Genomic DNA, 144,179 nt, shown 5'->3' with positions numbered 1-144,179 from the left:
AGTATGCCATGCACACACGTTCACATCATAAAGACGCTTTTGCAATGTGGCTTTTTTAAAATGGCTATCCTAGATTTGACGGTCGTGGATGCAGTCTACTTAATAAGCACCGAGTGCTGGACATCGGGCTTGTTTCTGGGTTCCCGCTGAGATGAGCATCCTTGTTAAATGCACATCTTGCTGCCTCTTCAGGACACGGTTTTAGAGATGGAATTAATTAGGTCAAAGGCTTTGCACATTTTTAAAGGTCAGATTGCCTTCTAAAGATGATCCAATTTTGTTTCTATCAATAGGGCAAAAAGTCCCTGTTCCCCAGGACCCTTGTCAGCATATTATTAGATATTTAATGACTTTGAATTTGATTGGTTAAAACATATTTGAAAGCTCAGGAGGCTCAATGCTTCCTTCTGTGTGTTCTTTTAGCTACTTACGTTTCTCATGTGATTTGCTCTTCATAAATATAAATAAGTCTTTGTTTATTCCTTCCTTAATTATACATTAGGCAGCTCAGAGATGCAGATTCTGCCTACCTGGAGACAAGGTTCCTTGAGAAGAAGGAAGGCCGTGATGAAGTGTGAGGCTGGGGGAAGAGAGGGTGGGAGGAGACAGGGAGTGTGTGAGATACAGGAGGCACTCGGATGGATGTGAGGCCGTAGGGGGATCAGTCAGGGTGGGCATGAGACAGGAGAAGTGTTAGGGTGGGCATGAGGGTATGAGGCTGGGGGGATGTTAAAAGTGGGCATGAGATAGTGAGAGTGTCAGGGTAGGCGTGAAGCATTGGGGATGTCAAAGTGAGCATGAGATAATGGGGGGTCGATGTGAGGCAGCAGGAGGTGCTGTCCCTATCAGAGAGCGAGTGACAGAGCCCTGAGGAGATGGACTCCGGAGCCCGGGGATGTTTAAGTGGAGAAGTACAGTGGCTGTAACTCGTGGGTAGGTGGGGGAGGAGGGCCAGATTCTCTGAGTGTCCGCAGTCCTCGGGACCCAGACGACAGGTCCTACTTCCGGGTCCCTAGCTGGCGGGAAAGGAGATGCTTACTTCATGCCCAGTCTTTGCTCTTTTAATATTTTAAAACGTTGTTTTATATATATATTTATATATATATTTATATATATATATATAAATAAATGTTGTTCTGGGGTTACAGGTGGGCACAGCTATTTCCCAGCTTTCTTACTTGCGTTCTGGGGATTTGAACTCAGGTCCTCACGCTTGCACAGAGCACTCTCACCTGCTAAGCCGTTTCCCCAGTGCCAGACCTCTTTCTTTTTCTTTTTTCTTTTTCTTTTTTTTTTTTTTTTTGGTTTTTCGAGACAGGGTTTCTCTGCGTAGCTTTGCGCCTTTCCTGGAACTCACTTGGTAGCCCAGGCTGGCCTTGAACTCACAGAGATCCGCCTGGCTCTGCCTCCCGAGTGCTGGGATTAAAGGCGTGCGCCACCACCGCCCGGCCCAGACCTCTTTCTTAACAGGGGAGAAAGTCTTTCTTGCATCTCACCATCAGAAGTTGGGTTATATGTCTACTGCCACACCAGCGACTCAGAGGAGAGTGGAATTGTCACGACTGGTTCAGACCAGCCACCACTCAATCCCAAGAGCCATTTCTGGGTCACGTAAGCAAAACTGGTTCTGTTAGCAAGCGAGGTGGAAGAGGTGGATGGCTGTGTGGTGTTTGGGACACCGCCAGTGTCTGTCACAGAACGCTGGCACCCCACCCCCCACCCCTTTGCTTGATTTGGTGGGTGGAGGAGCGACAGAAGGAAGAACACGGAGAAATCAGAGTAAGGGGGACCACACAGCACTTTCAGGAGTTAACGGTCTAACAAGGGGATGCCACCAGCAAGGGCGTACACTCAAGGATATAGACGACACAGAGCAGGAACGAGGCAAAGAAGAGAAGTCGAGTAAGTGTGGGCTGGATATGTGGACACCTCTTTGAAGTGCCCTTAGCTGTGTGAGTTTGTTCATCTCTAAGTCTGTCTCCTGTGAAATGGAAACTGTTAGACTCTCCTTTTAGCTGGGCGGTGGTGGCGCACGCCTCTAATCCCAGCACTCGGGAGGCAGAGGCAGGCGGATCTCTGTGAGTTTGAGGCCAGCCTGGTTGACAGAGTTGAGTTCCAGGACAGCCAGGGCTACACAGAGAAACCCTGTCTCAAAAAAAAAAAAACAAAAACAACAAAAACAACCCCCCAAAAGGAATTTCCCTTTTTACAGTTGGTGGAGTAAACATCCCAGCAGTTCTATCACACAGAGTTAAAATATAATAGGTATATACATAAATTCCAGCGAGGTAGAGTTAACGTATAATCTAAGAATTCCACCCCCAGGAATCTACCCGAGAGAAATGAAAACATACGTCTGCACAAAAACTCGTCCACAAATGCTCCAAGCAGCTTTTCTAACGTTCCCAAAGTGGAAACAACCCAAATGTCCGTCAGTGGGCGAACGGGTAAAGGAAGTGTAGTGTGTCTACACTACAGAACACATTGGTAGTAAAAAGAAACGGAGCAGCTACGTCATACACTGCAACCCCTGTGAACACAATACTAAGAGTTCAAACGCAAAGGGACACACAGTGTTTGATACCATATATGAAGACTGTCCAGAACAGGCCAATCTATAGAGCCAGAAGATAGATTAGTGGTTAGTGCGGCTGAGAGAAGGGTCTGGTATTTCTTTTTGCAGTGGTTTAAAAAAAAAAAAATCCTAAACTTGATCATGGTGTGATTGTGCAAGTATGAATATAGTGAAAAAAAATCACTGAATTATACATTTTAAATAAATAAATTGTATGGTATATGTATAGTAAAGCTTTTGGAAAAAAAAAAGAAATAGGAAGGAAGGAAGGAAGAAAAGGGAAGGATGTAGAGAAATGTTGACTCAAAGGGTTACACAGAGGTTATTTGTCCGGACACCTAAATCTATCTGTGAGGTCGACATTGCCATGCCTTACCATGGCTCAGCATTTGGGGAACGCCCCATTCAAACTCCGAGGGCTCATTTCTCCGGAGGGAAGGTGGATACCTTCTTTCCCAGACTCCTTTGCTGCCAGGAAGCCGCTAGCAGAGCCAGACTCAGTCGGACACAGCTTCCAGCCAACGCAGTTGGTTATAGGAGAAAAAGGCAGTGTGAGGATCCATACAGGAGGGCGTGGCAGCGGGACAGCCTGCTTGAGGTTCCAATGGCAGCACTCAGCAGCCCAGGCCGAGTGTAGCTGGGGTGAGCCGTGGTGTCTGGACTCGGGAACGGTGAAAGCGCTGGCCCTCCAGGACCCCTCTTCCGCGATGTGGTTTGGGCCATTACTCTAATTGCCCCGGCTGGAGGCCTGTTCCTGGGGCTCGCCCAGGGATTTTGTGAACTGTTCAGCAGTCTTCGATAACCGGCTCCCGTACTTAAAGGAAGCAGATTGGATTTCTCTTGAAGTGTCACGGCTCATTTAATGGGTCTTTCCACCTTGAGCCGCCCCTCCCTGGGAGAGCGATAAACCTGGATTTGTGGAAGCCACAGAAGGAAAGACAACACAGCACGAAGTCCGAGTCTTCCAGCAGACAGCATGACGTTAGCCTGCCCTGAGAGACCACAGCTCTTCCTAATGTAGGAGTAGCCCCCCCCCTCCCTGTGGAGGACACTGAGCTCCCTCAGAGTTGAGCCTCCACTTTCAAAAACATGGTGGCTGAGTACACCCCTGTTTCAGGCGCGGGGCTGAGACAGACGAGAATCCGTGCCCTTGATTGATGATGATGATGATGATGATGATGATGTGTGTGTGTGTGTGTGTGCACATGTGGACGTCAAAGCACAACTTGCAGGAGTCAGTTGTCTCTGTCTACCAAGTGGGTCCCAAGGACTCAACTCATTTTTTTCAGGCTTGGTGACAAGAGCCTTTGTCTGCTGAATCATCTCACCGACCTCTTTTTATCTCTTCTCTCCTTCTCTCTCCCCTCCCCTTCCCTCCCTTCTCCTCCTCTTCCCACCCCCCATGCCATTCCCCAGGTGCTGCTTTTTAAATTATTTATTTTTGGAGATTATAATTATTTCTCCTTCCCGTTCCTCCCCCTAAACCCTGCCACATATTTCTCACTGTTCTCTTTCAAATTCATGACCTCTTTTATTATTATTTTTATTAGTTGTGGTTTCACACATATCTATGTCTATCTGTATGTATTTCTAAATACATAAATACAACCTGGTGAGTCTGAATAATGTTATTTGTATGTATGTTTTCAGGGCTGACCATTTGGTATTAGGTAACCAATCAGTGTGTCAATGTGTTCTTCCCTGGGGAAGACATTTTTTTAAGACAAGTTTTCTAACTTGGCCTAGAACTTGCCAATTCTAGGTTAAACTGGCTGGCTCCAGGGATCTGCCTCTCTCTGCCTCCCCCACCATGCCTGGGGTTACAAGTGCCATCATGCCTGGCGTTTCTATGTGGGTTTTCGGGACTGAATTTAGGTGCCTAGGCAAACACCTAACTGACTGAGCTATCCTCTAGAGCCCCCCAGATTCCTGCCTTTGAAAATCCTCCAGTCCGTTAGAAAGTAGAGACGGAAACACTGAAGTCTAAAATACATTACGTCAGAGGTGACTTCTGTGGAGAAAGAGCTAGGGAGTCCTGGGCAGAGGGCTTGGGGGATAGGATGTGTTTCTCCAGAAGGCCACACTAAGAGGGTGAGAAGGAGCAGGTTACGGTCTAGGTAAAAGGGATTGCAACTATCCTTACATGACTGTCTGGTCAGACACAAGCCTAACTGTGGGGACTATGGGTAAAATATTTGGAGGGAAGATCTGGGGCTTGGGGAAGCTTCCTGTTCTGATGACGTGGGAGTTAAGATGTTCCTAGAGGTGACTCGGACCTCCTAGCTGGCTAGGATCAGCTGGGCAGGGCTTCCTGGAGAAACTGACTTTCTAAGATGGCATGCTCACTGGGCTGGCGAAGCCGTGTTTTCAGTCTCGGGGACTTTGCTGGGGGCAGGAAAGTCTAACCCTCGCTGCAGTAGAGACTTTGCCCAGCAGGAAGTCTGCTGGTGACATTGGGAAAAGCCTCTGCACTCTCTGCTCCATTAAACAGACACAGACAAATTCCCAGTCTGTATTCTGTCTGGGGGATCTGGATTCCCTTAGAGTCACCATGAGCCAGGCTCATAAAACCACCCTGATTATAATCACCTATTCCTCCTCCTCCTCCTCCATGCTATCCTTATACTATGATGTAAGAGTTCAGGCAGGAGAAGGGACGTCCCCTAGAGCGCCCATTAAAGGCAGTACAGATAACCCCCGGGTTATTTGCAGATTTTATTAGCGATGGACTTTATGTCTCAGAAGCTTTATATTATAGGCCTTTGCTGTTTTCAGGAGGGATACCTCTCTACCTAGTGCTGCTCTATACCTGGGGACATGGTCTGAACCCCTGCATCTTACATTCAAGGTACCCAGCAGTGACTGGTAACCAGCTTTTAACGTATCACTATCTCATTATCCTCGAGGAATGTCTCCTATCAGGGCTGGTCCAACGCAGCCTTCCTTGGCAGGAAGTCAGGAAGGAATCCAGGAGAGGGAGGTACTCCTGATTGGATCTGTCTTTTACGACATCCCAGAGACTCATTTCATATCTTCCCAGCTGAAGTTCTTAATTTCTTTGCCTTGAGCTTGGTAATTGCTGGGGCCTTTGTGACTTGAAAGCCTTTCGAGAAAAACAGAAATGGGAGCATGGGAGAGGCAAGTTGGTGTGATCTATTTTTTTTCCCTAATGTCTTTCGGATTTTTTAGATGCCATCCAACCGAGTCAGAGAATATAGCGTGAGCTCAGATTTTGCGTTTAATACCCGCCCAGAGAACCTGGTGGCGGTTATGGGGAAAATGTTAGCAAATATTAAGCGTATGCCTCCCCAGCCTTGGACTATATATTTCCTGCCTTCTGATACTCATAACTCATATCACGACTCTGATATCAGAACTCATTTCCAATCAGTCAGTAGCAAAAATGTTCAGGGCACCAGAATGGTGGGGTGCGTCTGTCATCCCAGCACTTGGAAGACAGAGGCCGAGGGATTACAATGTTGAGACAAGCCTGGGCTACATAGTGAGACCAAGACAGAGTCATAGAGAGAGGGGTGGTGGTGGCGGGGAGGGATTGGTTGTGCAATCGGTTGCACAGATATTTATTGATTATTCGTTGTATAGACGGCATCTGCTGACCTCTGTATCGTGACTCATGGCCTCAATGAGCTTTACACTTTGGTGGGAACAGCAGGGTGACAACTGAGAAAGAACAAAGTGCCAAGTACAGGGCAAAGAGGTAGAGAGTACCAGAAGAGGCTGGGTGTGTCCAGTCAGGGTGGCATGGCTCCAGGCTAGATGGGGGATTGCAACTGGGAAAATGGCTGCCTTCCAGGCCTCCGTGGCCAAAGACAGTGTCTGTCAAAGGACTGTGGTCCATACATTGTGCTATCCACTCTATTTGATCTATAATTTAATCACCACTTAAATTCTGTAAGAACATATTATTAGCTGTGATTCAGAAAAACCAAGTTACTTCACCAGAATCACGTTGCTAGTAAGTACAGAAGTGAGGAGTATGTGTTTATGTGTCTATGTCTGTGTGTGTGTGTGTATGTGTGTGTGTGTGTATGTGTGTGTGTGTGCCTGTGTGTGTGTCTGTGTGTGTGTGTATGTGCCTGTGTGTGTGTATGTGTGTGTGTGTGTATGTGTGTGTGTGTATGTGCCTGTGTGTGTGTACCTCTGTGTGTTTCTGTATCTGTGTCTCTCTGTGTGTGTATGTGTGTGTGTGTGTGTGTGTATGTGCCTGTGTGTGTGTATCTCTGTGTGTTTCTGTATCTGTGTCTCTGTGTGTGTGTTTCTGTATCTGTGTCTCTGTGTGTGTGTCTCTGTATCTGTGTCTGTGTGTGTGTGTGTGTGTGTGCAGTATGTGGAGGCCAGAGATAAGTGTCAGATTCTTTCCTTCTTTTTGGTTTTTTAAGACAGGGTTTCTCTGTGTAGCCCTGGCTCTCCTGGAACTCACTCTGTAGACCAGGCTGGCCCCGAACTCACAGAGATTTGCCTGCCTCTGCCTCTGGAATGCTAAGATTAAAGGCATGCACCACCACCATCTGGCTTAAAAATAAAAATATTTTTAGATTTATTTATTTTAACTCTATGAGTGTTTTGCCTCCAGGTTTATATGAGCAGCACATACGTGCCTGGTGCCCTCAGAGTTCACAAGTCAGCATTGAATCCCCTGGAACTCTGGTGAACCGATGGTTCATCGTGAACCATAGTGTGGGTACTGGAAACCAAACTCAGGTCCTCTGTAAGAGCAATGAGTGCTCTTAACCACTGAGCCACCTCTCCAGTTACCATATTTATATGGAGATGTTGTCTCTCACTGAATTTGGAAATGACTAAGCTGGACTGGCTGAATGATCAGCCCACCCGGGGGAGTTCCCTTGTCTCTGCCTCCCTGGTGGGGACGACAGATTCCTGCCACCTGAACTGGGGATCTGACCTCATGCCCTTATGTTTGCATGACAAGCACTTCCCTGACTAAGCCAGCCAGCTCCTCGGCCCCAGAAGTGAGATTTATAACCAAATCCAAGGCCATACTCTTAGGATTAGTAGTTGGTGGCCTAATTCACTACTACGGCAAACCCAACTGCAGAGGAGAGCAAACTGGTTCAGACAGTACTGCCCACTGGCTATTTCTTGTTGATCTCTGGAACTGCCCAGAGCAGTGCCCCACACCAGGGACCCAGGGTCAGAGGGTCTGATCATTGGTATCAGCTCTAAAGTAAGGGAATGGCCATGCCCAGTTAGCATTCCTGCTCTCAGTGGAATGACTCTTTGAGATGTCAGTATTTGCTCCAGCCTTCCTGGGCTCCCAGGTACAGAGAGAAAGCACGCTGTTTTGTAATAACTCCTCCAAGTCTCCCAGGGACCACAGCTTCCCTGCCTTGTGCTCCTCTGAAGATGAGCTCAGCTGCCCGAGTTGTTCCTTTCAAGGCACAGCTGCGGGCGAGCTTCAGCTGCATCGGCTTAGAGACCTTGAAATGTGGGTCAAGATTGTCAGGCTCGTCATTAGCACGGTTGTTATTTCTGACCCGGTTCTGCGGGGAGGGGGCGGGTCACGGAGACTGCAGGTGCAGGCTCTGGACACGGGAGCGAGCCAACAGATGGTGGCACTTGGCAAATTGCGAACAGAATGTATGGGGTGAGGTGGCTGTCTGGGTCTTCCTGTACGTAGACTCCTCCCCCAGCTCGGTGATGTGTATTTGTGCCAGGACAGCTGTGAAAGAATCTACCTCTGCTGTCTTGGGGCAACACCCAGAAGGCCAGCTGCAGTGGGAGTGGGGAGTGAGGCCCAGGAAAATCTGAGGATGCAAAGGATCTGTGAGCTTTTCGTTAATGCTATCTCTAAGGAACAGTGCCACACTATATGGTCAGGCCTGTATTCCCAAAAGAGTAAGGGACCTGGGGCTTGCTATTTCTTCTCTTTTAGTCTTCTTTTGTGTTTCTAGTGCCAAACAAAGTGATGAGACTTGGCTAATGTTTGCCAAGTCCATCCAGGAGAGAAAAAAAAAAGATACTCGAGAGACTTCAAGCCCATTTGGAAAATGGCCTTTTGTTTGATGTTTGATGGATCGAGTTAGGTGTTGTAGTTGGTCATCCTTGACGACGAAAAACCTGACGGAAGCTGGCAGATGTGTTTTAGATCACAGTTTCAGAGGCTTCGGTCCGTAGTCCTTGGTTTCATAGATTCTGGACCTATACGAGATAGAACATCCTTGCGGTGGAAGCATGTGGCAGAGGCTACCCATCCTTGGTGGAGAGGAAGGGGGTGGGGGCTGGGACCAGGTAGAACCTCAAAAGGCAAGCACCCAGTGACTCACTTTCTCCAGCTAAGCCGTACCCCTTAAAGTTTCTACCCCCCCAAAAAACAGTACCATCAGTTGGAGACCAAGTGTTGAAAACATGAGCCTATGTGGGGGCATCGCAGCTTCAGAGCACAACGTGGGTGGTGCCTAGAACAGATAACAAAGGCTGCTCTGGATGAGTTCCGGGGAGGGCTTACAGTGGACATGGAATGGTCCAGGGCCGGAGTCTCTAAGGTCTTTGTGCTGATGTAGGAAAAGTCTACAGCTGGAGAGACAGAGGTAAGAACCCTTTTCACAAATCCAAGAAGAGGAAATGCAGTCTGGAGACCAGCGTTGTTTTTCACTGAAAACTCAAATGGTATTGAAGCCCCTGTCTAGCCATGCCACCAAATGCAAGGTCTCAGGTAAAAGAATATGGATTCTAAGAAGAGACTGAGACTGGGCAGCTGGATGGAGAAAATGATCTGGAGGCTTCTCAGTATCATCCTGAAGAGGACATGTGTTGGGGGGGATATTATTTGAAGGTGTGTTACTTTTGTTTATGTTGCATTTGTTGAACTCTGTGAAGCTGTGTTACTGTGCCTGTGTAAAACACCTGAAGGTCTAATAAAGAGCTGAACGGCCAATAGCAAGGCAGGAGAAAGGATAGGCAGTGCTTACAAGCAGAGAGAGTTAATAGAAGGAGAAATTGGGAGAAGAGGTACAAAGAATTAGCCAGAGAAGGAAGAAGGAATGAGAGAGGAAGGAGGAGGACTTCAGGGGCCAGCCACTGAGCTACATAGCCAGCCATGGAGTAAGAGTCAAAGTAAGATTACAGAAGTAAGAAAAGGGAAACATCCAGAGGCAAAAGGTAGACAAGGATAATTTAACGTTAAGAAAAGCTGGCAAGAAACAAGCCAAGCTAAGGACTGGAATTTATAAGTAACAATAAGCCTCTGTGTGTGACTTATTTGGGAGCTGGGTGATGGGCCTCTCAAAAGAATAAAAACAACCAACAACAGACATGTCTACCCATCTGAGCTTAGAGATGCTGAGGAGGCAGGCAGGAGCTGTGTTTCCATCCGACTGACTTCTTTAAACTCTTCTTAAAAATTGCTTGCTTTTCTCTTTGCAGCTACTGTAAAGGAGCAAGCTGTCCATCTACCCCAGAATCCCTCTAGGTAATTCAAAGCTCTGAGGGCTGTGTGTGTGTGTGTGTGTGTGTGTGTGTGTGTGTCTCATACGAAGCACTTTCCTGCCTGGAGAGTCCCACCAGACCCCATTGCCAAGAAGCAGGATGGTCCTGAGGTGTCTGGACTTGCTGGGGGGAGAAGGGCTGGGTCAGCACTGCCTGCACTTCCATGTCCTGCCCTGTGTTCCTTTTCCTCGGCAGATGCCCCTGGAGCCTGGCCAAAGTCTCAGGAGGAATTTCGTTCCAAGGGTGTGCTCTTTGGGGTCAGGGGATGAAGGCAGCCTGCTTGGAAAACATCACTCCCTTTCCTCCGTGGAGCAGAGAACCCCTGTTCAAGGGCTCTTCCCGCCCCCTTCACTTCCTCTTCTCTTCACCTGCCTCCCGCGTCTCAGCTATTCATAACCTTAGCAGGGACAGCTTGCTTGCCCCAGGGGAGGAAGAATTTGTAGATAGATTGCTCTAGATATTGTTTCTCCTGGTCTTAACAACGTTGCCCTCAAGCAGGCTCCAACTGCAGGGCCGTCTCTCTGCTTTGAGTTGAATTTCACTCTGAAGGTTTATCCTCTCTTGCATGGCTCACAGGGAGCAAGAAGGATGCCCAAAACCATCTCGTTCATGGCAAGGGAGCCAGTGGGCATTGCTGAAGCCTGAGGTTTTGCCCTTCTGAAATTCCCATTAATCCTGCAGCACTTTTCTAAAAAAAAAAAAAAATAATAATAATAATAAAAAAAATGGAAATCCCAGGAGTGGAGAGATGGTTCACTGTGTCAGAATACTGTTGTACAAGCCCGCAGACCTGAGTTCAAATCCCCAGCACCCATGTCAAAAGCCATGTGTGGCCATGCCTGAACTTACTGGCTACCAGCCTGGATCCAGACTCAATGGAAGACCCTGACTTAAGGGAGTAGGGTGGAACATGATGGAGTAGGACATCACCTGGCATCCTTCTCTGGTCTGCACATTTTCATGTGCAGGTGTGCATGCCTGCATACACACATTTGTATCACACACACACATGTATGCACACATTCACAAGGAAGGTGGTCTCCTGGGACGATTAAGATGGTAACTACCAGCTCTAACTTAAAGCTTAGGAACTGATCAGAGCCTTCTTCCTAACACCCAGATGCCATCCAATGTTCTCACAGGAAGAGAGGATGTTGGAAGGTATTTGTCACTTCAGAGGCAGGCCAAGGAGAGAGCCCAGTCCCGGGGAGACAGCCCAGACAGCACAATAAGCCTCCTGTATCCTTGACAGGGCAAGCTCATTTCCACTTTCCACCCCCAGGTGTAGAAAGCTGCTCTGCGAGAATGCTTCATGTACAATTCTTAAAGAGGGTCCAGCCTTGTGGTGGTCTCAGCAGGTCTTCCACGTGGTCCCACAGATGGGTTCAAATGGCTTGGACGTGGTTCCTCAGCGCTCCAGGTGATGCTGGTTGGTTGATTCTGACGGCCCTGTTGTAGGGGCAGGGCTGCAGCATCCGTAAACATCATCATCATACAGCAAACATTTCTGAGTTCATTCATGAAGTTCAGGCATTCTGAGTTCAGGCTCCAGCCCCAATTCACGGAACAACTCTTCTTAAATAGTTCTCCTGGGCATTGTTAAAATGGGACACAGACAAAGGCAATGCCTCTGCCTTTTGAAATCTGGGAGTTCAAGGTCAGCCTGGAAGATGGATGGAAATTTTGGCAGAATGTCCTTGGGCGGGGTGGGATCACGTGTGTAAAGGAAGAAATACTGATCACATAGAACACTTCCCCAAATACCGACAGAGGAATACGGAAGACCTGTGGCGGGACAACCCGGGCCTCCAGGTGACTCGGGTCATCTTCCCAGGCCAGCTGACTTTCAGAAGAGGTTTGTGAGGGGATATTGCTGTCCCTGAAGAGGAGAAGGAAGGTTATCGTTCTCAGGGGGGTGAGATGAGAACACCAAGGGGTAAACATGCTGTACGTCGCTCCATCCTTCATTAAAAAGCCTGAGTTGTAGGCAGGGGAGGTGGCCGAGTGGGTAAGAGTGTTTGTGCTCAGGCATATGGACCAGAGTTCGGATCCCAGCACCCCTGTAAAAACTGGGCATCGTGTGTGTGTGTGTGTGTGTGTGTGTGTGTGTGTGTGTGTGTGTGTGTAACTCCATCACTGAGGGAAGCTAAGACAGGAAGATTGTTGAAGCTGGCTGATTGCCAGCTTGGCTTCAGGTTTATGAGAGACCCTGTCTCCAAGAAAAAAAAAATGGAGAGTGACAGAGGAGGACAGAGGAGGACATCAATGTCCTTTGGGCCTCTGCATACACTCACTTATATGTGCGTGCGTGTGTGTGTGTGTGTGTGTGTGTGTGTGTGTGTGTGTGTGTGTGTCTCGCACATGCAGCCTGAGTTTGGAAAGAAGTGGGAGTTGTTCAGTCCTGAATATATGAAAGGGACTAGAGAGAAGCGAGGTTGATATCAGACTTTCCCGCCCCTTGGCCAATCAACCACACGGTCCTATTCATGCCACCTGCCAAATGCAATGACGTCATGGGAAAGATGAGAATTTGGCCAAGGCCTCTGCTCATCGTCCGTGAGTCCTCTCTACTGGGCTCCCTCTGGCCCAGCGTCTCATCTTTTTACTTCCCCTCATCAAGTACTTTTCCTCCCCGCAGCCTCTTCCCTTCCTGTTCATTATTCATACACCATTAGGGCTATTTTCCTAAACTGCGGGCTTTGCTTAGGCATTTTCCTCATAGCGTTCCTCAGTGGTGGATGGTTTGAATCTGAAAGGTCATGTTTTGAGTGCTTGGCCCTCAGCTAGTGGCACTATTCTGGGAGGCAGTGGAGCCCTTAGGAGGTGGGTTTTAACTGGCCCGAGGGTTGGGGTCTTGAAGGTGGTATCCGGCCCCTGGTTCCTGACACGCTCTATTTCTTGATATGAGCAGCCATTGTAGTTAAAGGCTGAGGGAGAGGGTAGAGAGTCACAGCACACCACAACTCACGTGGAAGGTTTATTGGGGGAAGGGAAGAGGAAGGGCATAGAAGAAAAGGGGGCGGGGAGAAAAGGGAGAGGGCGGAGCTTGCAATTTTAAAGAGGTGTAGAGCATGTGCACAGGGGTTGCTCTCAGTGGCTGCAGCTGAGGACCCTGAGCAGGCCAGTGCAGATGCCTGCATGCTAACAGCCGTTGTTGCATCGTCCTGCCCCCACCTCTGCTGTGTGTTCCCAACGCGATGGACTGAGACTCAAAAACTGTGAGCGCAAATAAATCGTGGCTCCTTCACGTTGTTTCCTTCAGGTAGTGTGGTCAGAAGTAAGAAACAACCATCATTTCCGGGTACCCCTCCACCCTTTGAAGGGCATATAGAATCGGCTTTTTGTGGCCCCGGCCTTGTCTTAACACTTGAGTATCCTTGCACTCTGCTTTAGAGAAACCAAACCATGAGCATGTCACGTGGCTTCATGTCCTTAGGCCTTTGCACACTCTGTTTCATTTCCTACCCAACCCTACAGCATCCTGTCTTTTCAGCAAATCCCCATTCATCCTTTAAAAGCGGGCTCTAGTATGCCTCCTTCTGCCTTCCCATTCAGAGCCATCCACTGCTCTTACGCATTCATGTTTATTTTGTTCCTCTGACACTCTGCCTGTTGTCACCAGCTCTTGGAAGTATGCTCCTCGGACAGATACCAACAGCTTCAGAGTGAGAATCACGCTGATTCATTTTCACAGCTCCAGCCCCCCAGCACAGGGCGGGAAGGATCATGGGTTGAAATAGAGTCAAGTTTGGCAGGGTGCAAAACTCCCCAGACAAGTTTGCCTAGCCTGAGGGTGGCGTGGGGCGTGGTATCTTCTGAGAGTTTCCAGAGAAGCATCGGTTTGGACTTGGCAATGCTAATGGGTTTCATTTCCCTGTGTTTAGTAAACCTCTTCTTCCTCTGGCCTCATTCTTCCCATCTGTGTATTGTCAGTTCTGAACTAGAAGACGTCTGAGGTCCGTTTCAGATGGTTGACTCTCCTCCAAGAATGCCACTGTGCATTCCATCTTTGGATAAGGGGAGTTACACCAGGCTACCTCTTCGCAGGTCGGGGAAATGGACTGCGGGTTGCTCAGGCTCTTGTCTCTTCCCTGGGGCTCTTTCTCCTCTCTTCCTTCCTTTTCCAAAGGCTGGGGACTTTCTGCAAGCCAACCTTGCCAGAGGCAGAGCTAGTAGCCAGCAGCCTCTGAGATGAGGGACTCACAACTTCATACTGCAGAGCTGGCGATATTGTGTCCAGTGCCTGGGGTTGGACCTGTTTCAGGTCCCTGGAGATGATTTCATCCAGGAATGAATGGCTTGTCCATATTGCATTTACTTTTCCAAATATCATGTTGCCCATTTGAGAGCACGTGTAGGGCTATATCATTGAAGTGTTAAAACTCGTTAAAAAACAAAAAAACCCAAATATAAACAGATAGTGCTTCTCATGTACTTTGTTGGCTGATCTGCTGGAGTGGGATGCTCGTGGGAACCTTTACTGCTGTGATTTCAGGCTTCCCTGTTGGGTGTGGGGAGATTCCCTAGTGTTTACTCACCGAAGATGTGAGCCTCTTGCAGCCCTTGAAAGCAGTTTTTGTCGAAGGCCATGTAATACGGTTCAGTCACAGGTGAGCCCCTGTCCTATGGGAAAGGGTGTAGACGGGGCACACAACATCTCCATTTCCATGTGAAATGATCATACCGGCCCGTCTCGGCACTCAGTATGAATTTGGTGCCTTGCAGATGAAAGCAGCCCCGACTTGGGCAGATACAATCCATTATCCTGCCATCTGTTGTCCTGGTTTCCATATAGGGATGGCGAAATGCTGCGGTTTTCCTGAAAGCCTGGCGCTTTCAGGCGCAGACGAGAGCACCCTGCTTTGAGAGGCATTAAATTGGCTCTCTCGGTTTAAATGCCGTGAAATCCAGACCTAAGTCCTTATGGGTCCCCAGTTGCTGAGGTTCCTATTTCCCACTGTGTTGGATGCTGCATGGCAATCAGGGGGAGCCAGCACGGTCCCCTTTTCTTCCTTGGTTATCCGCCGCGTCGGGAGATTTTTTTTTTTTTTTTTTAACTTCCTCCTCCTGTTGCATGGTAGAGCCCTGGTGATGCCAGGAATGGCTCCTCCTTCCGAGATTCCCATTGAGTTGGTCTAGAATGGGCACAAGCTTTGAGAACCTTGCCAAGTTCCCTGGGTGATCCTACTGTGTTGTCAGGGCCGTGAGCCAGCGGGCGAAGCCCTGTGCCGCTTACTCTGCCCTTATTTGATGAAAATCATCCGCAGAGACTCGATTTTCCCTCAGTAAGTCTGGTTTTTCAAATCCCGCATTTATTGCACTGTTGTGGGTCACATTATATGGTGCCAAGATTGCACATGTCCAAATCTTTTTCATCTAGAAATGATAGTATCCTTTTTGGTTTTGTGGTAGACTGTCACTATGGAACTCAGCATAGCCCTGAACTCGTGTGTGTGTGTGTGTGTGTGTGTGTGTGTGTGTGTGTGTGTGTGTGGTTTTTTGAGACAGGGTTTCTCTGTGTAGCCCTGGCGTTCCTAGAATTAGCTCTGTAGACCAGGCTGGCCTTGAACTCAAGAGATCCTCCTGTCTCTGCCTCCCGAGTGCTGGGATTATATATATGTATATATATATATATGTGTGTGTGTGTGTGTGTGTGTGTGTGTGTGTATATATATATGTATATATTACATAATTATTTATTACCACACACAGATTTAGTTTAGTTAGTTTTTTAAAACTAGTATTGGATTTTGTTCTCAAAAAACAACCAAATTCCTAAACAACAGCAATATCCTGCTTCAATCAAATTACCCCCCCCCCCATAGCTGTTTGGTGAAATTGCTTTAATAGTTAGTACAGTTTGTATCTTAAAATTTCCCCAAAAGGCTCAGTCCCTCCTTGGCACTTTGGGGGGGATGGTGGAGAGAGGTGGGCCCCGTGGGGGAGCTCTTCACGTTACTGGGACTCACCCTTGATCTCAAAATTGGGAGTCCGACCCATTTATCTCCTTCCCTTCCTGGCCACGAGATGATAGGTTTGCTCTATTACAAAGTCCTTCTGTAGGCCGGGCGGTGGTGGCACACGCCTTTAGTCCCAGCACTCGGGAGGCAGAGGCAGGCGGATCTCTGTGAGTTCGAGGCCAGCCTGGTCTACAGAGCGAGATCCAGGAAAGGCGCAAAGCTACACAGAGAAACCCTGTCTCGAAAAACAAACAAACAAACAAACACCCCCCAAAAACAAAACAAAGTCCTTCTGTAATGTGCTGCCTCTCCTCAGTAGGTCCATCTCCCCGTGGACCAGAAACCCCAACACTGTGATCCAAAATGCGTCTTTTCCTTCCTAAGTTGGCTGTCTCAGGCATTTGTCATGGTGATGGAGAGCCATGACTGTGTTAAAATGTGAACTCTTTCTGCTCCAGAAACTCCACTGTGGGAATTTATCCTGAAGACAACAGTGTGCACACAGAGGATGCCACCAGTGTTAGCATTTAGGCGTCCGTACAGGCCTGCCCTTAGGGTCCTGACAGGCTATACCTCAGCTGCAGTCACTAAGAGCAGAGCACCTCCTGTGCGCATGCGCTACTGTTACCTTATGAATGGCAGGCCTGGCCCACCTCCTTTCTCATTCTCTTCCTTGTCCCCAGGGACAGGTCCCTGCCCCCTCCTCTGCCCCTTCTCTCTCTCCTCCCCTCAATAAACCTCCTACATGGGCCCTGTTGTATGGTGTGACTCCTTCCCGCCGTTTTTAAAATACAACAACCAGAACATGGCGTTTCCTGTGGAAAGGCTGGAAACTAATAAAATGCTAACACAAGCGTCTCTTAGAACACTACGCATGATTTAAAAATACAGTGCAGTTGGTTTTTAAATAGATGTGGAGAAGCGTTCACAAAACACTGTAAGTAGAAAAGAATCAGATCATAAAGCAATATGTACAGCATGACCATGTTTTGAACTAAAGGAGATCTTAGGAACTTATAGAGGGAAAAGAAAGCCCTTGACCAGGAAGCATGCCAGCGTTGACAGTCTCTGGACCAAGGGACCAACAGGTAATTTTACAGCTTTGCTTTGCCTGAGGAAGAAAGCTATAAAAGGAGATCCTGAATGACTCTTGAAGGCTGGCCAATTTTGGGACTCAAGAGAATTTTCCAGGGAGAGTCAAATTAGACACGGTTGATGTAGTTCAGTGAGGGAGAGCAGGGCGCTCTCTCTCTCTCTCTCTCTCTCTCTCTCTCTCTCTCTCTCTCTCTCTCTCTCTCTCTCTCAACCACAACATTGTTCTTGCTAGATTGGAGGTGGCTCACCCATCTCCCCGAAGTGCTGATGTGTGATCACAGGCTGCCTTGAGATGTGAGGAAGGACTGCTGTGGGATTTCAGCACAGAAGGGCTTCAGGATGGAGAGGAGGGCAGGCAGGCTGGGGTGGGGTGGGGTGGGGGGGCTCATCTTGAGGGTGAAAATACTCCATTCCTTCAAGTTCTCTTTTTAAATAGTAAAACTTGACATTTTATGTGAGGCTGTAGACACATCAGTTATGTGTGTTTGAAGACTGTACTTCACAGGTTGATATTAAGGGGAAGCCATGGAAGGGAAGTTTAAGTGGGGGAGAGAAAAGGGAGGATAGGGTGAGAGAGGGGGCTGGGGAGGGATAATTAGCACTAAGGATGTTTGAAAAATCTGTATGAAAACCTATTCCATAGGCTTCCTACAAATATATGTGTATAAGGTTTTTTCTGCAGCTATAAATACATAAATGAGTTTAATTTGAGTTACCCTGCACAGGGGCAAATGCATCTCCCGGAAGTCATAGGTCACCAAATACAAAGCTCAGTGCCAGGCATGGGATACTGTAGCAGGAATCTTAAAAGTTCTTATTAATAAAATCAAACCCGAGGCGAGTTATTGGGGTCCATGCTGGTAGATCAGAGAGACAGAACAAGCCACAGCTATCTCACCTCGCCGGATCCTCAGCTGGTCTTGTTTCCTCAGACTGGAGGCCTCTGAGTCCTCATCTGGAATGGGTCTCAGCTGAATTACTGCTCAAAAGCCTGAATGCTTAACCAGCCAAAATGCTTCTAGTTTCTGGTCCTCACGCCTTATATATCTTTCTGCTTTCTACCACCACTCCCTGGGATTAAAGGCTAGCTTTCTGGGATTAAAGGTGTGTGTCACCATGCTTGGCTATTTCCAATGTGGCCTTGAACTCACAGAGATCCAGAGGGATTTCTATCTCTGGAATGCTAGGATTAAAGGTGTGAGTGCCACCATTTTCTAGCCTTTGTATTTAGTGGCTGTCTGTTCTCTGACCCCAGATAAATTTATTAGAGTACACAATATTTTGGGGAACACAATACTACCACAGGATACCTTGCCTTAAGTTTTTGGTTAAGAGACCCACAAACCAATACAAGCTATTGACATTGCCCTTGGCTGACCACCGGAACTTGATGGTCAGATCTTACTGCTTGTTGCTTTGGTCACAGGACGTGGAGAAATCACGTTGGTACTGACCAAGAAGCATCCTTCCTGTTGGCTAGTTTTCACAGTCTTGGAAGGTGGTGTTGTGCAGGGTGTTGAGGGAAAAATTCATTAATAATTTTACCCACCTGTGGACCCAGTGAGCTATAGTATTGCCCAAATGGCAAGATATGCTAATGGATGCAGTAGTGGTATCAACGTTATTGGGGTACCAAGTGCCATATGCTGGAGTCGGTTCTTTCTTTCTATGATGTGGGTTAAACTCAGGCAGTCATGCTTTGAAACTTGACTGGTCTGATTACAAGTGGCTGCCACTAGTAAACAAGAAGCTTTGTGGCCATTCTCTTAGCTTATGACCTGTTGACTGTTGCCATCGGACCTGGACTTTGTCCCCATTGACCGCCCCCCCCCCCAGCTCTGTAAAGGACTAGCTGGCTCTTCTCTGATCCTCTTTACTCAGTATTTTGCTTGGACTTAAGATCCATGCTCGGCTAGTCTGGCACAGGTCTTGGAGGAGCCCCCTCTGCTCCCTAGTGAGCAGGGATTCCACAGCTCTTGGTTTCTCTTTTCACCTAGAATGCCCCTTTGTACTGCTCAGCCAAGAGAGGTTCTCGAGACGCAGCTTAAAAGCCAGGCTGTCATAGAGATGCTTTCCAGTGTCCCCAGGAAGAATTAGCCACGCCTTTCTCTGGGCCTTCCTGGTACTCTGTGCACTCCTGGGAAGCTGCCCTCATCACATTATTGGCTTGCCCATCCCTCCTCCCCTGGGGTCAAGGACTTATCTTAATAGACCTGTGGCTGGGCCAGATGTTCAGTGGGTGCTTCCTAAATGTCTGTGAAACAAACAAAGGATCTCTGACATCCACTTGGTCTCAGGTTTACATCCTGGCTTCTAAATGCTGGTTACCCCAGGTGATGCCAGCTGCAAACAGTGCCATTAGTAACAGGAGAGACTTTAGAAATATGTGAGTCCCATTAAGGCGTGGTTCTTTCTCTCTGTGCCCTGCCACAAGGCCTCTTGGGTGTGTTCATAGCCTGTGGATCGTGATCCTCTGGTTATTTTATATGCTGCTCAGTTTGACATTTCTGGACAATATCTCCTGACCCTAGCAATTAGTTGTGCCCTCCGAGTAGTATCCCTAGATGATAATTACCATGAATCCCTTGGCAACTTATGAATAACTACAAACAGGAGGAAGCATTTTAATATATGCACCATTATGCATCCTTCAGATCAAAGACCTGATCCTTACAGACAAGAATGTGACCCTTATTCTCACAGTTAGTTTTGACTTTTCTTTCTGACTTTTCTCCCTACCAGGTGACTTGTAGAAGGCTAGATTATCTTACCCAAGGGTTTTCTTTTCTACCTGGAACTCATTAGAGAAATTTTTCTGTGACCTGGTCCCACAGCGTGGCCTCTGAGGGCAGTACAGAGCTACAAGTGAGTTCTAGTCAATGCACAAAGTCATGAGGAGAGAGGAGGGGAATACATATAGAGACCTAGCCAGGTCCCGGTCTAAGATACAATTTCCAGACATGAGAAAAAACAGAAGCTGTGACCAGACTTAGGCTGTCGCAGACAATGGTTGGCTGTTCAGGAGCAAAGACTAACCATGGCTTAGAGACTGAGGTGCTTATCATTTCTCAGCAGTAACCATGACAATGCCACACAGACTGAATTTCGATGGCACTTTCTGTGTTTTATGGGCACTATTAAAAACCCTGTTCATAGGCAAAGAAAACGAGACTGAGCTTTCGATAGAGATGATGATTTGTATGTAGCCGCCCAGACATAAGATCTAGCATTTCATTTCTAACACTGGATTCTATTGCCTGTGGAGCAGGCAGAAGCGCTTGTTAGATTGTAATGGCCAAGGTCATGGTTTGTATGCACAGTTGGTTCATGTAGGGAGAAAGGGATTTCATGTTTTGTATCCATCCCTATATATTGTTAAATATGCAATTTCACAAATGGATGTCATTGGTGATTTAGTCAGGTGTGCCTAATTGAGCATCTCCTGTATGCCAGGCTCTGTACCCGGTGGTAAGAATACAGTATTGGTGTCAACAAACTCAGAATACAATTGCCAAACAAACATAAAAACAGTGTGGCAGGACTTGGACAGAGGCACACATGGTCACTAACGGAGCCATCTCTAACTCGGAACGGGGATCGGGGTCAGCAGAATTCCCAGAAATCTCTCGGTCACCCAGATCTTGAAAGCTAGTTAGCTTGGCTTGTGGGAGGTTAGCTAGGGGAGAAGGGATATCACGTGTGGCTCTGCATTGGCGTGAATGAGCATGTGCCCCCAGAGTGATGAGATCTGAAAGGAATCACTGAGAGGCGAGAGGTAGGCAGAGTGACTGTGGGCCTCACACTAGAGAGTTCAACTTTGTCTCGGTGGTTTTAACGAGCAATGGAGGTTTTCAAATTAGCAATGCTTTCTCCTCGGAGCCCGGGTGGACTGCCCCGGGCCTGCATATAGATAGGTCTCCTTGTCTCGCTCAGCCCCTTGTGGCGCTGGGCAGAACCAAGCTTTCTCGTAAATTGGCAATGCATAAGGAAGAGGAACAGGTGGAAAGCAAGCCTGGTGGCTACGTCCTGGACACCACGGAGGCACCGAGCAAGGTAACAGTGGAGACCTCAGGAGACAAAGGACGTCAGTAAAGACTGAGTCTGTCCAGGGTCTGGTGAAGTCTTCCAAGTGCTGGGTACCAAGATAAGTGTCCTTCACGTGCCTCTTCAGATCCTCCTCACACCAATACCAGGAAGCAGATACTATCCTTATCTACAGATGGGCAAATTAAGTTCGTGCCGCATAGCTATGTGTTAGAGTGAGGTGTTGTATGAATTCTAATAGGTCTTAATAACACAAACCTGGAGCTAGATATTGGGGTAAAAGCTGAACGACCAGAGAAGCAGAGCAGCTAGCCATTAGATTTCTTACCTCTAGGAATCCTCAGACTGCAAGCCTTATCACTTCCTTTCTCCCCCCCCCCCCCAGCCATATCACTTCCTGTTTCCTTCTCCCAAGTGCTGGGATCAAAGGTGTGTGCCACCACTGCCTGGCTCTGTTTCTCCTTTAGACTGGATCAATCTTGTGTAGCCCAAGGTGGCCTTGAACTCACAGAGATCCGTCTACCTCTGCCTCCCGAGTGCTGGGATTAAAGGTGTGTGATACTACTGCTTGGCCTCTAACTAGTGGCTTAGCTCCACACTCTGATCTTCAGGCAAGCTTTATTTGTCAGATCACAAACAAAATATCACCACAATTAGGATTGGGACTCAGCCCTGTACTAACTCCAGAGCCCATGAGCTTACTTTGTCACATTTACTGCCTTTCCTTAAGGAAATTCTCCAGAATACAGAGAGGATCTGGGGGCTCAACTCTTCATTTTCATCACTTACATACTGATAGAAAAGGGATCCTTATTTTAAGTCAGTAGTTGGAAAAGATTCCAGAAGTGACTCATCTAAAAACAGACAGCAGCCTCCATCTTCTGACATCCTGAGACCCGACAGAGGAATTCTCATTTTCCTAGATGGGGCTGATAGCTAGAACTCAGGAACAAGACACGGACCCTCGCTTGTTCTCATCAGTTATATAGCAGTTCCCTTTGGCGGGGCTGACATGCCCTATGGACGTCAGAGGCTACATCTCCACCTCCATCAAGGGGATGTAGGAGAAGGCCATCATGAGAGATCCCTTCTGAGGACTGAGCATCACAGACAAGCAGACAGTGATGTGGGGGTCCTTTCTCTAAAGGAGGTAGGAGTTGTTGGCGACCAAGCTCCCACCATAGGAGAAGGTTAAGACTTCAGAGAGCAGGAACTCGACCCTCGGGAGAAGCAGGGGCTGGCAGAGACAAGGCTCCTGGTTCAGTTGTGTTTGAAGGACAGCTGTATTCAGCCTTCCTCAAGACTGGAGTCTTCATCTTCCTCCGACTTTGTCCGTGCCTCTGACGTCCATATGACGTCATCTCTGCTGAAGCTTGCTTTTGTTGGGTACTGATTCATCAGCTCCATCACAAGTCCTCTGAAGAGGAATTGGATCCTAGTTTCAAAAGAAGAGCGATCTGTGAGAGGTAAGAGGTGCCCACTAGGTGTTAAATCCACCTCTACCTGGGCAACGATGCATGGAGGCTCAGGCTGAAAGGGAACTCTGTCACCAGGAGCAGATGTTTGTGCATGGTCTGTGGGAAGCTATTCTTCAAAAGGCGTGTCTACCTCACCCAATGGTCTTTGCAGCCTGATTGGCACAATGGATTGGACATTCCTGGTTCCCCGCACTGCAAGTGGGCATTTGGAGGGAAGTGGAATTAATTCGTCATTAGCCAAAAGCTCAGAAAGCTACTCTTTAATTTACTCAGAAAGCTCCATTGAATTATCTTCCATACTTGTCCAGCTCTCTAGGTGGAAACTAGAACGTGTGTGTGTGTGTGTGTGTGTGTGTGTGTGTGTGTGTGTGTGTGTGTGAGAGAGAGAGAGAGAGAGAGAGAGAGAGAGAGAGAGAGATGGACTGATAGACTGGCATCCTTATGTTGAGGCATGTCCTTAAGGGAGTTCTAGGCCCAGCACAAGCCCAGTGTGTTGACTGTCAAAAGTAAAGAAACAGAACTGAACAGTATTCTCCCGGGGTCTAAGAATAAGACACAAAGCCCGGAGGATTTCAAGTAGACCAAACACTCAAATGGTGTAAAGTCAGAGCCGGGGAAACCAAAGGCCGGACATTGTAAGCCAGTGGCTCCCTGTGGGATTGGCATACACAACATTCGCTCGTATTCGTCTCTGACCTGGGCCTGTCTGGGACTCATTTGAGATCAACCTTGCAACTGCGGCCTCTACTCAGTGATTCGCTTTCCTGGCCTCTGATGAACCACGGACTCGAGCATAGACCTGATCTTCACACACACTGAACCCATGAGGAGGACGCCATGTTAGATCAGGTAGATTCTTACACAAATCTCGAGTTCCAGGAACTCCCCTCCTTCTTGTCTTGTCTGTGGAAGCCACACTGCCCTGGAATGGAACGTGACCCACTGCTGTTCTATCCCATGTCCATTTCTGTTGAGGCGACAGATAGAGGATTTCATACATCATCTTCATTTATCCAAACATTTGGTGAGTGTGGATAAAGATAACAAGTATTTATCTGGGCTCTCCGTGGAGGCTCACCAGGACGAAAATAGACATGGTTGCCCCAAAGCATGGTTTGCATTCTACTCGCTGTCTGGAACTCACTAACGATGCTGGTTGAATAAATAGGCCTTCTCTCTGGCACTCACTAACAAGCATAGTATCTGAATGTCTGACTTCCTCATAGATCCAAAAAAAAAAAAAAAGTTCCTCATCTAAGTATAGAATTCTTTTTTCCTTTCTGGCACTGGGGAGATTAAACCGAGGGCCTCCACATGCTAAGCACAAGTGTTCTCCCACTGAGCGACAGCCCCAGCCCTCTGGAAATAGATGTTGAATCAACAAACCCGGGGGCTCTGAGTTCTCTTCTGTAGAGTACTGAGCCGGGAAGACGAAAACCGGAGGCTGAATTCAAACATCGGCGGAACCATGCTGGCCTCTGGGAGAAGTGACCATCAAAAGAAGGTCAAAGTGGGCCAGCAGAGAGGAAGAGCTTGCCCAGAGAGCACCTGTTTCCCCTGGAGAGCAGATGCTTGTGGTTCACATCCCAGCTCCTTTTTGTTTTGCTCCTGGCTGTGTGTAAGTTGAATCAGAGAGAAGACTGGACCCTTTCTGCAAGGCCAGGTTTTTGCATTGCCTGGAAATTGTGAGATGATGTTTTGTTTTTGTGGGTATGAGCAGTGGAGAATGTAGTAGAGACAATGGCCGGCTTTTCTCCTCAGCTCTGGAGAAATACCGCCAGGCTGGAGGTAGCAGAAACTCACTCTAAGGATGATGGGTTGCTAACAGCTGCTCAGGCCACAGTACCTGCACTGGCCCTTCCGCTCTCACAGATACGGACCGTTCCCCAGCTGAGAGCCCTGTCTGTGGATCTCAATGAGCCGACTTCCAGGGTCTGGGATTTAGGGATGAGCTGGCATCAAAGCAGATATTGGGAGCCACACATCTCGTTCCAGACTCCCTTCCTGTCCCCTGCCTGGGAGCCAGAGAGCTTGGCTGCAGCCTCATGCTGTGAAACCACCCCTCCCCAGAGTGCTAAATGAAAAGGAGTTCCCCCCTCCCCACCTCTGAACTTCTGCCAAGTGGGCCATGATTCTTTTCTTCGGAGTCTTTCCCCTTATCGGCTGTCTCTGGTGCGGGAGCCCTGAACGCTCCTCAAGAGTCTATCCATGATGTCAATAACTCTTCTAATACACCCTTTCCTCCCAACTCCCAGTCCCTGGGTCCTTCTTGAACCTGCATCTGAGACCTTTGATCCACTTCTCTTCTCCTTTTGTCTAAAAGCAGGCTGTGACCCAAGTGGCCAGGAATGACTCAGTCTTCTGAGGGTCACAACCCTACCTGACAACAGTGCCACACAGCCGATATGCAGATCTTCCCACCCATCCCCTCAGCACCCTTTTTACTATTCTTTAGGGCTCCTCATCTGCTACAAGGTTTACATATACAAGCTTTGTTTTCAGCTTTCTTGAATATCATGCCTTCTTCCCCTCCGGCCTCAAACTCAGGTCCTGTCTGCCGAGGGCTCTTGCTCAGCAACCTGTATACATGTTGTTCCTTGTCCCAATCCACTTATCGAGGGCCTTCATACTTGTTTTAGTTTATTTCTGTTGCTATAACTTAATACTACAGACTGGATCATTTATAAAGAATAAAGGTTCATTCAGCTCACAATTTTAATGTCTTAGAATGTCCAAGGTCGAGGGACCACTTCTTACTGTTGGGGACTCTCTATGGGGTTCTGAGGTGTCATAGGGCATCACATGGGTCTTCTTTTCTCTTTCTATGGAGCCCCCAATTCAGTCATGGTTGGGGACACTCTTATGATCTCATCTTCTATTACACCATTATCTCTGAGCCTGCCTTACCTGCAGTATGTGCTCCCTTAGGGCAGAAGCTGGGTCTTAATTCATTCTTGTATCTCTAAAGCACAGCAGTATTAATAATTAGTGAGTGAGTGCGTGGATGAGTGAGACTCAGAAATAGCATTAGTTCCGAAAGGCATCATCAATAGGTGGATGACATGGCATATACCTATAATTTCAGTATTTGTGAAACCTTGTCTTAAAGGGGGGGCGGGGGAGAGAGAGAGAGAGAGAGAGAGAGAGAGAGAGAGAGAGAGAGAGAGAGAGAGAGAGAGAGAGAGAGAGAGAGATTTTTGAAAGTGTGCCAGGTCTCTGTGTCTTGTCTCTCTTTTCAACTCTTCATTGGTTCCTCTAAGAATCCATGCCATGGTGCTCCCTAGTCCATTCTAATTCCTCCTTCTGAAGGTCAGGAATGGCTTAGGCACCCTGGGCTGACCATTAGAATCACTTTAGAAGTCGTAGAAGCATGCTAATGTCTATACCTCACTCCAGACCAAGTGGACTTGTGTGTAGCTGAGCAAAGGCTAACTTTCATCCCAGGGCACAAACACCTCCATATCTCAGAAGTAATAGACTTTCCAACAACATCACTTGCTATTTACAGCTCTTAGAATCCACAATAGACATGCAAAGTCCTCAGGAGAGTAATAAAAAGCAAGAAGGGAGTCAACACAAATTTTCATGTTTTAGATAAGAACTTGGTCTGCTGGCCTGGCCTGGGCAGTCACTGTATTGGAAATACCTTCCAGGGAGTATCAGATGTACCTCTCTGCCTTGGGACTTCGGTCTTGTAATCCAGTGGTTGCCCAATCTGCCCCAGGCCTGTTGGTCACCGTGTTCCAACTCACAACCAGCAAGTTCATAGCAGTCTACTTCGGACTTGGTACTCTACCGGACCCAGATTAGCCTCTACCCTTGTCAAAACTCAGGCGATCTCTAGCTAATTGGCATTGGTATCTTCCCAGGAGGCCAAGCTGCGATTGTGAGCTGATTGTCCACAGACCTGCGCCCACTTCAGAGGTCAGCTGGATAATCGCATCATGACGAGGGCAAGGCAACCATGCCCTGGGGCTGGGTCCACTGCCTTCTGAGGACAGAGAGTAATTCAACTTTGACTTTTCCATGGCTGCCGTGGCTGTAAGAATGTAGCAATGTCTACTTGAAAATTTACACATTAGCCCTGTCCTTATGGGCTAGCTTTCTCCAACGACCTCTGGCAGGAGGCCAGAGATTACTTTAAAAATTCTTAACCTTGCCGGGCGGTGGTGGCGCACGCCTTTAATCCCAGCACTCGGGAGGCAGAGCCAGGCGGATCGCTGTGAGTTCGAGGCCAGCCTGGGCTACCAAGTGAGCTCCAGGAAAGGCGCAAAACTACGCAGAGAAACCCTGTCTCGAAAAACCAAAAAAAAAAAAAATTCTTAACCTTAGGTTTTTGGTCATTTTAATGGGACTGCTTGGATCCAGTTCTGCCAAAAGAAATGGAGACAAAAAAGCAATTTCTTGTTATTCTTCAGCAGTTTCATGATTGAACGTGGAGAGACACAGGCATCATGGGTCAGATAGCTCCTCAGGCCCGGCCAGCTAGTTGAACCACTTGCCGAGTTTTTAAAACGAACCAGTGGCTAGGTGGACTCATTTCGATCCCATTTCCAGAGGCAAGACTCGGGCCCTGTCCCCTCATGAGCTAATGTGTAGCCAAGGTTGCAAACCATTCGTTAGTTAACATTCCTTCACTTTTATGTGGTACAGTCGGGACTGAGGTGCTTGGGAGTAATTCTGAGCTATTAACTTTGCTTTGATGTCCAGGATGTCTGAGGAGACAGAACATTAAAGCGTGGCCAGAAATGTCTGGGCATTTTTCATTCCAGAAGAACTCTCCCGACCACTTATTTATTGTCTTACCTTCTGATTCTATTTTTTACACTCTGAAGGAAAAACCCTCCAGAGGGTCTAGATTTTTCTCTGATTCCCCCAAGTCCTATTTTTACTCATCCCATATATGATCTAGAGAAGAGGATGCCCCGTTCTGAGCCATCTGGCAAGTGGTTGTGCCTGGGGTTCCATTTTTGGTCCTCCTTAGCAGCCAGCTTCACCAGGGTTGGCCAGGAGGACGGTACTTATTCAGCCCTGTTTTGAAACTAGAAGTTGGGATCTGGCCCTGTAGCAAGTGTGATGGAGAGGAAGGTGATGTTTGGGTGTTTTCTTGGCTCCTACCCTAGGTCATTGTGGTGAGATGGGGCAGGGTGGTGGATGAGGAAGAACACTAGGCCAGGATTAGAGTACGCAAAAGACCTAAGTGGTAAGGTTCAGGAGGGCCTCCTTCTTACATGCTATGTTCCGGTTCCTCACCTGCCTCACTGGCTCCGAGGCATGAAAAGGGAAGGGTGTTGGGCTCCATCTTAGTTGAAGACCTAAATCGAGAACTGATCCAAGTTAATATAGTATGGGGTCACATAAAATTTTTTTAAATGTGTATGTTTGTGTGTGTGTGTGTGTGTGTGTGTGTGTGTGTGTGTGTGTGGTGTGTTCATGTATGTGTCTGAAAGTATTACAGGTGCACATGGACACCTGCGTGTGTAAAGGCTGGAGGACAATATCCACAGTCAGACTCAGGAAGTCTGTCCGTCTTCTTGAGACAATGCCTCTCAATGACACAGCTCTCAACCATTAGGCTTGACTGCCTACTGAGTCCCAGGAATCCACTTGTCTTCCACCCTAGTCCCCACATAGAGATTGTAAGTATGAGTCAACTGTGGGCTGCCACACCCCACATTTTTATGTGGGTATTGGGGATCAAACTCAGGTCCTCATGCTTGCAAAGGAAATGCTTGACCACCTTCCACCTATGAATGGTCAAATGACCAGAATCGCCATGCCATGGAGCCATCTCTTCTGCATCAGGAGAGGTAATTATGCAGAGAGAGATGAGCTGAAGAGAGAAAAGAAGAGAAAGCGACATCCGAAAGGAACATGTACAGCCTGGTCATGGTGTCCTGTGCTTGTAACCCAGCGCTGGACAGGCTAAGGCAGGAGAGTCAGAGGTTCAGGATCATCTTTGATACATAGTCAGTCCAACAGGCGGAGGCCAGCCTCTGATACTGAGACCTGTCAAAAAAAGAAAAAAGGAAAGTTGACACCAAAACCAGTTGACAAACATGTGTTAGTTGTAAACATTTTGAAAATATAGAGAAGGAGGAAGGACCATTTTTAAATCACTCATGTCCGTTTTTGAGATAAGGCAGATTACTAAATCTTGGAATAGTTTATTTACCTGGAAATGGGGTGATGGTGAATATGAAGTTTTGTGTCCAATGTTAGCACTTACTGTGAGTTTTGCATTAAATACTGTGAAGCCCTGATTCGAATGGCTACATAGTATTTTACCATATGCTTAGTCTATACTTTATGTTGCTGTTTCTTTGTATCATGAAATGTTTTTCTTTGGAAATTTAATAAACATGTCTTTGACCAAATGCTTTCAAAATTTGTTTCCTGTAGTGCGTGAGTGCATGCATGCGTGCATGAGTGTGTGTGTGTGTGTGTGTGTTCTTCAGATAACTGAGGACTTTATTTCATGCAAAGTAAAAACCCACCCACACATACTGTTTGGGAAAGTCTCACTTGTTTTCTTAGAAAAGGTCTGGAGACTAACAAATGCCTACAGCTTCCTTCTATTCATTTCGTTTGTGTTTGGTCTAAAGATTTCATAATTCCATCCCCACCCTGGCTTTTCCCTTGGGTTATAAGAAAAAGGAAAAAAAATTGTGGACCAGGAATTGCATGCATTTCTTTGGCATGTTCCTGCCTCTCCACTGTGTATACTCAAGGCTCTGCATAAATAAATACTATAAATATAGATGTTGTGGGGGAGGGCTCTTGGTTGCTGCTTTTCTGGGGCCCAGTAACAGTTTTGCTCTGATCTTTAACAAGTGAGGCTGGTTTGGGCTTTAAAATACATGAAACACACACACACACACACACACACACACACACACACACACACACACACACATACACATACACACACACACACACACACACACACACACACACACACACACACACACATACACACACACACACACACTACTGGTTTTCACACATGTCCCCTTTGGCAAACTTGAGGAGGAGGATGGTAAAAGTGAAAGAGGAGAGGAGAGCAAATGGAAAGAGAAGTCGTGAGGGCCCGGAAACCCAGTCCCAAGGGGCAGGTTAAAACAGGAGTTCGGCTTCGGTAGCTCTCGGGAGGATCTGAGGTTCTGCCTTTCCAAGAAGTCTTGGTTCGGATGTGGTGCTGCTCTGGGACCTCGTGTGAGAAGCAGGGCCCTGCCCTGGGCCGCAGCTTTGTAGCAATAGTGCAAAGGCACAATCCATGCTCCGTCCTCTCCCATTCCCTCTTGGATTAAAGACGGTTTCTGCTTTGTGTGTGAAATGAAGACAGCTTCCCGGCGCCTCTCACAGCATTGTATAGAGCCCGTCTTTCCTCCCCTGCCCCTCCCAGCGCTCTCTCCCCCCCTTTTATCGTGACTTTTTTTTTATTTCTTTAAACATTATTTTATTTTAGACTTATTTACTTTATGTGTGTAAATGTCTTGCCTGAGTGTATGTCTGATGCCCATGGAGATTAGTAAAGGGTGTCAGATCTCCTGGAGCGACAGATGATTGTGAGCCAACCTGGGGGTGCTAGGAACCAAAGCTGGGTCCTCTCCAAGAGCGACAAGTGCTCTTTACTGTTGGGTCACCTCGACAACCCTGGTTTTATGGCGTCTTCATCTCATGAATTCCAGCCTTTCCTTAGCTTCCGTCTCTTCTTCCATCAGTTCTTACTTCCTCTCTCTCCCCAAACTACAAGGCAGCCTCTACAAGAGAAACAGACCTCCAGCTTTTCTTCTGGTTCTTTCTATCCAGGAGCAAAACCACAAATGGGATCCCCCAGAGGTGGACGCTTTCAGGTATGCTGGCTTTGCCACTTCTGTCCAGCACTTCGCTCTATGGGGTATTGTCGCCCACAAGTAATGCCTCCAGACAGTCTGCAGGAGCCCTGGCCTTCTTCCTCCAGTACAGCGTCTGTGGTGCTGTGCTAAATGGGCATTTTCAGACCAGCAGTCTCGGAAAGCTTGTGAAGTTCTTTCTGGATGAGACCAGTTCTTCAGGCTGTCCAGCAGCTGCAACTGAGGATCTTCCAGATTCACACACATCCAAATGTTTACTTCGTTGGCCTAAAAACAGTGATTTGGGTGTGAATCACTGACCACACACTGGAATGCCTAGCACCATCCCCCAAACTCATTGAGGATCCGTAAATAGTGATTAAGTCAAGGGAGTTAGAGTGGACTTTCCCAGCTCTTGGAGCTCACTTGACTCATGAGTGCCTAAAGCTGGTTGACAATGACATCGTTAAGTTATTCCACTCAAAACTGATACAAATCAGTAGTAGAGCAGTGGCCTAACATGTGCAGGAACCCGGGCTTGGTTCTCCAGCACTAGGAAAGAAAAAGATAAAACACTAATTAAAAAAAAAAACAAAAAACTAGCTTATATCTCATTCTCTCAAATGAAGCTTTTAATTAACTCTTGTTTGCACAAATTTGCTATGCAATGGTAAGTGGTACTTATCATGATGAGCCCGAGGCATTTGCTTAAATGCCTTTTGAATCGTCAAAGGAAGCCATGGTTTTTCCTTGTACTCTTTCGTGTTAAATATATTTCAACTTTATTCTCGGGAAGTTGGGTTTTCTGTGCCTACTACGCCTCACATTGCTGGGTTACGTTCCAATTCACCTACAATTTTAAACGAGAAAACTTTACAGTCCGTAGTTGAAAGTCCAGGGGAGGTGACTTGCCCATGGGAAGTAGGAAACAGAAAAGTCAGAGCAAGAATCCAGGCCTTCAGGTAGATTTCTTTGATGGCAATTTGTTGCTTGATGAACCAGAACACCTACTTCTCTGACAACCACCAATGTGTAAGGTTGACTGAATGTCACCCTAGGTCTAACTGTGACAATAAATGATGGAGGCATACAGGTACACCCTAACAGTTTTCATATCCAAAATTCATATGGTCCTTTAATTTACCTGAGGGATAATATTCATCATTCAGTTTTCTTCTCACACCTTTTGTGAGGCAGCTAAGAAAATGGCTTATAATAGAGTCATGGCCATTTTCAATTCAATTTAATCCAACAGACATTGGGTAGGTACCTATTACTATTTATGCATAGTTCTGGGCATTGGAAATAAAGGGGCAGTTAAGGCATGGGCATCTCCACCTGGGGTAATTTAGATTTGGTAAATGTTCTCAAGAGCACTGGAGCTACCAAGGAAGAAATAGTCCAATGGAGGAGGCGGCATGGTGGAGAAGAAACAACCGATTCTTCAGGATAAAAAGGTGATTTCCCAGGCGTATGAACAGGAGGGATCATTTCAGAGCAAAGGACTCTGAGAAGTGGCCCAACAGGCTGATCGTCCAGAGGTCGTGTTAAGAGACAGGGTCCAATCAAGCCCATTTACCATGACAATGAGCAGTGGCCATCGGTGCTTGCCCATTAAGAAAGTGAAGCCCAAGGAGACTTTTAAGTAGGAGAGTAACTGAGAGCATAGTACTCGGCAGTTCCAGCATTTGGTGGACCCTCTTCTCGCGCTGGCTATCCTTGTTCTCTGAAAAGACATCTTTTTGCTCTTTAGGTTACTGATCAGCCAGCTTCAGCAAAGCCCCTTGGAGCCCCTGTGGTCAAGGTCTACACATGGTCCCACCCTATAGATAGTGTGATTTGAAACCTCAAATTTGAGGTATTGATGACTATGTGTTGATGACTTTAATACAGTGGATCTCAACCTTTCTAATGCTGTGATCCCTCAATACAGTTCCTCATGTTGTGGTGACCCTCACAATCATAAAATTATTTTCATTGCTGCTTCATAAGGGTAATTTTGCTACTGTGATGAATCGTAATGTAAATATCTGTGTTTTCCGGTGGTCTTAGGTAACCCCTGTGAAGAGGTCATTTGACCCAAAGGGGTCATGACTCACAAGCTAAGGGGAACTCAGCTATCACTCACTCAGTCTTCTTCTGCCTGACCACGAAGGGAAGCAGGTGTTTGCAAGCTGTTAAATGAGTAACAGAATAATTGTTTGGCTTAATACCTGCTTTGTGCTTATTTGAGGATAACGTAGTAGATTAGTTAGGTTCTTTGGATGAACCGAACCATCAGGGTGTGTGTGTGTGTGTGTGTGTGTGTGTGTGTGTGTGTGTGTGTGTGTGTGTGCAAAAACATGAAAGGAATCAGCTCATATGATTATAGAGGTGGGTGAATGCTGAGATCTGCAAGGTGTTTCAGCCAGATGGCAACCAGGAGAATTGAGGGTGTAGTTTCAGTTCAAATTCGAAGTTCTGAGAACTGCGTCTACTGAGGCTGTAGTTCTAGCCTGAAGCTCTGTGGGTTTGAGACCCAACAAAACCCATTTTGGGGGAGGTTACAAGGAAAAAACCATGGCTTCCTTTGACGATTCAAAAGGCATTTGAGCAAATGCCTCGGGCTCATCATGATAAGTACCACTTACCATTGCATAGCAAATTTGTGCAAACAAGAGTTAATTAAAAGCTTCATTTGAGAGAATGAGATATAAAATATAGAAAAAAAAACATTTAATGTCTTCATTGGAAGGCCCCTGGACAGGAGGAATTCTCCCTTATACTCTAGGAAGGGTTAACCTTCTCTTTGGTCTTTCATCTGATTGGATGGAGGAGCAGCCAGGGCTTCCGCTTTACTCTGCCCACCAATTAAATGTTAAACTTTTCTTAAAACACTTTCTCAGCAGCATTAATAATATTTTTTTATTGTATTCTTTAAGATAGGTAGGGTCTCTCTATAGGCAGATTCATTTTTCACCAGGAACACCTGACCCTGGGCACGAACTCTTCAGTTACCTCTCAGCTCTAGGGGAGGCTCCCTGTACAACCCTAGCTTGGCCTTTCACTGCCTCGAGGACTGGGCAGAACAAGCCATCAGGGCTTGGGGATCTTCTCTTCCCATTCTGAAGAGCTTTCCTGCCCATGGCCGTGACTCCACCAGCTACTGTTGTCTTACATTTACTGTTGATACTTTCTGATCGACACGATCATGTTCCGATCGGCCATCACAAATCTGGTGGCAGTGTAGAAAACCGAGTAGGGGAAAACTAGTGCAGATGAGGAAAGGAGGTCAAGTAACTCTACTCGGGTCTAATCCTGAAGGAGTATGAAGAGGACCACCGACTCGGTCTCTCCTGCAGCATTTTTTACAAGGGGCCACTTCCCACCAACCAGGTACTGGATAGTTGTCTTGGATGGGGGTGAACGTCAAGATGAGGGGCTCTTGTGCAGTCAAGTGTTGTAGAATATTATTTTAAGGTGTGTTACTTTTGTTTATGTTGCATTTGTTTAGCTCTGTGAAGCCATGTTACTTTGCCTGTCTAAAATACCTGATGGTCTAATAAAGAGTTGAATGGCCAATAGAGAGGCAGGAGAAAGGATAGGTGGGGCTGGCAGGCTGAGAGAATATATAGAAGAAATTTGGGAGGAAGGAAGTAGCCAGGGGTCAGCCACCCAACTACATAGTAAGCCATGGAGTAAGAGTAAGATTTACAGAAGTAAGAGAATGGGAAAAGCCAGAGGCAAATGGTAGATGGGATAATTTAAGTTAAGAAAAGCTGGCAAGAAACAAGCCAAGCTAAGGCTGAGCATTTATAATTAAGAATAAGCCTCTATGTGAGGTTTATTTGGGAGCTGGGTGGTGGGCCCCCTAAAAGAGCAAAAACTAACAACAGTCAAGGTCAATTCTCTAGAGAAGAAACCAAATGTGAGCCCTTTACAGTCACCCAAGTGGGACACAAATAAGGTTCAGCTACTATATGGGATCAGCATGGGCTACAGAGCAAAGTTGATGTCATAAGAGGCTGGTTTCCCAGAATGAAGTAGAACTGGCATTAGTAGGAGTGAGAGTCATGTTTTCTGGGCCTTGAAGCTTATTAAATCTGGGGGCTTCCGCTTTAAGACACAGGACATCAAATCTGAATTCAAACTCAGTGCACATGCTTGTGTACTTAGTAGGTCTGGAAGCTTAAGCTTTGTTACCTTCTCCCGTCTCTGGCACCTCAGCAACCTCATGGAGAAGAGAAAATCATCTGTAGAATTTAAGTGAAATGGCCCAAGGATGTCCATGAAGGAAGTGGCTGGAGCTACATCAGTCTGCTTCTGGCTTATAGCTTAATGCCTGCTCTTTGATCATGCTGGACGTACACACTCTAGTGTATGGAGAGGGTCAGTAGATAATGAAGACGCACCGTGTCTGTAAGGCATTGTTATCAAATGGGCAATTGATCATGAGGTGAAATGTCTGTTGGTAACTTAGTTGAGTTGGTCAAAAAGAATATATATATACATACATATGTATACATACATACATAAATATATTTTTTCCTCTCCTGGGTTTTTTCCACTCAGGCTTGTACAGTGCTTTTTAAAATTCCACAGTCCTTCTGATTTGACTCAAACTTGCAAGTTTCCCAAAACTGGCACGAGGAATAAGTTGAGAAACCTCCCAGGCTGGTGGCTATTTGCTTGAGCATGAGAACAGAGAATGGAGGGGGCTGGTTATCACTGAACAAAGAGTCTGTGCATTATCACTCCACCAGAGTGTATCCGTGATGTACACTAAGCAGTTCCTCAGAGGCCAGGCTGAGGAGATAAGGAAAGGAAGGGGGGGGTGTCTCTTGGTTTTATGGTGCAGAGCAATGACAGAGCTGGTTTCTGGAACATCTATGTTTAAAGACTGTTGCCAGTTGAGGCTGCAGCTGTGGATGCTGCAGGTGGTTTCCAACGCGGTTTCCTTATCCACACTCGTCAGCCATGCATTGGAAGCATTCCTCGAAATGGGTTGTTAGTTGGGATTTCGTTGACCTCTTTGCCTTCCTCGTTGCAGACTGACCATCTCTGTAGAACTGTGGGCCAGTTACCTATTGAAAGAGGGGAATAGCTTTGTTGGAAAAGCCGTTCTTAGCTGGCCTGCGATGCTGTACACTTTTAATCCCATCACTCGGGAAGCTGAGGCAGGTGGATCTCTGAGTTCAAGGCCAGCCAGGCTACACAGAGAAAACCTATCTCAGAAAAGCAAACAAACAAAACCAAAATGAAACAAAAGCCTTCTTTCAGAAAGCTTTGTTCACTCTGTTGAGGGAAAGGTCTGAGACTTTGGGATGTCAGAAGCTGGGACTAGCAGAGAGTGCGCTCAAGCTAGGTGGGGATCTCATGGAGAATGTGTCTGGCGGGTCACCAGCAAGCCTCCAGTCAGACTTCAGCAACAAGGACCTGCTTTCCAACACCTTCCCCACTGTCTCGAGCTCAGGACAGCTTTTCTCTCTGCTCTATGATCTGCACCCAGCCTCCCCATCACTCCCATCCACTGATAATCTCTCCCTACAAAGACTCGATGACTTCTTGATTCTCTTCTCTACCGAGCAGAGCATTGCAGTTGCAAAGATTTGTGTTTCACCTTCCTCTGGCTACGTTGCTACATCGAACAAGCACATCTGACCTACTTCTCCAACACTTAGCTCAGTGCATCATGCATAATTGATGCGAGAGAAGTGTTTGCTGGATGAGGGAGGGAGTGAATGAATGAAACACATTCTTAGTATTTTCATGGAAAAAGTGAGGTGCCACGAGTTTTATTCCCTTACCTGTCCCTCCTTGGGCAAAGGAGTATGCCACCGCACTGGATTGGAGTCAGTCATACTTGGATTCGCCCTGGGACTCCCACTACTTGCAGTCACACTCTTAGGGAAATTACTTATCTTTTCTGCATTTTTGATTCAGCATCTCTTTTTCAAAAAATTTCTTTTTATTATTTTTAATTATGTGTAGGTGTGTGTGTGTGTGTGTGTGTGTGTGTGTGTGTGTGTGTGCACATCTGAATGTGGGTGTGCACATGTGAGTGTGGAACTGTGGAGGCCAGCGCTGTCAGGTTCCCTGGAGCTAGGGTTATAGATGGTTGTGAACCACCTGGCATGGGTACCAGGAACCGAACTCAGGTCCTCTGGAAGAACAGAAAGTGATCTTAACTGCTGAGCCATCGCTCCAGCACCTGATTTGGTATCTTTTAACTGGGTGTAATTATAAAAGTTTTTCTTTTTTCTTTTTTTCCCAGAGCTGAGGACCGAACCCAGGGCCTTGAGCTTGCTAGGCAAACGCTCTACCACTGAGCTAAATCCCCAACCCCAAAAGTTTTTATGAATACGAAATGAAGCAAGAGGGGTAAAGTTCCTGACATGTTTCCTCTCCATGCATAGTAGAGGATATGTGCCAACTATGATTATTCTTCATGGTAGCTGATGGGGGTGATATGGGGAGTCATTTAGATAGATGCCAGACTCACAGTTAGACAACATGATAAATTTGCTGAATATCGTGTCTCTCAGGGCTTTGGATATGAAACATAATCAAAATGTATTCTGTGTTCACAAATCAATGTGTAAGGGACTAGAGAGATGGCTACTCTTCCAGAGGACCTGGGTTTGGTTCCCAGCACCTCCATGGCAGCTCACAACTATCCATAACTTCATTCCAAGTGGATTCCATGCCCTCCTCTGGCTTCCGTGGGCACCAGGCATGCATGTGGTACACAGAAGTGTATGAAGACAAAACACTCATATTCATAAGACAGAAATGACTAGAAATGTTGTGGAATATTACTTTAACTAGTGAAGATGTGTTACATTTGTTTATGCTGCATTTGTTTAACGATGTAAAGATGTGTTGCTTTGCCTGCCTAAGGCACCTGATTGGTCTAATAAAAAGCTGAACAGCCAATAGCTAGGCAGTAGAGGGATAGGTGGGGCTGGTGGGGAGAGAGAATAAATAGGAGGAGAAATCTAGGGGGAGAGAGAGAAAGAGAGAGAGAGAGAGAGAGAGAGAGAGAGAGAGAGAGAGAGAGAGAGAGAATGAGGGGGAAAGAGAGAGATGCCAGCCAGCTAGACACAGAGTAGGACATACAGAATGAAAGAAAGGTAAAAAGCCCTGAGGCAAAATGTAGATGAAGAGAAACAGGTTAAATTAAATTATAAGAGCTAGTGGGACAAGCATAAGGTAAGGCCGAGCATTCATAACTAATAATAAGTCTCTGTGTCTTGATTTGAGAGCTGGTTAGTGGCCCAAAAGAAAACCTGCTACATATAAATTAATATATATATATATATACATATACATATATATATATATCTCAATTATAAGATCACTTGAGACAATATGATAATATTCTTTGAGACTTCCTAGGATTCATTATAATATAATCGGTCTAGATAAGGCAAGCCTGGGTTAATTCATGAAACAGTGATAAAATACAAGCTACTACACATTCTGTAGCTTTTGCTGTTCCTATGAGTTACGGAATCATTCATCAAACCATCTAATATAATTCTAGAAGCCTGGAAGGCAAGGCACAGCACACAGCTCGGACCAACGTCAGAGCTCTTGGAAGAGCAGAGATGGTGCACAATTAGAAAATGTCGAGGCGTGTTTCCTGGAACGGCTTTCCTCCTCGCCCTTTATATGTGAACACTTAGGCTCAAGTCTATGCTCAGAGAGCGCTGCTAAGTGCTTCCAGAGGGACCTCAAATTGGCACCCCGGCTGTTGCTTTCCAGCATGTTGACTAGAAGGGATGTCTCCAAGGTTCAGATGGCAGCGAGACAGTTTTGGCTTGAAAAGTTCTGGACTCCAAGGCACTTGGAGTTCAGTCAGCTGAGAGAAGCTAGCTCCTGGTTGATCTGCTTGATATCAGAGGGCACGCCGTGTTCAGCTCCCTCAGCCTATAAGGGCAGTGGAGGGAAAGAGTATGGTGGCTTGGGAATTCCTCTTGTCCTGCGTATACCACTCGCTGGTTTTATCACTTTGCGTGAGTAGAAATTATAATTGACATGTTGTTTCTCCATGATACGCTAGCCCTCACTCTTCACACAGTAAAGATCATTTCTTTAAGGATCTTTCAATTCCTGAGGGCTTAGGCTGTGTGGGTATTGTAAGCAGGCCCCACCCCTGAGGACCTCCAACCACCAGGCTCTGCCCACAAAACAGTCTAATGGCCAAAACCCAGTCCCTGCAGACACAGGCTGCCAAGCTCCACCCTACAGAGTAAACAGTCCAGACTCAGGACTTGAAAACCCACCAATCCCTGAGCTTGAAATCCCACTAATCCCTAAACTCACCTCAAGCTCAGGTCTTGAAATCCCGCCAATGCCCACCCTGGAAATCTCTACCCCTGCACCCCCATGAAACCCTATACAAACCCCGTCTTCTGCTCAGTTCTCTGCCGCTTCTTGCCTGAGCAGAGGCGCCCACCCTGTTGAGATTTTTCATCCCAGTAAATCTCTCGTGTGAGGTTTGTTGTGTGGTGTGACTTTGTGTATGCCTTGGCTCCGGAAGACCAGGATACCTTTCCCTTCAGAGCTGTAACACGGACAGGCATCCCTATCGCTTACCAGTTTGTTTACAGAACTGATTTCTGCTCTGCTGTGGAGAAAGCTCTTCAGGGCCATAAAGCATGGGGATGACTGGAGAAACAGGTTTACACATGGGCTAATGTTAAGAAATATAGAAGTTGGGGAGGGTGAGGGTTCAAGATCTGGGGATCTGGGGGGATTTTATTGATTTAGAATATCATTTATTGCCCACGTTTTACATTTAAGATCAATCCTTTAACACAAAAAATGTCCCCCCCCCCTTGGAGGCCAAGATGTGAATTAAAGAGGGAACCAGCTCTTTGAGACTTTCCCAGCCTTCCTGTCTTTTCCTTTCTAATCCTCCTCTTGTTCCTCCACTTGGCAGAATTCTAGTTCAAGGCCTGTGGTTGACAAACATTTAGACATTGGCCTTGGCGAAGCGTCCAGCTAAGACCCTTAAAGACTAACCCCAAAGCTGCTTGCAAGGGACTCCGAGATTGTAGCACGTGTGTTGTTTACACTTTTGCTTCTGGCGTGTGACACTGTTAACATTACCAAGAATAACAGAGGGAAAAATAGATTTTTCTCCTTTTTTCCAAAACAACCAAACAATACTGGGTGTGAGTTAGAAGGCTTGGACTGTCTCTCTATGCAATTGTCTAAGTGGCCAAGAACTAAACCTCTCTCACCAGAAGAATGGAAGGACAACAGAATTTACCCTCTAATCCAAACAGTGGGTAAATACAAGGATTATTACATCACACCCAATTTCACGTTACAAATATGACACCCAATCACATTAGAGATTATTAAGATGGGAGAAAAAGGGGCTGGAGAGATGTCTCAGTGGTTAAGAGCCCTGGCTGCTCTTCCGGAGGACCCGGGTTCAATTCCCAGCACCCACACGGCAGCTCACAACTGTCTGTAACTCCAGTTTCAGGGGACCCGGCACCCATGGCAAAACACCAATGCACATAACATAAATATTAAAGATGGAAGAAAAATATGAAGGCTTCTTCTACAGTATTTCTACTGGAAACATTAGGATTTAGGGTGATCTACTTGGCCATAGTCTCTATAAGAATGCCAATCTTTCTTCTTCCTATATCTCCATTTCTAACACCATTCAGACTGAAACAGGCCATGTGGTCAAAATGCCCAAACAGAATGATTCTCCTCTCAGAGACCCTTGGATAACAATAGACGTAGTTGGAACTAGTGCTTACTGAGCATGTGTGGTGAGCAGGCACGGCGTTAACTGTTTTACCAACTTGACATCATGGATTTCTCACTAGAAACATCTGTCCTACCAACACAGGCAGGGAAACTGGGCCTGAGATGCTGTCACACAGCTAATAGATCTGATTCTCCCACTTTCTCTAAAGTCTACACTAGATTTCCTATTTGCTCTCATTCATATCTGTGGTATTGTATCAGCTAGTTTTTGAGATGACCAATTCCCTGAGAAAAATCAACTTAAGGAAGGAAAAGCTTATTTTGACTTTAGAGGTTTCAGCCTATGGTTGGTTGGCTTTGTTGTTTCTGGGTAGAAACAGGGGAGGAAGGAGACTAACTGTACGGAGCCAGGGCACAGTGTACTGTTCAATGAAGCCCCCAAAGATTAGCTTCCTCCGGCCAGCTCTCTCTTCCATATTCCACCACCTCCCGATTGTCTATCTAAAATTTTGATTCATCAATGGATAAAATCAGAAACCTTTCAATCTAATCGTCCTGCAGCTACATTCATAGGCATTCCTTACTAATTTCCTAAGGGTCCCTCAATCCGATCACATTGACAATCAAGATTATCCCACCCTCACACAATACTCACATTTGAGATGGTGCATAATTGTACCTATTTATGGGAAATGGCATGGTTTTAGAACTTGTATGCAACAGTCAGACCTGTGTAATGGACATAACCCTCACCTCAAACATTTATCATTTGTTTATACTAGAAACATCAAAGATTCTCTTCTGAAGTAGACAATTGTTATCACCCATGGTGATCCATCTAACCTATCTGCTCTTGTGGGGGGAGGGGTACAAATAGTGGCCTTTCCCTGAGATTTACACTTTGCTATCTGCTAAGTTCATTAGCGTATCTACAAATTCAAGCACATCCAGTGTGATAAAGCCTACCAGACTGCAAACTCTGAGAATAAGGACTTTTGTGTCTTGTGTTTATGGCTATTCCTGTCATATAGTAGAAGGTATATATTTGTATATCTAATATATATATATATCTATATATTGTATATATAATGTATATCTAATATATCTATATATTTGTTATTGAACTCTTTATTCTTGAATGAATATGTTGTCAGAAACTTAGATGCAGGGCTGTGTTTTTGGGTTGGGATCTGGCCTTCTGAAGTTCTGAGTTGTCCATGGGAAATGTCTTCTGGGATTCAGGAGTATGAATAGTCAGTTCCTCACAGTGTAGCCTGACAGCTACAGATACAGAAGCCATCCAGAATATGTGGCTAGGGTTCTGAAGGTGGCCTGAAAGAATGGGTTCAGATCTCAAGAGTAGCCTAATTGCTTAGGAGAAGGATGTCTTCTCTTGGTTTAAGAGACAAAGTGAACATTTCCCCTAGATCCTCATATGGACAGTCTTGAATAATGAGTCCACGATATCCTCAACACATCTGTGATGGGACGTTTTTTGGCACTGTCCAGTGGCTACCCTCAGTAAAAGTGGATGTTGTTTTCTGAAGGTGCAACCGGAAGTCATCAGACATAACAGTGGATGTCACTGGAGAGGCAGTTTCCCCCCTTCCTGTTTTAACCAGCTCACCCCTCCCTCTGTGGCACATTGTGCAGGGTTTTAAGGACAGCTGGTACCCTGAGGAGGATTCACTCTTGGATTGTTCTAGAAGTAGCACTAGAAGTCTATTTATTTAATTTTTTTTTTTTGAGAGAGCTTTGATATGAAGACTCTTGATACAAAGTCTTGATTTTGAAGTCTTACATGGCTGGCCTCAAATGTGTGATCCTCCTGCTTCAGCTTCCTGAGTCCTGGGATTACAGGTGTCCACTACTGTACTAGACCAACATCAGAAATTTAAACGCACACAGACTGGCTCCCATACCCTCTGTGCTTTCTCTCCGACTCATTGCTCACCCTGCAGATGTTAGATTGAAAAGACCACTCTACTTGGAGAGAATCCAAAGGAACGAGAAAGGTCTTCTTGTTCTCTGCAAATGCAAAGCGGCTCAGCAGCAGCCACCCAGTTTGATGCTGGTGCTCTTTATTGGAATCCAAGCTTAAGACAAGGATGGCCTACTAAAGAGAAAGGGCCCGTCCAGCCCTGGTCCCACAGAACTGCAAGTTCTCCTCCTTGGCAGGCTCTGTTGGTGTGGCAGGGACAGTGGGAAAATCCACACTTCTACAATTCTCAAGTCCACACGATTCTTGCAGTTTCCTCTACAGGAGAGAAATAGATTCCAAACCCATCACTTGGTCATTTCTAAAGTCCCCCCCCCCCCCCAAGTCGAGAGCCAGAATAATTAGGGATGCTGGCAGAGTTGCAGGAAAAACGTCTCTCCCAGGGCTTTGTTCTGTTCCAACGAGTGTGCCAGCTCTGCCTGCCGGCCAGCTAGGGATTGTGTAATCTCGACACCCCTGGGAGTGTACCAACCAAGTAAGGAGACGACCTCCTCTGTCAACCTGGCCCAGCAGGTCCTGAAAACAAAGAACCACTTCATTGCCCAGAGAGCCAACTTGGACCGCGTTGTGCCGGATTTAAAGCTACGATCCTCCCAGACACAGGTGGCTAAGAAGTCATCGTGTACGCCATTCTTTAAGTCAGGGTTTATTGAGCTGTGTTTAGGTGTTCTGGTTTCCTTTCATCTCTATCAAAAGAGGAGACAGAAAGGGTTTGGCCAGTGTTTCATGTCCCTGATGAGGACAGTAGCCCAGGCTGCAACCTTCAAAGGACATTATGAAAAATGCGGTTACATTCAAGAAGATGGGTAATACACACCAGGAGTGGACTTTGCTTCCTCACAGTGGGCTTGGGGAGGTGTACACTCTGATTTTCTCCTTTAGCTACACCAGGTTTATAATCAGAGTTATAATCTAAAGGGGATCAAGATAATCCTGTCCCCAAGTCTTTCTCTTTGAAGTATCTACACTGGACTTTGTTTCTTACTGAAAGCTGTTGGGTCTTAAGAGTATACTGTTAAAATGTATTTACTTTGTGGATAGATCTGCCTGAAACATGAGCAGTTTTCTGGTAGGGACAATGGCTAGCAGAGAAGAAAAAGCTATAAAGAAAAACGACTGGGTGGGTCAGGACTTGGACCAGATGGCAACTCCCTCCCTTTTAAAACTATGCTATCCCCTCTCTCTATGACTCACTGTCTTGTCTTGGGCATTCCCTCTAGGAGCAGCTGGGCACCCTGAGGAGGCTTCGTTTTTGGATTGTTCTAGAAGCAGCACTAGACATGGCCTGGAAGAGAGGACAGGGGCGGGGGGGGGGGGTGTGTTTAAAGTGAAGGAAATACTTTGTCTCCAGCTTCCTCTCCCCGAGACATCATCAGAGGAAACATTGTTTACATTCTCTCCACCACCGATTTGAGGACAGCGGTGGGCTGGGGGAGAGCCCAGAGAGGAGAAAGATAAAATAGGAAGGGAGAAAGGAGAAGGCTGAGGGCAGGAAGGGGTGGGGAGGGCAGCCAGTTTTTTTGGAGGCGCTGGTCCCTGGTGTTCCTAGCAGAGGCCCCTAAGTGCTGGTGCGTGACATGTCTGCAGGTACAGGGGGGAGAGGTGAGGCAAAGTGACACTGGCTAGGGCCACAGGGGCCCAAGTCCTGTCCCGTTGCAATTTTTCTCTGACCTTTGGAGCTTTTGAATCCGGAACAAGGCCAGGTTGGCCACATGGTCTCAAAGGTTGCTTCCAGCTGGAATAGTCCTTTGTGTTGTGAAATGATGATCTGAAAAACCCTGTGATGTCACCCAGGACAGAGCCACACCTTCACCGGGAGGACAGTCTGTTGACACACGGGAACGATTAGCTTACCAGCCTTCCCTCCCAATGCTGGGTCTCACTGCTTGGTAGAAAGTTAATAGGAAAAATATCTGGACACTGCGGTTGGCTCGGTTGCTTCTCTTAATCTTGAGAGAAGAACACTCATGTTTGGGTCTCAACTATGTAACTCACTTTCCCTAAAACTCTGCCTTACTGTTTGCTATTCTGCTTATTAGCTGCCCTGGTTCCTGCCTTTAATTAAATAGCTTGCCTTGTATTTATGCTAATTTTTTTTTTTTTTTTTTGGTCTTTTCTCTTCCAGATCCTGACTGATAGGATAATCACATTGTTTTGTGTAGTCAACACTGAGACCAGTGCCACTGTCCAGGGCTGACAGTGGCTTTGTGGCCGCTCTGGGAAAGCTTTGCTTTCAGGTTAATGCAGAGACCGCAAGGGAACAAACTCCCCGCAACCCAGATCTCCTGCCCCATGGAGTTCCTCTTGGTCCTCAGGGGGGCAAAGGCCCTGCTCATCTCAGCACATTTGCATATTGCTTTTGCCTAGAACATTCTCTCCACGGCGTTTCCTGCTCCCATTCAGGACACAGGTCATATTGCACCTTCTCTTCTCCGGTCACCCAAACGAGAGAAGCCTGTTCGTCGCTCCATGGTGCATGGCATCGCTTTATTTCCTCCATAGCAGTCTTCACGGTCTGTCTTCTCCTATCAGATGGGGTTGGTAGCAACAGGGACTTTGTCCTGTTTACCGTGGCTTGTCTTTCACTGGGAATGGCTCACGTGGACACCTGCTTGCAAAGGAAACAGTTTACTTATAGCATTCCTACAAAATCATAATATTTTGTATGCGTTCTTCTACACGGGTTAGTTTTCAAAACCCGTTTCATCGGCTTACTCTAACTTCTATATCAAAACAACCCAATGAGGCAGTTCAAAGGGGGCCTAAGTGTCTCTGGAAAGGTAAATACAGTGAGGCGTGTTGACAGAGAAGCAGAAGGACTTGCCTGAAATTCTCCAGCTTGTTACTGCCAGCGCCTGGTCTTTCCCTGTCAAGATCAATTCTTTGCACCTTCTATCTCCTATTCCTGAAGTCTTGTGATTTCCCTTAACTTCCCAGAACTGAAAAATCCAGCCCTGTGGGAAATGAGACAGCACCCTAAGAGGGAAGGTGAAGTAGGTCTGGCTTCCTCCAGAATGTTTAGGACAGACACATGGCCCAAGCTCCCGCCCATGGATTCAGCAGAGCATCAGGCCAATTGATATGGTGGCAAGTATTAGGTTTGGATAACAGCCATTTATTCCCTCATTGCAGGATTGTACTACTTTTACATGAAAATGGTGAGGGTCTTGAACATTCATTTTTAATTAGTATCAAAAGCATCAGCTACAACGCAATATCACGTATTTTTTACCTTCAGGGCAAATCTATTTGATGAGTAATGAAAAATGAAAGCCAACATCACTGTTCTCCTGGAATAGACGCAATACAAGAAATATTTTTTTCTTCTGTCATAACAATTTAACTTATATGTGTGCATGCGTGTGCGTGTGTGTGTCTGCATGTGTCCAGAGACCAGAGGTTTTATGGTGGGTACCCTCCACTTTCACCCATACCTTTTGGGGCTTTTCTGTTCTTTGAGAAAGGGTTTTTCTATGTAGCCTTGACTGTCCTGGAACTCACTTTGTAGCCCAGGTTGGCCTTGAACTCAGAGATGGCCTCTCTCTACCTTCTGAGTGTTGGGATTAAAGGCATGCTCCACCATCACCTGACTACATCTTGTGTTTTTATGACAGGGTCTCTCACTGAAACTGGAGTCACCATTTTGTCTAGACTGACTGATTAGCAAGATCCAGAGGTCTCCTGTCTCCGTATATACCTGTGCCCAGCTTTTTATGTGGGGCTGGGGGTCTGAACCCAAGTCTTCATGCTTTCACAGCAAACACTTGATTCCCTGAGCATCTCCCAGGTCCACAGCTTTTCTAAAATTACCTGGAGCAGAGGTTCTCGACCTTCCTAACACTGCAACGCTTTAGTACAGTTCCTCATGTTGTGCTGACCGCCAACCATAACATTATTTTCGTTGTTACTTTGTAACTGTAATTTTGCTACTGTTATGAATCATACCATAAATATTTGTGTTTTCTGATAGTCTTAGGAGACCCTGTGAAAGGGTCCTTGGGCTTCTAAAAGGGGCACGACCCACAGGTTGAGAACCACTGTCCTAGAAGGTCTGGCAAGGTGGTTCAAAAATTAAGAGCACTTGTTCTTGCAGAGGATCTGGGTTCAAGTCCCAGCACTCACATGGTTGTCCACAAACATCTATAACTCTAGTTCTAGGGGATCTGACATCCTCTTACTTCTGTGGGCACCAATCATGATTATGGGCCACATACATATATGCAGGCAAAACACTCACACATTAAATAAAATGAATAAATCTAATGAAAGTTTATAATAAAAAATAAAGTTAAAAAAAATAAAGTTACCTAGAAAATCAGTGATAGAACAAACACATTGGAAGCTCAGAAGGCTAAAATATCTGGTCTTATGCAAAGATCATCAGAAGTCATTTTCTGCAACTTCTCTGGGCTCCAATTCTCCATTAATAAAAAACCCTGTAGCTGGGTGGTAGTGGCACACGCCTTTAATCCCAGCACTTGGGAGGCAGAGCCAGGAGGATCTTTGTGAGTTCGAGGCCAGCCTGGTCTACAGAGTGAGATCCAGGAAAGGTGCAAAGCTACACAGAGAAACCCTGTCTCAAAAAAAATATTGTAAAGAAATGTTGATGTATTTATATGATCCTTTTATGACATTTTTATCGACAAATAACACATTAAAAAAAAAAAACCATGTAGAGGCGAGAGAGAAGGTTGAGCAGATTGGAGCATCTCCCACAGAGCCTGCTGACCTCAGTGGAGTATCCAGGACTCTTGTAAATTGTCCTCCCATCCCTGCCTGTGTGTGCGCTAAATAAGCGAGAATGTAAAAAAGCATGCACATCATATCTCCACAATGTGAACTCACTCATATAATCAGCCTGGATCAAGACATCAATCTCAAACAGCACCTTACAGTTTGCATCCTGCCCCCACCCAGTGACTAGCATTCTCCAAAAAGGTAAGCACTCTGAATTTACTCCATGCACAATGGATTAGTTTTACTTACGTTTGGGCTTTTTATCAATAGAACCATCCAGAACACAGCTGTCTTTTCACCTGGCTTCTTCACATCATTTTGGTGGTGCCCATCCAGATGGTTGCTTGTCATTATAGTTTGTGGGTTGCCGCTGCTCCATAGTGTATTACTTACTGCTTGACTGTATTATGCATCTACTATTTGTGGTCATTCGGGTTGTTTGTTAGGGGCTCTTATAAACAGTGTGTTAGCGAGCATTGTTGCACGTGTGTTTTGATGAGAACACGTGAATTTCTGGCACTTCGGAGGATGGATTGCTGGGTTGTAGAACATACAGGCATCAATTTGCCTCTGTGGAAATTGATTCCTGAACTCTGTAAGGAGACCAAGACCTGAAGGTGCTCGAACTCTTGATATAAAATGGTTTAGTACTTCACATCACTTACCTCCTTCCTCCTTCCTTCCTTTCTTCTCTTGCTCCCTCCATTCCTTATTTAATTTTCCTGTTTAGACAGGGTTTCTCTTCATAGCCTTGAATAGCTTTGAAGTCACAACATAACCTAGGACGGCCTCAAACACCTGGCAATATTGCTGCCTCAGCCTCCTGAGTGCTGGAATTGCAGGTGTGAGTCACCAGGCCTGGCTTCTCCCTTATACTTACAGTACTTAATACAATGCAAATATTATAGATTGAGGATTATATTGTTTAGGAATAATGACATGCCGGGCGGTGGTGGCGCACGCCTTTAATCCCAGCACTCGGGAGGCAGAGCCAGGTGGATCTCTGTGAGTTCGAGGCCAGCCAGGACTACCAAGTGAGTCCCAGGAAAGGCGCAAAGCTACACAGAGAAACCCTGTCTCGAAAAACCAAAAAAAAAAAAAAAAAAAAAAAAAAGGAATAATGACAAGGAAGAAAGCCTGCAACAGTTAAGTACCAATGCAATAGCTGCTCCAATATTTCCCATCTCTGGTTGGCTGAATCTCTGGGTGTAGAATTTGCACATCCAGAGAGCCCGCTGTCCATAGATTCATAAAGAATGCCAGTTTCCCAAAGCTTTTTCACTGGCTTATCCTTCTGTCATTGATGCAGCAGAGGTCTAGTTGTCCCACATCATTGTCAACACTTGGCATTCTCTGTCCTCTCATTTTAGCTATACTGGAACATAACTCACGCTAGATTTTAATTTTAAATATATTTAAATTGATTAACTTAATTTGTTGTAACTTAATAAATGTGTCTGTGGGACAGTACGTAAGAAAATCGAAATCACAAAGATATGAGATCACAAAGATACAAGACCAAAGTTGATACTTACTACATTCTTGCATTATTCTTTATTTTCTTCACGTGGATAACTTCAGCTAACTAGCATGATAGCAAGCTTCTTGAGGTCAAGAGTTTGCCATAGACATATTTGATAGTTCACACAGTCCTTAGCACAGCTTGGCATGCTGTAACTGCCTAATGATTGTATTGGGTTGACCTAAGTGATGGAGGCAAATGAGTTAAGATCTGTCTCAATGTCCCCATGCCCTGCCTATCATCCCCCTTCAGGGACGTCTTAGGGTGATGATGACAAGACCAGGAGAGAGGCAGTCTAGTCAATGACCAACTCCTGTGTGTCTCCTCAGAGCCTACACTCTAAATGCTGAAGGTCTTTGGGTAGACTGAACTCCTTTTATTCAACTGGCTTTTCCTGAAGCGTGTATGTCACACCACCAGAAAGTAGAACAGACAGCAGACTGTCACCTGGGTGTTGGGAAGGAGCACTGTTCAGAGTCGGTTGTGCTGAAAGGGGTGTGTTGAACTCAAAACGTCTGCTCTCATTACACTGACCTGATTTCCCTATAGCCAAATCCAGTTTGATAGAAACATCTCCAAAGGCCACGGTGATCTCTGGGATATGTAATTCCCCATTCTGCTAATCTGGGGGAGGGGAATGTCCTAATTTAAAAACACTATTTCAGTCATCTTACAAAGGCTCTGCCCATGTTAACATACAACATTGTGTCATGCTGTGTACATTAATTTATTCTCTGTGTTAGTATATGGTGGTGTGTGTGTGTGTGTGTGTGTGTGTGTGTGTGTGTGTGAACGTGGGTGCATGCATGCCACAGAATTCATGTGGCAGTCAGAGGACAACCTCGGGTGCCAATCCTTGCCTTCCAGTTTGTTTGAGACAAGGTCTCTCTTGTCCATTGCTGTGTATGCAAAGATAGATGGCCTGTGGGCTTCTAGAGCCTTCTGTGTCCACCTTCCATGTCCCATTAGGAGCCCCGGGATTACAGATGTGCACTCTCTTGCCTGGGTTTTAAATGGGTTCTGAGGATTCCAACACAGGCCGGACTTTTGAGACAAATGCTTCACCCACTGAGACTTCTCCCCAGCCCCTCGCACATTCTTATTTATTTTGAAGATGAGCTATTTTGGGATTGCAGTCCCGAGAAGTTCTCATTTTGGTTCTAATTTAGTTTGGAATTGGCCAGCCACCTTCTGAAATAACTGGTAGAAATTTCCTTTCTGGCCTCTCCTGTCGTGGACCTTGACATTCGGAAAGAAAGATGAGTTTGAACGGGCATAACCGTGAATGTGGGGTTTTCAAAGGAAGGAAATGTGGACCTTGAGAAAACGGAAAACCCTAATCTCTTCGGGACAGTGTTCAGAGGCCTCCTTGGGCCACCTGCCATCAGGCCTATCATGATAGGCTAAGTGTGCCTGCGTCTCGGGGATGGAGGACAAAGTAAGAATCCCTGGAAAGAATATTGTGGTGAGCTCCAGCAAGCAGAACAGATAGATAGTAACGGAATACTGTCACTAGCGGGGACTGGCTTGTTCTGCAAGCTGAAAGTGCCATCAGCAGGTAATCAGATGCCGTGTTCTGGGCCTCTTGTGGCACGTCGGTTGTTGTAGACTAGACCAAGAAACAAGGGGAGGTTTCATTCTCCCTGCCTTCCCTCCCATCAGGGTTGGCCGGCTTCCCAAGATCTGCAGGGAGAGGGAGAAGCCTGTGAATTTCAGGATGCTTTCCCTTCCTGAATGGGCTTCAGGCCTCAGCTGGGCCCCTGATGGTTTTCTTCCTCCCTCTATGTATTTGCTTCTCGGTCGCAGGTTGAGCCGTTTTGACTCTTGAGTTCGTTATAGTCAGGTCCACTGAGCAGCCATGTGGATATTTTTGATTAGCCGCCGGCAAATGCTGAGCTCAAGTACTTAGGGGTGGCCCAGGCAAAGGGCAGAATTCAGGATGGGGTTTGTGGCAAGCTGACCATAGGAGACCCCACTACTCTATTGCAGAGGATGATCACTGTGTGGGTGGGGAGGCCCAGCTGGTCTAATCTGAATTTCCAAGAAATGACAGACATCTATAGTTTTAGAAATATTTTTTATTTTCTGATTTTTTGTTAGGCGTTACTTTAAAGAATTAAAAGAGAGATCATTTCGCAAGCCAACTATCTAAGCACTAAATAAGACAACCTGTGACCCATCCAGTATCTCTACCCTGGGCCTCTCAGCTAAATTGATTTCCTAAAGGAAGAAGTCTAATACTCATTGAAAGGACCAAGCGGATGCCATAACAGGTTGCCAGTCTTCTCTCAGAGATCGGGCCTCAATTTCAGTTTCTTGAGACTGAGCAAGCAGTCTCTGGGAGGGCCATGAACAAAAGACATAGTCCTTGCAGTAGCTCCCTTTCTGCACGTACTCTGACTGCTCAAGGTTCAGCCAGTTTTTTACTGTCTGGGACCCCTCACCAGCTTAGAGCTACGTGCATGGGTCAATGCGAACATGCAAGGCCAGCCTTCATGGCAGCTCAAGGACAAAGCCTGGGACTTGTCCAGGCCTGCCCCAAAATGATAATTGTAACCCCCAACCAGCAAATTCAAAGGTTACACACCCTCACCCAATCATCTGATGCCAAGGTTTGTACCACCCTGTTTGCAGTTTGTCCCTTTAAAAACCCCTCACCCTGAGAGCTCAGGGCCGTCCTGACACCCACTGTGTCAGACGTTGGACAAGGACCAAGCTCTGGCTTGCTTGTTATCAATAAACCCCTATGTGTTTTGCATCAGATATCGGCTCTGTGGTGGTCTTGGTTGGGGGGGGGGGTCTCTCGACATGGCCACAACATGCAAGTAACTTCAAGACATGGGCAATTCTACAGTAAGGGCCTATGTGGCAATGAAATAAACAGAATTTCCAGCCATTCAGCAAACCTGGGTAAAAACCCAGGGACCCTATAAACGTTCAGACTGAGGGAAAACCTGGTGTAGCAGCACGTGGCTGGTACCGATGGCTCGTTCACCGGTGCCATGACTGAGCAGACCTGCTTTCATAACTAGCATCAGGAGAGAAAGCCCACGTTGCTCACCAACAGTGAGCCCAGCAATGAGGACACAGAGCAGTTCTGAGCAAGGAGACCGTGGGGAACTCTCAGGAGGTACAAGGCGCGTCTCTTTCTGATGAGAAAAGATTCAGAACAGCAAGCAGACCTTCATTTGCTTGTTCTCTCGTGTCTTTGTGGGGCCATTTAAAACTTTGGGGGCCACTTTGTAACCGGGGAGGACAAATGTGCAGACAAAAGTCAACCCCCAGAAGAGTGAAAAACTCCAAAGTGGGAAGAGCCTGATGGCTTTATCTTGTCACTGAATCGTTGTTTAACAACCTGAGACCATTCAAATCGTGGACTTGGTTCTGTTTGGGCTCTAACTGTCTTCTTTTTTGTTGATGCCATTTTTTTGGCGGGGGTGGGGTGGGGGTGGGGGTCTGTGGTGATATTTTATTTGTGCACCTCAATAAAGCTTATCTGGGAATCAGAGGAAAAAGCGTGTGTGTGTGTGTGTGTGTGTGTGTGTGTGTGTGTGTGTGTGTGTGTGTGTGTATCTGTTTTTCAAGACAGGGTTTCTCTGTGTAGTTTTGGTGGCCTATCCTGGAGCTCGCTCTGTAGACTAGGCTGGCTTCAAACTCACCGAGATCAGCCTGGCCTTACCTTCCAAGTGCTGGGATCAAAGGTGTGTGCCCAGCAAAAAAAGCCACTATATTAAATATAGAGGTTAGGCAGTGGTAGCACATGCCTTTAATCCTAGTATTTGGGAGGCAGAGATTCATCCAGATCTCTGTGAGTTCAAGGCCACACTGGTAATAGAGCCAGACTTGGTGGCACACGCCTTTAATCCCAGCACTAGTTAACCATAGAGGTCTGGAGGTCTGTACAGACAGACAGGAAGTGATAGAGCCGGGCGGAAAGAGGAAGTAAGAGGGCAGGGCACAGAAAGGTATATAGGCGTGAGTATACAGGAAGTAGTTCGCTCTGGAGGCTGAGGAGTTGGTAAGGTGGAGTTGGCTGTGGCTTGTTCTGTTTCTCTGATCTGCCAGCTTTCATCCCAATATCTAGCTCCAGGTTTTTTTTTTTTTAGTAATAAACCATTTAGCAGTTCGTATTACATGGGTCTCTATCACTTTTGACCGAAATAATTCTAAGTAAAACATGTACTGTCCATTACTTTAAACATTGAATAAACCAGGCCAGGGCTGGGCCTCCAGATCAGGCCGTGTCCAGCACAAGCGTTTTAGAAGTGCCCCTGACTGCTCAAGCTGCCTTTGTGCTGTGCCAGGTTTCTGTGGGTCCTAACTGCCTTGGGATGTATTCGGTTCCTTTCTCCTACCTTGAAGAACACCCGGCAGAAGCCGGTTATGGGAAGATGGATTATCTTTGGCTCGTGGTTTTGGGGACTACAGTCCGTCACGGCAGGAAAGGCATGGTGTTTTGGTTCAACCCATGGCAGTGGGAAATTGTGGCTTGTTCTCGATGCTGTAGATCAGGAAGCAAATGGACCTTAGGATGAAAGGGAAGTGGGCATAGACGCCTCCAAGGGTTGCCCTCCAGTGACCCACGTCTGCCATCCCTGACTCTTACCTCAGAGGTTCCACAACCTCTCCCCAAGCCTCACCAGCTGGGGACCAAGTGTCTAAACACACGTACCAGCGCGGGTGGTGGTGGTGGGGGCATTTCACATTCAAACTATACAGTAGTGGAACCTGCTCAAGGCTTGAAAGTGTGAGCAGCGTTCTCACCAGCGGAAGAGGGGAGCCCTTGTGGGTGTTCGTGCCTGAGTGTATGTATGGCACCAAATGTGTGCAGGAGCCCGTGGAAGTCAGAAGAGGGCATGAGATCTCCCGAAACAGGAGTTACTGACAGTTGTGAGCTGCCATGTGGGTCCTGGGGACTAAGACTGGTCCTCTGGAAGAGCAGCCAGTGCTCCTGACTGCCGAGCCATCTCTCTAGCCTCCAGGGGATCAGTTCTCAACCTGTGGGTCACAACCCCTCTGAGGTCACATAACAGATACTTACAATTCATAATAGTAGCAAAATTACTGTCATGAAATAGCAATGAAATTATTTTATGGTTGGGGGGTCACCACAACGTGAGAAACTGTAGTAAAGGGTTTCAGCATTAGGAAGGCTGAGAGCCACTGCTCTAGGGTTTTAAAAATAATACTGCAAAGTTTTGTGATAAGATATAACCTGCCTCTCCTTTGAAGAGCAAGTTCATTATGTACAATCATGGAACTTCCGAAGTTTTTCTCCATTGACCTGAATTCCATAAGTCCTCTTAGTTACCATCCAGAAAGGATGGGATAAAAGAAACGCACATGTGGAGAGAGCCTCAATATTGGATGCTGGTCTTGACCTTCAGATTTAGATGTGGCCCTGACCAAGAATTAAAAATACTATTTTCTGATACAGAGATGGATACTTTTGTTCCCACATAACATAGGAATAAGAAGAAAATATTTTATCCATATTGAAATTCTTACATATAATTATTTTAGCTATCTGGTTGGGACACTTTAACGAATGAGCTAAGGTCCAAAATATACCCAGTGAGGACAGTATTTAGTTTCCAGCCCATTTTGGCCTTGGCCCCAGTCCTCCTAGGATCTGTTTTCAGCTACTGTTCTCACTAATCTACACAGTTTGGTGCTGAGTTGATTCAACACCCAACACCGCCACAGGTCAGGACAGGTAGGATGAGGGAGAGGTGAAGAGACCAGTGTCGCTAATGTTCGCTTGCTGGGAGTGAGCCCTCTAGTTGGAGGAATCGGCTTCCTGAGACTTTGAGGCCTTCCCAGCCAGGAGTTGAGAATAAAACAAGCTACAGAACTAATCATGGGGATGGGATTCTTTAGACAACCAGAAATGCTTAGGAACAAAGTGCGGCTCTGTATATCATTCTTATCAGTGTGATACCCAGTGGATCGGAGACTTGGAGGACATCAGCCTTCTGCCTGCTTGGCATAGTCTTTATCTCACTCCAGGAGCCCTGTGTCAGCAGCAGCAGCGCTGGAGTGATGGCTGTGTCTCCAAGAACTCGGAGGAAACCGGTCCCGACAAGAGGAGAGTCCTGGGGGGCAGGGAGGCTGACCTGATGAGGCAGAGAGGTACATTTAACACCAGTGCTTTCTCAAGCAAAAAATACACCTGAAACTTCTATATGAAAGAGAGTGTGTGGATAGATGGTTTCCAACTTGGGCAGTAACCCTGCATCTTTTTTTCTTTTTCTTTTTCTTGAAGATATGTTCTTTTCTCACACAATAAATCCCGACTCTGGTTTCCCCTCCCTCTACTCCTGCCAGTGTCTCCCCACCTCCCGTCCCATCTGGATCCATGCCCTTTCTGCCTCTCATTAGAAAAGGACAGGTTTCAAAGGGAGAATAATAAAATACAACCAAATAAAAATGTGAGAAGATAATACAAAAACTATCCCATCACGGTTGAACCAGACAAACCAACAGAAGAAAAAGAGCCCAAGAGGAGGCACAATAACCAGAGAACTTCTTTCCCCCTTAACTCAGGGATCTCATAAAAACACTAAACTGGAAGCTATGAGCTATCCACAGAGGACCTGGCCCACACCCGTGCAGGCCCCGCACATGCTTGCCTCAGCCTCTGAGTTCATACGAGCTTGGATCATGTTGACCGAGAGGCTTTGTTTTCTTGGCATCCTCTGATCCCTCCACCTCGCCCACTACGGCCTCCTCTCCCACAGGGAGTAACTTTGACCTTTTATGTAATAACAGCACAATTCTATGAGCCTGTGTGCGATAAGGGTGTGTTATACCCCTTTTAGTTTTGCAGAAGTGAAAGGGTGTGAAGGGTCAGGGTAGCTTTCAAAGTTCTTATCGTAAACCCGGGAATGGAATCTGGAGATCTTGCAGGGCTAGCTCCTGGGTTCTGGGCAACAGTTTCCTCATGGCTTTCCACGAATTAGAGTGTGTAATGCATAGTTGTGCTGGGAGAGCACATGCCCTCGAATTACGTCACAGGTGCCTTTAACGGAGCAGAGGGGACGGGGCGGCTGCTGCCAGCATAGCGCCAGTGTGGGACCCCAAGGGTTATGGCGGACACTCATTGCTCTCCGGTAAGTGTCCCTCCTTGAAGCAGTTTGGCTTCTCTTTGGTGAGAGGCAGGTTACACTGAATACGTTGGAAGAGCCAGTCATATTTTCTTTGAGACCTGTCATTGGTGTCGCATGCTGATGATGTCATTGATGTCGCATACTGATGATGTCATCTGCCGATGGCGGCAAAACAAAGGAACATAACGGAAACTCTCTAGGTGTTTCACCGTGACCTTGGACTCAGCAACAGGCCCAAGAGTCAGAGAGTGAACTCCAGAGTTCTTCTTGTGGGGGGTCACAGCTAGGCGGCCTTAGGAAATCACTTAATGTTCCCCTGGCTTCATGTTTCTCCACCTAAGAGGCAATAGTACCTCTGTTTTAGAGTTATTGTGAGACACAATTTAAAAAGCAAAGCATTGTTATGGTAATATGAGTTTCCTAGTGAGCGTTAGTTAGATGTAGTTAAAAGTATTAAGGGGAGATTTCAAGGAGTGTCCCTTATGACTTGTAAATCTGGTTCTGGTACATTAAGACTTCCTGGAGCAACAGCTAATAGAACATGGCCTCCAAACATGCTTCCTTGTGTGACCACTGGGCAAAGGAGGATGTCTGAGATGGAGGTCTGGTTCCAGTGCTCTTGTGTGGCCCACTGGGCTCTGTCGTGAAGTCCTTGCCTAGTGCCTTGTATACATCTGTGGGACTAATTGGAGCCGATCCATCTGTGCTTTATTCTTTGTGTTTCCTAGGACCTACTGTTCCTTTTTGGGTCTGAATATTTCTCTGCTTCCTGGCTTGGATTAGACACTATTATCATTATCATGACCTCTGCTGCTGTTTCTGCTTCTTCCTCTTCCTCCTCCTCCTCTTCCTCCTCTTCTTTTTGAGACAGGGTTTCTCAGTGTAGCTTTGGAGTCTGTCCTGGATCTTGCTCTGTAGACCAGGCTGACCTTGAACTCACAGAGATCCACTTGGCTCTGCCTCCCGAGTGCTGGGATTAAAGGCGTGTGCCACCACTGCCTGGCTGACCTCTGATTCTTAATTCTGCTACTTTCCTGGTCCTTGGTAGAGTGTATGATACCCTCTGGGCCCTAGATAGGGGTTCAGGAGTGATAACAGAGACTATTTCATCTAACTACCATCTACCATCACTTTTAATCTTGTGTGTGTGTCTGTGTATGTGTGTGGTTTTGAATTCCTTCCCTGAGTTTTACACAGAAGAAAGGGGCACACATCCCCCTTACTTTCTCTTTTCTCCCTAATCTACATAACAGCACCCTCTAGGATGTAAGCCCAACAAGGGGAAACCAGACCACAAATGTCTTTGTCCTTCACTACCTGTTTTTAGGTTCAAAGGTGATCGGAACGTCTGTAAGTTCAGAGGTTAAAAGTATCTTATGATGCCAGCTCCAGAAGTCATGTGTGTATAGGGGGGAGTAGAAAATAGCATTTTAAATATATGAAACAAAAAGCAATGTATAAGAAATCCTTTCCGGGCTGGAAAGATGGCTCAGAGGTTAAGAGCACTGGCTGTTCTTCTGGAGGTCCTGAGTTCAATTCCCAGCACCCACATGGTGGCTCACAACCACCTGTTATGAGATCTGGCTCCCTCTTCTGGCCTGCAGGGATATGTGCAGACAGAACACTGTATATATAATAAATAAATAAATCTTTAAAAAAAAAAAAAAAAAAAAAGAAATCCTTTCCATCATTACATGAGTAAAATGGTAAAAGGGAGATTTCATCTGTACCAATGATTAAAATAAAATTTCTCTCCTATGGGTAATATTCTGGAAATTAATAGTATATACAACTATGAATATCTTATACATCTCAACTCAAAACATATTTAAGTTTGTCACTAAAAAAGAAATTTGTAGCCGGGCGGTGGTGGCGCACGCCTTTAATCCCAGCACTCGGGAGGCAGAGGCAGGCGGATCTCTGTAAGTTCGAGGCCAGCCTGGGCTACCAAGTGAGTTCCAGGAAAGGCGCAAAGCTACACAGAGAAACCCTGTCTCAAAAAAAAAAAAAAAAAAAAAAAAAAAAAAAGAAATTTGTTATGTCCTGATATCTGATGCTCCTACATGAAAGAGACCCTGAGAGAGGTCTCCCCAAGTATGACAGTATTCCTAAAAATTTACACCACACTAACAATAAAATGTTGTGAAGTTCAGAGTTCTAAGGGACCAATAAGTGAAAACTCATGGATTATACCACAGGGTAAAATAAATTCTTTCTACTTTCTTTCCAGAAAAAATGATATCCCCAATTTGATATGGTATGAGGGGCTGATCTAAGATTCTACAGCCAAGAAGTCAGGAACAAGTTTAGGAAAATATTTCCTGAAGTGAATCAGTGGAAAAATTATTGTTTGGAGTTTATTTGTGGTATCTGTGGTATGTGCTGGCTCTACAAAATTTGCAATTTGGAATGGAATTTCTTTTTTTTTTTTTTTAAAGATTTATTTATTTATTTATTTTATGTATATGGTGCTCTATCTGCATGTATGCCTGCAGGCCAGAAGAGGGCATCAGATCCCATTATAGATGGCTGTGAGCCACCATGTGGGTGCTGGGAATTGAACTCAGGACCTCTGGAAGAGCTGCCAGTGCTCTTAACCACTGAGCCATCTCTCCAGCCCCGGAATTTCTTTTTTTTAATACTAAACATTACATTTCATAATCTTACTTAAAGAGGTGCTTCATGTTTGTGGATGCTTACAAATTCTGGATCTGTTCATAATGGGAGCTGCCTGGTCCATAATCCAATTGACAATGGCCACCCATGGATATATGGGCACATCTGTGGCAACACGTCCTGTAGGTGAATGGTATATATTACTACTAGTCCTCAAACAAAACAAGAGTTAAGAAATGCTTTGCTTTGTTGTGTTTTGAGGTAAGGTTTCCCTATGTAGCTTTGGTTGGCTACGTAGATGGTCCTGTCTAGGCCTTTTGAGTACTGTGACTACAGGTGTACACCACCATGCCTCGCAGAACCATTGCTCTGGATAGTAGAAACTAAGAAAGTGATTGCCAGTACCCGGACCCAGCGTTTATTGTTATGGCGCATTCACTTGTATGTTTACATCATTTTTATTTGGGTATTACACGGTGTGTCTGTTGTCTGTTGCTGCATGGAGAACTGTACCAAAACTTCATGTCTTAGAACAACTACTATTTCATCGTATTGTACTAAATCTCCCTTTGCAGGGTGATCAGGGCAAGACTGAAACGTAACTGTTTGCTGAGTCTGCCAGCAGGCAGTGGCATCACACGACACTATCTTTGACTAAGGGAAGAATTGTTGCAGGAAATGGGAAGAAGGAATGTATAATCTACTACAGTTGAAGATAGAACTCAAGGATGCTGGGCAAGAGGCGACATGGTATTAAACTGGGACCAAGTATTGGGGTTTAGGTGAGATTCAGCCACCAAAGTACAGTGTTGACACTTCTTTAGTGGGAGTGAAACCAAGAATTAAATAGACTACAGGGACAACAGGTACTAAGGACATCGTGGAGGTAGAGTGGTTCTGTTACCAGCAGGCCAGTAAGTTTTTAGGAGTTAATTACATTTGGGGTTGAGATGGGAAGACGTGGCTGTTCTGCAGTTATGAAGTCTGGTGGTTATAATAACATGAATGTAGATATCATCTCAATGATAAGAGACACAGATCTGTAGCTCCCCTGTGAAGTCTGAGTTTCCCACCAACTTCAAAGGCATTCCCTAGGGTAGGCAGGCAGACTATGGAAATATGTTAGGCATTATCAGCAGGGGCTGTCTGAAGTAGAGACCATTCAGTATCCTGTTCTCATAGGAGCTGAAAGCACATGACAATGTTTACTTCATGCCACAAGCACCATATTCTATGTTATGGTGGCTATTTCCACTCATTCATTATTTTTGAAAAAAGTGCTACACAGTTCCTAGAAAGTCCTGCCAGCAATATTTAGTATGAGGACCATGACTTAAAAACCATTCTGGTATGTACTCTTCTGAAAATACTCAAGCAGGTCTGATGGATGGATATGGATTTTTACTGTTATCTCTTCTAAACTGTAATACTTAAATATTTAAAACATTATGTGTTATGCGTCCCATGGCACACATGTGCAGGTCAGCAACAACTTTTCAGAGTTGGTTCTCCCCTCTCCTTCTACCGTAGGTTTTGGGGACTGAATTCAAGTGTTCCGGTTTGTGTGGCAAGTGTTTTTACTTACCCCTTGAGCATCCTGCCAGTCCTAAACTGCAATACTTTAGTGACTACACGATCCTAAAGGATTCTGTAGAAGTCATTTGTTCGAGAGATGACCTCCATTCCATCCAGGAGAGTGCTTCCCATGGATGCTTTCGGTCTGGACACCATTTACTACAGCTGTCTGTAACAGTCTTGTAGACATCCAGAACCTATGCAACCAGCTGTCTAGGGCCCTGAATGAATGGCTCTTATGAGTACAGACTTTTCAGTCTGTGTTATTCAGAGGTGATAACATGTTTAAAGGCGTGGACAATCGAACAGGTTGGGTCTCAGCTCCTCAGATTACTAGTCCTGTGAACTTGAATGAGTTCCAAGACCTTTGAGCTTCAATGTCTTCCTTTGTAAAAGGCCGTATGATACCAGTAGTCCTTGCCTCATGGGATTATTTTGTAGGGAAAATAATCACTATGCCTTGCCTTTATTGACATGAGTCAGCTTTATTTCTGTTACCTGTGATCACAATAAAAACTGCTGGGTAGAGAGTGACCTTCAAGGCAGAGGAACTGAAGGTCAGAGATGTTAATTATCTTTCCAAGTGCATAAAGCCCAAGTGGCAGAGCTGTTGTTCTTTTCACTATGTTGAACGGCTAGATCCCCATTTATTTATGTGAAACTCCCGTGTCCCAGTTTAAGACATTGCACCTCAAGATGAATATGGGTTGGAGGGACCACTGATTTTTCTCTTGCATTCATGAAGGACGGCAGCAGTTCCTCATTCTGGACAAAAATGGACTCCCAAATCTTAGAAGCAAGCATGTAGAAAACACTCTATTCAAAGTGTCCTGTAAAGAGCAGCTGTTTTCCAAGATACCCACAATTCTTGACCTGATGAGATGGGCAGGAAAACATGCACAGCTTCCCATCCCTAGAAAGATCAGCCTGAAGAAACCCTTCGTACTGTAGATTGGGTCTCCAGGGTGGGAGCCTTTAAGAGATGAGGGTGTGTGTGTGTGTGTGTGTGTGTGTGTGTGTGTGTGTGTGTGTGTGTGTGTGTGTGTGATTAAAGACCCCAAAAGAGGCCATTGGGTTGGGGGCTGGCCCTTAAAGGGGATGTGGAATTCTGGTCCTCTCCTCTCTGTGTTTGCTGCTTGGATTATGATGAGGTGAGTGGTCTTGCTCAGCCACACACTCTTGTGAAGTTACCATTGGGCATGCCACCAACACCTGGAAACGGTGAGTTGGCCCGATCATGAACTAGAATCTCTAAATCTTTGAGCCCAGTTTATTTGAGCTATTTGTTATAGCAACAAAATACTAAGGAACACGGATGCTTGATTTTTATCCACATCTACTCTAGCAGGAACTCCAATTTCCCCCTGTGCCTACGGAAAATTTCTTGTCTGGTCACTCCATGGAAAGTTCAATCCCAAAGGAAGCCTTTTGTGAAGCCAATAAGTTTATTGGAAACAGTCATTGTTCCATTTCTGGGGTTAATCAGTGACTTCTAGGCCCTGAGGTCAAGGGCAGTCTCTAACAGAGTCCTTTGTGAGAATGCCAGTGATCGGGCCAAGTTTGTGGTTTCCTGTGCTTTGAATGCTACGCGTCTTCAAGGTCATGCCCTAGCAGCCTGGTTCTGTTTTTCATCTTCTGGGCTGTGAAGCGGCTCTGCCGATGTGCGGAGCTCCACATATTCCAGGGAAGCAGCAACTTCACTTCCTGAGAGCCATTCACGTGCATCTCCTTCAGGAGCAACAGTTCGCTCCTGTGCGGCTGGAGTTCTCAGCAAAGGTCACCAGGTCTCCAGAGAATTCAAGTTGACAGAGAGAGCAACTTAACTTATTTGGATAACAGCAATATCTAATACCTTTTCTCTCCTGGCCATTGGATTATATTTTTTATGTCAGTTCCCCCAGCCCGACCTTGCCCTATCTATCTGATAGACTCTGTACCAAGGGAACACTTTCCACTAATGTTATCCAAATCTCTACATCTTTTTCCTTTCCCCATCTTTCCCTCTATTTCTTCCTTCAAGTCCTCCTTCCTCCTCTCTTTCTTTTCTTTCTTTCCTTTTTTTTTCCCCAAGACAGGGTTTCTCTGTGTAGCTTTGGAGCTTTTCCTGGAACTCACTCTGTAGACCAGGCTGGCCTTGAACTCACAGAGATCCTTGTGCCTCTGCCTCCCGAGTGCTGGGATTAAAGGCGTGCGCCACCACTGCCCGGATTCCTCCTCTCTCTCTGTAAGGTCTTAAGCAGCCAAAGCAGGCCTTATGTAGCTGGTAATTACCATGAATTTCTGATCCCCTGCCTCATCATCCTGATACTGCATCAACTTTAATTTAGCAAAAACTATGATTTTTGACATTAGAAACACTTCCTAAAAGTTTGAAATTGTAACTATCCTGTGAATGAACACCTTCTTTATCCTGCGTGCCTCTCATCTAATGAGTAATTGCTAGTACATAGAACATTTTGTAACCATCCTTTCAAGGCTCGTCCTACCATCCACTTTCTTTGTCTTCCTTTTTAGAAAGGCATCATGTTCTTGGAGATGATAACATCCCGATAAAGGGAGCTCTCCAAACTGTACATCCCAAAGACAGAGTCTCCATAAAGGAGGGGGAATGTTAATTACTCTTTGGATTATGTTCAGATTTCAGAATTAAAACATGAATTATTCTTCAAATAGTGCCAGGAGCATGAGTATATCCCGTGTAACCCTGTTATCTCCTTTTACCTTTAATAAATCTCTTTCCAAGTTTGTTTGTTTTTTTTTAATATCCAAACACGTTTTACATGGCTGGACCTTTTATTATTTTGCAATAACCTGACATTATTAATGTTTCCTCTAGTGCCAAATTGTTCATGACACTGATTCTTCATAACTCTGTAATAGCATGTGGAATGTGTGTTTGCATTAATCTTTAATCTATTGTAAAGATAGTATTTTACTGTGTAAAATAAATAGCTGTTTTATTTGTACCTTGAATAGTTGTGTTTGTCTGGATGTGTTCAGGCGTGTTTGCCCATGAGGACATATGTGGAGGCCAGAGGTGGAAACTGGATCCTTAGTTGCCTCATCATCTTCTTTTTTGGAGACAGGGTCTCTCACTGAACTCAGAGCTAGACTGGTTGACCAGAAGGCTCCAGTATCTGCCTGTCCCTGCTCATCCTCCAGCTCTGCTGGCAAGGTGATGTACATGTGTGCACCACAACACACAGCTTATTTACATGGGTGCTGGGGATCCGAATGTGGGTCTTCACGCTTGTGCAACAAGCACTTTGCCCACTGAACCATTTCCTCGATTTTAGTTTATAAACAAACAAACAAACAAACAAACAAACAAACCAGGACTGCAAAGGTGGGTCAGCAGTTAAGAGTGTATACTGATTTTACAGAGGGCCTGATTCAATTTTCAGTACTCACATTGTTGGGGAGATCACAACAGGGATCTAACAATCTCTTTTGTATGTTGTGGGCACTCACATGTGCACACACCCTGACACACACACACACACACACACACATACACACACACACACACACTTAAAAATAAATATTAAAAAATCAAGATACTGATCTAAAAAACAAACAAATAAATAACTAGAAAGCTTTTTCTGGAAATAATTTAACATTGACAGAAAAGTTCCAAGAATAATACATAGAATATACATCGACTATAATTATCCACAGTCACAAATTATTACCATTTTGCTCCATTTGAATCATCTTCTGCTTTCATTATCTCTCCCACTTCTTTCTCTCTCCCTCTATAGCATATTTTCTGAACACGTGACAAGAAAATTGTATATATCATAGCCCTTCACTTCAAATCATCCCTGATTTGGCCGCTGGAAGCTCCTTCCAATTGCCGTCTGTGCCTTGCTGACATACCCCATCAAAACTCGAGTGCCCCTTAAGTTCTACCACAGAAACTATGCTCATGACCTACCTCACCATCCCCCCTACCCCAGGTCTGGAGCCAGTGATTTCTGCAAGGGCTGCCTCCTCTAGGAAAGGAAACAGCATTAGAGATCCACACTGGGTGCCGAGGCTGGGATGGTTCATCAACTTGATGCGATTTAGGATCCCCTAGGAGACAAAGCTCTGGGCATGGTTATGAGGGTCTTCTCAGAGGGGCTCATCTGTGTTGGGAAGAACCAGCCTGAAGATGGAAGGCACCATTTCCTGGGCCGGGTTCCTGGACTGAGGAAAAAGGAGAGAGCAAACTGAGCAGCACCTTTTATCTTGCTCTGCTGCCTGATGGGGGATGCAATGTGACCAGCAGCTTCCTGCTATTCCCACCATATCTTCTCTGCCTTGATGGATTGGACCCCAAAACCATGAGCCAAAATAAACCCTTCCTTCTTCAGACTCCTTCTGTCAGGTAGTGTTGTCATAGCAACAAGAAAAGTGACTGACAATCAGCACCTTTGCTAAGAGGCCTACTTTGTGGACATGGTTGAGAAATAATCCATCCATATATTTATATTCACAGTTATACTTCGATGTTTATTAGAAACCGGAATCCGTATCAACACCTGAAATTAAATCCATTCCGTAGGAGTCACTTAGCCTTCCCTCTTTCATTATTTGAACAGCCCTGCTTTCCTGTTGAGAACCGTGACTCTTCACAAGTGAAGGCATTTTTAACTCATTTGTCCAATCGTGTAAGCAACCTAAAATAAATGCAGAATTAATGGCTGTTTTAGTTAGGGTTTCTAGTGCTGTGACAAAATGCTGACCAAAAATAGCTTTGTTTGTTTCAGTTTATAACTTAAAGTCTATCATCCAGGGAAGTCAGGGTGGGATCTCAAGCCAGGAACCTGGAGGCAGGAACTGAAGCAGAGGCCATGGAGGAATGCTGCTGACTGGCTTGCTCCCTATGGCTTGCTCAGCCTGCTTTCTTATACCATCCAGGACTACCTTCCCAGGAGTGACACCAGGGGTGGAGGTGGAGGGGTGAGGGGTGGGGAGAGGTGGCATGAGGGTGAGGTAGGGGTGGGGGTTGGGCCTGTTAATCAAGAAAATGCCCTACATAGTTGCCTATAGGCCATGCTTATGGATGCATTTTTCTCAATTAAAATTTATCCCCAGATGTCTCTATGTCAAGTTGATGGAAAAACTAGCCAGCACAATCACATTGTTCATGTCTCTATAAAATAAGGTTTGTTTTTAAAAAAAAAAAAAAAAAAGTCATGATTTTTTTTGGGGGTGTGTGTTCTCCCCTGACCTTGACTAAGATTAAGAAATAGTTTTGATCCAATGTGATATTTGTAAACTCCTTGGATTAGTTGAATTTCTTTAACCCGACTTTTCAAAATGATTGTCATTAATTTTAAATACTATTGAGATCATTTTCAATTTTAGCTTTCTATTTAAAGTCTTGTTTTTTTTTCTTTTTGGATAAAAATAGATAATGTTTTCAAAAGTCAATGTTATATAAAAAGGTCCACTCTGAGAAGTGTCACTCCATCCTGTCACAGGGAAGCCTAATTCCTTCTACCCTTGGAGTACACTTTATTACTTCCTAGTTAGCCTTCCTAGACGTCTTTTTTGAGCAGGTAAGTAGCTATATGTGTATTTTGTTATTTCCTAGCCCCAGACTGAGCATACCGAATACGTTCTGTAATTTCTTTTTTTCCCCCATGTAAGAATTTCTCTTGGAAATCACTCCAGATCAATTCACAGAGATTTTTTTTTCATTTAAGAGTTTCAAAGTGATCCAGTATGATTATTTATAATCATAGTTTCTCTAGCTTGGGCATCTGGTTTCCACTCCTTTGCAGCTGCAGGGGCTATGGCCATGGGCAACCTTGGGCACAGCATTCTGTGTTGTTGGGGGTTATAGTCCTAACAGCTGGTGCTCAGAGTTGGCATCGGCGCGAGGATGGAAAGCCAGACAAGTTTTGTGGCCATTACAAATTCGTTTGCATAGACTCACACCCCTTTGCATTCTCATCAGCGACGTAGGAAAAGAGTGTTCTCCACGTTTGCCAGCACAGTGGTGGAATCATAAACTTTTGAATTTTTGCCAAGTTGTGTGTGAAGTAGTTTCTACTTGTCATTTTAATCCGTTTCTCATAGGAATAAAAAAGGACATTTTTTATATGTTTAAGGTCCATTTTTTAGAAATTTTAAGGGACTTTGTGGATGTCTTCTGCTCATTTTTTTTAAATCCTATGGAATTAAAAAAATTCAAATATCTTTTGATATGACTTGTGCTAATTGAAGGCAGAACTACAGAATTCTTGTGGACTAGCCATGAGTTGCACCCTGTAGACACTCAGTCTGTAAGCAGGTCACTGGGACAGTGGCAGTGACCGTAGGAGGTGCTCTGTTTACCTTCCAATATTACACCTGCCACTCAGGCAGGCCAGTTCACACCTGCTGCCCTGCAAGGGCTACCTACAAGAAGCCAGTAGTGACAGCATTTACCTTTCAAGAGGACTGCACGGATTCAAGGACTTAACGTGTAAAGTACTTTAAACAGTGCTGGGAACAGCAAGCATTCCTGAAATGTTTCTGTCGACAGTCGATATCATATTCAATATGAGGTGGTGGTGGTGGCTCACATTCGTCCCAGCACTCGGGAGACAGAAGCAGGCAGATCTCTGAGTTCCAGGCCAGCCTGGTCTACAGAATGAGTTACAGGATAGCCAGGGCTACACAGAGAAACCCTGTATTGGGGGTGGGGGGTGGAATTCCTCAGACAGTCTAACAAAAGCCCCTCTGAAATTCTGCGTGTTAATTTGATCCCATGAAGATACTTTAGTCTAGCATCCTGGAATCTGGAAGTTTAGGTGCATTAGGTGAATCAGCAGGGGACTCAAAGGACTCCGAATTTTAATCCATTTGTTCCTTAATGAACTCATGTGATCATTCCGTGAGCATTTATGGAGGAGATGCTATTTGCCATCCGCTGGTCTAGACGCTGGAGACAAGAGAAAGACTGACTTTGAGCTCCTACCACCTACTCTTTCGTGGTAGAGGGGGGTGTTTATCTGTTTTATCATTTGCATCTTCAGAATCCCAGAGCAAGATTAATGCATGAAACCAAAGAATGAAGGGACGAGTGACCGATGGGAGAATGAGACGGAGAAATGGGAGGAAAAATGGCAGAGTTCAGATTGTAAAAGGCCTTGTCAGCAACAGCTCGGACTTCATTCTGAGTGGGAATTGTGTGATCCTATTTGTACATGAGAAGTTTCAAACCTGTGGCTGGGCGAAGAATCCACAGGAAAAGGAAAAGCCTTGTTACAGTGGGACTTGGGAGAGATGATGAGCGGGGGTCTGAACGAAGCATCAGGCTGGCGGTGCTGCTGGGTAGGAATTGAGTCAGGGAGAGATTCAGGAGTCACACTGATACTATAAGACGTGTCGGGTAGAAGGGGAGGATATAAGAGAGGGAACGAAGTCTGGAATGCATCTCTCTTTGGTTTGAAATTCAAGAGAGATAACTAACGGAAGGTGGCTTTTTCAACTTGGATTTGAGGTGACCGCCTGCATTAGGTTTCTCTATGTTCACTGGAGTCAGAGGGTGTGGGTCTGTCGATTTCAGTGTCTGATGGTAGTACTCCCTTGAAGACCAAATTCACAAGCAGCATAGCTTTGGGGATGACTAACTTTCCTGGGATATCGGATAGGGCACACTCAATGCCACATAACCGCTAGGAATAAATGGAAACTTAGTCTTTGAAGGCAAAAATGCTCAGCTTGACATCTTCTTTCATGCCCAAGGTAGACCTGCACACAGCAGAGTATACAGTATTAAATAGACATCACATAGGGAGAATTATGAAAGCAAATCCAAAGATGGGCATGGTGGTGCATGCCTTTAATCTCAGCACTCGCATGCAGAGACGGGCAGATTTCTATAAAGCGGGTTCAGGGAACATGAAACCAGGATGCAGGGAGGAGCTCACAATCTGTTTCCCCAAAGATAGAGAACAGGTGATTTAATGATCTCCAGATAGGCAGGAGGCGGTGGTGGCGCACGTTGGTCCCAGCACTTGGGAGACAGAGACAGGCAGATCTCTGAGTTCCAGGCCAGCCTGGTCTACAGAATGAGTTACAGGACAGCCAGGGCTACACAGAGAAACCCAGGGGCGGGGGAACTTCCTCAGATAGTCTAACAAGAGCCACTCTGAAATGATGCCCTGAAAAGTTTGATGACAACTAATGCTTTTGTAGAGATCTCGTGGAATTTAAAGGTTGTGAAGTCTAGGCTTAAGAGATCGGGACAAGACAGCCATTTGGCTCCCCACTTCACCGGAGAAAAAGGATTTTCTAATGCCACGGTGGATGTGGTTAAAAGTCCACGAGAATAGGAACCATGTTCTACAAATGCCTCCACAGGTTGACATTTCTGTTATAAAGTTAATCGAACTTCCTACGTGATGTCAATGAACACCCACAAGAAGGTTCATCACAGTTAGGAAACGACCTGTTAGAATTCATTCTCTAAACAAAGCACTTTTTTTTTTTTTTTTTTTTTTTTTTTTTTTTTTTTTTTTTGCACCAGACATGTACAGTTAAGAGGTCAAAGCAGGCTTTCTGAAGCAGATGAGGGAGGTCATGCAAACCAACTGTAGGACAGTGGTGGGAAGAGGAATCCTCTCTGCAGGGCAAAGAAAATATCAGGAGAAGCCAGGCACCAGCGACAGTTGGCAGGGGAGAGAGGGCTGGGGATTAGAGGAGGAAAAGGACGCGAAGGCGACCTCACGTGCGGGGCACGAGCCCGCATCAGAGATGCGAAAGAGAATTGGGGCAGGAGGGACTTGGTTCACCGAAGATGCCTCCTTCTCCGCCCTGCGGCAAGGGGGTGTGGTCCCGAGCTCGGGAAGGTGGGGGGGGGGACGGGAGACAGCGGCGCAAGCCGCAGAGTGTCCCCCCAATTATTTCCAGAAGCTTGAAGAGCAGCGGAGCGGGGCAGCCAGCTGGGCTGGGCTGGGCTGGGCGGAGGCGGAGCTTGGGCGCCGATGGGCGTGGCGGGGGCGCGCAGGGCGGCGCGGTCTGAGGGCGGCGCTAGGACCCGCAGGCCGCCCCGCCGGCTCCCGGGAGGTTGATAAAGCGGCGGCGGCGTTTGACGTCAGTGGGGAGTTAATTTTAAATCGGTACAAGATGGCGGAGGGGGACGAGGCAGCGCGAAGGCAGCAGCCGCACCAGGGGCTGAGGCGCCGGCGGCGGACGAGCGACCCGAGCGTCGGCGTGAACCACGTCTCGTCCACCACCTCCCTAGGTACGGGCCGGCGGGGGGCGGAGGCCGCGGGGGCGGCCGGGGAGGCCGGGGAGGCCGCGCGGCGGCTCGGGCTTGGCGGAGCCCCGGGCGCCCGGCGGGGTCGGGGACTCAGCGGCCGGCTGGGGCTTCGGTTCTCCCGCCGCCGCCGCCGCTGCCACCGCGGCCGCCGCCCGCGGGGCCTAAGCCTCCGCCGCGCCCCGCGCTCCGCCGCGCGGCCTGGGAGGCCTCGGCTCGCACAGCTGGCGGCCGAACGGGCGGCCCGGCCCCCTGCCCACCGCCGCTGCCGCCGCCGCCGCCGCGTGGCTGCCGCCGTGTCAACCCCGACCCAAGGGGGCGGCCTCGAGCCGGGGCCGCGGCGCGGGGCCGGCCGGGACTCGCCGAGGTCGGCGGCGGCGGCGGTGGTGGTGGTGGCGGGGTCGGTCACCCCGCGGCGGGCACTCCGCTGCCTTCGGTGCCCCGCGCGGGGCCGGGGAGGGAGGGAAGCGCGGGACGCGCTGGGCCCCGCGGTGGCGGTGGCGGTGGCGGCGGAGGACGCGGGAACCGCTGGCACCTGGCTGCCAGGTCGCCGAGCTCGCCGCACACACCCGATGGGAGCCGCAGTCCGCAAGGCCAGGGCTGTGGCGGCCCCCGGGCTCCTCCGGTTCCCGAGCTCTTGGAAGCGGCCAGACCCATTCGCGGGAGTTGTGCTTGGCCGGGGTTCCAAGTGTTGTTGGCTTAGGTTGTCCAACGAGGGAGGGGGTGGTGGTGGTTAGGAGCCCTGGGGCTGCCAGTCAGTTCGCTTCAGGCTCAAAAGTGTCTGGCGTGAAGTCACCTGATCCCGTCGCGCCCCGGGTTTTGCTGAATGTGAGCTCCTACTGTATGTGTCCGTGGCGCCCCTGCCCCCTCGAAGACGCAGTTGCGCCGGCAGCGCGGTGTTGTGTGCTTGCTCTCCGCTCACAGCGCCCTTATTTTTAGGAGTTGAGCATTTGATCTTTCACCGTGGTGAGACATGAACGCATGCAAGTCCTTACTGAGAATTGTGATGGTGGTTAAAGGCATAAAGTTTTTCTTTTTTTTTCCTAAAGGCGCATAAATTAATAACGCGCACGATTAGATACGTGAGGTCAAGATAAGAGTATAGTAAACATGCTGACGATGAGATTGCTTTCATATTTCCTGTTCCACAATCTGATAGAGGTTTTACTGGGTGACATCTGAAACATTTTGATTAGGTATTAACCACAGACATTTTCTAGAAAACTTTAGGTTACACTTCATCGTGTATGGTACCTCTTGGACATGTGTCAGAGGTGAGGATAGATTAGAATTTTCCTATGAGAAAAAGAAATGTTGTTACCCGTCAACTTCAGACACTTGCCAGAACTGTTTACAGGGGTAGCCCTTGAAAATACTTCCAGAGAGGCTTTTATTTACTTTAGGTGGCTGATGGTTTAGTTATTTGTTCTGGAATGCCGGTGTGTGTGTGTGTGTGTGTGTGTGTGTGTGTGTGTGTGTGTGTGTGTGTGTGTGAGAGAGAGAGAGAGAACAGTTGGAGATGTAGTGTCAAAAATACTTGACTCATTAGGAAAAGCGTACATTTGATTGGGTCATGGTTAAGAGCCTGTTTTCATGCTATTGGACACTGAGAAGAGATGAGACTTGGGACTTTTGATAAATAGTTCTTGCCCAACATTTATGAAATGTTCTTGTCTGCTGCTCGTAGATTTTGGCCTTACCTTTGGTGTCGGTGTGTGGAAGACTTAGCCATTCCTATCACATGACTTCCCAAGACAGCCCCCTGCACCTGCTAATTTTCTTCTGAGTCACCTGTTACTGTATTACAGGCCAAATAAACTTGTTAGGATTTGTGGTGAAGGGAAGAACGAACAGGCGTGAATTCCTGGGAATCCTCTATGTGGATGATGTCGAAACTCTTCCTCTCCTTGTGCTTTTTACAGTAGTAGAGTTGAGGAACAGCGTTTGGAAGTAGTAAAGTTCAGAAAGTGTGTTGGGTGATCCAGCTGTCATCTCTCAGTGGCACAGTCTTGGGAAGATGCTGTGCCTCCAAGAGAAATGTTTGCATCTCTAGAAAACATGTTTCTTGGAAAATTGAGGACCATTTTAGAATTTATTCACCATGAAATATAAACTTGGGGATTTCATAAAGTTAATAGACAATTAAAATAAGATTTTATGTACAAGGAACTTAATATTTTCAAGGTTTCTGGTGTTGATGGTCTCGTATCTCACTTAGGTGAAGACAGGAACCTCTGTTATGTTAAGCACACAGTTAGTAACCAGTGAATTCACATAGCCACTCCTTTGATTTACCATAGTTGGGAAAATATTAAATAGTAAATAAGTGATCATACATTTTAAATTGTGTGCTTGTGTGAACTCACGTTAAAAGAAAACAATCCCAGATCATCCTCCACCCGCCATGTGTTGAAGATCAAACCGAGGGTCTCCCAAATATTAGGACAAGTGCTGTATGTTACAGCCCACCTCCAGAGTGGATTTATGATGCAACACTCAATGAAAAAGTATTCTTGACCCTCAAGTTGATAGGATTCGAGGATTCTGTAGGTGTGATCTGTCTATTTGATAGAGTACTTTTGAAATTCTGTGTAATTCTTTTTATGGGGAAGGGGAGAAGAACCTACTTTACAGTAAAGGGATGTTTATTATAGAGAAATAAGTCAAGAGAGAAAATGAGGTTGTAGCTGTAGGTGGAGTCCACATAGGTATACAGTTTTTCAGGATTTCTTTTTCCTTTTTTAAAAGATTTACTTAAAAAGTTGTGTGTGTATGTGTGTACACATGCACCTGAGGTGTCAGATCTCCTGGAGATGGAGTGGGTGATTATGAGCCACTTTATGTGGGTACTGGAACTGAACATGGGTTTTCTGGAAGAGGAGTATGCTGTCTTCACCACTGAACTGTCTCTCCAGGCTTTCTGTTTTTGGGTGGCTTTATGATAACTTTGGTAGAATTTCTGATTATTCCCCAAAATGACTGTTTTGAAATTGTTAGACCTTTTCCGAGGTCATGCCCTTCTGAAGCTGGTACCTGTGGCTCCCGAGAGTGACAGGAGGGCAACCAGTGTGACGATGCTGGAGTTGAAGACACTTTTTAAACTGTGAGACGTATGTAAGGATTCTTGGTTATGGGAGATCTGTGTGACATGTAAGTGTGAGCAAAGCTTTTTTCAGGCAAGCTCTCAAAGTTAAAAGTCAGAAATGTTGGGCAGAAGTAGAATGACTCCTTTTTTAAAACAAGGAGTTTATAAGGAGTGTTTTCTCTGGGGAAGGTACAGAGAAAGAATTTTCTCACTTCCTCGTCCTTAAATGCAGTGGTATTCTGATATTGTACCATTTGAGGTTTTTAAAGCCCAGGTGTGTTATTTCATAGAAATAGGCATTTTTTTTAACCTTAAGGAAGATAGATGTGACCACAGAATAACGGAACTTGATCCCATAATGAATTTGTTTCTGAAATTTGTCTCATCTTTTTTTTTTTGTCTCTTTTGCCACCAAGAAATGGAACAGTTGAAGGCGTTCTCTATTGTTTTAAAAATGTCTAGTCAGAAAAAACATCAACCTGAGCATTTGATGACAACCAGGTACTGTTTGGTGCTTAACAGCACGTTTTAACCCCCTGCATTTTATTTCTTACTTGGGGAGGGAGTTCAGTCACTATTCCTACCAGAGGGAGAGTGTTGTTTCTCCAGTCACAGAAACTTCTCAGGTACTTACTTGATCCATTCCTTACCACATTTAGAGGAGGAAGGGGTCTTCACTGGATTGTCACGTGCGATTAGAGATAACTGAGTAAGGCTCTGCAGAATCAATGGAGTTTAAAGTGCTGAGAAGGCGTATATAAAGCCATGTACAGGAAAGGTGAAGACAGTTCAGTCAGTGTGCTGGACTGTTCTTGTTTGCTTTTGATGTAGTACTTAAGATTGAACCCTGGTCCTTGGTCACGGAGGCAAGTGTGTGTCATGGAGCTATACTAGTGATACTACCCTAGCTAGACTTGAAATTAAAGGGGGGGGGGAAGGTAGATTTTGTGAAAAGTAGGAAAATCAATGAAGGAAGTAGAGCAGTGCTAGTGTTAGAGACAGAGAGGTCCAAGTGTTCAGAAGTACAAAGCCCAAGTAGCTGTTTGGCTGGGATTTTTCAAGTGATTGTTACATGTCTCTATCTCTGTGTTTGTGTGTGCATACACCAGATGGAATTTTGTAGAAATTAGCGATTTTCACTACTTAATCTGGGATAAATGCCTATGTAGTAGTTGGTCTTATGGACATACAATAGCTTCTAAAAATGACATTAAAGTCATGAAAACTAATTAATTATCTATCACTTTCCCAATGAGATAATATGCACTTTGACCAAGTTGTACATGGTTTTCTGGCTAGTACAAGTAGAATATAGGGAGTTTACTTGCTGTGGAATAATGCTTTTGTACACTGGTTTAATAAAACGCTGATTGGCCAGTAGCGAGGCAGGAAGTATAGGAGGGATAAGCAGACAAGGAGGATTCTGGAAAGAGGAAGGCTGAGTGAGGAGACGCCAGCCCACTGCCCAGGGAGCAGCATGTAATGGCACACAGGTAAAGCCATGGAAAATGTGGCAACATAGATTAACAGAAATGGACTGAGTTTAAGTGTAAGAGCTAGTCAGTAGTAAGCCTGAGCTAATAACCGAGCAGTTTTAGTTAATATAAGCCTCTGTGTGTTTACTTGGGTCTGTGCAGCTGTGGACGGGGTAGGACACAGGAAAACTTCAGCTACATTTCCTTTCTAACTTGAGTTTAATGAAGATTATTTCATAGAACTGTATCTCTGACTGATACTACTGTAACCAGTTAGTGGCTGCCCAGGTAGCCTACTGCCAGAACTCTAGCTGGAGGGATTCGCACATGACTTTAATCGTAGAGAAGGATAGTGATGTAGGGAAGAAGAGTTACTATAAACTGTGTGACTTTGCCAAGGTTTTGAAGCCAGCATCTGTAGTTCTTTAAGCTCCTAACAAGGCTTTTGTGGGAAGCAGATGATAGAGTATGTGTTTGTAACTTTTTAAAACTTATTTGTGAATGTCTTAGTTTGCTTTCTATTGCTGGGTTAAAACACAGATCAAAAGCAGTTAGGGGAGAAAGCGGTTTATCTGGCTTACATCCTGATCACAGTCTGTCATTGAGGGATGCCAAGGCGGGAACTCCAGCAGAGGCCCTAGAGGAACTCTGTCTACTGCCTTGTTCTCCATGGCCTGCTCAGCCTGGTTTTTATACCACCCAGGACCACTGTTTAGGAATGGTACCACCTTCAGTGGGCCGGGCCTTCCCACATGAGTCATTAATCAAGAAAATGCCACACAGACGTGCCTATAGGCTATATGGTGGAGACATTTTCTCAATTGAAGTCCCTTCTTCCCAGATGACTCGAGCTTGTGTCATGGTGACAGAGTAGTAGCACTGTACATGTGCACACATGCTTACTGGCCGTGCAGAGGGTTGCTTCTCTCCTACCATGTGGGGTCTCAGGATCGAACTCCAGGTCTTCAGGCTTGGTGGCCAGCACCCTTTATCAAGGTCTCCTCCCACTTGTGGGTTTATTAGGCTCTGAAGATGGGTGGGTCTTAGATAGCGAAGTATTAGACTTACACCTTGATAGGCAGAGTGTTGATTAATTCTTTTACAAAATAATTTAAGCACTTAAAATTGATAGTGTTCTTGAAATTCTTTATTTCTAAGAAATTTCAATCTAAAAGAGGCTTAAAATTATTTAAAAGCAACTGGAGGCTACTGGAAAATCCAATGGTGTTGAACATGTTTAATAACAAAGGAATATGGGTTATTTTTCTGGAATTAAGTGGGACAAAGAATTGCCTCAAATGACTAAATAGTTTTTGGAGAAACTTAGGAGCCAAAAAGTGGCTCAGGAACCCTGGAGCGCTCCTCTTCTCCCTTGTTTTTGAGCAGGTGTATTTACTTACCATGGAGAACCCTGACATGGATCCTAAAATTGTCTAAGAAGGAGCAAAAAGAGAGAGTAGAGTGGGAAACTGACTTTTTGGTTTTGTTTTGTTTTTTGAGGTAGGGTTTCTCTGTGTAGCCATTGACTGTCCTTGAACTCACTCTGTAGACCAGGCTGGCCTCAAACTTGGAGATCCGCCTGCCTCTGCCCTCTGTGCTGGGACTAAAGGCAGGTGTGTCACAACATCCGGCTAAAGGGAAGCTGATTTTTTAAATCCTTTGTTTTTTTTCAGATTAGTTACATTTTATCTAGTTTGAAGGATAGTTACTTGTTTGGGGGGGGGCATTCTTTTCTTTTTATAACCAATTTCATACTAGACATTTTGCCTGTATCGAGACAAAACTGAGTTTTGAATATGTTCTGTTTTTGATCTGCTGCTGTAATAGTCTGAGAGAGAGAGACAGACAGACAGATACACACACACACATACACACACACACACACACACACACACACACACACACACAGAATGTGATCTTGAGCAAAATAAAATTCTGTGTCTTAAATTTCTTTTTCTTGAGATTTGTCATGATAACTCTGTTCTGAGTTTAAGCCCAAGTCTGTCTGTCTGTCTCTTTTTCTGTCTATCTACGTGTATGTGCACGTGTGCCAAACAGGGAACTTAATTGTCTAAATCAAGGAAGCCTTTTCTGTGTTTCTTTCTTTTTTTTTTTTTTTTAATTCTTCCTGACTTGTGTTATAAAAACTTTGTAGACTTTGTACAAGTAGTAGTTTTGGAAGTGGAAGTGATGTATCCTGTCACTTAATAAAGGCTGTTATGAAAACACAGTGCCCCTTATAAACATGGAACAGTTTTAGTGTTAACTCAGTGTCTAGTGCATTGATGACGAGCTCTAATATGTGTCTTTGCCCGTTCTTATTGTCCCCTTGCGTTGGGCTTCTCACCGTAGGCCAAGCTCTTCTGATTGCCTTCTGTCTGATCTCTGGTTTTAGACTCCTTTACAGTTCCTACTCACTGATCACTTTCAGTTGATCTCAGCAGAGCTTTGGTCTTGTCAGTCCTCTGCTCCAGATTTTTTGTGGCTGTCCTTAGGGATAATGCTCTGTATTCTTAGCCTCCGGTTTTAAGGTTAGCCTTCATTTGCCCTCTCTAGGGACAGAGAGATGTCCTCATCTCTAGAATGTCTTCATTGACAACCTGATTTTTTTTGACTTTCTTTTTATTCAACGTGTCTTTCACATCATGCATCTTGATCCCATTCATTTCCCCATCCTTTCATATCTGCCCTCTGCCCCTGTAAACCCCTCCCCCCCCAATAAAACACAATTTAAGAGAGAGAGAGAAAAAAAAAAGGAAAAATGTAAAGATCTGGTCCTGGAAGCTGCAGTGTGACACGGGACAGTGAGTCCCGCAGTAAACCCCTTTGTCCTTGTGTCTTGCAAGTATTCCTTGCAAAGAGTCACTGGTCTGCTTCAAGGCCTCTGGTTTCTGCTACTCCATGGATGCTCGGCCCTCACTGGAACTCCTCTTGGATATCCTGTTGTTGCCCTGTGTTGTGGAGATCCTATGACTTTGGATCTGTGGGTCAGGGCCCTTCACGTGCTCCAGCAGATCATAGATGAGGTGGATGACAACCTGATTTTAAATAATTTGAAATAGCGCTGTTGCCAGGTCCAGGAGCTTAAGTCTAGTTTTAAATCCCAAATGCATCTAATACTTGTTGTTTAAAGAGCTGGTCACTACTTCATGGCAGTCTTTGGAAAAAAAATTTTTTTCATCCACACATAATCTGTTTTACATTTTTCCTCATCTAGTGCCATAAATGCATAAAAGGATTTTATGCCATAGTGTTCTTTAAGTGGGAACAGCAAAAAAATGGTATGGCATCAGTGCTGGTTGCTATGGAAACAGGGTAGATTTCAAATGGAAGATAATATGTGGATCTTATAGGAAAAACAACTCATTGTTTCCTGGTTTAAGTATAATGAAAAAGGATATAAACTATATTATATACTCTACAAAGCATTTTTAAGGCCTTTAAAGTAGTGTATTCTTGACTAGCGAGCAGTACTAATGGGGGGAAAGTATATGACAATTGACATGTTCATCTTTTTCTGGAGTTTGACAACACCACCCCAACCCACCCCTCCTGGTTTACATTATAGTTCTAGTTTTCTAGAGAAAAATTTAGCTTTGTAAATTCCTACTGGAATTTTTTTTTTTTAAAGGGGCAAATAATGAGTTGAAATGCTTTCCAGTGCCTGCTTGGCTCATAGCTGCTTTTCTCCTTCAATAAAGCATTTAGTTGGGAGTTCAGGTTTGTTTTTGTCAGTGGTCCTGTCCCAGACTGCATTGGTCTGGGAGGCAAGTCCCAGCACTCCCATAAAGGCTCACGAAGTGACTGATCACTCTGGAGCAGTGGTTTCCAGACCCGGCTGTCCGAGTTACCATTTTAAAGTACTCTATCTTCTTTTGAAGTAGAGGCTGTTTTAGTTTTGTCTCTTGTGCTCCTCATAGACTCGATAGTGTGACTTTGGTTGACTAAGAGCATCTGCAGTCTCCAGGAAGAATGGAGCTTATAGCACAGCCTGAAAATGTCCCCCTTCTTTGAACACTTTGTTTGAACATTATTAGAGATAGCTGAAATAAATAAATGCATGGCATTTATATACTGAACTCCAGTAAAATATTGTGACCTTTGTTCTCGGTATGTTTTTAGGATTATCAGTTTAGGCATCTGTCTTGAAATCAATTACAAACTCAATTTTTCAACCTCCACCTTAGATTTAAGGAGTCAGAATATGCATTTTTAACAAGATCCTTAGATTTGTATTAAAACTTAGAGAATGGAGCTGGAGAGATGGCTGAGCAGTTAAGAGCACTGGCTGCTCTTTCTGAGGTCCTGAGTTCAATTCCCAGCACTTCCATGGTGATTTACAGCCATCTACAATGGAATCTGATGCCCTCTTCTGGCATGCAGGTGTATATGCAGATAGAGCACAGTATATGTAAAATAAATCTTAAAAAAAAAAAAGAGAAATAAAAATTATATATAAACTTTGAGAATGACTGCTGTAGAAGACCCAAGTCATGGTCTAGTTTCCTGCCTACAACATTAGTCATGTAGCTTTAGAATAAGTGAATTGGACTACACAGTCTATAAAGTTCTTGGCATTTAAGTGTTGAGGCTAGTTTTTAAGCTCATGCATTAGTATTTCAATGTATGTATGACCTGTATGCCCTATCATCTAGGGAGTATATGTGTAGTTTATTGATGTTTATGACACTCCTAGAAGTAGGAAATGTTCTCTCCTAATAAAAAAGACTCAAAGAATTCTTAAAGAAATAAGTAATTAATAAGAATATTTAATAGAATTAAATAACTATTTTTAAAAAATTTTTAAATTTTCTTTGCAAGAGATTTCTTTTTCACCACCAGAAACTTCAAAATTATGTTTTCAAGATCCTCTAATTAGTTCGTAAGGAAATAATTTTAAATTGAGGGGTCTTAGAATTGATGGACAGCTCCAGTTTTAAAACACTTATTGTGTGTGTCTGTCTCTGGGTCTGTGTGTAGGTAGGTGTATGTGAGTGCAGGTACCTGGGAAGGCTGGGAGGCCTTGTACCCTGTTACTGGTGGGGTTATTGGTGGGGTTGTGAGCTGCTTGCCGTGGGTACCTAGTCAACCCAGGTCTCTCCAAGAGCAGTTGGTGCTTGTAAGCTCTGAGCCTTTTCTCCAGCTCCAGGTTTTAAGCAGATTGGTATCATTTTCTGAAGTTGCCATAGAAGTGGACAATACTGATTAGAATGTTTTTGTTCTGCAGAGTGATTTTTAAATTGGTAGTGCTGATTCTATTAAACAAAAATGCTAAGAGAAATTAGACAGAATCTGATTTAAAAAATATGCCTTGCTGAGATAATATACATAAAATCCCCTGATTTGGTAGTATATTTGGATGAGTTTTGACAAATGTATAATTTATAACCTGAAATCATGATGCAGAACAATACTTCAGAAGTTTTTTTTTTTAAAGTCACTTTGTAGTCAGTACTTTAATTCTCACTATCATTATATAACTATTATATAATGACATATCTATGAATCATTATTATGCAGTTAGTATGTTTATTCCCAGCTCCTGGTAAGTACTAATCTTTCTGTGATTGTGGTTTTGCTTAATTCAAGACTTTTATAAAATTAAATCATATAATACAATAATGTATATGTGGTATCTTTCTCTTAGCATACAAAATATTGTTTAGGCTTACCTGTGTTTTTATGTATGTATGTATATACATATATGTGTAGATGTATGTATATGATCCAGTTCTCCCATTGCCAAGTAGCAGTTTGTTTTATGGATTTAACACAGCTTATTTACTTTCTAGTATATGAACAAACATTTGGGTTATTTCCAGATTTTGGATATTATGAATAAATCTGCCATGAACATTTGTGTTTAAGTCTTTGATTGTCATATGGTCTCACTTCTCTAGCTACCTGGGTTTGATTGCCAGCGGGTGTTTAGTTGTATACAAGGTATTGCTGTTGGTGTGCTAATGCTAGCTGTTCTGCTGTAGTATTTTGTGGCATGTTTATAGTTCTCTGACACCTAACAGCATTGTGTGTCTTTTCCCGTGCCAGTTTAGTATTTGTGTATCTTCTTTGAATTGTGTGATAGAAATTTCTTGTATATTTAAAAATAGTTCTTATTTAAGTAAAAGTTCTATGTATTCTGAGTATTAGATTCTGTTGTCTATTTAGGGATATTGATTTATATGTTTGTTTTCCATCATTGTCTTTGTCTGGTTGTGATATCAGTAATAGTTTTGGCTTCATAAAGTGTATTGGAAAGACTTTCTTTTCCTTTCCTCCTAGAAGAGTCTATAGAATTGGTTTTCTCTTTTTGTTATATGTTTGGCATAATTAACTAGTGAAGCCATCTGTACCTAGTTTTTCTCTGAAGGCATTCAGGGATTTGATTCGAAAGCTGATTCTTTTTAGTCTTTCAGATTGTGAGCACCTTCTTTTAGTCAGCCAACTGTTAGTGAATTTCATTTTTCTTTCCTTTTCAAAAAGGATCTTTTATTTTATGTGTATGGGTGTTTTGTCTGCATGTGCCCGTGCACCACTTTTGTGCCTGATGTCTGTGGAAGCCAGAAGAGGTGTCAGATCACCTGGAACTGGAGTTCCAGATGGTTGGGAGCCACCTGGTTGTGACTCTGACCTGGCTCCTCTGGAAGAGCAGCCAGTGTTGAGACCTGCAAGCCATCTCTAGCCCCTCAACTAACAGTTAACAGGCTTAAGTCAGACTGTTAGTCCTGTAAATGTTTTGTTTTTACTTGGGATTCTTTTAGGAATTCCATTTTGTTCTGTGTTATATGTCACTTAATTTTGAAAATAAGTGATTGGAAAATTATGCAGCAGGCATTAAAAACAAAGCATTGAATGATTATGTTTTTAGTACTAACACAGCTTCTTTTTTTTTTTTTTTTTTTTTTTTTGGTTTTCCGAGACAGGGTTTCTCTTGTGTAGCTTTGCGCCTTTCCTGGATCTCACTTGGTAGCCCAGGCTGGCCTCGAACTCACAGAGATCCGCCTGCCTCTGCCTCCCGAGTGCTGGGATTAAAGGCGTGCGCCACCACCGCCCGGCTCTAACACAGCTTCTTAAAGGAATTTTCTCAACTAAATTGGCTAAATTGAGGTGTCATACATCCTCTTTTAAAGCTCTTCTAGGAATAGAATAAAATAAGCTTAGGAGATACCCTTTCTTGGCCGATTTTAGCAACTTGGGAGCACTACATTAGTCCAAAAATTTTAGGATTATTTATTTTATTTTAATTTATTATTTTTCTTGTTAATGGTCTAAAACTTTGTAATAAATATCAGAGAACAAACATTTTCCTTTAACTGTTTGATTTCCCTTTCTGTTTGTTTTTCGCGACAGGGTTTCTCTGTAACAGCTCTGGCCATCCTAGAACTTGCTTTGTAGACCAGGCTTGCCCTCCACCCCCCCTTTTGAAGGTACTTTATTGATGAATTCCTTTTAGTGAGAGTTAGTAATTCAGATGCGTTTTCTTTGGAACCACTCGTTGTTCTCTTTTTCTTGGTGCTGTAGTTTACTTAGCAGAATGCATTCACTTCATAAGAAATTCTTACCTTGTTGATGATACTCTCCAGTAGTAATTCCCTTTTAACCTCTAGGTAACGTCCTGGGAAACTCGGCAGTGTGTCTTTAATGGCACTTGTTAATCGTTTGTTTCTCTCAGTCTCTCTTACTCTGCACTACACTTACTCCTTTGAGAGCTTGCTTCCCAGTATTTCAGCGGTCTATAGATTGCAGATTAACTATGTCTGGAAGACTGTTGCTTTGGTTCTGTTTTTGGTTTTCTTGCACTTGCTGGTAGGCATCCTGTCATGTTTCCCACATCATTAATCAGCTTGTCAGTTTGAGCAGAAATGCCTGGTGGTTGCACTGACCTGGCGATCCACTCCTTCAGCTGGGTCGTCTTGTTCTTCACAGCTGTGCTTTGCTGATGTGATTGGCCCAGGTTGGGAGGTAGATAACGTATGCGCTTTCATTTCTTGTTTTTCAAAGTTTAAAATAGCATTGTACATTTCCAGAGTGAGAATTGGTTTACTTTTAAACAGTTTGACATTTGATGATATGCCTTTTTTAAAAACGGAGATAACAAAGTAAAAAAAAATTCAAAATTTGAAGAAAATTTGTGCAAAGAAAGCAGCAGTATATATTTGGGCTAAGCACAGTTTCAGGATTTTAAAACTGTTAGTGATTTTTAGTTTGGTGTTATAGTGTTTAGACTGAATACTGAGTTTGAAAGGCTCTGTAAACAAATGAAGTGATATTCACTGTCACTCTTTTTAAAATTAGTTTTTAACTCTGTTCTCCTTTTGGGACTCTTGGCTACATGTTGGATGTTGTGCCACACTTCTCTGAGACTTCATGTGTCCTGATTCATTCTTTTTACTCTTGCTGCTCAGATTAGAGAGTGACCTTGATGTTTTCAGACTCTTTGCTGCTTCCCGTCTCCTTGTGTCTATTCAGTGAATATTTTATCTATTATATTATTTAGTTCTAGATTTTTCTGTTATTTCTGTTGGTGTGTTTATGTGTGCTCGTGTGTGTGTGTGTGTGTGTGTGTGTGTGTGTGTGTGTGTGTGTGCTCACATGTGTACAAGAGCATGTCCGAACACACAGAGATCGGTGGGTGATGTCTTTCTTAGTTGCCGTTTGCCTTACTTTTGAGATAGGGTCTCTTACTGAACCTGGAGTTCACCAGCTCATCTGGCTGGCTGGAATCTTGCTGGGATTGCAGCTGTGTGCCTGGCGTTCTCTGTGGGTGCCAGAGATCCAGACTCACTTCCTGATGCTTGTGTGGCAAGCATTTTGTGTTTACACTAATTTTTTTTGTGTGTGTCTGGGTGTGTAGGTGTATGCACATGTGTGTTTGGAGGCCAGAGATTGATGTTGAGTTTTTCCTCAATTTCTTCTTCACCTTATTTTTTGAGACAGGATCTCTCACTGATCGTATTATATTATGCATTATAGAGTCTGGATTTTTACTCAGTTTTTGTTGTGATAAATTAAAATTAGCCTCTCTGATACTTTATGACCATTCAGAATTAATAACTTAGGGTTCACCCTTGGGATTGTATATTCAAAAAACTGAGAAGGATCCTTCTTATTGTTTGTACTAAATTTCCTTTGTATGTGTTATGTGTGGGCATGCATGTGTGAACCTGGAACTCACTGATTGACTAGCCAGCTGGCCAGAAAGCCCCAGGATCCTGCTAGTTCCCGCTCCTCAGGCGAGGGTTTCAGGTGTGTGCCATGTTCTGGGCCTCTTTCACATTGGTGCAGTGGATCTGAGCTCTGCTCCTAGTTCTTGAAAAGCATTTGACTAACTGATTCTCCAGCCCCTGTACTATATTTCAAAACTGCCTCTCACAGATCACTTCCAGTCCTCGTTTTTAGGGCTTTGTTTGGACTTGTCTTAGATAGGATCTTATTTGAGGACAAGGTTCTTAATTCTGATTGGGGCTTTACTGTGTTTCAGCCTGAGGTTTGATGTGTAAGATCTTTCCAGTCTGTCGTCTCAGCTGGAACTCCAAAGGGCCTGCTTTTCGGTGCAGGCCTCAGGTGAGCCTTATCTAGTGACGTGTTCCTGCACCGGTGAGGTTTGTTGCTCTTGCCCAAAGGCTCTGGTTGCTGGCTGCTTTCTCTAGTGCTCCGCCTCACAGATTCCTAGTGCTTTAGTGTTTGTGAACTCAGATTTGCCTGTGCTCACTTCTTCACACTGTAGTTAGGAAACTACAACTTCCTACCTAAGGGATCGGAAATGAGCATAGTGTTCACTTTATGAGTGTCTTTGTTAGGGATTGCTGTTTGTGGCAGAGTACCTGTCTACACCGTTTACTTGTGGTGACTCCTTATGCGCCCAGTTACATAGATTTGAAAAAGCAGAGCAAAGGGGGCTGGGGAGACGGCTCAGCGGTTAAGAGAGAGCATTGGCTGTTCTTCCAGAGGACCTGGGTTCAATTCCCAGCACCCACATGGCAGCTCACAGCTGTCTGTAACTCTGCCTCCAGGGGATCCAATACCTTCATACAGATGTACATGCAGGCAAAATTTACCAGTGCACAGAAAATAAAAATAATCATTAAAAAAATCAGAGCAGAAGCAAACAAAGCAAAAGAAGAATTGGGGTGCTCCCTACTACTGTATCTGCTTTTTCTTCACTTAGTCTTATGCTGATTTACGAATCATCCTTGGGGGTTGGGGAGAAGTTCAGCAGTTAAGGGCTAATCCTCTGTTCTTGCAAAGGATCTGAGTTCAGTTCCCAGCACCTACTTCATGCCTCCCAGAATACCAATAACTCAGCTCCAGGGGATGTAACACCTCTGACCTCTGCAAGACACTTGTACTCACATGCACATACCCACACACTACTAACGCACAGTACACACACACACACACACACACACACACACACACACACACACACACACAGATAACAATAGATCTTAAAAACCATTTTTAATTTTTAATAGTTCATATGTATTTTAAGCTGCCTAGTATGTCAGTTATGGCTAAAAGTTGGCCATTTTCAGTTTTTAGATACTTAGTATTAATTTTTCACTACTAGACATAAAACTGGAAAACAAACTTGTACACATTTGTTAACACTTTTGTTCCTTCATAACAAGTTCCTAGAAATAAGGATACTGTGGTATAATCTCTTGAAGGCTTTAAAAACATTCGCTGAACGAGCTCTTGAATCCGTAGGTGGTATCCTTATTTGAACATGGAATGTAAGTGTAAAGGTCTAAGGACCAGTCTTTTTTTTTAATATTTATTTATTCATGTATTTTATGTATATAAGTGGCCTGTCTTCAAGCACACCAGAAGAGGGAATCAGATCCCATTACAGATAGCTGTAAGCCACTATGTGGGTGCTGGGAATTGAACTCAGGACCTCTGGAAGAGCAGCCAGTGCTCTTAACCGCTGAGCCATCTCCCCAGCCCCTAAGGACCAGTCTTTAAAGCACTGGCAGATAACTAATGTTTTAAACGAACTAAGCAGACTTAACCTTACTTACGATAAATGCTGTTTTAAGTTTGTGTTTGAAATTTGAATGATCTAAAAGATACTTCCATTGTCTCTGAAAAAAGTACTCTGTGCTCTTTCTGTAATTTAGGTTTGGGTTGGTATAATATAGCTAGCACTAGCATTTTATTGTAATACAGATTGGAAGCATTTTTATTGCCATATAATTAAACTTACAGTTTGGTGCTAGAGTGAGGTCATCTCTGAACTAATACATTTTGCTATTGGAATCCATGGTGACTATATGTATTTGGTAGACTTAAGATAAAGTATGTAAAGAGGTAAAAAGGTAGATATCTTTTAAAGTATATTTTATTTCTTATAGCAATTTTAAGTTCAAGCAAAACTGAGTAGAAAAATACAATTTCTAAATGCTCCCTCCTCATTACCAACTTCCTGTGTTAGAGTAGTTCATTTATATTACATTAACCTCTGATGTATTATTATCCAAAATGGATAGGCCACACTAGAACCCACTCTTAGAGCTGTATATTCTGTTTTTTTAGTGTTAATTAATTTGTAAATATGTCATGAGTGTATTCACAATTATATCATTTCACTGCCCTAAAACATACCTCTGCTCTGCCTGTTCCTTTCCTTGCTCTGAATCTCTGGCAACTATGGTGTTTTTTTTTTTTTTTTTTTAAATTTAAATAAGACAGGTGGGGTGTGTGTGTGTGTGTGTGTGTGTGTGTGTGTGTGTGTGTGTACGTGTACACACATATACGTGTACACTTGTTCCAGGAATCAATCGCAGGTGTCAATCGACCTTACTTTTTGAGAGGATTCTCACTGGCCTGGGGCTTGCCCATTCAGCATGGTTGGCTGTTCAGTAGACCTCAGGGACCTGCCCAGCTCCACCTCCGCAGAGCTGTGGTTGCCATAAGCAACCACTCTCTACTCCCTGCTCTTTAGCAGAGGTTCTGGCAGTAAAACTCAGGTTCTCATGCTTTAGTGACTGAAATGTCCTCTCTAGCCGGGACAGGTTTCTTTGTAGGTCTTGTGGTGAATAGACTAGTAGGTGCATTTAGTGTTCGGCTGTGGAGAGAGATTGAGAAACAGGTCGCCATTTGTAGACGTTTTTAGCTTTGACTTTGCAAGTCCCACTTAGGAGCTGAAGAGGAGAACTGACTCAGGACTGAGCAGTCATGGAGAATACTGGTGGACTGAAATATCCCCTATTCTCAGTATTTTGGCATAGAAGAACGATAATATGTTTTATACACAGGATTTAATTTCCATTTTAAAATCTTAGAGTAATACTGAATTGAAAAAGAGATGATGATGATGATGATGCAATTTACCCGCTACTCAGTATGATTTGTTTCTCCCTTAAAGTTGGACTAAATGCACACAAAGTATTTCCAGCAAATACTAATAAAAACAAATGAATAAAAGAAAGTTTATTTATAAACTTTACTAAAATACTTGTACAGGTTAACAACAGAAAGTTTTTTTGCTGGTAGAACTATAATAATTTTTATTGTAATTTTGGAGTAAGTGTGCTTTCCTCCAGTCTGGTTTTCACTTATTTATGAAATACATAAGGGTACATATAAGATGCCTAGTAATAGTAATGTATTTAAGTTTTACTAAGTATAAAATTTATTAAATATTAAACACCGGGCATTTAGAAAATTGTGTGTGTGTGTGTGTGTGTGTGTGTGTGTGAGAGAGAGAGAGAGAGAGAGAGAGAGAGAGAGAGAGAGAGAGAGAGAGAGAGAGAGAGAGAGAACCTGACCTTACACAATTACCTTTACTTGCTTGTGGATGTCTGAAGAACTTGAGGGAAGTTGGCTTGCACTTGGGTCTGTGGGTTCCTGGGATGAAACTCAGGTTGTCAGGCTTGTTGTGCTTTTACTCACTGAGCTACCTCCCTGGCCTCAAATCTGGTGTTAAATACTCTCTAGGTGTTAGAGACAGCTAGTCATCAGGATGATTGGTGATGCACACATTCCCTGGAGGGAGGTACACATGAAAATGTTATTGTAGCTGCTGAAAAGAACTATGTGGGGAAAGCCTATTGCAGAGGGACTAGGAAGGAGTCTGTAATCTGGAATGAGTGAGTGGTCCAGAGACCACACTAAGGAGGTAACTGTTGAACTGACACTTAGGAGGAGATGTGATGCTGTGTACCTTTCTAAGGCCAGAACATTCTATACAGAGGGAACTTCTGTACAGGAAAAGGTTCTAAGGTGGGAAACAGGTCTGTTTGCTGAAGGGACACCAGGAAGGCCAGATGGCCTGGGTCTTTGGGGATGGACAGGATTATTTCAGGATGGATGAGAGGGGAGGCAGAGGCTTGATCTCAGGACTCTGACGGCCATGGCAAGGAAACTAAGAATTTTCTTTTTTATCGTTTTATGTATTCTTCGATTAAAGTGCAGTGAGAGTTTTGTCAGTATTTAAGCTGTTTAGGAGGGGATACTTATATAAGTATTCAAATGATAAATTAAAATGAACAGAGTATAGGAACATTAAACTTGATAAGGGGTCTTAGGTGATTTTTTCTTCTTGGAAAATGACCTTTAAGCTGAAACTTAGGGACTATGAATTGATTAGGGGTTAACATGGGGGAAGTGTGCGATAGACACTCCATGCAGAAGAGTATCATGAGTCTAGGAAGACCTTACCAATGTGAAGACTGAAGGAAGCCTGGCTTGGTTTACAGAGGGGAGTTCACCAAATGACAGTCAAAGAGATGGGCTGTGAGGACAGTTGTAAGACAGATTTTAGTGAGAGTACTGAGCTGATGTAGAGATGTATTTAGTTGTCTCTTGGAGCTTGGGCTAGTTTTGGGGAGGGGAGCAAGTGTGTTAATGAACACCAATATGATATAAAGGAGATAAAAGATAGTGGGAGGAACAGGTATGATTAAAGGCAAAGGCCATATGTTAAGGGTGGCCCCAGATTTGTGCCTTAGCAACAAGAATGTGGTGATGTTAGTCTATAGATAGCCACTGGTTGAGTGAAGTCCCAGTAGTGTTTGGCATTTCAAAGTAAAAGTTCCTGTGGGAATATTTTAAACTACTTTGACCTTAGTAGCAACACCCATAGTCTTACTGTGTACCACACTACTTAAACTCATTTAATACTGATGACAGCCTTATGAGGTAGACATGTGATTGCCATTTACAGATGAGAGTACATAGGCACCGGGAAGCTCTCACTTTGATATGCCAATTTCCCTTTCTCCTGCTGGTGTTAACCTCTGATTAAGCTTGGAAACTTAATCACACACTTTGCATACTGTTTTATCACTTATCTCGTCTTTCCTAATGATTTCTTAACATGGGATTTTTAAATGTCTGTACTTGTCCTGCAATGCTAACTTTTGTGAATTCAAATATTCTAATGAACCGCAGCCAAATGTTATTGAAAAAGGAAATGATAATGTTCTCTTTAATTAAATGTTGATTACTTTTACTTTCAAAAATTCTTTGGACTTGCTTGTTCTCTGTAGTGCATTATCACCACTCAAAGCACATTTTGAAATAATGTTGATTTGGCTGTACAGTGTTAAAGGTGCCTTTTGGTATGGCTGGCTGGGAGGCAAATCAGATAAGCTGAATATTTCCTCCTGTAAAAAGTCCTTAGTGTAGATAGAAGTGCCGATCTGTGGATGGTGTTTATGTGGACAATGTGTTGTTTCCTTATGACTAATAATGTTCTTCTAAGTGGGCGGGCCCTTCTCTCGAGAAGAAAGAACACAGTAGATATCAGAGGTCTCCTTAGAGTGGAAATTGACACTTAGTGGACAGGCTCAAGGGAGTGTGACTTACAATTTTTGATGTAATAGGGTCTCCACTGTTAACCTAATTGCTACATGGGATCAAGAGGTTAGTAGAGAAACTGAGCAAGGTACATACCAAAAGTTACTAAGATACTTTCAGTTTTTTAAAGAACAGAAAACTAAACTTTGAGCAGTTGTCTTCCATTTACATTTTCTGTAGTTAATTTTTCCATCATTATTCAATAAAGCTCTTTCTGCAAAAGTTACCTTATCATGGTTTGTGGTAGTGACCGAAGGAATGGGCTGGTTGTTTATAGACGTTGTGGCTGTGGTGTTTGAGAAAAAGCCCCAGTGGACAATGGCACCTGCCTGACCTCCCAGTGACTCTCTTTTTCCACTAAAACAGTCCTGTGTACTTTGCTTTGGCAAGGGAGCTGATGTGAGTCTTGCTTGGAAAATTTGGGACTTCTTAGCTTTATTGGGTCGTATTTGGACACTCCCTAGAGCCCTAACTTGACTTTTCCAATTCCAGAATGAAAATCTATAGGCTATCTGCTTTATCTTTGTGCTGTGGAGTCATTTTAGGTGATGACTGCGGGGAGAGCTGGACTGTGAAGTGTCTGTGCCTAGCTGCAGTGTTCCTAAAGTCTGAAAGTGTTTGCAGAGTCCCGCAGTGCTGGAGAGCAGCTGTTGCTCACAGTTAGTGGGTCGGTGCCTTTAACTGAGCTAGAGGACCTAGCGTTGGGCCTTCTCCATCTCTCTCTGTATAAAATGGGAAATCTGACTGATAGTGTTTGCTCTATTCTAGAAGGATTGAAAAATCCTTTTTTTTATAAGTATTCTCAAATGTTCTTCAGAGAGAGTATTTCCAACTTTGCTTTAGGTGAGGTCCTTAAGGAAGAGTTGGTAATGTAGGGGTTAAAGTAACCTGTCTCTCTTTTTAAATTCTAGGTGAGGATTTTGAAGATGATGACCTAGGAAATTCAGATGAGGTTATGAAGAAACCATGCCCCGTGCAGATTGTTCTTGCTCATGAAGATGACCATAACTTTGAGCTTGATGAAGAGGCCTTGGAGCAGATCCTGCTACAGGAGCACATACGGGATCTTAACATAGTCGTGGTGTCTGTGGCAGGAGCTTTTCGGAAAGGGAAATCATTTCTCCTGGACTTTATGCTTAGATATATGTATAACAAGGTGAATAGTGTCTTTTAAATTGACCCCAACTAATACAGAAAATTGCCAACCAACTTAAAAAAAAAAGACAGAAGCCAAAATTATATTTTTAATTTCTAGCTATGTCCCAAGTATCTGAGTATACCCTGAAAGACCACTGAGGTATTGTGTACCCCGCTTTTGCTATTTCTTTACACATTTTCCTTTTTGTCCACGTACAGTGGATGAAGTACACACGTAGAGAGAGACCTTTGTAAAAGTACATCTGCATTCCTCACATAATTACTTGTAGTGATAGAATCCAGTTCTTCAGAGTGCTTTCCACGTTGTCTGAGCCTCATCTCTTCCTGTAAGTCAGTAAACTAGAATACTGGAGTTTTTTGTGTTTTGTTTTGGAGAGTATGCTATGCTCTTTCTTGAATGTTGCCGTATTTGTGGCTGATCTTTTCATCAGAGGCTTTCCTATACTTCTGAGGCCATGATGTACCCTTCCCTACTTTCATGGTTCTGCTATTTTAATAATGCTTTTGAGTTGTTTGGGGTTTTTAGCTAGTTTACTCTCTCTTAGGAAAGGCCTTTTTTTTTTTTTTTTTCCCTACTAAAAATGTTTTGGGTAGGCATGTTTTGATAGGTGCATTTCCCTCCTCTACACATTCTCACTTTTAGATGGTGTGAGAGTTTTTATTTTTTTCTTCCCAATGCCTTTGACTTAAACCCTGAAGAAAAGTGGAGGGGAATGAGTCACTTTAATCAGAAGGCTTTTCTAATGGCTAGAAATTGAGCAGAGGGAAGGGAATTTAACAGGAAGCAAGAAGAAGCTATTGGGAAATTTTGGAGGCGGACACTAAGGTGGAATTGCTTGATGGGATCTTTGACATTCAGAAGCTACATGAGGACACTAGAAATAACTCTTGGCTGAGTTATGTAACGATTTAAACAGCTGTCTCACTGCCTACCTTCGTGGTCATCTGTCTTGATAAGAAGGAAGGTAAACATTCTCCGTGATTTTTCCGGGAAGCATTGCAGTCAAGTCTTTTCATAGGAATCTCTAGGCATTTTTAAATGTCCCTTAGTATCAAGAATGTAGTTCACATTAGTGAACAGTATTTTATGTGTTTAGCCAACTAAGAAAGCTGATATTTTAAAGTTTTCCACTTAAGGCTTATTTCTGAAATACTGAAATACATGAATAATGCCATAGTACTTTAAAAAAAAAACCTGTTCATTTCCAGACGATAAAGATCTTCTATATTTTGAGGTTCTCCCATTCCTTAAATTAACTTTTTTTTTTTTTTTAATTTATAGTATACCTCTATGAGCTGTGTACTTCAAGTACCTTTGATTCTAAATAGGTCAGAGATAGTAAGGGGAGTGTTGGGAGGGGAAGGGCACTTAGATTACTTGTCTAGAAATAATACAAAGTTTCACCTCAGGCGACATTGCTGCTTCTCTGGGTAATCAGTGACTGTCAGAGTGAGAGATAACTCTTACTTCTTATGTGTTCAAAATCACAGGACTAACGGAGGTTCTGTAGTCACAGAATGGCCTGAGTGAGGTTACATACATACCTACTCAGTGGCTTCTAAGTTGAAATAGCTTTCTTAACTGTCAGTTGGAAGGTTTCATATATCACAGAATGCCTGATAGAATCACTTTATTTTTTTAATCAGAAATTGCATTTGACAGAATCTGATTTTTTATTTTGTTGATAACATACTGATTTTAGTGATGGGTCATGCTTTTCCTATGAAATGTGGGTAAAGAAGACGTGACAGTCACTTTAATGAGTAGTGAGTTATAGAAGAGGAAATTAAATCATGCAACCAGAGACAGATTGGTGGTGGTAATGTAAAATGGTTGATGTTTTTCCCCCTTCAGAGTATATATATACTTTTGTGTTTTGTAGAATTTTAATTTCTGTTTCTATTGATAGTTCAGATAAATACATTTTTCCTTAAAAGTTAAGTTTGGTTTACAAACTGAAAGATACGTAAATCTACAGTGTACAGCTTGATGAAACTTTATGAATGTTTGTACACACACCTTCATGACCACCATCCCAAAGTACCTAGTGTTCTGAACCTTTTCCCATCTGTTTCTTTCTGGTTTTTAAACATCAATGAATGAAATCATCCTGTAGATAACTATTGCCTTATTCCAGTAACTTTGTAACTGTCAGATGCACTGATACTTTTGCGTGCATCAATATAACTCATTCTTGGTGTTTCACAACATGATTAAAATGTATTTTACTTATTAATCTGTTGATGGATATTTGATTTGCTTTGACCTAATAATTTTTAGTCTGCTCCTTGTATGAATCATCTTTGAAAATGAAGTAGGTTATCATAGTGTTAGTTTCTCTTTTCTCTTCCCCAAATACACACGAAGGAGATTAGATGCTGCTGTTAAGTGTCCTCTGGGCTATTTTCTTCCCTTCCTTCTGAGATTTTGATTTTGGAACTGGAATTAATTTTCCAGCCTTCCAAATATTTTTATATAGAGGGCCTAAATTACTGTGAGTGATTTCAGCTAGCAAAATTTTTGTTACGTGTTGCTGAAGCTACAGAAGTTAGGAATGGATGAGATAGAGGAGCTTATAGAACATTGTTCGATGTCCTTAGTATAGTGTTTAAGTGGGGCTCTTTTGATTGGAAATGATGAATTGCTGGAAAATATTCTTTTACTGTAGCATTTGAGATACTTTTTCACCTTTAAGCTTCAGAATGTATGTACTGCCTTTTTCGGTAATATAAAGAAATTATAATACCTGTGTCATGTAGTGTTTTAATTCTGGATGTCTGAAAGCCAGGCGTGAAATTTCAGAGATTTAGGGTTTTAGTGTGAAGTTTTTGTTAATCTAGTTAGAAGAAGTCCTCTGTGTAACGCTCTCTAGCTGTGGGGCCATGTGCTTTAATTTCCTCGGCTCTCTTCCATTGTCTTGGTTTTCCCTCAAACTCTACTTTTTTGTGTGTAGAGTGTGTTTTCTGTTTACCATTTCCTCTGTGGCTCTGAAGGTTTTTAATTTCACACAATCCCGGGTGTCTGTCCTTGGTATTCTTTCCCATCCTTGGAAGTTTTAGGATGGTTGTGTTGAATTTCGCTGTCTTAGCTAGTCTCCGAGCAGCATCGTCCTGTCTCTGGTGTCACCTCCAGTCTCTTCTTCAGGTTCAAGTTCTTATTGCAGAGCTCTTGTACTTCTTTGGTTAGATTTATTCTTTTTTTTTTTTTTTTATATATATATAGTTTAATGTATTTTAATAGCAAACTTACAGGAACAGCACAGAAGACAGACAACATTAAAAACATGTACTTGCATGTAGGATAACTCAGAAAAGAATAGTGAATGGATGGAATCTACTGTATGATAAAAATGCTACAAACACCTAAATGGTTAGATTTATTCTTAAGTATTTTATTTTTTTGAAGCCGTTGTCTTCCTGATAGCCTCTCAGCATATTTGTCATTGTGTGAAAAGCTGCTTATGTTGATTTTGCATCAGGCCACTTTGCTGAAGGTATTCTGTTGTTCGAATCTTAGATGGTCTTTAGTAAAAAACCCAGGGCCAGATATTGGAGTGAAAGCTGAAAGATCAGAAAAGCAGAGCAGCCAGCCACTAGTTCTGACCTCTGCGAAATCCTCAGTCTAAAGAGAGTGAGTTCCTGTCTCCTCACACCTTATATACCTTTCTCTGCCCTGCCATATTACTTCCTGGATTAAAGGTGTGTGTGCTTCCCAAGCAAAGGCAGGAGATCTCAGTGCTGGGATTAAGGGTGTGTGCCTCACTGCCTGACCTCTATGTCTAATCTAGTGGCTGGCTCTGTCCTCTGATCCTCAGGCAGGTTTATTAGGGTACACAATATATCACCACAGCATTCATCAGTGCTGAGAGTTTTCTGGTAGTCTTCAGGGTCTTTCCTGTGTAAGAGCGTATTGTCTGCAAATGGGATGACTTGACTTCCTCCTTTTCATCTGTGCCCCTTTGTCTTACTGATTTAGTTCACTGGGCAAGGGCTGGATTGAATGAGAACGGAGGTAGGGGACATGCTTGTCTAGGTTTCTGAGTTTTTCCTAATTTATTTAGTATAATATTGGCTACAGGTTTGTTTTATGTGGGCTTTACTGTACTGGAGTTTTTCTATTTTAGGTTCTTTGAGACTCTTATTATGAAGGGGGGATGAGGCTTTTGTCAAAGGCCTTTTCTGTACCTTTTGAAATGATGAGGATGGTGACTGGCTATGATCTTCATTAATTTTTTTTTTCATTTTACTTACTTTTAACTTTTTGAGCTATGGTCTTGTTATATACCCCAGCCTAGTTTTGAATGTTCATTGATTTTTCTACTCCAGTCTCCCAAGTGCTGGGATTACAGTGGGGGTCCTTCACTTCTTATTTCCACCTCCACTGCTTACCCTAGACAGGAGGGTAGAGGGGGCTGAAGTTGCCTAATGTGCCTTCCCAGTTCCACATACACATACATCTCTGGTAAGTTAGTTTGCCCAGAAGGGCAGGTCTCTGTCACAAGGACTGTTCTGGGTGTATGTAATTGAAAACAATTATTTCCCCCTAGTGAATTTAAAAATGTCTGTTTTCTTCCAACTGTACCTTGAGAACTTGGGAGTTCTGTGAGCAAAGCCTGCAAGTATGAGGTCTACCTCTAGGCTTCTTTTTTTTTGGAGCTGAGGACCGAACCCAGGGCCTTGCGCTTGCTAGGCAAGCGCTCTACCACTGAGCTAAATCCCCAACCCCACCCAGCCTTAGGCTTCTTAAGTCAGTCTAGTTCTGCTCCTGCTGGGAACCTGAAACCAGATATTGGGGTGAAAAACCGAGAGATCAGGGAAGTAGGAGAAGCCACAGACAACTTCATCTCACTAACACCTCAGTTTCCAAAGAGACCTACTTCCTGTATACCCACATCTATATGCCTTCTGTTCTGCTCTCTCTCTCTCTGCCCAGCTACATCACTTCCTGTCTGTCTGTACAGACCTCCAAACCTTTATGGTTAGTGCTGGGATTAAAGGTATGTACCACCACACCTGGCTTTGTTCCCAGTGTGGCTTTGAACTCACAGAGAGTGCTGCCATCGCCTGACCTCTATGTTTACTATAGTGGCTGGCTTTGTCCTCTGATCCTCAGATAAACTTTATTGGGGTGCACAAAGAAAATATCACCACAAGCAGCTTTTGGGACACTTTTTTTTCTCCCCAGAAGAAAACAACTTTATTTTCCTTAACTCACAAAAACCAACACAGTTGGTTCAAGGAGGTCATCACTTGCCCAGTCTCAACGCTACAAGCCTCAGTGAATATCTACACAATTTTTTTGTTTTTGTTTTTGTTTTGTTTTTCGAGACAGGGTTTCTCTGTGTAGTTTTGTGCCTTTCCTGGAACTCACTCTGTAGACCAGGCTGGCCTCGAACTCACAGAGATCCGCCTGCCTCTGCCTCCCGAGTGCTGGGATTAAAGGCGTGCGCCGCCACCGCCCGGCACAGTTGGAACTCTTTCGTAGCTGTTCTCAAGCAGTGGAGCTATTAGAAAGGAGGTCTAGTCAGGGTCCACACTTGCACTGTCGGTTATGTAGAGCCCATTTCGAGCCCATTTCAATCTCTTCAGTTTCAACTTCTGGGTTAGATCAAACCATTTGCGATTCTGCACTGCCACAACACCTCGTTGAAGCCCTCACAGAGCTTGACGTCACTCTGGTTCTGGGCACACTCCAGAAACTGATCTCAAGAGAGCAAGGCCCGAGAGACTGCTGGTTCACCAGCTGGGTGGCCTGGGGCTCCTGGTCAGTGATGTCAGGCCTTGCCGGCTCAGCATCGCCAGCTCCACTGAAGCCCCCAGTGATGTCATGACCCAGGGTGGGCCCACTGCTGAGCCTACAGCCACACAAGCCGCAGTGGTGGCCATCTGGGCCGTCAGGCCTGGCTGCCAGGGGGCAGGTGCAGCAGCCGGTGAGCCAGCTGCAGGTGGGGCAGCTGCTGCTGGAGGAGGAGCTGCAGGTGCTTGTCTGGGAGCAGCCCTCATCTGAGGGGCCACCCAGGAAGAGCGGCTTCGGCTTTCACACGGCATCCTAGGTGCTTACACTCTCGGAGTCAGAAAACGACTGACTGCGAAATGTCCACCGGGACACTTTCTTTTTTAAAGCGATAGCCATAGAATAAAATGTATTGTGTTAACCACTTTCACGTGGCCCGAAGTTCAGTCACATTGTTTGTAGTGTCCACCTTCTTTCTGGTTTGTAGCTTAGAAACTTTAAAGTACTAACCTGCTTCCCCCTCCTGTAGGCTCTGGAAGCCAGCGTTCTTTTCTATTTTAGGATTTATTTATTTGTGTATTTTATGTAGATGAGTGCTTTACTTGCATGTATGCCTGCAGGCCAGAAGATCCCACTATAGATGGTTGTGAGCCACCATGTGGGTGCTGGGACTTGAACTCAGGACCTCTGGAAGAGCAGCCAGTGCTCTTAACCTCTGAGCCATCTCTGCAGCCCCGCCTTCTTTCTGCTTTTGACTACCCTGTGCACCTCTTAGAAGTAGGAATCATACAATGTTGAATGTCTTCATGGTCATGGGTGCTCTTCATGATGAGCCTTTAAAAACAGACTGACTTATAAGTTCCTCTTTACAGTGTAATCAGGTCACCAGAATTGTCTCGTGTCTTGAATTTGTGACCTGGGTCATTCATAATTTCTATTTGTCCAGCCCCAGAATAGAGGACTTGGACATGCGACAGTTGGGTGCATGGGTAACAAATAGTTTCAAACTGTTGGAAATGTTTATAATTTCTTCCAGGACTTTGTTCTCACATAGTCACTGGGAAATACTAAACTGCAGTAGGTGAATAAAGTGGTGTGTACACTACATGTTCTGTCTGCTAACATGGGCTTCATATAGATTAAGATTTTTGCTTGTGATTATCTCTGTGGGAAATGCCTTGTAGTGAGGGAGCATCTCCTCCCTCCCTCCCTTACTTCCCTCCCTCCCCCTCCTTTGTCTCTTTCACTGCAGAGTGTGATGAGTTACAACTCTTAGATTCCAGCCTCACCATCATGAAAAGAGTTTTGAGATTAGTTTTGAGATCAGATTAGTTCTTTTGAGTTCCTAGGTTTGCTTTTAATAAGTTTTGTGATGAAATAAGATCTGTTAAAAACAAGACAGCTTCTAGAACCCACTAGAATGTCTTCGAAGCAAGAATGTTTTTGTTCATTTGGAGAACTCTAGATTTATAACGCTGTTCAGAGTTTGGTAGAAGGTCAGTAAATATTTGTTGACTGAATTTATAACTTTTTTTGAAAGCCTTCCATGTTCAGTATGTTAGAGAAATAATAGATTTTATGTGTTTGAGAATTTGGTTATCTAGGATTCCTGATTTACTTTTCTTTATCTTTTTTACTAGATAATTAATTTAGCATTTTAAAAGTATTTGCCAGAGTGAACTAAGAAGAGATTACACATAGTGCTAAATTTCTGTGAGACACCAATTCACTTTAGTTTCTTTGAAGATGGATAGGGGTTTACAAGCATGTTGTAAGTCTATGATTTTTGTCAGCTTTTTTTTTTTTTTTTTTCTGAGACAGGGTTTCTCTGTATAGCTTTGCGCCTTTCCTGGAACTCGCCTTGGAGACCAGGCTGGCCTCGAACTCACAGAGATCCACCTGCCTCTGCCTCCCGAGTGCTGGGATTAAAGGTGTGCGCCACCACCGCCTGGCTTTTTGTCAGCTTTTAAGATGTGTTTTTTAACTGTCTTTGTCCGTATTTCTAGGAATAAAACAATCATATTCCTTTTATACTTGATACTTATATTCCAAAGAAAGCATATTGAGTTTTATAAGTAAAAGTCTTTATTCTTTTAATGTTGTTAGTGATTCCTTATAAGCCAGCCAGAATGAAGCAGAACCTGAGTTTTCATGAGCTTCACATTCTCCTCTAGGTGACAGGGAAAGTAGATATCACATTGAATAAAAACAGATTCTCTGAGATCAGAGTCTGAACTTATCCTTGTAGGTTAGATGTTGGAAAAAAGAATCTGTCCCATATCAGATACTTTGACATTTCAGGGGAATGAACAATAGTTTCTTACATATGACATTTCATTCCTCCGCAGTGCCAAAACATGTTTTGAGTCTAGGCAGGAGAAGGTATAGATGAGCTAAACAATATATATGTAGGGGTCATCTGATCGTTTTGCTGTGTTAGAGACAGGAAGGTGTGGTATTGTTTGTGTTGGGATCTGTGGAGTATGGGAGCAGAGATTGGAAAAGGGAAAGGTGGGTTCTTAGGCAGCAGACCCCCAGACGGCCTTACAGGTAGTGTGGGAGCCAAGGAAGCTTCTCAGAAGGTAGAGACATTTCTTGTGGAAAAAAGTGATACACAGGGTCCAATCTGAAATAGCTGAACTGTAGAGTGGGGCCAGACCAATGCTTGTCTAGGGGTATCGTTGATTTTCTAACCCCCGTGAAAGGTGCTTTGTGAAACACAAGTCCAGGAAATGCCGTGAATGGAGTTGTGTGGTATAGTGTTCTTGAAACCAGCAGAAATGAGGACCTAAGTTAGTGTTGAAAAGTGAGGACAGTAAATGAATGCAAGAGAATTTATAATGCATAGCATTGGTAGCTTATTGGGAATGGAGTTTTGTGGAATAGGAGGACTGATTCAGGTTCAAGGCTGTGTTTTCTCAGTATATGATGTTTAGGTGTTGCTGTGTTTCATTTGTCTACCTTGTATGTACTTTCATAAATTACATCCCCCATTGATCTTGTCTTAAATATATCTCCACCCCTAATTTGAATTTTATAATCTGTTTTGGATTAGAGATTCAAATTTATTAGAAATACTTCAGAACTGGGTAGTGGTGGCGCACACCTTAAATTGCAGCACTTGAGAGGCAGAAGCAGGAGAATCTCTGAGTTCGAGGCCAGCCTAGTGTACAGAACTAGTTCCAGGACAGCCAAGGCTACACAGAGAAAGTCTGTCTCACGGGGAAAAAAAAAGGTTTCTGACACAAAGAAAATTTTCTTTGAGATGCTTTATTTAAATAAAGGATATGTAGACTTTAAAATGTAAGCATCTTGACATATGGCAGAGTTAGTCTTTTATATCACCTCTTTACCATTCTCAACATACTACATTGTGGTATACTAACTTTGTATTTATAATATTTATTTAGGGTGGTGGACATTGAACCTAGGCAAGGCCTTATGTATATAGGCAAGTGCTCTCTCATTGGACTATACTCTGGCTCCATACTATACAATTATAGTCATTGTAGCCCTGCGACTTGAGTTAAAAGATATTACCCACACACCCCCATCACCTACCTATATACACCCACACCCACATACCCACACCCTTCCCCCACACCAGTGATGACGATCAAACCTAGGGCCTTAGCCTTATTAGGCAGATGTTCTACCATTAAGCTAAATTTTCAACCCCCAGAGATTTTATTACAGAAAAATTCTCAAGCATACCTCAACATAAAGAGAATAATATTATAAACCCCAGTGTACCTGTAGACATTTGGTGGTCTTGTTTTACCAATTTCCTTTGCCTGTGTGTGTGTGTGTGTGTGTGTGTGTGTGTGTGTGTGTGTGTGTGTGTGTGTCTGTATGTATCTATGTTTCCTGGACTATTGTGAAGCATTTGCCGGGAAGACACATCCTTTTATCACTAATATTTAGGCGTCTAATAGATAAAGACTCAGTTTTTCTTGCACACAAAATGTCATTTCTGGTGTTTTCCTGTAGTTTTCTTTTTCTTTTCTTTTTTTTTTTTTTTAATTTTTTTTTAAAGTTTGTATTTGCCTGCTTGTTTTCTTTTTGGCTTTTTCAAGACAGGGTTTCTTTGTGTAGTTTTGGTGCCTGTCCTGGATCTCACTCTGTAGACCAGGCTGGCCTCGAACTCACAGAGATCCGCCTGGCTCTGCCTCGCAAGTGCTGGGATTAAAGGTGTGCGCCACCACCACCTGGTGTCTGTTTGTTTTCTGAAGAGAGAAAGAAGTTCTGGAGTTGGAGTTATGGACTTGGACAGGTGGGAGGTGGAGAGGATCTGGGAGGAGACTGGGGAAGAGAAACCATGATCAGAATATAGTGTATGAGAAAAATATTTAAATAAAAGAAAGTTGTTTATGCCCATGTAGCACATCTCATAGGGAGGACAGTTTATTTGGGTCCAGATGTCTGTCTGTTTCATAAAAAGGATTTTCCCCCTAAACCAGATTGCTAGAGTCAGGTTCCAAACAAGTCTTGGCTATTTTTAAAGGACAGTCCCAGCAGTGTGAAGTGTTGTGTATATGCTATTCTAGGAGAGGGCTACTGTTTTGACAGTCCTGCTGTCTGGAACCTGGTTTTGCTGTTCTGTACAACAAGATATTAAAATAGCTGGTTTTATGATCTTTAAACAGAAGAGCTTCCCCAAAGGGTAAGAGTGGGTGTGTGTACTCCCACTCACCTAGAAGTCAAGAGCGGAAGCAGACGGCTTGACAAGGCTGATTGGAGGAGACTAGCGCTCCACACAGGACTCTGGACTGTGCATGATGCCAGACGGGGGGTTTATCTCTTTGAACGTAGGCTCCCCCTCTGTAGAATGTGGAATGGGTGATTTAAAAGTGACAGTTCCTAATTTGGGTGTGTTTATTTTACATTATCCTTGATTTTAACAGGACTCTCAGAGTTGGATTGGTGGAAACAATGAGCCACTGACCGGCTTCACGTGGCGAGGCGGCTGTGAAAGAGAAACCACAGGCATACAAGTCTGGAATGAAGTCTTTGTGATCGACAGACCTAATGGAACGAAAGTAAAATTCTGTTTACACTTTCTCTTTCCTCCTGTATGTCTTCATGAGCAATTTTCTGGTATTAAAATTGAAAACAGCAAAACTATTAATGTCAGGTGCTTTAATGACTAGGGTGTTAAAATGTATAATATATAAATGCTTTTCTTGATTTAATTACTTTTTTGAACTTTATCACTTAATGTATGATTTTTGTGGCATTTTTGGTGACCATTTTACTAAGTATTTTCAACTTACACATTCCTAGGTGGCTGTGCTGCTAATGGATACCCAGGGTGCCTTTGATAGCCAGTCAACCATTAAAGACTGTGCGACAGTGTTTGCTCTGAGCACGATGACTAGCTCTGTCCAGGTGAGAACGTGTGCCGTCATCAGTTCATCTAATCCTTCCTTTGCGTAACCTCTGCAAAATGCTTTTGATGGAAGAAAAAGGGATTAGAAGTTAGAGCGAGTTGTACTTACTAGTTACTTACATTTCTGTGTGTGCTTTTCTGGCTCATGGTGTAAAATTAAACACTTCACACAGATATAAGGGTGAAGTGAGTCACCTTTGCCTTATTTTTTATCATCATAGAACCAGGTTTTTATTAGCTCTTGGAGAATTCAGTGATCATATTCACTCCCTTCTCCCAGCTCTTCCCAGACCATCCCCACCTCCCTACCAACCGTGTCTTCATTTAAAAAAGTCAACAAACCATTCCGTCCCGTTTGTGCTGCTGATACATTGGGTGTGTGTCCACGCTCTGCCGCTTGGCTAACCTGTCAGAGGCCACACCCTTAAGGAGCACTGACTCCTCTTCCGGGAGCTGCCATGTCAGGAGCCCTTCAGCCAGAGGTGGACCTTGCTGCCTTCCTCCCCTCTGCTGGGCTTCTGTCTGGTCTGAGCTTGTGCAGTTCTCTTTTTGATGGAAAAGTTCTCTCTTGGCCTCCATGGACGCCTGGCGTGCATATGGTGCACGTACATATATTCAGGCAAACACTCGTACACATAAAATAAAAATAAATTTTTAGTAGAAAAGTTACTGGGTAATAACTGTAATTAAAATCAATTGTATGACTCCTTAACCAAAACAAAACACCACATAATTAAATAGCAATCTAGTTTTCTATTTGGCATCTTTGACAGTTCTTGATTATTTGAACTAAAGGAAATAAAAATGTAAGAATTAATATTTATTTAGGTTTTTTCAAGGCAGGGTTTCTCTCTGTAGCCCTGGCTATCCTGGAACTCACTTTGTAGATCAGGCTGTCCTTAAACCAGAGACATTCCTGCCTCTGCCTCCTGAGTGCTGGGATTAAAGGTGTGCATACCACTGCCCAGCAAGAATTAATACTGAATTTAGAAGTTCAGATGATAGTTAGAAATTGACAGCACTGCTTTGGTTTAGAGGGGGTACGTCCCCTGTGTATCACTACACTCAACTGTGCTTGTTCTTCTCCCAAGTCCCCTGTTCAGCTAGATGACCTCTGTATGATTTAGTGTTAAGTTGACATGTTTCAGATTGTGTTCCTTTTCTTTTTTGGAATCATTTGTGGTTGGTAACTCTCTGGCTCAAAAATGAATGATTGAAGTATGGTCTCTCAAATCCTGCTGGGGATAGTATATCAGAAAGGTGTCTGAATACGATAAGTTGTCCTTCCTGTGGTCGTTCATAGCCAACACTGTCACATGTCTTAGAACTTGGTGATTTCTGGTAATGTCTGAAACATCAGCAGTCTGTTTAGTCCCCACCCCTGTCTTTCACAACTTACAGCACCTGAGTGGGGAGAAGACTGGGTTCTTTGCAAAGAGGGGCTCTTTTCAGCCTAGTTCCTGTTAGAGCCAAGGATCTGTCCCACTCACTCAGCCATACTCGTGACGACCCTCAGAAATCCTGCATTTTTGTTCTTTTTTCTCGACAGTAGATCCTGAGAGGCAGCAGAAGCCATCTTTTTCTAGTTGTATTCCACATCTTAGCTCCTCAGTTAGATGATGCTAGCTAGGGCTTGCCTTTTTTACATTATAATGAAGGAGCTCTCTGTCCTAAACTTTGTCTGTTGCTATTCCTTGCTTTCTAGAACTTTTTGATGGTAGGAGATTTGGTTTTGGACAACTTACACCACTCATTTTCTTGACTATATAGAATGAGAATTTTACTTATCCTATCTCCAATGCAGTTGTTGTGTATTATAAGAGATGAGATCTAAATGAGAGGATGCATATAATACAATACTATTATTTGGTTTAGATAGCACACACACACTTCTTTTGTGAGGTGGGGGATAGTAATGGAGATTGAATCTGTGGTGTCGTGTGTGCCAGCAAACACTCTCCCACTGAACTATAGTCCCTTGGAAGGTGGTTTTCTTCCTTCAGTAACTTGTGGCTTCCAGCCCATGGTGGTTCACTTCTGTAACCTCGGCACTTGGGTTAGGAGCTCATGAACTATGTAACAAGAGCTAGTTAGGGGCCATCCTGGGCTACATAGCAAGAGGTGAAAATATTTTTTTCTTTTGGGCTGGTAGATGGATGACAGTTGATCATGTTTACTTTTTCAACAGATTCTTAGGACTTATTGAGTACAAGGCAGTATACTAAGACCCAATGATTTAAGATAGATAGCTGGTGCCAATCTCTCTTTGTTCTTACAGTCTATGCCTTACAGTGTTCTAAAAGTTTAGGCCCACATGGATAAGAATAAATTGGTTATGTTGTTAGCTCTTTGTATTTTAGATACCTTGCTGGGATTAACCAGTGACTAAGCATCCCCATTTGGTGTTCACTCTTGACCTCTCAAGTTTACCTAGATTATCACCTATTGGTTGTTAGAACAAATTGTTCTCCCTGGAGCGACCGCATTTACTGATGCTGAGTTCTGCCTCAGAGCTTGTGTCTGCGGGTGTCGCTGCAGGATCAGCCCTGGTTCTTTCTAGCGTCTGTCTGTCACGAGAGGACTGGACCTAACGCTCCCTCTCCAGTGTATCCTCTGAGAACGGAGAGCAGCCACTACCTGTTCTGCTCTGTCTTGGAAAGCCTCCAAAACATTCTAAAAAGGGCAATAGTGCCACCTACTGCTGCTTTTACTGGTTTCTGTGGCCTGGTGAAAAGTTCATGTTGCTTAGGCTCATCAATTCAAGTAAGAAGAGACCCTGCCATGTGTGAGAATGCATGCCAATAATTACTGCATGCGGGAATCTTAGCACACGGGAGGCAGGCACAGGAGAAGTAGAAAAGTTTGACGTCAGTCTGGGCTAAGTAGGGAATCCTTTTTCAAAACCCAAAACAGCCAAACAACCAAAACCAGACCCTACTGAATGAATATTTATTCTGTACCAAGAAGAAACACATTTTTCTAAAACTTTTGCCCCTCACATTTACCAACTTAGACAATGAGTGAAACAGTCTTTACCTCCCCCCATGAGTGTGTAAACACTCATGAATTTATTGCTCTTTCTTAATAAGAAAGACTTTCGATAGACCACTGCTTTCAATGGTGGCTAAGTGATTAATTTGTGCTGAGCTCTAAAAAAACCTTCCTAACTATAAGGGATTTTACACTCATTAAAACATTGATAAAAACAGAATACATTTTGTTTTAACAGGTATATAATTTATCCCAGAATATTCAAGAAGATGATCTTCAACACTTACAAGTATGTCTTAGAGAATATATGCCAAAGTATTAAAACTAATTTTTTTTACTGTAAATTCATGTTTAGAAGTCTGCAATATTTTTGAATTTTGTATGGCTTTAAAGAAACGGTTGATTGCTTGACTAGAGGGCATTTCTGATATACTTGATTCATTGGCCAGTAAAATGCCTGACTTTCAGATAAGAATAAAGATGCTGACTCACATCTACTAGTCTGATATAAACAATGTTAGAAATGACTTCTTTCAGGCTCTCTGGCAGCATGATTTTAAATAACTTGGTTTGATAGTTATTTACAGAGTATGGAAGACTTGCAATGGAAGAGATCTACCAGAAGCCATTTCAGGTAAGGAGGTGTTCTAGCATTTTTAAAATGTACTGGTGAGAAGCTTTAAGCCCCAAGGACATTACAAACTCATTTTGCACCAGAGTTTAAACAAACTATTTTGGCATATCGTCATCAGCTTGGTAGTAGTTGAAGCCCAACAGGACGGGAAAGGAGGAACGACTGGATTAGTTTGCAGTGCTTTACTTGGGGGAGGATACACCTCCTAACTGGATGTCATTTAACTCCACAACTTAAGACAGTGTGTCAGATTTGTTTTACACTCGATAACTATTAGAAAGTGTTAGAGGTTCCTATTTTGTGATGTAGTCCAAGTTGAAGTCCGTCTCCCTGCTAGTCTTCGTGTCGTATGGAAAAGTTTGGGTGGTGTGTTTTTTGAAGCAGCTAGCTTGCAAGCTGATATCCATACTGTTGACTGTAGTGAGCGGGAGAGAAGGATTACTGTGTTTGCCTACAGGTGTGTGGAATTCTTCTCGTGTGATCATGATATTAGTGGGTTTACATGTATTTTGCCTCATTTTTATCTGGCACTTCTGTTTTAGGCAATCATTTTTATGAAACTATTCCTTTTGTACATATTGGTGAAATATCCAAATATATTTAGATTATATCAGTTTTTCTAATCTAGAATCATTTATCCATGTAGGAGACATTTGCCAGTGTCTGGGAATACTTTGACTGTCACAGCTTTGAGGGGAGGGGGTTAATGCTACTGGCTTGTAATATAGAGGCCAGAAATACTTTACTGTTATGCAAAGGGCAGCATTGTACAAGTAATTATCTGGGTCAAATTGTTAGTGTGAAGAAATGGAACTTTGTATGGATAAAACATTTGTGAAGTGGTCTCTTTAATAGCAAAGCTATAACCAGTGTAGACTTAGGCATCTCGAAGTAGTTGTTCTAGTTATACAGACTGATTTAGAATTATGATCTAAATTCTCTGATATACCTACTGTTCATACGACTCCTTATGTGGAGTGAGGGTCTCAAGTGGAGATGATTAGTTGGTGCAAGGGTTGGGACGTTGCTTTAGGTGGGCCATTGATTATAACCATGAAGAGTGTACTAACCATCTGGTTACGGTCACCTTTTTTATTTTTACATTTTTGGTGCTGGGGATCGGACCCAGGACCTCAAGAATGGCAGCCATGTGTTCTGCCTACTGAGTTACTTACTATAAAGGTTATTTGTGGAAGGAAGTTTTCAGTAAACTTAGTTTTGTAAGAAGTGATTTGTATTTTCTTCTGTGTGTAGACGTTAATGTTTCTGATTCGGGATTGGAGTTATCCTTATGAACACTCGTATGGTTTGGAAGGTGGAAAACAATTCCTTGAAAAAAGATTGCAGGTAAGCCCCATTTCCTGGAGAGAAAGCGTATGCTTCAGGCCAGGCAAAGGAGCGGGCTTCCTGGACTGCCTGACATTACCAGTAACTGTCATGGTGGTAAATGAATTGTTGTAGTCAAACAGTGCTGTGTAAGTGGTGAACAGTTGCCAAAGAAGATACTCTAAGGAATGATTATTCCTCTCTCGGGTGAACTACCTACCAGTAAACATTCAAAGACGGATGTTTTTGAAAGAGACTGATGATGATTATGATGATTATGATGATGATGATGATGATGATGATGATGATGATGATGATACCTGGATGTGTACATGTCATAGCATATGTGTGGAGGTCAGAAAACAACTTTGTTTGTTAAAGGATTTATTTATTTTATTTTTTATTTTTTTGGTTTTTTGAGACAGGGTTTCTCTGTAGCTTTAGCGCCTTTCCTGGATCTCACTCCGTAGTCCAGGCTGGCCTCGAACTCACAGAGATCCACCTGCCTCTGCCTCCCGAGTGCTGGGATTAAAGTGTGTGCCACCACTGCCCAGCTCAGAAAACGACTTTGTGTATTTGTTTCTCTCTTTCTACCTTGACATGGATTCTTGATGACCTGCTGAGGTCATCAGGCTTGCATGGCAGCCTCTTTTTCTGGTAAACCATCCAGGCCTTTAAAAGAGTTGAGATACCCTAATTCTTGTGCACTAGACCTTTAAAAGAGTTGAGATAACCTGATTCCTGTGCACTAGTCCTTTAAAAGAGTTGAGATACCCTGATTCCTGTTCACTAGACCTTTAAAAGAGTTGAGATACTCTGATTCCTCTGCACTAGGCCTTTAAAAGAGTTCAGATATCCTGATTCCTGTGCAGTATGTTTCACAAAAGTATTCCTGGAAAAGAACCTCATGAACAAGGTCATGCTCCTTTATCCTTAAAGGCACTTTCCTGTGAGACTACTTGGGTATTTCTAGACTCCAGAAGACACATCTCCACATCCAGAAGTGCTTATTATAATAAAATAAAAGTATTATGTAAATGGTAATTATTTTATTATGTATAATAAATGATAATTATTTTATTATTATGATCTTTTATTATCAGAAGATTTTGTCTGTGGCATGGTACATTTCATTTCTCAACTGCATTCAAACACTTGGCACAGTATGATTTTCTTATTTCTAAAATTAGATTAGCTGGGTGATGGTGGTGCACGCCTTTAATCCCAGCACTCGGGATGCAGAGGCAGGCGGATCTCTGTGGGTTCGAGGCCAGCCTGGGTTACAGAGTGAGTTCCAGGACAGGCTCCAGAGCTACACAGAAAAACCCTGTCTCGAAAAACCAAAATAAACAAACAAACAAACAAATAAATAAATAGAAATAAACAAATAAACAAGTAAGCAAATAAATAAATAGAGATTAATTTCTTACTCTTAGATTATTTGGAAGGCATTTTCAGACCTGGGAGGTAATTTATCAGGTTTATTTTTTCTGGTTATTTAGAAGAAAGCAACATATAATGTATTAGTCATACTAACTAGACTCCGAAGTATATAATTCAAAGACAAGGTCTTAAAGTATATAATTCAAAGACAAGGCCTTAAAGTTATTACAGTGATACATCCAGTCACAAGACTACTCATATTTTAATTGTGCAGCTTGATGAGTTTGTAAAATGAGCATAGATGTGTAACTTGTGCCCAGAAGCACCCAATTCCATATGCTTACCACCCTGAAAACCTCTGTCTATCACTTAACAGGTTTTGTTTTTGTACTTCATACGAAGTATGAAAAGGCTCACAGAGATCTGCTTGCCTATTAGTTCATTCTTGTTACTATACAGTATTACACTGGTAACAACTGCCTTACATTCTGTCGATGGAGATTTGGGTAGTTTCCAGGTTGTAGTTATGACCAGTGCATGTTTTGTTAGAATAGCCTTTTAGAAGACTGTTGGGAGAAGGCATGAGTTAGTTAATATCTCAGCATGCAGGCAGGGAGTAGTGACACACAGTTCTGATCCCAGCACTGAGGAGGCAGAGGCGGCAGGTGGACCGCTTAGGAGTTCAAGGCCAGCCTGGTCTGTGTAGAAGGTTCCAGGCCTACCAGGGTTACATATTGGGACCCTGTCTAAAAAACCTCCACATCTAGACATGCTAGTAATCATTTAAATTTATTTATTTATTTTTTAAAGTTTAGGACTTTCTTTCATGGGCTGGTAAGATGGTTCATCAGGTAAAGACTAAACCCAGTGACCTCAGTTCCATCTACTAGGACCCATATGGTAGGAGAGAATAATTCTTGAAGGTTGACCTCTGCATGTGTGCCTTAGCATGCATGTGCTCTCCCCATCCCTATATGCAGGTGCACGCACACACACACACACACACAATAAAAAATAAATATAATGTAATAAAAGTGTTGTGTGTGAGTTTGTATATCTGTGCCAGTGTGTTCATGGGAGCACCGTGCACTCGGAGGCCAGAAGTGTTGGATGCCCCTGGAGTTGCAGTTACAGGCAGTTGTGAACTGCCCGATGGGCGTGCTGGGGACCAGACTGGTACCCTGCGGTAGCAGTGTATGCTCTTGACCGTTGAGACAGCTTTCCAGCCCTACACTGCAGCTTTTGGACTGCACTTTATATTTTGATAGTGGCTGCCTTTTATTTTTAGGCAAATTAATATTTTGCTTTTTTTTGGCTTCAGTTTGTTTAATGTTTTTTTGACAAAAGCACTTTAAAGACAAATCCTTTATTAGTTTCTAAGTCATAATCACAACTTTTTATTCATGTATTAGATATTATAATTAATTGTATGTTTTGGAACATCAGACAGCTGTCTCTAAAAATGCCTTTCAAGTTGATAAAAGCGACCAGAAATAAACTTTTAGTAGCAGTAAACAAAAGTACCCCTCTAGAGTAGCCTGAGTGTGGTGTGTATGTAGGTGGGTATGTATGTGTGTCCTTTTTAAAATTAAAAAAAAAAAATCTCTTTACCAATTTACTCTTTATTTTTTCTTTCAGGTAAAACAGAACCAGCATGAAGAACTCCAGAATGTCAGGAAGCACATTCACAACTGTTTCTCCAATCTGGGCTGCTTCCTTCTACCGCATCCTGGTCTGAAAGTTGCAACGAATCCTAGCTTTGATGGACGGCTGAAAGGTGGGGGTTCCCATGCATGCTAACCTTATTATTAGTGGTAGCAGCTGAAAGTTTGTATTATATTTTGTTTTTATTTTTGAGATTATAATGTGATTAGACATTTCTCCCTTCCCTCTCCTTCTTCAAACCCTCCCATATACCCATCCTTGCTCTCTTTCAAATTCATTTCTCTTTTTCATTGTTGTTCATGCATATGTATGTACACACACGTCTGTTTCCAAGTATGACTGCTCGTCTGTATAATGTTAAATCGTGTGTGTTTTCAGGGCTGACTATTTGGTATGGGATCACCACTTGGTTTGCTCCTCTGGGGAAGACTGGTTCTCAGCATTGCTCAGCTGCTGTAAACGTTTCCTTCAGTGTTCTAGTCTGTGATAGCCGTGTAGTGCGGTGTTCTCTTGCGTTGGTTCTCGCCTGTCTGGTTGCTTTGCCGCTCTTCAGCATACTGATTGACCCTTTTCTTCTTTCTTTTTTTCTCCTTTTTTATGGTTTTTTGAGACGGGTTTCTCTGTGTAGCTTTGGAGCCTGTCCTGGAACTCACTCTGTAGCCCAGGCTGGCCTCGAACTCACAGAGATCCGCCTGCCTCTGCCTCCCGAGTGCTGGGATTAAAGGTGTGTGCCACCGCCGCCCAGTCCGATTGACCCATTTTATGATGTGCTCTTGCTAAGAGTGTTTCACAACTTACCCTGATTGCAGTCTGCTAAAAAAAGTTTCACTGTCTTCTTGAATTGATGGACTCAGAGCTGTGTGTGATTTCAGGATTATTCTAAGTGTGATGGCAGACGGGTTGAAATAGATATGATTTATACTGTAGCTACAAAACCAGTCTAATACGGAAATGTAGTATAGTGTCCTGTATGATTTGCTCTTTTCGAAAAAGATACTTCAGTTACTGCAGAATTTGTTTTGCAAGTCACCATTTGAGCTGGAAGGGCTATGGGGAAATGGGAGGAAGGGGAGAGGAGAGTAATAGGGATGTTTTCTTGTAGGAGACAGGGCATATTTAGATAACTTTTTAGAAAAAAGAATAAACTGAAGTAATAGATGCTATGTACTCTTCATAACCAAAATTTCCTGATTCTGTCAGTGAGGACTTGTTTGTGGTTTTTGGACCGATTTGGACTAATGTTGGCTAATTTCCTGTCCATCAGATATCGATGAAGACTTTAAACGGGAGCTTCGGAATCTGGTCCCATTGCTGCTTGCTCCTGAAAATTTGGTTGAGAAAGAGATAAGTGGCTCTAAAGTCACTTGTAGAGATCTTGTAGAGTATTTTAAGGTAAGTGAACTCTGAGCTAAATGGCTCTGTCTAAAAAAGAAATGTAGTTAACTTTTAAAACATCTTTATGTACAAGAAATTTACTTTCAAGCAAAAAAATGTATATTTTTCTGCCTTGAATTCATTGTATCAACATTAAGGAGGTATCAGGGTCTGCAGAGATGGTCCAGTTGTTAAGAGTACTTGCATAATCATGAGGACCAGAGTTTGCATCCTAGACACCACGTGAAGAGCTGGGCATCACACATGTTTGTGACCAGCTACGAGAGGCTGGGGACAGTAGGATGGATAGGGCTTGCTGGCTGCTGGCTACCAGCTCAGTGAGAAAACAGGAAAAAAAGCCATGAATCATGTAAGTTGTGTGTGTACACACCCAGACTCCCATGCACATAAACACTCACAGACAGAAGTGTGTGCACATGGGACAGACACACACACAAGTAAATGATAAATCTTTTTTTAAAGAAGGTTAGAGTACACCGTGTCTTCTCTTTAGTGATGCTCTTTGTTCTCAGAGTTATCCTTCCTCTTCTGCACCCCTGATGTGGAGAGAAGAGCCAGTCATCATATTGTAACACAGCTCTGTCATTTTGAGTGATACCTGGAATTGGCTGCATAATTTTATATCCCGCATTCTCACAGAAATCTTCCCTTCGAGTTCGGAGAACTAGCAAGAGTAGCTCAAAGTATCAGTTCTAGTTTTTGAGTCTAAATAAGTTACTTGTGGAGATCTTTTTCCTGTAAGAACATGTTGATCACACCATGAATTAATAGTAGTTGTAAGTAGATGGGTGAGAAATACAGCTAATGAAGTGAATGTAGATGCTTATCACAATCCTTGTTTAGTTATGAAATAAGTTTAAGTCAGTAGAAAGTTGAGGTGAAGACTCCTATTTGAATGCCATAAACTTGTCCTCCTTACTCTTTCCTTTGTTTGAGAATTTTATCCTTGTGTGTAATGTGTGTTTGTTAAATCCATAGTCCTTTCCCTCCCTACAGCTCAGCCTCTAGCCCCACCCCCCACTTTCCCTGGAAACTCATGTACATTTTTTTAAGCCCAGAGCTATTTCTTAGGCTTTGACTACAAATTAGGATTTCTTTTTCCTTTGAGTTAAAATAATTCAAGTAAGATGATGGATTAAAGTGTTTTCTAACGTTTAGTCAAACATTGACAGTAGGGAGAATTGATAGTAAGAGATGCCTTTCATATAATGGTGATCTTTTACATACAAAATTCTTAAATGTGAGGTGCAACTTTAGACACGTTGTAATGATATTTAGAAACATTTCCGTAGAGTATATTTGGCAACATTCCTGTGTATGTGATAACATTCAGAACAAGATTAACTTTGTTCTACTACGAGTATGAGTTTTAAGGCCAAGAACTTCATTTTGGTGGTGTGAACTATTATGTTTAATATGTCTTTGGGGACATAGTATCAAATCGCGTTTTATACCAATACAATCAATATTGTATCTTTTTAGGCATACATTAAAATATATCAAGGAGAGGAACTACCACATCCAAAGTCTATGCTTCAGGTAAGAGAAAGTGGGTGGAGGTGGTGTGGTTATATACGGTGTGGCTGTATATAATTGAGGGAGAATTAAAATCATGGCTTTAGAGGGATACAGAAAATGGAAGGACAAGAGCTTCATTGCATACAAATAAATTATATGTACTTAAGATAACATGAACTCTAAGGTTTGTATAAGGTTTTTGGTTTTGTTTGTTTTGTAACTGCAAATGGCAGACCCTGAGCATGCATTGACTATTAGAAATGGGAGCCTTGCTACTTTGTCTGCAGGTACTAAAAGCTACAAAAATTGTGTTGCATAAGTGGTTTATCCCCTCTGAACTAAGTGCTTTTGCCCCGAGTCTTTGATGAAGGGATGCTGCTTGATATAAGAATTCGCTTCATTAGCTTCTTCTAGTGCAGGTAGACTTTCTCAGTGTGTGTGTGTGTTCTTTTGGGGCACTATTATTTGTAAACACTTTCTATGTTTTAAAATTTGCCGCTTGGGGCAATTCCTCAGTTGTATAGTGAATTAACAGTATATTAAAGCTCATGGAAAAAAAAAACCAACGACCCAGCTTGTGTATTTAAAAGTGACTCTTGTGTGAATGTGGTTGTTCATACAAGGAATTTTTGATTCCCGGGACTCAGTGAATTTTGGGATTACATCTGTTTACCTCTGTCTGTTTTTTGAGCACATGTGATACATACTGTCTACAAACCCATTTTAGTACAAACTCCCTTAAATCGAAATCAGACAAGGAGTCCTGTCTGTTAAGCCCTTTTTATATCCTTTATACTGATACATACTTCCAAAGGAAAGTAAAACTAGAGATTGATATTTTTCTGTTCATTTTCAGAATTATTTGTTATTTATAATCTATTTTGTTAATAGGAATTTATAGTCACAGGGTACTTTTTTCCCACAGTAATGGTATATTCAATTTTTATCTTTTAGGCAACAGCTGAGGCTAATAACCTTGCTGCAGTAGCAGGAGCAAGAGACATCTATTGTAAAAGTATGGAGCAGGTTTGTAACTCCTGTTAAGCTTCATGCTAGATAAGAGTAGAAGATACTCCATATTTAAAGTAATTGAATTTGTGCTCCTTACATATTGTCGTGCTACCTTAATCTGTCATTGTTCTTTGTGATCTCTGCTGGCATAAACTGTTGGAAAGTAAGTCACGTGGCTAGCGAGTGTGCAGGATACATGAACGCCACTTTTAATTCCGAGTGCTACTCTTAGCCCATGGTGGAAGAAGTAACTGCAGCTTAGGACCAGCAGCAGCAGTTTCTGCACTCAGCTTGCTCGGCTTTGAAATACTGTGTGTTGTGTGTTCTTCAGTCTGGTCTAGTAACGTGCTGTGCTGCTGTGCTTTACTAGTGATAGAGAGAAAGCAGGGAGCAGGTCAACGCTGTGTCTTCCGTTCTGGTGCTTCTGTCACATGGAAGGTTCCTTGATTGAGGCAGTTAAACATGAAAGAATAGGATTTGACTGCTTAGGGGTTAGTATGCTCAAGTGTAAAACCGAGCCCTGCAGTGGTTTAATTTTAGAAGACTAAAATATATGAGCAGGGCACGCCTCTCAGGTGTTTCTTCTGGCATGTAATCGCCTTTTAATCCGGCTTGTACAGGTATGTGGTGGTGATAAGCCTTACATCGCGCCTTCGGATCTGGAGCGAAAACACCTGGATCTCAAGGAGGTGGCGCTGAAACAGTTCCGTTCTGTGAAGAAGATGGGTGGAGATGAGTTCTGTCGTCGCTACCAGGACCAGCTGGAAGCTGAGATCGAAGACACCTATGCAAACTTTATAAAGCACAATGATGGCAAAAATATCTTCTATGCTGCTCGCACCCCCGCCACACTGTTTGCGGTCATGTTTGCTATGTACATAATCTCAGGACTGACCGGCTTCATCGGCCTAAACTCGATAGCCGTCCTATGTAACCTCGTCATGGGGCTGGCACTGACGTCCCTGTGCACGTGGGCGTATGTTAAGTACTCTGGGGAGTTCAGAGAAATCGGCACAATGATTGATCAGATTGCTGAAACACTCTGGGAACAGGTTGGTATCTCTCTCTTGGTTCTGCAGTGACTAATCTCACTTGTGTGTGATTTCCAGCTCCCACTTCCTACCTTATTTGTGTTCCTGCTTTTCCTCTCTATGAAGATGGCAAGAGCATGGGCTTTTGTTGTTGTTTTGATTTTGTTTTAAATGTAGAATCTCATTTAGTTAAAGGTTTGTTTCTCTATTCATAATTATAGTTTACTTTGGTTAGCTTCAATCTGTAATTTTTTTTGGTTGATTCTTAGTAATAAGTCTGATGATTATGCCAGTTTGCAGGGTGACTAGATTTACTTATAATATTTTTCTTTGAGAAAAGAAAATACTGTCAATGAGCAATTTTAAAGGTAAGGAAATAAGTTTGGAAGTACAGTCAGTGCTTTGGGGAGGAAAATGGAATTTCTTCTAACCAGGATTAGCAAGAAACAGTGTAGGAGAAATAGTGGGTGTTAGGTCTTCATGTCTTCTGTGAAGATAGTGACAATTTATTGCAGCCCTCCAAGGAATAATGCCACAGAGATTTTCCAGAGAAAGAAGAGAGAGTGGACAGAGCAGAGTGCCACAGACAGAGGCCACGTCAGTTTCTTTCACGTGAGCTAGCTGAGTGCTTGCTCAGCAATGCTCTACTAAGGAAAGATGTCTTATACATTCCACCTGGTACTTGGTTTAGGCAATTTCTCTGTGGTGGTTGTTAAAGATCTTCATTAAGTACGCAGACATCATCTCCTCCTTCCGAGGAGCAGAATGAAAGCTGAGGTGATGACTGCTGAGCAATAGGAGAGGTGTTTCCATGTCGTTTCTGGGTCAGGGAGGCCCTGGGCTAGGATGCACAGGTTCATGTTCGTTTAGGCTTTCAGTTCAAAGACTGAAGGAGTCCACCATTTTTTCTGCAGAAAAGTGATTAGTTATTGATTTTTCTTATAATAATATCATCATGACTGTATACTCCAGTGGTTCTCAACCTCCCTGATGCTGCGGCCTTGGCTGACCCCACCAGAAACGTACTTTCTTTGCTACTTCACAGCTGTAATTTTGCTACTGTTACAAATCATAATGTAAATATTTTTGGAGATAGGAGTTTACAAAGGAGGTCTCAAGCTACAGGTTGAGAACCACTGGTATAAACTAACCCTCTATTAATTTGGACTTTTCTCTTTCAGAAATTATTCTTATGTATTAAGATCTCTTTTGGAGTTTGTGTTGGGACATTTTGTTTAGTTCAAAATTTTATCTTTTGAAATCAATCTTACTGCTTTGTTGTCTTTTGATATTTTCTAATAGAAGATGGATTGAGAATTATCACCACGTGACTGCTTTAAAAATGATCTACTTTAAATTTTGAACCAGTACTGTTCTTCTACCACCTCCATTTCAGTAATTGTGCAGTGTTTTCTGAAACGCTTTCTGTTAACACTGATTGTAGGACTTTAGAGGTGCCATTTTCATAGAACATTTCCCGGGAGAATCTCAGGTGTGTCAAGTTATTTTCAGTGTAGTATAGTGAGCTGGGAGCCACAAGTCACAACCCCTAGTCAGAAAGACTTGAGCTGTGTTCACCAGGCCTTGTCTAAAATTTCTTTGCATTTCTCTTTTCCTTTGCTTCAGAGGAGTCCCAGGAAGGTGAGAAACCTACAAAGTCTGAAATTCTTCTAGTCTTTAACTCTAGCTTCAAGGCACTCTGAGTTACTCTCCTAACACGTCACTCCATGTTTTAGGTGTTTTCCAAACTGTTTGAAGTTACTAGACGTCGAATGGTCCACCGTGCTCTTTCTTCAGCACAGCGACAGAGACTGTCATCCAACAATAACAAGAAGAAAACTTAGACAGTATTTTTAACTTTCTCTCTCTCTGAAGTGTTCACACTTATACATGTAGGACAATAAGCAGGACCGTCTGGGCCGGTCTGCATAAATGCTGTATACATACCAGATTTGATGCTGCATAGAGGGTATGGATTGCACATCCGTCTCATAGGATTTGTAAAGGGTTTGAGTAAGAGGAAAGTAGTCATTTTGTTGCATTATCAAATATCTAACTGCATTGTTTGTAGCATCATAACTTTTTTTTTTTTTTTTTTTTTTTTTGGGAGAAGCATCCTTTTATTTCTCACATTCCTGGTTATTTTTGTCATTGATTTAAATTGACTTTTTTATATCTGTTTTTATATGTACTCTTTTTTTACCTCATGTTTTTGTTTGTTTTGCACATTTCTCATACCACAGGTATTGAAGCCCCTGGGTGATAATTTGATGGAGGAAAACATAAGGCAGTCTGTAACAAACTCTATCAAAGCAGGCCTGACTGACCAGGTGTCTCATCATGCCCGATTAAAGACAGACTGACAGTTCATCTCCTCATGGACTCCACTCTCCCTTTTTTCATGCTTGCTGTACAATGAGAACTCAAATACAAATAAACCAAAGTTTACAATCAACTGTAGAAGTAGGTTAGTATGACTGGCTTCACAGATGGCTGCCACAGAGTGTGAACATGGTTGGTTGGTTTCCAGCCTTCTTCTGATGTCTCCTTAGACCTGGAGATGGCTGAGGAGCATTAGTTTATCATGCACATTTGTGCCATGTTTAATTCTTTTCTTTCTTTTTACGGAATCTAATGTTAGTGAAATTTGTCTTATGTAAAAGGATATTTCAGGGAAATATTTTAAGAAATCTATTTAGAGTCTCTTTAATATAGTGTCCCATTGAAATTTTAATTTTTAGAGAATTTATGAATCACTGTATCAAGAATCAGATCAGAATGACAATGAAGCCTTTATTGAGCCACTACATTAAAAGTGTATATTGCTTTACTGCCTTCAATGCCAGTATTACATAGATGCATGTATCAGAAATGTCACAGAAATCACATGACAACTCTTAGAGCTGAGAAGGTAATTCTGAGTGTACATTTGTCTTGCCTTTTAAAGTTTGTAAACCTGCCCTGAAGGGAGATGCATATCTGGGAAACTTAACTGTCTTTTTGCAGTTTAGCCTTCATGTACATAAAATATGCCGTTAATTTTATTGGGGGAGAAATGCCATCCAAAAATGTTGCCTACAGCTATGAGTTAAAAGAGTGTCTGTACAGTGTGTAGCTTTTATTTTCTAAAATTCACAGGTAGGGCATGTATATGAATTATAAATATATAAATACAATTTTGTATTAAAAGTTTTGTAGTTTATGGCAAAATCTGGTTCTGTGGTAGGCTAGTAAGTACAGTCCCTGTGAAAGGGATGTCTGTGGCTCATGTCAGTGTGTGAATGCATAGACAATTGGAAGTTTTGATATATTTGTGATATTTATCTTCCTTGAGCACTGCAATCTCACCCCAAGGGAATTCAATGGGAATGTTTTATTGTGACTTGTCCTCTGTTGCATTTTAAAGTTATTTCCTGTAATTTATTTTCAGTACATAATTAAAAATTTGTTGTATATATAAAATGAAACTTGTGATTCTTTCTATGGAATTCCTCACCATATAACTTGTGTGTGTTCATGCTGAAAAGAGTGTGGGTTAGGGTACACCCAAGTTAGAGCTCAAGGTGTTGACCTCAAAGCTAAGTTTGTAAGAGTTATTCTCCCCCCCCACCCCCACCCCGTGTCTGTTTATATAAGAATATTTGTTGTAAGCGCCTGCCTGGGGATTTATTAATTTTTCTTTTTCTCGCCCATCTCTCTGTCCGTCCCCATCTTGTGTGTGTGTGTGTGTGTGTGTGTGTGTGTGTGTGTGTGTGTGTGTGTGTGTATGAGAGAGAGAAAGAGAGAGAGAGGTAAAGCTACCTTTTTTCAAGATTTTTATATCCTCCGTACAAAGACCTATTAAAGCACCCATTTGATTTTTAAGTAAGGAGAATTTAAATGTTGAGTTGCATGCATGAAAGTTTTGCTAACTTTACTTTGGTTGGTGTATCTTGCCCCGACTCCCATTCCAGTCCTGGTTTTATGTGGATGTTTGTTTCCATCAGTAGTAACTACTGCCCACTCATCCCATCCATTCTTACACAAAAGAACCATCTAACAAGGCTCTCTTTCTTCTCTGGCCACTTTGTTTTATGAATGCTGTAAATTGTTTTTATGAATGAAAAAATAAAAGTTTGTTGTATACTAGCAGTTGTTCTGAAATTAAAAGCTTCCATTTTTTATTCTTTTAAAGTGAAGTCTAGACCATTGGACTCCATAGTATTTCTTGCTAAAACCAGTGTTTTCCCTCAAGAATTCTCTTCAGGACTCCAAGCAAGCACTTGAGTTTCACCTGGAAGGCTCTGGACATTGTTAAGCAAGAAGCAGTGAAAACACAAAAGATGGATTAAGACAAAACATTGAAATAACAACTTCAGTATTGGTGCATTTTCTGTGGTACATTTTTTTTCCTAGTGTTACAAAATAGGCTTTTTTTTTTTTTTTTTTAAATTTAAAAGATGGTTTTTCTCAGTGACCTGATTTATCTTTTTAAGACACACATCTTTTGTGAAAGGAACAACCATTTGGGACTCTGCTGTTGAGTATGTCTTATTTTTCATGAATATAGATTGCTAGTCATCCTTGTTTCTATAAAACATTTGTCAAATTAAATAGTGCTATTTCACATGTGAGGCTTGTGTTTTCTTTTTGTAAAATTATGTATTTGTGTATCTGTGTGTGGGTATGTGCACCTGAGTGCCGGTGCCCACGGAGGCCACAAGAGGAACTGGAGTGGTTGTGACCTGCCCAGTGTGGGTGCTGGAAACAGACCCTGGATCCTCTGAAGAGCAGGTGGTGCTGTTAACCACAGCTTCTCTTTTTGAGCACTGAGCAGGGCTTGATTTTACTTGTGGAATTGAACCAGGTAGGCTAGAGACTTCACTTCCTCCTGGAGCTCAGTGATGGGCTAAAATGGCTGCCAGCATTCCTTCCCATCCCCTGCCTGTCACCCAGGACCCTCCTGTCTCAGGTGTGGACTGCCACGCCCAACTTTTCATGTGAGGACTGGGGATCTGAACTCAGGACCTAATGCTTATACAGTAAGCATTTGGCCCAGTGAACTCTCTCTCTAACCCCTCACCTTCATTTATATAGTCACTGAGGCTTAAGGGGGTCACTTACGTTGTTGGTTGTTTTTGCTCTTTTGGGGGGCCGCCACCCATAAATCCACACACAGTCTTATTACTTAATAATACCCGACCATAGCTTGGCTTATTTCTCACCAGCTCTTCTTAAATTATCCCATTTATCTTTTGCCTCTGGGCTTTTACCTTTCTCTATTTCTGTATACCTTTTTCCTCTTCCTTACCTCATGTCTGGCTGGGTGGCTGGGTGGCTGGCCCCTGATGTCCTCCTCTCGTTCCTTGATCTTTTTCTTTCTTTCTTTTTCTTTTTTTTTATCTTTTCCTCCCAGATTTCTTCTTCCATTTGTTCTCTCTCCCTGACAGCCCAACCTATCCTTGCTCCTGCCTTGCTATTGGCTGTTTAGCTTTTTATTAGACTATCAGGTGTATTAGACAGGCAAAGTAACACAGCTTCACACAGTTAAACAAATGCAACATGAGAGAATGCAACATATCTTTACATCATTAAATATTCCACAGCATCAACAAATGTGACATGTCATTTTTATTTTTTATTAAGAAATTTTCTGTTCATTTTACATACCAACCACAGGTGCCCCTCTCAGCCTTTCCCCCAACTCACCCCCCCTTCTCACTTCCTCCAAGGCACGATCTCCCATGGGGAGTCAGCAGAGCCTGGTACATTCAATTGAGGCAGGTCCAAGCCCCTCCCCCTGAACCAAGGCTGTGTAAGGTGTCCCACCGAAGGCATTGGGCTCCAAAAAGCCTGCTCATGCATCAGGGATGGATCCTGATTCCCACTGCCAGAGGCCCTTAAGCGGGTCAAGCTACACAACTCTCGCCTATGTAGAGGGCCTGGTCCAGTCCCATGGGGGCTCCACAGCTGTTGGTCCACAGTTCATGAGTTCCCACTAGTTTGGTTTGGTTGTCTCTGTAGGTTTCCCCATCATGATCTCGATGCCCCTTGCTCATAGAATTCCTCTTCTCTCTCTCTTCAACTGGATTCCTGGAGCTCGGCCTAGTGTAGTGCTTGGCTGTGGATCTCTGCATCGGCTTCCATCAGTTACTGGATGGAGGCTCTATGATGACAGGGTATTCACCAATCTGATTACTGGGGTAGGCCAGTTCAGACACCCTCTCCACTATTGCTAGTAGTCTAAGGTGGGGTCATCCTTGTGGATTCCTGGGAACTTCCCTAGTACCCTGTTTCTCCCTATCCCCATGATGCCTTCCTCTATCATGGTATCTTTTTCCTTCCTCTCCCACTCTGCCCCTGTTCCAGCTCCACCATCCCCCATTCCCTGCCCTTCATCCCCCCCACCCAGTTTGCTCATGGAGATCTCATCTATTTCTCCTTCACTGGACTATCTATGTGTCCCTCTTAGGGTTCTCCTTGTAGCTAGCTTCTCTGGCGCTGTGGGTTGTAGTCTGGTTATCCTTTGCTTTACATCTAGTATCCATTTATGATTGAGTTCATACCGTGTTTGCCCTTCTGAGTCTGGGTTACCTCACTCAGGATGATATTTTCTAATTCCATCCATTTGCCTGCAGATTTCATGATGTCATTGTCTTTTACTGCTGAGTAGTACCCCATTGTGTTTATATGTGCCACATTTTCTTTATCCACTCTTTGGTTGAGGGGCATCTAGGTTGTTTCCAGGTTTTGGCTACTATAAATAATGCTGCTATGAACATAGTTGAGCATGTGTCCTTTTGGTATGATTGAGCATTCCTTGGGTATATGCCCCAGAGTGGTATAGCTGGGTCTTGAGGTAGATTGATTCCCAATTTTCTGAGAAACTGCTATACTGATTTCCAAAGTGGATATACAAGTTTGCACTCCCACCAACAGTGGGGGAGTGTTCCCCTTGCTCCACAAACTTTCCAACATAAGCTGCCATCAGTGTTTTTGATCTTTAGATCAAAGAGGATAAGATCATTAAACAAATGTTCCACAGCATCAACAAATGGGACACATTTTAAAATAATATTCTACAACACACCCACATTTACCAAGGTGGTTTGAAATTGAAAACCAGATCCTCAGTCCCACAGATGAGGAGAGACCTGTGTCAACATCAGGGAGGACCACACAAAAATGTACTAAACGTCACAGTGTAGGGTGACTGAAGGGCAGAAGTGGATGTAGAGGTGGAGATGAAATTGCAGAGACCTGGGCCAGGTGATGAAGGGCTTTGTGGATCAGGTGAGGGATGTGATGTTTGGATGTTACAGATGCATGTATGAGTTTTTAAAAAATAGAATACTTAAGCAACTCCAATACTCTAAGGTAGTATTAAGTATGTGTTCACATCCAATTTTAGTCTTGTTCAAATCACCTGGAGCATTTGTAGATGCATGTTCTCAGGCTCCACCCATAGGCATAATGAATATGAACCCTTTCAGACCATTCAGCTCTGTTAGTTTTAGTGCTAGGGAAGTGGTTCCTAGTAGTAGGATTATGGACCTCTGCTGTCTGTTTGCTTTAGGGAAACTTTCTGCTAAGTCACCTGAAATGATCTTCTGTTCTGTTATTTCCCCGTGGGAGGGGTGGAGCCTATTTGAGCAAAGACAAGTATTGGCAATAGGTTGAAGTACTCTTCTGTTTAAAAGCCAGTATTTATCTCCCATATTACAGATCTGTTCTCAACTTGAGATGTTATTTCATGGCTGTGCCAACTTCCCCCTTCATAAGCAGTGGGCTGGATCTCCCTTAAACACTTCCCTTAAGGTATGAATGGCACAACTGATCACCACAATCTTATTTAGAGAAGTGTTCAAAAGTGATGTGAGACTACTTAGGATATTCTGTGCTCTTTCATCACCTTTTGAATGCAGAGAAAAGGGCACTGGGTACATTTTATAAATCAACAGAAATTCAGGCTGCTATGGAAGTACAGCCTTCAAAACATGACTGTCCTACAAAAACACATCATTAATGCGTCAAAAATTTATCCAATTCCTTAATGAGGAATCCAGTAAGACGGAAAACAGGAGTGTTGCAGTCCACTGTGAAGGGTATTTTGAAACAAATGTGCTGAGTGGTCTGAGCCCTTAATAGTAAATGGCAAAGTCAAAAGACAGCCAGTCTCAGACTTGAGCTGTACAACACTTGGTTTTTTACATATACATAGTGATTATTACAGTCAACCAAATCAGCATCTGTTATCTTGTATGACTGTTTCTCGTGTGTGTGTGTGTGTGTGTGTGTGTGTGTGTGTGTGTGTGCGCGCGCGCGCGCACTCTCTTCTACCATGTGGCCATGGGTCACTGAACTCTGGTCTTGGACTTGTTGGCAAACAACTATACTCAGTGAGCCATCTTGCCAACCCCTAATACAATAGTAACTGTAGTCCTTAACTACACTCTCTCTGCACTTATTATTACATGCCTTTCAGTATGCTGGCCTCTAAAAGGCAGGGCTTGTCTTTGTTCGCAGTCATATTTCTAGCCTTTAGAACAGTGCCTGGGACAAGTGAGAACATAATGCACACATATTAACTTCCTGAGTCTTTCGAATGTATCACAGTTTTTAAACATACATTTCAGCAGTAGAGGCCATTGGATGAAATGACTGTCGATCACAGCAAACATGTAAATATCTTCATGCCAAAAACCTGGAAGGGCTCTGAAAAGTGAGGGGATATGTTTAACTGGCATTGAAAAAGAACTGCACTTATCCAAAAGTGTATGATTATCTATCTATCTATCTATCTATCTATCTATCTATCTATCTATCTATCTATCTATCTATCTATCTATCTGTCTATCTGTCTATCTGTCTAGATCTGTCCATACATGAAATGAAACTCTTCCAGATCTTTAAAAAATATTTTAAAATTGTGCATATGTGTTTGGGTATGAGCACTTGTGTTGGGGGAAGTACAGGGGTCCTTGTTCTCACAGATAAGCAGTAGCAGAACAAGGAATGTTAAACACACAGGGTTGTCCCTTCAAAGCCAAGGATGTATATAACCTATTTTCCACCCAGAAGGCTGGGAGTGGACATGGTTAATAGTATGGTGACCTTTGGACTCTCTGTGAGGCCACGACCACACTAGATCCTCCCTGAGACCCTTATTGTGAGCTTGTTAATTTATAGAATGCATCTTTATTGAAGATGCCACACTTACTTTATAGAGAGTTTTTGTTAGTCACATCTTAAGATTTATTATGCATATGGGATTGAATTAATTATCACCAGGAAATATTTCAGCCAATTATGCTATGCTTAAATATACCTAAAATAAACTACTTGGGGTCAGACTCTTGAAGTTTGAACCAACACTGGCTGTTTAGTTGTGTCAAATCAAACTGTCTTCTTGTCTCCTGTGGATCATTATTCTACTGGCCATGGTGGTCACAGAGACCACCACAGTGTAGCTGCCCATGAAGGCCAGAGGCATAGGATCCCCAGGAGCTGCAATTTCACACAATGTGAACTGTCCAAGGTGGGTGCTGGGAACCAAATTCTGGTCTGCTGGAAGAGTAGTGTGAACCCTTAACTGCGGAACCATTTTTCCAGCCCTTTTCTTTCAATTCTTTTTATGGACTTTGTAGATAAACCAGTGGAGAAGGGTGGTAGGGTAGAGGCCTTGAGGAGAATGGAAAAAAGACAGCGTTCTGGTCAGTTTTACATCAGTTTGCCTCTGGTGGTATTGCCCAGCAAAGTTGGCTCTTAGATGTGGCAAGTGGCGATGTCGAATGGATGTCAGGTTTTATGTTGGTGGTGCTGTTGAGTGTGTGCCTATGGCTTATTATTATTTTTTCCTGATTGAAGAATAGTGGCGCTAGGTATGTGATATCAGATGAGAACTTAGTGAAGACTTCCAGAAAGGGATGAAAGACATTTTATGAAAAATTCCAAACAGAGCAGTCTAATGAATTCCCCTCGGTCCATCGCTCAGCTTAAGTGGCATGCCACCCGGCCAAAACGTTTTCACATGTGCACTTCCGATCATCTCATAGTAGATTTACTTTGAAGACAATCTCAGCTATTATATCATTTCAGTCGTAACTGTTTCCATATGTATTGTAAAATAAGACCATAATTTTAGCAACAAAGGACTCCTGTCATTCGCAAAGGAAAATTATTCTTAATATCTAATATCCACTCCTCATCTACGTTTTCCCCATTGTCTCACAAATATTTTTACATTGTTTCAGAAGTATTTTTATCAAGTCCCTGACCTGCTACAAGAGACTAGGTTCAGTGTTCACAAGCATTGCCCTGTTGTATGTCACAGGCTCCACACATCACTCATAGTCTACAAGTTTCAAGGGGGTCAATCTTACCTCTTCCTCGAGTCACACGTCTAGAATGAACCTTCTAGATTTCATCAATCAGGGAGTGCTTTAAGTATGAACAGATGAAAAGCCTCAAAACCTTTTCTTTTACACTGTCCTCTTGCCACTTCAAAAATAAATTCACATTTCTCGTAATTGTAGATGGAACCCAAGGGAACGTTAGGCTGTTCACTCAATAACTTTCTGCTCTCTGGCTAACTTCCTGTCCAGGCAGAATTTTTCAAGGTGAAGATGGTAAACTTCAAAGAGCCAAGAAAGAGGCTACAACAGTAGCATTAGTTTGTGGGAGTATCGGCAATGTTGTTGTTGGTGGTGTTGATGGTGTTGTTGTTGGTGATGGTGGTGGTGATGGTGTTGTTGTTGGTGATGGTGGTGGTGGTGGTGTTGTTGTTGGTGATGGTGGTGGTGGTGGTAGTAATAGTAGTATAGCTGTTATAGAAACAGTATTAATTCACTCATTCAATTTTATCATTCCACAAAACTTCATATGTAACATGTCATACATAAATACCTATATCATATGATGTCATCCAGACTGGCCAAGGGAGAGGGCTATTAAGGGAGAGCATAGCAATTGTAGAAATACTTTTCAGTCGGTTTATTCATTCCATCATCATTTATTGGGTGGTAGTTATAGGCATGAGTGTTACAGGAATGTCAGTGAGCAAAAGAAGAAAGGACGCCTTTGTAGGAAAGCCAGACAGCAACATATGTAACAGCAAACTTTATGGCTTGTTAGAATGTGATAGCCCTGTAGAAAAACGCAGAACACGATGAGCCTGTGTAGCAGGAGAGTGTTTTATTGGAAATGGGATGGAGGACAGACTTCCCCCAGAAGGTGTTAGCTGAGCAGAGAGAGAAAGGGGAGGGGAATGCACACAGATGCTTAGGCTGGTGCTAATGCTGAGTGTGGGTATCGTTTTCAAGGGACAGTTAGGAGGCAGTTATGAGTGGGAATAAGGTGGATGAGAGGTAGAAGAGTAGGAGATGGTTAGAAGGCTGGAGCCTTAGGTCTTTCAGGCTGTTGAATCACTCATAGGAGAATTAGACATTAGGGCACGTGGAGCAGAGAGCGATAAGAGCTGTTGATACTTTAGCTGGGCTATTTTGACTATGGTGATGACGTGAGGAGGAGAGGGAAGTGTAGAAAGTTCCCTCTAGCACGTGATTGACACCATCCCAGCCAGCTGCGATGACCTTGAGTGGGATGGAAAGAAGCACATTTTGGAAATGTGTCCGCAAAAGAAGATATGCTGAGTGCATTTCCTAGGTGTGTGGTGCAGGGCTTGTATTTATTTGCAATCTCTACCACAATGCTTGTAAAACTATTCAAAGATGGAGAAGCAGAGGCTGAGAGAGGCAAGGCCAATTGCCCCCAAGTGCCTGGTTTCTAAGTAAACCAGGCGTCCTAGTTCTCAGAGCAGGATTCACTCTCAGTAATTGAAGTAGGTGACAGGAATCATAAAGGCTATAGAAGCTTACAGATTTCTTAGGAAGCTCAGCCGGTCTTCTTGAAACAGCTCTGAACCATACCTCAGAAACAAGTATGCTAAGAGCTGGAGGATGATGCAGCCTTTGAGTAGGATGGGAGCAGCCTTCAGTACCAATGACTTTATTATCTCTTTTCTTGAAACATTCACTTGCAAAATAATGTCTTGGACCTTGTGGTGGTTTGAAAGAAAATGGCCGCCATAGGAAGTGGTGCTATTAGAAGGTGTGGCCTTGTTGGAGTAGGTGTGGTCTTGTTGAAGGAAGTGAGTCACTGTGGAGGTGGGCTTTGAGGTCTCATATATGCTCAAGGTATTGCCCAGTGTCTGAGACCACTTCCTGTTGCCTGCAAGTCAAGATGTAGGACACTCAGCTCCTGCTCCAGCACCATGTCTGCCTGCACGCCACCATGTGGCACATGATGATAATGGACTAAGCCTCTGAAAATGTAAGCCACTCCAGTGAAATGTTTTCCCTTTATAAGAGTTGCCATGGTGATGGTGTTTCTCCTCAGCAATAGAAACCCTAACTAGGACAGACCTAGAGATCTGGTTGATGGAAATGGATGACCTGTTGGTATCCCAGTGTTAAAAATCTCACTGTACTCTAAAAATCATTCTATATGAGAAAGGATGGATTTATACTTGGGGGATTACTAAAGACAGGAGGTAGTATCAAAGTCGTGGTTCACCCTCTCTGGTTGTCCTGTACCAACATACCTCTTCGTCCACCATCTACAACAGGATGTAACACTCCCTTGTGTGAGATGTGGCATTACCTCCTAAAGAGAGGCTCCCCAGATCCCAATTTAACATCTGTTGCTAGTTTCCTGCCCACATATACTTCTGTTCCCCATGGAGTTGTTCTGCAGTGAAGTCCCAGTTTCTCTTGAATAGCTAGCTACTCGGGTATGTGAAGTGCTGGGATCTTAGCCCTAGTAAGATGTATTTCATATTCAATAAATCCTTGCAAAACGTAGCCCTGGAGGGCTGATTGCAGTGGAATCACCTGGAGTGAGGGATGATGTGGAGATCTCCATATGATTTCTCAATAAGCTCTGTTGTCTTGGAGTCAATTCTTTGGCTTTATTTTACTCCATGGCTTTTAGATGCTAGACTCTTCAAAAACTAATTTCTTGGCAGGCAATCATATTTAAAAAATTCACTTCTATCTTTAAAGTCTTGAATGTTCTAATTGAACTAGTTTGTTTGACCCACAGGAGTTATTCAAAGATTGTTCTGGATTGGTGTCCAAATGACAGGGCATGCCTGGCAGGCACCAAGTTATTTTCAAGCATGTAGGAACAGAACATTGTAACATATTTGCATGTTTCTTTTGGGCTCGCCCCTCTTGGAATCAGCATGCCTGCTCAGAGTTGTCAGCATGACTTTCATATGTGTTCATGCATTCTTTCAGCACACATACTAAGCGTATTTCAGATGCCATGCTACATGCTGGGATACAGTGGTGAGCCACACGTCTAGGACTCTTCTCGGGGAGGGGGGGGGGTCTTTGCTTTCCCACTTAGGAGACAGGTAACCTGCCAAACGCCCTCTCTCCTTTCTGGTGCCTAGGAAGGCCTGTCGTTCACCTGCAGTCCAGCAGGGGGCAGATGAAGCCTATTTATGAAATCATTCACGGTAGGCTACCAGTCTCCCAGTGGTAAATTGTAACTTACTTCGTTCAGCTTTTGAGAGAAACTAGAATTGCATCTATGCTGGTTATTTATTTGACTTCAGTTGATCTGATATCAGATCAGGAACCAGGTACATTTCATCTTTCAAAGTAAAGATTTTTTTTTTTTTCTGGCATCGTTGCTGGTGGAGCTCTTAAAATAAAGGGATCCCATTCTACTACGATTCCTCCTAAAGTGTTAAATGGATTTCTTTGAACGTTTTCTATAAATGTGACATTTTATTCAGGTGTTTCCTTATTTTGCACTGTGGCCACATTCTTATTGTTGCTGAAAAGATACCATTAGCTGATCCTGTCCCTATTTCAAAGTAATAGCCTCTCCTACAGTCTCAGTTCAATTTCGGCTTCTCCTACAGCCCCCTATTTTGAGGATGAACAAAAGGGAAATTTCAGAATGAAAGCGAAAAGAAAGCAAATTGTGTGTGACTTTGCTCAGGACAATCACAAGTGCCCCGGCCAGCGGGGTCTTCAATGGGGACCTAAAGGGAGGGCCGGCGAATGAGAGGGACAAGAGACACAAAGAATGAGAGCAAGACAGGATGTCTGATCAAGCTCCAGAATTTTATTTTTCTCTCAAGGCATATATAGGTAGGCAAAGGGGGTTGCAAGCAGGAAGAGACTTAATTATGGGGTTTGCAAGCAGGAAGGGACTTAATTATGGGCTGTTCGGCCAGCAGGAAATGTTGCTCTGAAGGTTATCTATCTACCCTTGTCTAACTGACTAATTGCTTAACTGCAGCTCATTCACCTGATATCTGAGAAGAGGTTCTGGTATCTGTGGGAAGAGGTTCTGGTGCTGTGGAGACTTAAGCAAGGCCTAGATCTAAGAAAAGAGGAGAGAAACCCAAATATGGCAGCATGTGTGTCAAGGGTCGCTTAGGCTTATGGCTCCCGTCAACAAGTTCACTGCCAGCTCTCTGGTGACTGTTCCCTAGAAAGGGAGTGGTGAGTCGGTGAAGGGAAGGGGAGGGGAGGGGAGGGGAGGGGAGGGGAGGGGAGGGGAGGGGAGGGGAGCGGAGGGGAGGGAAAGTCAGTTTCTAGCAACTCTAAGAGCTAATTCCATCTCTGGATTCTATTCAGTTATTTATCTTCCCTACAAGACAGTAAGCTCTGCGGGCAAGGTCATGTGTGTCCTGCTCACCCCTTACTCACCCGTGCCTACCACCTTTCATATGCCACTGCTCCAGAAACATCAGTGACAGTTCCTCCCAGTGGTGGCATTGGAAAACTGAAGAGATTGAAATGTGGACAGCTGCTGGCATGATTTATTTGGTGAGTGAGTGTGTGCACGTGTGACTTCCAGGTGTCTGTCTCCAGTCCTTCTGTGAGGATGACGAGATGCAGCTGGAATAGCTAAGGACCTCAGTGAAAGTCCTTCAGATCTGAACATTCAATATTGTCTATAAGAATTAGAATGGCGCAGAGGTTAGGGGCACTGGCTGCTCTTCCTGAGGTCCTGAGTTCAATTCCCAGCAACCATATGGTGGCTCACAACCATCTATAGTTGGATCTAATGCCCTCTTCTGGCATGCAGGTGTACATGCAGATAGAGCACTCATACATAGAATAAATAAATAAATCTTATAAAAAAAGAATTAAAATAGTCCCACTTGTTGAAATAAGAAATTCTATAGTACCCCCAAAGAAGTCCGTATTTTGTTCTAACACTTACATCTTGAGGCAATTATTCCATTTCCAGAAGGTCTTGTTTCTTTTTCTTTTGGTTGGGGGCAGACAATAATGTAATGGCACCCGTGTAGCTATTGTAGCTGAAAATGAACAGATTCCTTTTGCTACAGCACATTATCGAGGGTGGCTTTCTGCTGGCTTCTCAGCTTCTTGGGTATGTGCCAGGGCAGGGCTGTCTGCCCCTTGTTTTAGACTGCCTTTTCAAGGATGTTTAGAAGCAGCCTTGGAAGATACTATTTTCTCTTCAAAGTAAAAGGTACATTTGCTTATAGCCTTTGGAGATGGAATGTCTCCCTCAGGATCAATGAGCAAGCTTTCCCACCGTAACTCCATCCATGAGCTCCAGTTTCAGTGAGAGACCCTGCCTGAAAAATGAAGGTGGAGGTAGTCAAGATGGCTGAGTGGGAAAGAACATGTTGGGAAAGCTTGAGTGTGACCCCAGGAATCCACGTAAAGGTGGAAGGAGGGGACCAACTCTACAGAGTTGTTCTCTGCCCCTCACACTTGTGCTGTGTGTGGCATGCACACAGGGCCACATGCCGTTGAATAAATTGTGGGAGTCTGCCGGAGTCCAGCTCCGACCTGTCCAAGGGTTCTTGGGAGAGGAGAGAGGAATGAGGAAATGACAGACAGAAAGATAGAAAGAGATGGGGCTGGAGAGATGGCTCAGAGGTTAAGAGCACTGGCTGTTCTTGCAAAGGTCCTGAGTTCAATTCCCAGCACCCACATGGTGGCTCACAACCATCTGTAATGATATCTGGTGCCCTCTTCTGGCCTGCAGGCAGAACACTGTATACATAATAAATAAATCTTTAAAAAAAGAAAGATAGAAAGAGACAATAAGAAAGACAGAGACACAGGACAGCTTCGGGAGGGCCCTGGGTCAATACCCAGTTGCCTCGAGGTTTATTCCAAAGGGCTTTTTGTACAATGCCAATGGGCTGAGCAAATACCTCCCCCTTTCAAGATCAAAGCACAACATACAGCCAAGTGTAGACCCTTCCAAACACCTGGTAACTCACGCCTGTGGCCAATTCATCCCTTTATGCAGCCCTGCTGGGTAAAGTAAGCTCAGATTCTCTGACCTTGAGTAATTTGGGCCCCCACAATAAATGCTCATTTTTTCCCATCGTTTTTTCAGTTTCCAAGTTGGAAAGAATGTAAATATTAGATGCGTGGAAGCCACCATTATAGCAATATCTGCTCTGTGCTTAGGATGAAACACAGCCTGGAAATGGCTTTCAGTTCCTTTGCTTCAAGTGCTGTGTGGAATCCAGACGGCTTTCAACAATGGCAAACAAAACTGATGACTCTGCCTCTTACAGAAGAAAACCAATAAACACAAGGTCCTCTGAGGCAGGCAAACTGAGAACCACAAAACCCCAGGGGTCCACAGTTTTGTAACAAGCATCATCCGAACCACTTTTCAGTCCCGGATGCGAATTCTTTTCTTCCAAGTGGCCATGCCTCAGGTTGGCAGTGTCTCTTGTCTCCTGCTTGTGTCCTTTGCTCATGGGGTTGGATTGCATTTTTGGCCTGCTGTGAGCTTGGCCATGTCCTGGCTTGGTAGACTATCCAGCCAGTCCCCATAGAGGACCAGGAGGCTTCCTGGACTGACCACTAATGGCTGGCCCTCAGCTCCGGGTTACTTCCATGGAAACTTTGCCTTCTTCCCACTCACCCTGTGCAGCATCTTTGCATGTTTATCCCTGAGAGGGCACCTGCCACGATCAGTTCGGAGTTTGCTGTGGGCCAGAGGAGAGTCTTGGCTTCTATTCTGATGTCAGCGAGGGTCTCAGTCCTGATGGGTGCTTTCTCTGCCTCCCTGTGCTATGCTTGTCTGTCTTATTTCCCAGCGTCTCCAGGAAAGATTACTTTTGTGGAAGGTGAAAGGATAAACGGCGCTGGTAGGTCAGCGGGCGTGGCGGAAAAGTCACGAGCCAAAGCTACCAGAGTTAGAAAGAGCTTTATTGGAAAGAAACCAGGCCTGGAGAGACAGAAAAATGACGGGAGCAGAGCAGAGAGGAAACAGAAAGAGGAGCGCAGAGAGAGCGCGAGGGGGTCGGTGTGTGGCCTTTTAAGGCGGAGATTGCATGACCACGCATTGGGTATGTCGATGACGTAAGACATTAGACCCCGAAGAGTGAGAGCAGGATCCTAACAGAAGGAACAGACACCCTAAGCCCCACCCTACTCTAGATTAAGTGAAGAATTTGTATAATGCCCAGGAGCAATCTCTAGATGTCCAAGGACAAGACAAAGATCAGGGAACAGGAAGCAGCATTGGGGTTTGGATTGGGGTTTGGGCACTCGGTTGTCTTCTCAAGTTCCGAAGCCCAGATGATCTCTCCCGAGTCTTCCTTTCCGGCTCCTCTTGCTTTGTTGGATTATTCTGGTTCTTGGAATGGACCAACAGAGCTGTCCCAGCTCTGACCCCACATAATCTTCCAATTCAACCATTTTCGTCTTCTGATTTATTGTCTATAGGAGAGCTCAGATACTGGGACACACCATTAGCAACTTGTCTGTCAACTGATAAGCAGATTTAGGTCAGGTGTCTCCAGCTTTGCCTTTAGTCAGCTTTGGCTAGAGGGCAGGGTCAGGTTTGAGATACAGGTCATAGGCCAAAGCAATTTCTTTGAGAGGGCAGTTGATCTGGACAGGTTAGATGGCCAGGAATTAGCTAACGCTCTCCTCTGGCCCTTCACACACATGTACAGCCTGAGAGTTTACACATGCATCCATGTACAGTACTTGTTTACCTCCATACTTGTGAGGACCCTAAATTTAGGGTCCTAGGGAAGTATGGGGAAAAGGAGGAAGTGGGGGTTATTATTACTGTCTGAGAAGAGAAGATTGGGGTGTAGAATTCTGGCCTCTGTGATGGGTTTCTAGATTCTGTGATAGCATTGGTAGCTGGGCAGTTCTATGAGCCTGTAATCTCTGGCTGGGAAGGCTGAGGCAGGAGCATTGCTTGAGCCTAGGCATTCAGACCAGCCTGGACAACATCAGGAAACACTATCTTCAAACAAAATAAGGGAAGGAGTGATGGAGGGAGGGTGAGACACCAATAAGGTGCACAAAGGAAGAGAGGAAGTCAGAAAGTCTCTCCCCAGGCCTCACACAGGCCTCTCAGTTGGGATTTGCAGTACCAAAGATCCCTGTCTAGGTTAGGTAGGGCTACATGGCCGCCAGTGAGTGGCTGTGCCCCAGGGAGAGCTTAGGAAGGTTCTTAGAGGGAAGTCAAGGCAAGGGGGCATTTTTACTGCCATAGCCCTTCGTTAATTACTTTCCTCTCAGGCAGCATCCCTTGAGTCATGTCCCTCCCTTCTGTTGCCAAATAGACGTGAAGGCCGTGTTCTATGGACCGGAGGATAGAGACTCCTATGTGGTTCTTAGGATGCATTCATACCATTTCACACTGCCGGAAAATGAAATCTTCCTGAGACTCAACTGTCCTATCTTTTGCTCTTGCATTATTTTTCTTGACTTAGGAGACCCTCTGGGTCACTTTCCATTATGAAGGCAGTATGACAGACTTGTAGAAAATTCTACTTCGGCAGAGCACCATGGGTAAGGTGTTGGCTATGCTACGATGCTATGGCGCTCGTGGCTGGCCGCTGCCTGTGGCGGCCATCCTGGTGGAGGAGAGTGCTGATCGGAAGAATCACAAGCCATGGTTACCTTTCTAGAGCTTTATTGGGAGGGGGGGAGAGAGAGACAGAGAGAGAGAGAGAGACTGCATGGAGGGAAGAGAACAGAAGGAGAGAGTGCGGAAAGGAAGAGAGAAAAGGGACACACAGAGGGCCCTGTTGCTGGAGGGCTTCTCTCCAGCTTCCACCAAGCCCCGCAGTCCCATAATCCACATATAAAATAATCACTCAGACACTTATAATACTTATAAACTGTATGGCCGTGGCAGGCTTCTTGCTAACTGTTCTTTTATCTTAAATTAACCCATTTTTATAAATCTATACCTTGCCACGTGGCTGGTGGCTTACCGGCATCTTTACATGCTGCTTGTCCTGGCAGTGGCTGCAGTGTCTCTCCCTCTTCTTCCTGTTTCCCCAATTCTCCTCTCTCCTTGTCCCGCCTATACTTCCTGCCTGGTCACTGGCCATCAGTGTTTTGTTTATATAGAGTGATATCCACAGCAGGGCCCGCCTGCTTTTTAGGCTGGGACGCTGTTGCAGTCTGGTGATGTAGTTAAGGACAGAATCCTTACGTAAGGTCCATGGCAGCTGATGCTGAGCTTGGTGCTGGGGTCACTGTAGGTAGGACCCAAAAAGGATGTGCTCAGCCCTCCAAAAGGAGCCACCTGCTTTTCAGCATCCACCTCTGGCTGCTGCACAGGCCTGGGGTGGGGTGGGGTGTCTATGTAAAGAAGCTGGAAACCTGAATTGGAAAAATTAATCTCAAAAGCAGCACGTGACATGATTAAAAAACAGGCTGGAACAGACAAAATGGGATTTGACTTTAAGACACATTGGTAACTTCTGAGCTACCCATTTTCTAAAAATTATCTGTTCCAGGCACCTCTTCCTGAAAAACTCATAGCCCTAGCCTGTGACAGCATCAGGACCAACCAACTGAAGAATGTCCTACCAAATCCTGGGCCAGTGCCCTTGAAAACCACGAAGACTATGGCAAATGGGAAAGTCAGACAGCGTCCCAGACTGGCTGAGACTAAGAAGTTGTGACTCGAAGAGTATGAGGACCTGGGGGCACGGGTAGGAAACCTGAGGAGTCTCAATAGCATCTAACTTTCCCATTCTGATCAAGGGAATGAAAGTCGTGAGCGTCCGCAGAATGGAGGGATGCGGGATTTCTCTGCACTGCATCAGCAACCCTTCCTGCAAATCTCAAGTTATTCGGAAAGGGAAAGCTCATTAAGGAGAAAAAGTCCCTTCCAAGCCCGCGATAACCTTTGGTCGTTAGGCTTTCAAAAGAAAGATAGGGTTTCCAGCATGCAAACAAACAGTCTTGCTGGTGGCCACTCTTCTGACCTGTGAAACATCCATCAGACGGTGTTGAGCTGGATGGTCATTTCCCGTGGAGCAGATGGTGCCAAGGTCTCCTGAAGTGGGGCCAGAAGCATGTGGCTGTTCGTGCAACTGTCCTGTGCAAAAGGCTGGCTTCCCTCCTGGGAGTGAAGAGTATCTGGTGCTCTCTCTCTCTCCCTCTGACTTGCCTCACAGACACTGGAATGAATTCAAGATTCATAGGAGGGTTGGGGAGATGGCTCAGTTGGTAAAAGCATTTGCCTTATGAGTTGGAAGACTTGAATCTGGATATCCGGAACCAAGGTCAAAATCCACTTATGGTGCATACCTGTGATCCTGGTGCTGTGACATGGGAGTCATAGGCAGGGTGATTCCTGGGAGCCTGAGAGCCAGCTAGCCTAACCCATGTGGAGTTCCAGGCTAGAGAGAGACAAAAGGTGGAAGGCACCTGAGGACAACATGAGAGGTTGTCATGCCATGCACAAATATACCCTCCACATGTGGGTATCCACCCCCACCCCACTCACACATCACATGAGCTTAGATACAGTCTGAAGACTGATATTTTGCTTAAGGTTATGTGGTTTGACCTGCTGGGCTGTGGCTTTGGGTTTTGTGTGACAGAACTCAAAAAGATATCCCCCCCCCCCCCCCGCCACCTCCTCTCTGCAAAAACATACCCAGTGTCAAGAAAATTGATGTTCCCTCCAACTCCGCAAAAATGATATCACTCCGAAGAATTCCCAGGCAATTATCCCCCCTTGCAAGGAAATAGCCTCTCCTTTCAGGGCCCCATCAAGCAACCACAAATCAAAGATCGCTTGGCTGTGTTCCACTAATAGCACAGAAAGCCATTAGCTGGAGCCCTCTGAAAAGGGAAGTGGTGTCGGTATCTGCGGTCTCACAAGGAAGGCTTCTGTTGTGTCAGTTCGCGGTTGCCCAAGTGACTTGGTGGAGTCAGGCATCGCATTTCTCAGAGCGAGATATTATTTATTACCCGCGGAACCAACCGACTTCTCCTGGCTCCCTTGCAGAAGACCAAGAGTCCTTTCTGAGTGGAATTAAGCCTAAAAGGAGAAGCAACGCATAGGAATGAGTGCCCGGTGTCCAGACTGCAGAGGGAGGAAAGGGAGGCGGCGCCCTCCCGGGTGGTCTGCAAACTCTGCAAGCTTCTCCTATCCTCAGTCTTAATTCATGAAGTTGGACTCACTAGAAATATTCCTTTGGGTCAAGGTATCAAGCTTCTGAGACAGGCTCTGCTCAGACGAGACCCCGTGTCAATCACCATCATTAACAGAAGTATCTATTTTGCCTGGGTACGGGAGACTACTTCTTCGGAGACCCTTTCTTTGTGATTATGAAGGGGCTGCAAACCGTAACGCTATGGCCTTGGCCATAGGTGGGCATTGCACTCATTCCTTTGGTTACTTACGGTGGTTGGTTCAGGAATGGACACGTGACAGAATCCTGGCCAGTCAGAGGCCGGTTTGTTCTAAGAATCGCTGCCCATGAAGGCATCTTATGCGGGGTGGGGGTTAGGGTTGGGGAGAGGAGTCACATGAAGAAAATCTATCTGGAGAATGAAAGAGACAGAGGAAGAAGTGTCCCTGTGGTACTGAGATGCAATTTTAGGTAGTGTGTGTGCATCCTTCTCTCTCTCTCTCTCTGTTTTCCAACATCCTTCTATTAAAGCCCCATTTTGATTAAGCTTGTCTGTATTGTGCTTCCGCCTGCAGGGAGCAAGAACAGAACACTCTGACCCTCCTCTATGTGGTTTTTCTTTCCATCAACACCTTTCCTGAATGGTCAGGAGAGGGCCCACCTGCTGGTCCCCCTCTGTTAGGGTCAGGAGCCCTGTGGCTACCATATTTGGGCCCAGATCAGTCAGGAACCTCTACCTGTCAGGAATAGAAGTGAGATAAGGAAAGAGCAAACTGAAAATGTTCCCTTTCCCAAGAGAAGGGAAGCCAGAGAGTGTGGTAGTCAGGGACGGGGAGGTTGGGGCCGGCTCTTCCTGGCTTTTGCTATGTCTTGCTTGGTTTTTCAACAAGGTTTCTTTTTGGAAGCAAAGGCTCAAAACTTTTTTTTTTTTTTTAATTAATCCAGCTAAGAAGATCTTTGTCTGCCTCCCCAGGGTACACCTTCTCCATGGGTCCACTATCTTGGTTACCTGGCCTTGCCATGTGTAATGGAGAGGCCACAGAACTGGTCAAGTCCACAGGATGGGCTGGCTCAGTCAAGGAGGAGGCACCATGTGGCTGGGAACAGAATTAGGTTCCTGCCTGGGACTCCAAAGGCCTCGGAGATCACCTGTCTCACACTTCTGCAGGGCCCTGCTGGGTTTAAGTCTGGGATAGGTCAGCATGTCATTGATGCTCCGCTGTGGTCAGCAGGCATGCAGATGGTCTCCAGTTCTCTGGTTCAGTGGGAAGGGGGGCCAGTCTGCCGAGCATAGGTACTCTAGGATCAGGGGACGGAGAAAGCCGGCTGGGAGTGTGGCAATGTGTCAGATTGGAGCAGAAGCACGTGGGGGTGGAGAATAATAAACTCCATTTACAATTTTCAATTATAAATAATCCCAGGATTTGTCCAGAGCTCAGCCACAGCTGCTGGTGCCCTGCAGCTGGACGGGGCCGGCCACGTGACCTTTAAGATCTTGTTTGTGCGGCAGCCTCCTGGTTCCCAGGCTTTCTGGGTGACAGAAGAGTTCTGGAAACAAGGGCTGAACCGTTCATCCAACTTAAGTCAAAAGTTTAACCACGTTCACTTCCTGCATTGTTCGGGGATGTTAGGAGGAATGCCGTGATCATCCATCCATGTGTGCGTGCACATCACTCCATCCCCGGCAAGTGGAAGGAAGGGGGTGGGGCATGGGAAATACATATTATTCCTGAGTTCCAGCTGGGTTGGAGAGGCAGACACAAGAGTCACTTGGGCTGCTAGATTTAAGGTGCTGGTCACATGTTCTAGGATAGGGTGCAGAACAAGGAGTGAGCCTGGGATGGGGTTACCTTGAAGATAGTTCTTTTGAAAGCCATAGGAGCATGGAACAGGAAGACTGAGTTCAGAGCTCTGGAGAAAAAGCTTAGAAAGCAATTGAAAACCCAAGGTCCAGCCCACAGGTGCCAGTGGCAAGGAAGAATCTCGTCGGATTGAAGGGTCTCTTGGGAACACTGTGCAGAAGTTGATGGTCCAGGGCTTGAGGATGAGGGGTATTAAGTACCTGCAATTACCTGTAGGGAGGAAGCAAGAAGGTGGGTCACTGCCGTTCACTTTAAAAAAAAAAACCTGCTACTGGTGATGATCTGGAATGTGCTTCTCCAAGAAATCTCTGGCACCCTGACAGCTGGAGAAGGTGGGTGGACCTCGAGTGAGAGGCCCCGCACCCCCCACCCCACCCCGCACTCCCCCGCCACCGCCACCATGCAGATCTTCTGTAGACACCATGGTCAGCTGTGGTTTGTGCTAAGGACACGGTCTTTGATTCAAACAGGAATATTTTCCAGGCAATCTGAAGAAGTCTCAGAAGACGTACCATTCATAGAAAATGTCCTTCGGGTGATTTCATATGGGCGGAGGGAAGATGGGGTGTAGTGGAGGTCAGCACCGTAGTTGGGAACATGGCGGCCTTTCCAAACTGCACACGTGGCTATGCTGTGCTTTGGGAAGGCCCTGGGCAACAGAGGAAGGTAAAACCATCTCCCTGTGATTGGAGGAGAAGAGCTTACTTTCTTCTCTTTCCCTTCAGAAGTGAAAATAAATTATGTGTTTGTGTGTGTGTGTTCATGTATAAGTGTGCTATGTGTGTGCGTGTGCGTGCGCATGTGTGAATGTGTTTTCATTTGTACACTGCTGTGTATGTGAGTGTGTGTGCTGAGTGTGTGCATGTGTTTGTGTGTGTTCGTGTGTGTATGTGTATGTGTGTGTGCTGCTGGCTGGGCTATCAGATGGCATGATGTGTTGGCAGAAGAGTTTGTTACATGTTATTGGATGAATTGCCTTGGAATAGAATTCTTAGCATCCTCCCAGCAAACATTTTATCAGAGCCATAGGAAGACATATATCTTTACTAATTCATTTCTAGAACTCTTTTTAAAATGTTTTTATTAGCATGCATCAATGACACATAAGAGAGGTTTCTTGTGACATTTTAGTTTTGATAGTCTCTGCTTCATTACTTCACAAGTTCACGCATGCATACAATATACCTTGGTCAGCTCTGACTCCCCTCCCCCACTTGCAATGCCCCCCTTTTCTTTAGCACCCTGTTTTCTCCCCTGCCATAGTGTTTCCATCGGAAGGGAGATTCAGGCCCTGCATCAGGATTCCCTGCTTTTCTCTAAATCCCATCCCTTATGCCTCTTGTTCCAAATTCCTAAGGGCCCTTGGGCTTCTTAGAAGCAGAATGTTCCCAGGAATAGAACACCTGTCTTTAGAGAGCCCCTCTAGGTGCCCCGGGCTGACAGACATTGTCAGTGTGTAGGTTCCTGTTTCACTGTTGCCAGTGAAGGAACACCCTGTCCCTGAGACCAGAGCCAAGGAAACACACCCTGCCCCTAACCAACTCAGGACTTGAAATCTAACCAATCCCTGAGCATGAAAACCAACCAAGCTTAGGAATTAAGATCCTACCAATCCCCAGCCTGAAAATCTTCACCCTGCAAAGCTCTACCCCTAAGAAACTCTTTGTATAAGCCCTGGACCAGTTCAGTTTTTGGCCGCCCTTTTTCCACCCTGGCAGAGACAGCCGCTCTCCTGGATTCCTCTCTCCCAATAAGTCTCTTGAATGAGGTGTGTTGTAAGGACTTTCTTTCCCCAGAGAGGAGTGGAGCAGAGATATAACAACTTGCACTGGAGCAGAGCAGAGCTGTAACAACTTGGCTGGGGAAACCCTCCCTTGCCGGAGCAGAGTTGTTACACTTGCATTAGGGAAAACTTTCCCCGAGCAAGAACGGTAACACTTTGCTGGGGAAACCATCCCCTACTAGAACAGAACCATAGTAAGTCTATTGGGTTACCTTTCCTTTCAGAGCTACAGGTAGTCCCTGGCTTCCGACAGCCCTCAGAGCTGTAACCTTCACAGCAGGTGTGGGAAGAAACCGTGGTGAGGGAAACTCACTGTGGTGGCCATGAACTTCAAATACGGAGCAGCGATCAAGTATGTTGGGTGGTTGGCCCCACTTCTCCCCAGTGTTAGAGATCAGGCTGGTTCTAGGAAACCCAGATGGTCAATGAGCAGGAAGAGGAGGTGTTGGGGAACCTGGGCTCTGTACAGATTTAGCCTGATGCCGTGAGTTCACTGAGAGGTATGAACATGAGACTGTGCCTTCCAAACAGATCTTCTGTTTCAGCTTCCTGAGCCAGCCAGCTTCAGTTTTTCAGCTTCATTTCCTTTGTCTGCTGAAGGGACAGCGCTAAGTCATCTCCAAAGTCCTTAAAAAAAATCAGACAATGAAATTTACTGGAGGGTGGGGGGAGAATGGGTGTAAGGATTCTGTCCTTCATTACATCAGTATCCTGCGACAGCGTCCCAGCCTAAAAAGTGGGTGGGCCCTCTGTGCGCCCCTCCCTTCTCTTTCTGCTCTCTCCTTCCGTCTGTCCTCTCTCTCCCCCCCTCCCCCCCAATAAAGCTCTAAAAAGGTAACCATGGCCTGTGATTCTTCCGATCAGCACTCTCCTCCGCTGGCATGCCCACTGCCGCCACGGTGGCGGTCAGCCAGGAGCGTGCCATTTAACCAACAATGGGGAGCACTACTATAGAGGCCATGGTTTGGCCATGAGGTGGGACATTAAGGACAGTACATCATGATGAGGCCACAAGGTCAGAGAACAGTATAGAAACATTTAAGAATGTTGGCTTGAAGCTGGGTGGTGGCAGCGGTGGCGGCGGCGGCGGCGGCGGCGGCGGCGGCGGCGGCGGCGGCGGCGCACGCACACCTTTAATCCCAGTACTCTGGAGGCAGAGGCAGGTGGATCTCTGTGAGTTCGAGACCAGCCTGGGAAAGGTTCCAGGAAAAGTTGCAAGAAAGGTGCAAAGCTACACAGAGAAACCCTGTCTAGAAGAACCAAAAAAAAAAAAAAAAAAAAAAGTTGGCTTGGGCACTGGCTGCTCTTCCAGAGGACCCAGGTTCAATTCCCTGCACCCACATGGCAGCTCACAACTGTCTGTAACTCTAGTTCCAGGGGATCTGACACCCTCACACAGACATGAATGCAAACAAACACATTAAATTAAAAAAAAAAAAAAGAATGTTGGCTTAAGGTGAAGAAGTAAAAGAGATAGCTGCTCAGACAGCATGGGAGTTGGGGAAGACACCAAAGAAGGAAAAGGAGGAGGGTAGATCCTTGTCCTGGCTAGTTTTATGTCAATTTGACACAAGCTAGAGTCATCTGAAAGGAGGGAACTTAATTAAGAAAATGCCTCCCTAACATCTGTCAGTAAAGTATTTTTTTAATTAGTGATTGATGGGAGATGGCCCAGCCCATTGTGGGTGGGGCCATGCCTGGGCTGGTGGCTCTGTGTTCTGTAAGAAAACAGGCTGAGCAAGCAAGCGGGGAAGCAGGTCAGTAAGCAGCACCCTCCCATGGCCTCTGCATCAGCTCCTGCCTCGAGATTCTGACCCTGTTTGAGTTCCTGTCCCAACTTCTTTCAACGATGAACAATGATATGGAAGTGTAAGCCAAATAACCCCCTTCCTCCCCAACTTGCTTTTGGTCATGGCGTTTCATCACAGCAATAGTAACCCTAACCAAGACAGGAGTCATCACGGGATCTCACAACATCCAAAGAAATTAGAAGAAGGAAACAAGAAAACAAGTGCAGTTTCTAGAAAAATGTTCTAGTCTAGTATAAAAAAGCACAGCATTAAAACAATGAGCTACTACTGCACATGCATTGTAACGGCCAGAATCCAAAACCTCCCGGCAAACGTTGAGGCCACAGAGCAATGGGGATTTCTGGTAGGGTGCATATTCATCCTGCCACTTGGGGAGACACTTTGATAATACATTTACCCACTTGTTGCATCACCGTGACCACAAATATCGGACAGAACAGTTTCAGGGAAGAAGGGTTTGATTTCATCTCATGGTTTCAGTGGGTTCGGCATGGCCTGCTCTGTTGTTTCTGGGCCAACCGTGTGGTAGCCTATCATGGTGGAGGGAGCGTGTAGCAGAGCTTACTTATCTCATGGTGGATAGGAAGAGTCAGAGAGGTTAGATAGATAGATAGATAGATACATAGATACATAGATAGATGGATGGATGATGCCTTGGGCCACAGAAATATAAAGCAGGAATTCAGCTGACCATAGCAAAAACTAATACCTGGGAGAAGCAGGGCTCTTCCAGAGGAAAAGGCCAAGCCTCAAGGAGTCTTGGTGATATTAGCTTATATATATATATAACCAATATATATATTGGTTCCTGCACTGATTTCCATGTGCACTATGGCAGCTTTCCCAGTTGATTCTTTTCCTAAGAACTTCTAAACAGTGTAGATTGATCATTCCTTGGGCATATACAACTAAGGTATTTGGATACAGTCACGCAGGCAAGGCTTCCTGCTTCCAGGCTTTCTGCTTCTTTTTAGCATTAGAATTCAGATATCTGCCTTCTGCAATTATCTCCTTTCGCAAGCACACAAAGCCAGGGCCAGCCTCCAGACAAACGCATCCAAGGACAAATGGCAGACAGAATAAACTCTCCAGACTACCCCCTGGGTTGTCTCCATATGGAGACACCACTAGGTGCATAGCTTTGCTTCTTATGCAAAATTAAGCCCAGACCCCCTCCCCCTTTCTCTGACAGCCCAAGCGGCACCCTCCAGCAACTTACTTAGAACAAAAGGGTTTTTACATACCGGGTGCATCAGGCTATGATGCAGGTTTCCTAGCTCTGAGCAGACTTACCCCACCAGACCAGAAAGTGGCAGGGCCAGAGGATTGCTGATAGTAGGTGAAGACGAGAATGGAGACAGGGATAAGATAAGAAAGAGATGGAAAGAACTTAGAACTATTAATGGAATTTTCCCAAGTTCCAGCCCTGAGAAAATTCCTCCCCGAGTCCTGGGGAAGACGCTGCGTCCTGCTGTGGGATGTTCCGTATGTCCTGTGGGAGCCCGTTCTTGGGTTCCTCGTGGCTTTACCCAGCAGGTCCGCATAGAGGATGATTAGGACCATGGACCTGAGTGCAGGTGTCTGAGCTGGTCTGCACTTGGCTGTGCTGGGGGATGGTCTGTATGTCAAATTGCTCTGATTGTTCAACACTGACTGGCCTGTGGCTAGGCAGGAAGTATAGGCGGGACTAACAGAGAGGAGAAATAAAAGAACAGGAAGGCAGAAGGAGTCACTGCCAGCCACCGCCAGGACAAGCAGCATGTGAAAATGCTGGTAAGCCACATGGCAAGGTATAGATTTGTGGAAATGGATTAATTTAAGCTATAAGAACAGTTAGCAAGAAGCCTGCCATGGCCATACAGTTTGTAAGCAATATAAGTCTCTGTGTTTACTTGGTTGGGTCTGAGTGGCTGTGGGACTGGCGGGTGACAAAGATTTGTCCTGACTGTGGGCAAGGCAGGAAAACTCTAGCTACAGCGTCTTGTGTGGGGTATCTGAGGAAAAGAAATCTACGTACACCACGCTCTTTTGTCCATTTACTTTATTACTCTATGACAAAATTCTATCTGCAGCTTCAGTTCCATCCTGACGCTCAGTTCCTCACTGTACCTACTTTTCCTGTCCCCTCACAGCCCTGGTAATAACTGAGCCCTTATGCTTTTGGTCTCATCTTCGCCCCCTGTTCCTTCGTTCTCCACCTTTGCTTCCTCTTCTCCTCTCCTGATCTGATTCACCTACAATCTACAAGAAACTTTTCTTTGCTCCTCACGCCTCAGCCTGAGCCGTTCTGCCTCACCATCTACAGAATCTCTGCCTTTCTCCCTTCTCTCTGGCCACGCCACTCCCTGCCTGCCTCTGGAATTCTGCTCCAGTCCTTTCTGAATCTGATTATGCAAAGAACACCTTTGTTCTCAGTCAATTACTCTGGAAAGCCACTAGGCCTGAAGGCAAGGGTTGGTCTGAGCTTCATCTGCACAAGAAACAAAGCTGTGCATCTAGGAGCCAGGTTGCCTCTGAAAGGACATTTTACCTTAGTTCAGGGGCTTCAGGCGCCTAGCAGGTGGTCTGGTAGCTGTTCTGTTCCTTACTTGTCCTTCAATGCTTTGTTTGGAGCTGACCCTATCTTTGGATGAAGCTAAAAAAGGGGATATTTGCAAAAGGCAGATACCTCATTCAAATGCTAAAAAGGGAGCAGGGAGAAGCCCTGCCTACATGACCTTATCCAAGTACTGGACAGAGCAGGATACACACACACACACACACACACACACACACACACACACACATGGTCTATGGGAATTATGAGCACAAGAAATTCACAATAAGGAGCGGTTGAGTATTGAAGCTGTATAACACCAAATATTCCATGATAAATGGCTTCCCATTTGACGGATGCTTGGTTGGTCAAAGTATAGCTTATTATATACAGCTGGACTCCCTATTTCATATTCTTGTGGCTTGCCACAAACAATGAAAGCCCAAGAGGAGAAGGAACAGAGAGGAGCCAAGTATGAGGATAGAATTGCAGCTGTGTAGAGAGATTTTTGTCTTAGAAGAATAAAGTGAATGGACTAAAGAGCTCAGTGTACTTAGATTCATTCCCTCAGATTATTTCTCGCCGTTGGTAGTGTCTCTTCTGGAAACCCCGGAAAAAGACTATTAGAGGCTGCATCCTAATAGTCTTTATTAGGATGGACTGATGGGCAGACAGACAGATATAGATGTTTGGATGGATGGATAGATAGGCAGACAGAGATTTTAAAAAGAAATTCAAAGAACACCTGTGCTTGACTGGGAACAGAAACACTGGTTGGCATCTACTCCTGGATAAAGAATCTTGTTTGACTGACTCCAGAAGCAGGACATTAAGGTCACAGGCACCTGGGACTGGGGAGATGACTCACTGGCTAACAGCACTTGCTACTCCAGCAAGGGATCCTCATTTGGTTCCCAGCACCCACCTAACCACTGTAGCTCCGGTTCCATGGAATCTGAGGCCCTTTTCCGGCCTCTGTGGGCCCCAAGCACACATGTGGTGTACAGACATACACACAGGCAAACACTCATACTCATAAATAAATAATTCTTAAAAGGAAAAAGGCAGAGGTACCTCAAAGCTATTTCTCCATCAAAGACTTGTATCTCTGCCTTTCTGAGGACATGGAGACCTTTATGTGATTGTCAGAAGAGGCATTTGAATTTTTGACATCTATGACCTCCATTCAATTAGGCTATCAGAGTTAC

General features: G+C 44.1%; 1 protein-coding gene, 1 long non-coding RNA gene and 1 pseudogene across 6 annotated transcripts; 1 reads left to right on the top strand and 2 right to left on the bottom strand.

Annotated features, from left to right (window-relative positions):
• Window positions 1–42,574: 42,574 nt before the first annotated feature.
• On the bottom strand, window positions 42,575–44,914 carry LOC143270172 (uncharacterized). The gene is made up of 3 exons (XR_013047161.1): window positions 44,593–44,914; window positions 43,365–43,455; window positions 42,575–42,856 (listed from the first exon to the last, which is right to left on the bottom strand). It is a non-coding gene; the product is annotated as an uncharacterized LOC143270172 (long non-coding RNA).
• A 23,808-nt stretch (window positions 44,915–68,722) lies between these two features.
• On the top strand, window positions 68,723–117,037 carry Atl2 (atlastin GTPase 2). Of its 5 annotated transcripts, XM_076558923.1 has the most exons (14): window positions 69,247–69,337; window positions 72,472–72,556; window positions 89,247–89,491; window positions 100,132–100,266; window positions 100,511–100,615; window positions 103,846–103,896; window positions 104,185–104,241; window positions 105,496–105,588; window positions 108,589–108,727; window positions 109,880–110,007; window positions 111,493–111,549; window positions 112,483–112,554; window positions 113,160–113,591; window positions 115,814–117,037. In XM_076558923.1, exons 3-14 carry the CDS (start codon window positions 89,291–89,293, stop codon window positions 115,931–115,933), a joined length of 1,590 nt encoding a protein of 529 aa, XP_076415038.1. In that variant the 5' UTR covers window positions 69,247–69,337; window positions 72,472–72,556; window positions 89,247–89,290; the 3' UTR covers window positions 115,934–117,037. The 5 variants fall into 5 exon arrangements, with proteins under 5 accessions (XP_006988407.1, XP_006988406.1, XP_076415039.1 ...); XM_006988345.4 differs by lacking the exons at window positions 69,247–69,337; window positions 72,472–72,556 and adding an exon at window positions 68,723–68,955 and having other exon boundaries at window positions 115,307–117,037; XM_006988344.4 differs by lacking the exons at window positions 69,247–69,337; window positions 72,472–72,556 and adding an exon at window positions 68,730–68,955.
• LOC102926335 (coiled-coil-helix-coiled-coil-helix domain-containing protein 2 pseudogene) lies at window positions 95,068–95,541 on the bottom strand (annotated as a pseudogene).
• Window positions 117,038–144,179: the final 27,142 nt, after the last annotated feature.

This window comes from Peromyscus maniculatus, chromosome 22 (assembly GCF_049852395.1).
Source record: "Peromyscus maniculatus bairdii isolate BWxNUB_F1_BW_parent chromosome 22, HU_Pman_BW_mat_3.1, whole genome shotgun sequence".
Lineage (NCBI taxonomy): Eukaryota > Metazoa > Chordata > Mammalia > Rodentia > Cricetidae > Peromyscus > Peromyscus maniculatus.
The sequence above is the reverse complement of the archived record's forward strand: the minus strand, read 5'-3'. Positions and strand labels throughout refer to the sequence as shown.

Bases quoted from the DNA above. Each gene is read 5' to 3' on its own strand.
- Atl2 (XM_006988344.4), top strand. From the start codon at position 68,838: ATGGCGGAGGGGGACGAGGCAGCGCGAAGGCAGCAGCCGCACCAGGGG. The intron at 100,267-100,510 runs GTAAAATTCTGT...ACACATTCCTAG, and splicing joins ACAGACCTAATGGAACGAAA to GTGGCTGTGCTGCTAATGGA. The intron at 104,242-105,495 runs GTAAGGAGGTGT...TTCTGTGTGTAG, and splicing joins TCTACCAGAAGCCATTTCAG to ACGTTAATGTTTCTGATTCG.